The sequence below is a fragment of the Echeneis naucrates genome, chromosome 6 (genome assembly GCF_900963305.1).
Source record: "Echeneis naucrates chromosome 6, fEcheNa1.1, whole genome shotgun sequence".
Classification (NCBI taxonomy): Eukaryota; Metazoa; Chordata; class Actinopteri; order Carangiformes; family Echeneidae; genus Echeneis; species Echeneis naucrates.
Window position 1 is genome coordinate 23,435,396 of NC_042516.1, and position 134,274 is coordinate 23,569,669.

General features: G+C 43.4%; 7 protein-coding genes and 1 long non-coding RNA gene across 9 annotated transcripts; 4 read left to right on the forward strand and 4 right to left on the reverse strand.

Annotated features, from left to right (window-relative positions):
* The first annotated feature begins 13,495 nt into the window (after positions 1 to 13,495).
* On the forward strand, positions 13,496 to 17,549 carry LOC115045241 (uncharacterized). The gene is made up of 3 exons (XR_003840868.1): positions 13,496 to 13,692; positions 16,694 to 16,853; positions 17,010 to 17,549. It is a non-coding gene; the product is annotated as an uncharacterized LOC115045241 (long non-coding RNA).
* A 17,470-nt stretch (positions 17,550 to 35,019) lies between these two features.
* Positions 35,020 to 36,965, reverse strand: mcl1b (MCL1 apoptosis regulator, BCL2 family member b). The gene is made up of 3 exons (XM_029504413.1): positions 36,374 to 36,965; positions 35,907 to 36,154; positions 35,020 to 35,726 (listed from the first exon to the last, which is right to left on the reverse strand). Exons 1-3 carry the CDS (start codon positions 36,822 to 36,824, stop codon positions 35,610 to 35,612), a joined length of 816 nt encoding a protein of 271 aa, XP_029360273.1. The 5' UTR covers positions 36,825 to 36,965; the 3' UTR covers positions 35,020 to 35,609.
* Positions 36,966 to 38,431: 1,466 nt separating this feature from the next.
* On the reverse strand, positions 38,432 to 45,758 carry ensab (endosulfine alpha b). The gene is made up of 3 exons (XM_029505288.1): positions 45,571 to 45,758; positions 43,472 to 43,594; positions 38,432 to 42,076 (listed from the first exon to the last, which is right to left on the reverse strand). Exons 1-3 carry the CDS (start codon positions 45,625 to 45,627, stop codon positions 41,906 to 41,908), a joined length of 351 nt encoding a protein of 116 aa, XP_029361148.1. The 5' UTR covers positions 45,628 to 45,758; the 3' UTR covers positions 38,432 to 41,905.
* Positions 45,759 to 46,178: 420 nt separating this feature from the next.
* hormad1 (HORMA domain containing 1) lies at positions 46,179 to 52,640 on the forward strand. 2 transcript variants are annotated; one of them, XM_029505063.1, is made up of 16 exons: positions 46,179 to 46,204; positions 46,494 to 46,562; positions 47,162 to 47,306; positions 47,399 to 47,462; positions 47,753 to 47,789; positions 47,878 to 47,898; positions 48,057 to 48,083; positions 48,168 to 48,235; positions 49,001 to 49,152; positions 49,953 to 50,110; positions 50,312 to 50,374; positions 50,823 to 50,883; positions 50,999 to 51,051; positions 51,513 to 51,596; positions 51,829 to 51,879; positions 52,262 to 52,640. In XM_029505063.1, exons 2-16 carry the CDS (start codon positions 46,530 to 46,532, stop codon positions 52,355 to 52,357), a joined length of 1,113 nt encoding a protein of 370 aa, XP_029360923.1. In that variant the 5' UTR covers positions 46,179 to 46,204; positions 46,494 to 46,529; the 3' UTR covers positions 52,358 to 52,640. The 2 variants fall into 2 exon arrangements, 1 of the variants encoding a protein (XP_029360923.1); XR_003840876.1 differs by lacking the exon at positions 52,262 to 52,640 and having other exon boundaries at positions 50,993 to 51,596; positions 51,829 to 51,868.
* Positions 52,641 to 77,095: 24,455 nt separating this feature from the next.
* Positions 77,096 to 84,679, forward strand: onecutl (one cut domain, family member, like). Its single transcript, XM_029505263.1, has 2 exons — positions 77,096 to 78,140; positions 84,369 to 84,679. Exons 1-2 carry the CDS (start codon positions 77,096 to 77,098, stop codon positions 84,677 to 84,679), a joined length of 1,356 nt encoding a protein of 451 aa, XP_029361123.1.
* Positions 84,680 to 89,984: 5,305 nt separating this feature from the next.
* Positions 89,985 to 96,650, reverse strand: ctss2.1 (cathepsin S, ortholog2, tandem duplicate 1). Its single transcript, XM_029503694.1, has 8 exons — positions 96,537 to 96,650; positions 94,609 to 94,733; positions 94,401 to 94,523; positions 93,621 to 93,773; positions 92,641 to 92,865; positions 91,576 to 91,741; positions 91,356 to 91,458; positions 89,985 to 90,855 (listed from the first exon to the last, which is right to left on the reverse strand). The coding sequence occupies exons 1-8, from the start codon at positions 96,553 to 96,555 to the stop codon at positions 90,756 to 90,758; spliced, it is 1,014 nt and encodes a 337-aa protein (XP_029359554.1). The 5' UTR covers positions 96,556 to 96,650; the 3' UTR covers positions 89,985 to 90,755.
* A 704-nt stretch (positions 96,651 to 97,354) lies between these two features.
* Positions 97,355 to 106,791, reverse strand: ctsk (cathepsin K). The gene is made up of 8 exons (XM_029503727.1): positions 106,576 to 106,791; positions 105,198 to 105,321; positions 102,510 to 102,632; positions 101,208 to 101,360; positions 99,429 to 99,647; positions 98,534 to 98,699; positions 98,136 to 98,244; positions 97,355 to 98,044 (listed from the first exon to the last, which is right to left on the reverse strand). Exons 2-8 carry the CDS (start codon positions 105,318 to 105,320, stop codon positions 97,945 to 97,947), a joined length of 993 nt encoding a protein of 330 aa, XP_029359587.1. The 5' UTR covers position 105,321; positions 106,576 to 106,791; the 3' UTR covers positions 97,355 to 97,944.
* Positions 106,792 to 128,057: 21,266 nt separating this feature from the next.
* Positions 128,058 to 131,467, forward strand: lingo4b (leucine rich repeat and Ig domain containing 4b). Its single transcript, XM_029504994.1, has 3 exons — positions 128,058 to 128,108; positions 129,434 to 129,549; positions 129,647 to 131,467. The coding sequence occupies exon 3, from the start codon at positions 129,659 to 129,661 to the stop codon at positions 131,465 to 131,467; it is 1,809 nt and encodes a 602-aa protein (XP_029360854.1). The 5' UTR covers positions 128,058 to 128,108; positions 129,434 to 129,549; positions 129,647 to 129,658.
* The last annotated feature ends 2,807 nt before the right edge of the window (positions 131,468 to 134,274 follow it).

Below are 134,274 nucleotides of genomic sequence, written 5' to 3' on the forward strand. Positions count from 1 at the left end.
AGAAAACTCAGCAGCTGATCTGGTATTCAGTAAGCCCAAAAGGGCTCAGCCCACCCTGGAGCTAAAAGACCTCCACTGTCCTCTAGTTCTGCCGGTGCTACAGGCCTGGATCATACAACCCCATATTCCCTCTTGACAACCACATTTGTCATTGCAAGACCACCTCAGTATTCATATTCTCCTTCATTTACTTCGTAGACGTACGACTTCCTCCTGAACTGGATTGCTTTAGGTGAGTGACTAAATGTGAAAGTTAACATTTTCTCGTCCCTACTGGAAGCTTCTGAACGTAAAGCAGCCTGCCTCTTTGGCCACCAGATGGAAGCAGGCAGCCAGCGACAGCCACAGGATAGCAGCTTTCTTATGAAATTGTTGCTTCCAAGAGGCAACAGTATGTTGTGAGTCTGTGTGATGCCCTGCAGCGTTTGGCTCATTGGCAGTTAACCAGCCGAAGGGTCTGATGAGAGGAAAGCAGAGCGTGTCAGCTCATTTTGCATATTGCATTGATGTTTAATTTATTTACTGCCATACAAAATGATTTTAACTAGTTTTTAGCCTCAGACTAACATATGCTGGATCATAAATTAATTTAAAGGCATTGTACAAATGTGAAAGAGGAATGGTTTTGTTTCAGTTTTGTTACACAATAGCAGATGCCTTGCATTGCCCACATAGCAAACATAGCAAACACACACACACAAGTCTGTAGATATATACATGTGTGTATATTTATCATCAGCTGGAATGTATCGTCACAATTACCCACCTGACCACATTCTCATTCTGATTCTCAGCTCATGGAGATACCACCACCAACAACAAAGGGAGGTGTGTCTGACATTCATTTGGTCTAATCCACCTAATTCAATAAGGAGTGTGAACGGGACGACACAGGAGTTCTCACACTGGTGTCCTATTTATTGTGTCATGTAAACACAGAGTTTTTTTGTTTGTTTTCTGTTTTTTTGGCAAGTCTGCACATTCCCTTTGTAAGGTCCTGATATGATCTACTGCACCTGCAGCTTTTCAATGCAGGGATGGGTATTTTCCCAGAAGTGTGGGGGCTGGGGGCTGGGGGCACTCAGACTAAATGTAAGAAACAGGCGGAGAAACTCAAGACATTGCATTGCCGGAAGGTTTAGAAATGATGCAACGGCCTGTGTACAGTAACTGCTAACCATTTGAGAGAAAACTGAAATGAAAGAATTAAAGTTTTAAACAGTGGCTTTTTTTTTTTTAAATATTGTCTTCTTAAGAATTGAAAAAGGAACTGACCATTAGATTTGGTGATTACCAGCACAGACTGTCTCTGTTTGAGAACCATTTAAATGCATGAAGTTTAACATGAGAAAATATGATGAAAACTAAATCTTCACTCCTAAAAATGTAGTTTCTGTGCATGTTTTTGTGTTACAGGGGTTGATGTGACCTTATGAACTGTACATTTCCACTTTAATTTTCAGTTTTGTGAAACCTTATGTCAACATGTGGACTTCACAGTGAGTAAAACATTCAGGGGGATGATTTAAAATATGAAAAACTACCTCATTTTACATTGAATTCTTTATCATTCCGGTTCACAAAAGTGGAATCTATTCAAAACAGAGTCCTGCAGGTTTGAACAAGTTGGCATTTAAAGGTCACCAGTGGGTGTAATAGTAATAGAGTTATGATCAGTATTGTTTATATCAGTTCACTGTGGTTCCCCCTGCAGGTCTGATTTCACCTCCTACATGTCCTACATGTCTTACTACGCGAAATTTACATTTTCCAATGGGACTGGAATTTTTTCTAACCTGATATACATTTACAGAGGCTTGTGTGTGTGTTTGTGTGCACATATGCGTGGGCGTTTCCAGTTAGTCAAGTCTTTCAGGTAGGGGGAAGTGCAGCCTGGCTTAGTGATCTGAGACAGAAGCTACGAGTAAAATGAAGAACGATGTAGAACCAGACAGACTTTTAGCAGACAGATGTAAGCTGATGTACGAGGTCTGAAGTCCAACACAATCCTCACACAACAAAAACACACACAAAGAAAGTTTCAGCTTTCAGGCGAAGAAAAAGCCAAAGTAGAGTGCAGCTGTGTCAACCAGGACTGGATCAAACCTGCTCAGAATCACAATGTAACATGAAAACTCAGAGGAAACACAAACAAGAACAAGAACATTAAAAGTGAAATTAAAAGAGCCTTTGGACACTAAAGAAACACACACCAACACCAAATCTGCCACAATGACTCAGTTGCACTTTCAGGAAGTGATAAATTGAACTGGATTTTCCTACTTTTCACCAACATATGCAAATGCCATAGTTAACGAATAACTTTTCTACGGTAGAAATCAGCACAGGATTTCAAAACACAGACACTGGAGCAACAGGAAAACTCATTTAAACTTCTGCTTTGAACTGCTGCAATAGAAGGCTGAGTTATTATCTTTTGTTTTGAAAGCCTGCTTTGGAAATACTTTGCTTACGCGTTTTAGCCATGGCAACGAAACAAATTCATATTTGAATTTAAGAGTGAGGTGCTCTCCCTCTGAAACAGGAAGTCACCGGGGCTCCCCCCTCGCCTTCAAACTACAGAGTCTCTGGAGACATCAGCCAGATAAACAACAGCGGGACTCCTTCTTATTTATTCATTTTAAGTTTTTTGATAGCTGTCCATAAATATCCACACGGTCTTTCTGTGAGCAGAAACCGGATGTTGAGCTGAAAGCTTCCCCCTTCACAGAAATGAGGAAATACATAAATGGAATTCTTCTAAACTTCATCATCATGAGGTTTTTCTCTTTTTACCACAAGGGGGAGGGCATTCTCAGGTAGTCAGCCAGACTGAGAGCAGACAAAGAGGTTTTTTTTTGTCTCATCACAACTACTGCGCACTTCCCCTTTGTGTTACGTGCACAGCGTGATCTCCATTAGCTGGTGTTGACAGGAAACACAAGCCTCTGTCCCTCTGTCTCGCTGTCTTGACTTCTTCATCCAGCTCAGCTCTGAAACAGAGGGAGAATATCAAACCAACCACATGAGAGACATTCCTGCACGTCTGACTCATTTGACCGCAGGCCTGGCTCCAACGTGAGCCGCCGGGTCCTGCAGGAGCCCCTCGATCGTGATCAGCTGAAACTGTGTCACTATCATCTGCGTAAGCAAAACGCTCAGTTCACTTATGCACAATAAAGTGCCATAAAAATTTCCACCACTCATTCATTCTGAATATCAGGGTGTAAACCAATAAGCTGAAACAGGAATGCGGCAAAAGAGCTTTAACAGATGTTGGCTGGACACACCAGACTGGTCAAAGGTGGACTGAAGTACACTCAGTCAATAAATGCAAATACATGTAAAAGGAATTCATTTCCATGTATGAAGCCCTAACCCATCTGTAAAAGGCCATTTTTACATGAACATGTATGTTTATAGACCTGCAAACATACATTCACTAATGAACAAAAAAAAAGAACTTTTTTATGCACGTGGTTTTGATGAATGGGTATATTTATATTCATTTCTAAGAATTAATCTGTGTGGTAAATTCAGCAGATGTATTTTTTATTTAGATGCACATATGATTTATATTTAGCATAAGACATGAGCTTAATATTTATTTATTCATTTGACAGCTGCATTAACGTCACTCTTGATGGTGAAGCCCATTCAGACCTTTAAATTAAAGCTGCTGCTGCATTTTTTTTATTTTTGAATTTTTCTTTTTATTTATTAAAAGCAGATATTCGCGGTTTCATTTACAACATTGCAAACCTTTCTTGGATCCCTAAAGCGTCTTTTCCATGCTGCTTCAAAGTCATTCAAGTCTTGTATCCAGTGAACAGAACCAGGGGAGCTCGTCTCCTGAGGCGTCTCAGTTTCACATCTCAAAGTTTCTGCTCCTCTCACTGAGCTCGTGTGGCGCTCTGTGGTTTCGTTGTTTCAGTTTTGTTGCAACACCTTTGTTGTCGGATGGAGCTTGCAGCTGTTTTACGGGCAAAAGGTGCAAACTTCCAGCAGATGATGAATAAGGTAGAGCATTCAGCAGCAACGCAGCCAGAGATCTTCCTAAGGAGTTGGTGGAGACCAAAATGAGGCCAAAAGAGCGTGAATGTTGATGAATGAATTCTACATTTTAATGCACATTGTTGCTCTGTAACATTTGGATTTAAAACTCACCTTCACCAATAACTAAAATTTTTATTAGCAACATTTATTTGCATTGCAACATTTATATTTCTGCAGATATTCACATTTTTTACTCCATCCTATTGGCATGCTGCTGTATGCATTGTGTGAATGCATATTTCAGTAAATTTTCGAAGCTGATGCATTTTGGATCATATCAGTTGAGGGATGCAGTTTTCTTTAGGGGAGCTGAACGTTTACTCTGCAGCAGTTTTTCGCGTCCTGCCGACTCAGCCTTCGGCGTTTTCTTATTTCCAAAGTCCTCCAGGGCGTTCCGACTGCACCTTTATACATTTATTGTCTGACACATATCTGATAAAATCTGTTTAAGCCACCGGAACTTCTTTACAAGGTCGGCCCTGAGCAGTAAGGAAACAAGCCAACTCCCTCTTCAGTCCAAGGACGTGAAACAAGAGGAACTTTTGAATGGTTTTAAAACTGTTCCTAAACTTTTGCTGTTGTTGGAATTATGTGCCTTATTTCATGCGAAGCTTCTTTTTACTGGCTCCTCAGAAAATAATTTTAAAAACAGCAGAATCATCTGTGCTCCATGTCTCTTTACACACCATGAATCATTCCTCATGACCACTTGCTGTTAATATTTACTTATGCACATGAATCAGTTTAGATTTTCATTGTGTTTTCTTTTCTCCTGTTCCCGCTCTTGTTTTTCTCTTGAGATAAAAGAGGGACGTCTCTCCTCTGGTGGACTTCAGGAGCTGGACTGAGATGGTCCTGTTTCAAGCAGGTTGCATTCAATGCATTCAAGAAACAGATCATCCAGAATTAATATGATGGAGACTGAGAAGTCACGCTGTTAAAGTTAGTTAAAGACTCGACCAGACGAGCTGCTGCTGCTGCACCCTGGAACATCTGACTCAAGAGCATCGTGCAGTCAAAGAGATGGCCGAGGTCTGGGTGGAGCGCTGACTCACACAGACTCACAACACTCGACTAGTTGTGCTGGTTGTTAGGAACTCTTTTTGAGGGCAGAGCTGCTGAAACACAAATAAAACAGCATTGTTCTGCTGACCTCATGAGGATTACAGCGATGATCTGCTGTGAGGTGGAGTCAGACATGATGCCTGCAACACCTCACACCGGAGTCACTCTGAGGTGGGACCGCCCTGACCGCTTGGCTTCAGCTGATGCATTTGGGGTTTTCTCCAATAACCTGAAACCTATTTAAAGAAGAAAGTGTAAAGAGCAGTTCTTCATCTAATCCTTCCCTCATTTGGTGTTTTATGATGACTGCAGCGAAGACGTGTCTGATATATCCCTTAGAAATCCCTTTTGGTCCAGCTGGGTTTGGATCTGGGAGACTGATGACTCCAGTACATGACTCAGACTCACAACAAGTGGAGACTGTGGAGTCTTTGAACTTTTTGTTCAGCAACAAAATCAGAATCTACAGTTTTCAACGCATCAGCGAAACAGCGGCGACTAAAGTGAACTCATTCCTGATGGGTCGTTGCTTTCATCTCAATCTGAATGTCTTCATCAGCATTTGTTTTCTCTCGACAATCAAGTCCTGGTGACTTCAAGTTGGTAGTTTTTGTTCTTTTTGTTAAGGACAGATGGATTAAATCACATCAGCGTCACCGCAGCAGGGCTGACAAAAAGATCCAGACATTTCTTAATGAGGAAAAAATGTGTTCCTCCATCACCTGCAATTAGAGGAGCACATTACAAATCCCACTTGTGAAGGTTTGAACCGACAATGTGTAGGTGTGAAGTGAGACGGAAGAAGCTTGTGAATCATCCTGGAGACACGTTGAGACACCTTACTGTTTTAATGATGTTTCACTGTATCACCGTGGAGATTATCTGCGGTGAATGATGTCACACAGTGAAATTATCGCCGAGGCGTCCTGTGTGATAAACACAAATTCTGAGAGATTATATTAAGAGAGCGTGTGAATCAGTGAGGGACATATTGCTTACAATATAACCCAATTTTGACAGATTTTCAGGGGAAGATGAGCCACAAAGACATCTCGGGGAAATGGTCAGAGCGCCTGTTAATCACAGCTTTTCACTACAGTTTCACACAGAAACCTCTGAGATCTCTGGACAAGTTTCAACGATGAATGTATGAGTTGGTTAATCAATTAGATCCCTGACAGACGATTATTTGGCATCAAGTTAGACACAAAAACGTGAAGTTTTCTGTGGAAACAAAACAGCGATTGGTTCGTGTTCATTCACTGCTGTCGAACGATGACTTGTTCCAGTTTTGGACGTCAGCACATTGTCTGCACTTTTGAGAAGTCTGGCTATTTATTGATCAAGTTCCCCAGTCACACAGGTTGTTGAAACCAAAGTGGAAACAAGTGGGAAGTGTGAAGACGTCAGCACTCCAATTCTTTGAAACCGTGAAAGGCGGCTTTAAAGGGACAACCAGAATAAACCGACGTGTTATTTTAGAGGCCTTAGGCCAAATTAAAGTGTAATAAACTTAGTGCTGATTGACAAAGGCACTAAAATATATACGAATATAACCATTCAGGAAAAACTGGTGAGAAAAGGAGAGGTTGATGCGAGCAGCTGAAAGGAAGTCTGGTTGAAACCGTGAATATGAGTCATAGCAAAAAACCACAAAAGATCCCAACCAACACAGAAACCTGCACAAATGAGAAGACGTACACACACGAGACCCCCCCCCCCCCCTTCACCAATAAACTCAACAACCAATAACCACAACCTAGAAATAAAAAAGTGAACCAAATATTCCAAGTGTGTGTCATGGCGGTGGAGCTGAATGAGAAAAGCTGAATGGGGGGGGGGCATGTGGTGTTCACGGTCACATGGCAGATCATTTGTTTCATTTGTCTCTCCTCGGCCTGCTCTGTCTGAACGAGGGGCGCCGTTTCCCCCTCCATCTTTGATGTCTCCTCCTCCGCCCCGCCCCCCCCAAACCCACATACCAACCCACTGGGCCTCCCACACAGCCACACACACACACTCACACACACTTGACCTCCCCCTCTGCTTACGGGAAACCCGACACAAGGCAGCATCTGGAGGTCAACGTGCGGCCGTGAGCCAGAGCGCCTCATCACGTGACGCCATGTGGAAAACATGGAGGATCAGGTGAAGGCAGGAAACCACAAACCTAAATCAGCACGAAGCTCACTTCACTTCAGAGTTCAAAACATCTCCAGCCTTCTTCTCAATCCGTCTCTGTCCAGTTTTTGTTGCTATCGCAGAGAAAACTAGAGGATGCTTCCTGGTTTCAGATTATATTTAAAGTTATTTCAATGACTCAGAGATGTAATTAACCGACTTTAACAGACTCTTCTGGTAATTAGTAACTGTCTGCCTACGAACGGGAGGTTTTTCCTTCAGCAGCGTCTACACTCAGCATGATTAAAACATCAGGGCCTTTTGTGGCAGTTCATGCAAAGTGTCTTCAGGAAATTAAACAGGGAAAGTTTGTTGTTAACCTTTTACCTCCCACAGATTTTCCCCTCGGATACTAAAGCACTGATTCGAGCTCTGCGTCTCAGAAAGATCAACACATTTAATAAAAATGAACTCGAATAATTCTGGAGATAAACAAAAACCTCCACAGAACGGACCATTTTTATATTTCAGATCTGGACTTGTCAAACGTTTTTCCCATAATAAAATAAAACTTATGTTTATCTGTCAGTTTATCCATCAGCCTGCAGTTCCCTTTATGCTGCAGTTTTGTAAACCATAATATTTACATTCAGCATGTGACCTAAATTTCCATATAGACCGCCTGTGTGTGTGAGGAAGGGGGGAGGGGGGGGGGGGGGGGGGGGGGTAATCCATCTTAACGATCGCTGTGCATCTCCATCTCATTTATGCTGAAAAACAACATGTGGCATGTAAAGCATCCCTTTCCATCCCTTGTGTGTGAATGGGTTATTGCATTGTGGAGGTGGAAGCCCCCCCTAGCCCCTGTCCCCTAAAACTGCCTGGGTCAGGGTGGGGGGGCTCTACCCGCACACAGCCTGATGTCAGGGCCGAGGAATGCAGGAAAACACTGGGGGGCCTTGTTCTCACAAACTGAATAGTCCCTGGGCAGGAATCCAAACCACACACACACACAGGCTGAGGTGGAGGGGGCAAGGAGGGAGGGGGCAAGGAGAGCACACAGGGAAGAAGGACGCAGCAGTAGTTACAGTCCAATCATGCTTCAGCTGATGTTTGACGTTGTGCATCATCTCTCGCATATTTCAGGTCTTATCACCTCAGAGTTCAGACGTTGTGTTATTCTGAGTCACACTCAAAAGCATAAAGAAAAATAAGGCAATGCAAATGCAAAATATACCAGAAATGAACAAAAGAAAACCACTGGAACTTTAAAACTGTCAAAGTTAAAGCTCCTTTAAAGAGGCACTAATTAAATTAAAATAAATCAAGAACTGTCACAGAAAAAGGGAACACGGAGCAGATTTCAAAGGGAAGTTTATGGTGATGCATAATTTATTAATCTTCAGTTTATTTTCTTCTTTTTGACAAACAGTGCTGAAGTTTTCACGTCGCTGCACCTTCTCCTTTGAAATCTCCGATTCGACTCGTTTCTGTGGTTAGTTTTTAATCACACACATTAAATGAAATGGCATTTTCAACATCTCATCAGGAAAAGTCCCGAACGAATGGTTCTGGTTCAAAACATCATTCAGACTTTTATGGAAATCATAAAAACATTAAGTTGGCTTTCACACCTTGAACTCAGCCTGAAGCTTGTCGTCTTTGTTAACAGCTGCTCAGGATCTGGTTTCATGTCAAACTGGCTTTCTGGTGGCGACCAGAAGACCAGACGGTGAAAATCTACAGAATCCAACCCAAAAATAATAATAAAAAAACCCCACAGACTCTTCGCATCGTTCTAAATTGTCCGAGCGTTTGTTGGTCTCTCTGTCTGTTTGCGTTTGGACTGTGATGGACTGGTGACCTGTCCAGGGAGAGCTGGGATTGGCTCCAGAACCTGCAGAACCTGACCTGGAAACGGAAAACGGTAGAAGATGGACGGACAGACGGATCATCATCATCATCACCATTTTCTTCATCATCTGCATAAAAGCCAAATTTCTTTCAGTTTCTGTCTTTGCTGAGCTGCGGAAGTTGGACATGCTAACAGGTGGTTTCCACTTCTTCATGTGGAAAATGATGAAAGGTGAAGCTGATTATGAACAGAAGTTATTTGTCTCATCTGCGACCACCTGATGCCGAGGCGATCGACGAAAAGCCCTTCAGCTGATCTCAGAGAATTCAAAACTCAAAAAGAAAAGAAATAACAAAAAACACAAGTGACAGATGGGTTCATGTTAAATGTAAAAGCCCTGTCACAAGGATCGAACTGACTGTCTCGACTGGCAGGTTCATGCCAGATTAAATAAAAGTCTGATTCAGACTGATAGTGAAAGTTTGGATAGAAAATGAAAGGAGGGGGGCCAGCAACAGATGAATTAATGACCCTCTGGCAAAACCCGGTGAAAAGAAAACTTTTCTTAATCTGAGTTCAAATCATGCAAATGCTGGAAGCCGCTGAGGAGGAAACCCTGCAGCCAGAGCTTGTTTTGATTCCTGCAAACAGACGAGCTGCAGAAAACAAAAAATGCAGATGAAGTTCGTCATAACAAGCCTTCAAGACATGGAAGATTCTGAGACATCACATCAGAAAGACAAACCAACAGAACATGTAACACGGAGTCAGAGCTGTGACTAAAGCTGTGACACAGAGGAACACGTCCTTTCTCTGATCAAACAGTACGGTGATGTCCAGAGGGCGTCATGAAAGCAAACATCCATTTTCTGGGACACAATGTTCCCACGAATAACAGATTCCTCTCCTACTGCGACATGCCTGAGGAGTGACTGCTGCATTCCTCACCGGGATTCAGTCATCACGTGTTGTAACATGCAGAGGAAAGGCGATTATTTAAGAATTATTATTGCTGTGATGGACTGAATGAATCAGGACTCAGACCAGATCCAACCTGCCAACCTGAACGACTTCTCCATATCTTTTCGTCATCAGCTGTTGACCTCCTTCCACCTAATGAGCCGGCCGTCTGATGGGATTCCAGTCAGCTCTTACGTAAGAGACCCAACGAGTCCGGACATGCACTTCAAACCAGATATTTCAAACAGGAGCTGGAATCTGCAAGAGATCAGGACAAGATGTTCCAGACTACTGATGCAGCATTTATGTGGAATGTCAGGCAGCTTGAAAACAACCTGAAGCTCTCAAGAGATCTTCTCCCATATAAACGATCACGATCTCATATTCTGTGCCTTTTCATGTCTTCATAATTTCCAACTCAAGCAAAATTCGATTTATAATGATTTACTTTGTTTTTGTAGACAGTGTATCTACATGGTTGTGGTGAATATATGAAAGTCTACTGTTGTATAATGTTTCTATTTATACTTAAACTAAGTTCTTGCATCCGAACCTGGTCCCGGCTGGCATCATATTTGTTTAAAAGTGGAATCATGTGCCAAATAAAGACAAAAATAATGATTTCATTTGTGTTTCTGATCAGGATTTCTCTGCTGTTTGGGTTTTTATGACTGTACTTTCCACAGTTAGCATCTCAAAGTTCATCTCATCCTCCCTTCATGAGGCCGATGGCATCAACTGCCTCCTACTAGAGGAGCTGCTCACAGACACTGTTCATTTAGATAACAAACTGGGCCAACGCTGTTTTAAAAGGCTTACAGCCTCAGAGACGTTCTGGTTCCACTCGAATGACGCAACGCTCCATTATACGCAGCTTATGGTCTGAGATGTCTGTGTGTAAACAGCACTTAGAGGGTACGTCACGTCTGCGGGCTTTGCCATTGGTTGCTGCAACAGGAGAGCTCTTCAATGGTTATAACAGCCGTCTTTATTTCACTGAAATCCAGCAGAAATCCCCTCCATAATCCTGCAGACTCCCCAGACACATTCAACCACTGCAGAGAGCGAGAGAAAACACGCCTGCCCACAAGCTTTTTGGGCAACATGCCTGATTCCAAAATCATAGCTTCAGGATGTGGGGAGGGATTTAGGAGCTGAGGAGTGTACAACAGCGTGGACGCTGTTAAAATCAGGATAAAACCTGATTTACATTCGTACAGATACACCCAGGAGGACAAAGAGCGGAGGAATTTGACTCCGAGCAAGACGTCCGCCAACACAGACATGAAATTAAAGGCGCAGTTCAACATCGAGCGACTGACAAAGAAACAAACTCACATTTTCTATGTGAACTCACAGTCGGAGCGAATAAATGAGGCGACTGAAGGACAAAACCATGAAGATTTCTGTGTTGTTTATTTTCACCATCATCTTCTGTACAGATGTTTGAAACAGGGGACATCTGGAACATCGTTTCATTTTCATTTTCGTTATGACATCCAGACAATTCTTTGGGTAAAGTGCTAACAGCAAAGCAGCTCCATCCATCAGAGATTTTTCTGTCTACAAGCTTATTTTTTGTCTTTGTCCTCAGATGATGTTCAGCTTCTGCATCTGAAAAATTTGGATTCTTAACATCTGATCTGATTTTTAAGACGAAAGCTTAAAATGCTGAATAAATAATTTTTCTTACAAAAACTTGATCAACATCCACAAAACGCGGCAGTAAAACAACAATGCACCAAAAGCTGGAAAATAAAAATCACCTATCCATAAAAAGTTCTGTGGTCTGAAGCATTTAAAAATGTCGATTAAACCACAAAAATATTTGCTTACTTATCTCGAGTCATATCGAGCTGTGCAGAGTTTCGGTTTTCGTGTGCTGAGGTTTTGAGATCTGCTTCTGAAACGTCTGTCGACACCAAAACACAACACAGGTGAGGACTTCAATTATTTCATCTGCAAGGACTAAAAAAAACCCACCATCCATCCATTTCCTGACTGTGCATTTTCAGAGGGACTATTTCCTCACAGGGAAGCAGCTCCAGAAAAAATGGCTGACGGGATCAGCATTAACCAGGAAGCTGTTTCTGGAAAGAAAAGTATCTTTAAACTGCGTTATCATCTCAAAGCCTCAGCAAATAAAACCAAATAGTTCGATAACACCAACGCTGGGAGGAGCTCAGAGTGAAGTGGACATGTAAAAAGATTAAAGTGCATGTTTAAAAAAACAACACTAAGAACCCCAAAGAAACCTCAAATCCACCATCTGGTTGCTGTTTGGACATGAAGAGCTTCATTCTGTCAGTCAGTCACAGTCTATCGAACGTCTTGATGAAGGTGATGAAGAGCGCCGTCGAGCCTCACACGACATCGCAGCTGCTGCAAAAGTCAGAAAACAAAAGTTATTACATCATCGTTTCTCAGCAGTACAATCATCATCATCATCTGGGAAACACTCGAGGAGCTTTGGTTTCACTTTTTCAATGAAAGCAGAATCACAGTTGAAATTTTAAAAATGCATTCAGATGGGCGGCATGGCGGCAACGCGGCGGGTTGGATTCCCGGCCTGGGGCCTCCAAAGACGTCCTGTTTGGGTTCACTGGTGACCTAAACTGTCTTCCAGGGTGACCCCGCCCCTCGCCCACAGTGAGCTGGGATTGGCTCTAGAACCCCCCGTGACCCGGAAACGGATCAGAGGCAGAAGATGAATGAACGCGTTCAGATAACGTCACCTTTTGTCCTCACTGCTTCAGGAAGTGTCTCAACAGCTGGAGCCTTTTTATTGTTATCAGTTATTACATATTTTCATCACCACAAACGAGCTGCTGGACTTCATTCTCTACAACACCAATCATGTTGATCCCAAGCTTTCAGCTTTTTATTATTTTATGTCCTGTTTGTTTTTAATAAGGTGGTTTTATGACGTTATCTGTATCAGCCTTTCAATCTTTGCTTTCCCGTGTTTCCTCAAATCAGAATTCACGGCTTCATGAGAGCGCTTCATCACTTCCTGTTGTTGGTATTGTTTCGTATGTTAGATAAACAAACCTTGATGGATGATTTACATAAGTCAGTCACTTCACTGTGTTTTTTGAAACAGTAAAATATCCATCATTCATCAAGCAGCCGACTGATAAGATGTCAGATTTTTTTTCATCTGAATCATCCGTGCAGCCAAACTGCCAGAGATCAAATCTGAAAAAACAAAACAAAACAAAAATATGTGGGTCCAACTGTAAATCCATCTAGGTCCATAAATTGGAGCTCAGCCAAACTGCATTTAGCATGGCCATGTTTACAATGTGTGTGTGTGTGTCTGTGTGTGTGTAGAAAGGTGTGTGCGTCTGCAGCAATCTGATTGGCTGAAAAAAAAAAACCAAACAAAACAAAACTCCCATTCAAATCCAAACAAGCAGCTCAGAGGGGAAGTCCTGACTTGGAAGTTCTCTTCCAGAGAGAGATAGAGATTTTATTTTAAGTCCTCGTGCAAACTTGTATTTAAAAATATTTTATAGCAGCAGAATGTATTTTCATCCCCCCAAAGAACGAATCCAGTTCAGTTCAGAACACGATGAAAACCACATGAGGGCCTCGTCTTGAACCATCAAACTGCATCCTGTTTGCTGACCACGGTGGGTTAAAGAAGTCAGGTTGTATTGATGTCTATGGGAAAATGGCTCTGCTTGTCACTCCTACACTCATTTGTTAGCTCGGTAAATGTTGACTGTGCCGTCTGATCAGGATCAGGAGCTGAACTCCAGACCAAACGGTTGGAGCTTCTTCTTTTTCCTTGACTGAAGTCCACATCCCAGCTCCTCGCTCCAGTAGGCTTTACAAGCTCAGGACAACCCGATGGCCCGACTATGGAAGGTCCACATTATCCGACACGTGCTCCGCCATGTTTTCTCCATTTATAACTAGGACCTGATGAGCTAATCCAACATGGTAGTGGCCGAAAATACCACAGCGTGATCCTGGCGTTCGGTATTTTTGAGCCCGGGTGTGCAACAGTTTCTTCCCTGGTGTCCTTGAACATCACACTGGATGCCTGGCTTTGTCATTCAGAGTCTACCTGCACCGATATTTGTTGTGTGGGCTGAAGGAGCCACCATCAGCAAAATCCCTCCTCCTAAATATAGGTTAAAGGTACACCAGAGGACAGTAAATAAATCCCACAAGCGGTCTTTAACTTGTTGTGCAATCCCAGCAAGTGATGACGTGAGCCTTTTATTTAGAGCGCATGTAGTCATCCGGCTTCTGGGAGCCTTGATCCGGTGTCAGCTGCTGCACAGACAGCTGCAGTGACACAAAAGGGGGGTTTAAAATAACCACTTCTCTGATATCAGTGGCAGTGAGTCAGATCTGGTGTGATGACTTCTGCCTGCAGGTCCTTATGAGGACTTGAAACCAGTTTGAGGGAGACGCTGAGGTCTTTTATTGTGGTTGCCACCATGATTAGGTGATTCTAATATATAATCATGATTGTGCATTCTGTTGACTTTCGTATCCTCAACTACAACATCAAATCGGCTATCCCGTGCGGGGCTGAACAACGAAGAACCACAAAATCAGCTAAACTGCTGCTGCGGCCAGTAGATTCCCACGTCCTGGGAGCGACTGGCCTAACACCGTCACATGTGCAGAGCTCCGGCCAACCGCACACAACAAGAGCAACAAATCCAAATCAAACGCAGGAAATGTGGCTGGATCGGCCACGCCTCGAGAAAACCATCCTCCATCACGACCAGGCCGGCCTCAACCTGGAACCAACGGGGGAAAAGAAAGCCAGGAAGATCTGTGGAGGCAGAACTCAAGGAAACAAGAACATCGTGGAGGGAAGCAGAGAAGATGGCCCAACACAAGTTCATGAAGACTTATGAAGAAATGACTAAAGAAGAAGAGTCTGAAAAATGTGTGTTAAGATCGATGCTGCAAACAATTTCTACCAACAGGTCCAAAGAAAGGATCCTGAACCAGAGCCGTCCATCCTGAGTTTCCCTCCAGGTGGGCAGTGCCGTCCCTCCAAGTCATCATCATTCTCGACAATAAACCCCGAACCACCGAAGCCGTCTGCCTGATTCATCTTCTAATTTCGGTAGTGAAACTGATCGATGTGCCAGATTCTCAAGTTCACCATTTTTCAGCTGTTTAAGGGTGGGGGCAACACCGACTGCGCTGGAGGGTTTCGGAGATGTCAAATGGCGACTCTCTGGGACATTTTGGGGGAAATCTTACAATAAGTTGCAGTAAATTCAGCTCAGCAGCTGCAACGGTCAAATTTGATGGAGAGAAAGCGGCAGCAGTGAATCTTTGGACAACAACCTTCATTAACGGACCCGTTCATCGCTTCTCTTCCTCTTTTATTTCAGTTCGACTTACAGAAACAACAGCAGGTCCTTTCACACACACTCCCCTTTAGCTCACAGCTGGAGCGTCCTCAGTCAAATTTATCAGCAAACTGAGGTCAACAAATGTGTCTTGGTTGCAGTTTTCTGTTCTTATAAGCTTTTCTAAAGGTCGGCAACATCTAGGTACTTTCCTCCTTGCTGAGAAAAAAAAAAAAACCCTACAGCTGATATGGGCCACTAACCAGCCGGCTGCTCCACCCCTCTGCTTCGCTTTCTGGTGCAGAACACAAAAGTTGGTTAACGAGATGAGTCAAAGACAACCAGGTTATCCCCGCCTGAGTTTGATCTCAATGATCTGGTTTCAATTTTTGTTGCCAGACAGTATTGATGCTCTTCTCTGTTGTTTTTCATTTGGTATCATTTTGTGCATTGATGATCTAACAGATTCCTGATGGTTCTTCACGCCTTTATTTACTTTGTCACTTTGTTCTTGCAGTCAGCTCAAATTGGAACTCACCAGTTAAAAGTTTTGTCTTTATTTCTTAAATAAATCATCTATAATGTATATATCATTTATTTTTTTGGCGGGGGGTTAATCCAGCCTCGAGTTTTCTGCCACACACTTACGCCCAAAGCAGGATCAGTGAAAGGACAATGTGTCAATGAAGGAAGAAGAACTTTGTGCTCATTTTGTCTCTCCTGCTTTGTGTTAATTTACTGTCTTTGTGACTCTATTTAGTCTCTTTCGAACAGTTTTGTGTGCGTCCTGCATGCATTGCGATTGATGTGGTAGGGACTCGTAGTAAACCCAATGAGAAGCTCAGTCACCTGTTCAGCGTTCTCCAAGAAAAATAAGAACAATAAGATTTCTCTAACTTTCGAGCCCAAACGTGGAAAGCTTCTTTGTTATGATGTATTTCTCGTTCAGCTTATCTGCGACAGCTTTAATGGTTTGATTGTTCAGTTACTACCGACATTTAGCCACCGCTGAAGATGGAGCGGGGCAGCATGATGCTGCGTCAGTGTTGTTGTGGTAATCAAGTGACTGGAAAGATGAACAGAGCTGCACTTGCTGAAAAAAACGCTGTGTCACCGCTGACAGAAGAGTTTGGCAACACCGGAGTCAGACTCTGATAAGAGTCGCCAGTTTGTTTGCTGACTGTCAGTCTGGTCTGACCAACAAAAATAAGTTCTGACTGTTCTGAACTTTAACATCATTGAATATTTCATAAAATATCTAAATCGTTCAAATAAGTGTGACAGCTGTTTCCTTTGTTTTCTGAAGGTTTACTGGAATAATGAACACAGAGCTGATAAGATATCAGCGTCAATCCACACTGGACACATTGATACTTCCTGATGGACCTCGCTGTTCCCACCACTGTTTTCAGCAAACACTCTCAAACAGAAGGGACTGCAATCCAGCGCACCCATATTTATCAAAGGTATTCAGCTTCTATATTTTCATTTAAGTCCCAAAACAAGGTTTTTAAAAACACTCCATTTAAAAGCCAAAGCCCTGCGAGTCTCAGCTCATTGTTTTTGCTCCGGACCACAACTTTCCTGTTTTGGTTCGCTCTCGCTGCTTTTTCTGTTTTCAGAGAAAAAAGAAGCTCTAAAAACAAACTTTACACAACCTGCTGAGTGGCAAACAGCAGAGACACTCAGTCACGGAGCAGCTGGCGAACACAGCGGGACCATTTAGCCGCAGAAGAACCTGATACTTCCCTCAGGAGGGGGTGGAGACCAAACATGGAGCTTCAGCAGGGCGAACACAGGCCTTATTTCATCAGGTGGACACAAACAACCCTCCGCATGAATGATGCCTCTCTGTGAGCGGCTCCGAGTGCAAATAAGCAACTTATTTTTACATAAAGCACAACCCAGAAACGGGCCCCGCCGAAGGGTCACAAGATACACCGGAGGAGCCGAGTGATGCACAACTCGGATGAACCTCCTGGACTTTTCTGTCATCCTTGTTTTGTTTTGTTCAGTTTTACGGATATTCCAAACAGAAACATGTGAGGACGGTTGCGATGAAAACAAACTGGGCGCTTGTTGATGTTGCTCCTTTCTACTCTTTGTATTTCTACATCACCCATCACATGTTCACCTTTCAACAAATCAGGTTAACCTTTCCAGAGTTTAGAGCAAATGTTTCCTATTAAACACTGATGGAGAAGGAAATAAAAGGCCTCAGCTTCCGGACCAGACCGCAGCCCACCTCCCTGATGGAGGCGGCCTACAGATCGTAGTTTATAGGATCAAACAATCAGATCTATCTGCTGCGTCTCTGTGTCGATCATTTGAGAATTTGAAGTAGCTGACTGCGATGGAGCAGATAAAGGGGGCTATTCTTCTTTGGTGTCCAGGCCACCATTTTGTCCTGCTGCTGTAAACGTGAAGTTAAATCTGGATGTAAACAGGCGGCTCTGCTGGCTCTCTGTTTGCCTTCGCTGTCAGCTGACGCTGTTTATCTCAGCGCTGCTCTCCTGCTCATGAGTCTCATTTTCCAGAGAAACGCGTGGGAACAGAATACTGGCTGTTGCCTCACATTACGACACACACACCTTCCTGTATACCCAAAACAAAAGAAAAACTGAAAACTGGAAAAACCAAACTGTGAACGAACAGGTTGGATCTTGGCAGACGCTAATGGCAGTTGCATCGACAGCTGCTGGCTTGGTTGATTTTTCTGTTGTTACCATTCAGACCATCAAAGCGCACGCACACACACACCTTACTATACAAATTGAGTCCAGAATTGAAAAGGCTTCAGTGAATCAAAGCTTAAAGCTTTGAGCAGATCTGTTTGCCCATCCTGGCTCTGAACAAACTCCCAACACACACACACTTTTCCTCTTTTCATTATAAATCCAGTCTTGTAAATGGTTACACAACCATGTGCAAATATACAAGTTGTGTGGGTACTCAGTGTTCCCGGACCTCCTTCTCTTTCCCCCTCCCGGCTCTGAACTGACGCCTGTCTGAGTCCAAAACCTCATTCCTGTCATTCCTGCTGATCGCTGCTGTGGACACTCAGAAAAGTGCAGGAAGGGTTTTTTTTTGTTGTTTTTTAGAAGTGCAATGATTAAATGAAAGGAGCTGAAGGGCAGATCTGCGGGCCGGCGTGCGCTTACACGTATGTGACTTTGACAAAGACAAGTCTGCTCTTGTGATCTCGGCTTTCAAAGGCATGACAGAGTAAATTTACTCTGGAAGGAAGCAAACAGAGTCAGCTGATAGTGGTGAGCGAGGGAGAGAAGACACTACCACGTCCTGCCATACCATAGGAGAAGAAGTCAGCATGGATTAGGACAAACGGTCTTTACTTGCTGTTGCAAGCTTGGAAGAGAAAAGCAGATAATTTAGGCAATGATGCAGAGGAAAGGTCAAAAAACAGGAAGCAAGCAGCAATCAGAACAATAATGGGAAGATGAATTCATTAGTGACAACACAAAGGGAGAAGGAAGAATGGGGAAAAGAAATTTCAATTCATCAGCGTCAGAAACTAAACATTTATTTACTGAACAACATATTGAACATTAGACCACATCAGATACGATTCACCAGCTCACCCCTTTCCTGTTGCGACTTTAACCACCCAGATTCTCCCCTGCTGACTAATCTGATGCGGGAAAGGGGAAATGATGGCTGTGGAATTTGAATGACTGTCAGCAGGATGTCATTCACATGGCCTCAGCCTGACTCATCCTGTGCCAGCTTCCATGACAAAGGACAAAACACCATTTGGACTTTATTCATAAATGACTGATCGTAAAATAAAGACTTTGACTTCAGTTTTCACAGTGTGAGAACACCCAAAGACCAAATGCTTTGGGAAAAGTTGGGGGTTCTGATGTGTTTATGTGACTTCTGTAAATTGGAGTTTTTCACACGTCCCTCTCAAATTCACAAAAACTTCAAAATCTGTCATTTTTTTCCCAAACCACAAACCAGCAAAACATTCATTTTCTTCTTTGTGCATTATTTCCCTGTAGTTAAAGTTTTCATTTTGAAGAAGGCTAAATATTTTTCAGGGCAGATTCTGTTCGACATGAGGTAACTTTTCAAGTCTAGAGGGGGTAATTGTTAAAAAAAGAAAGAGAATGAGACAGAACGACTGCTGGCTCTGGAGACTGTGAGACTTTGTTTAGGAGGACTGCTCTCAGCAGTCTGACACTGGAGGTGCTCTGTTCCTTTAAAAAGCGTGGGCGAGTAAAAGAATGTCTGAACTGAAACGTACATTTCTCCCAACCAAAGACTGCACTGTCGGGCCATTTAATCAAGGCGGATGTGTGTGTGTGTGTGTGTGTGTGTGGGAGGCAAAAGTTGGCCAGTGTTTTACCCAAAACACAAAAGGTGTGAGATTTTTTTTGCAGGTGAAGTCAGGAAAGGTTTCTGTTGGGGCTGATAAAGCACAAAAACAAGCACGCTTCTCTGGATATGACTCGAGGCCACGACGAGGAAATGACTGAGACTTAAGAAAACATGAGACAAAATATGCTCAGGCAGGCAAACAAATCATCTTTAACACGATATATTTACACGCCGGCAGCCTCCGACACAGTTTGGAAGCAGCAGAAAGAAAAAGCCAAACACTTTTCTTTCAGACAGCAACATGACAGTTCTACACTGATGTCTTGGCAGATTCTGCTCATGAACTTTTGGTTTTATAGGTTTCATAATCTCTCTGTGTCTCTGCAGAAAAGCCATCAGGTGTTTTTTTAATCCTTCCAATCAGAAAACAGGACCGTCCCTGCTCTCTCTGCTGAAGCTGTGAGCGTCTTCAGGGTCCACTGAGGGCTCTTTGCATTCCTTTGCGCTAAGCTCTTGTTTTTCTGGACTCACGGGGGCATGGCTGGATGCTAGCAGAGCCAGAAAATGCCTCGGATCACTGAGTTAATGCAACACAGTTCATGTGTGCTGCAGGCTGCCTGCATGTGATCCTCTCAGGTGAAGTCAGGGCCAAAGACAGCACGAGGCCGAACAACAGGCCCCTGTCATCCTCACGGAGCAGATTTAGTTTCTCTCCAGGGGAAGAAAAATGTGTGGATGAACTTCAGAGCCTCATTTCAGTCAACACCAAATAAGGCAAAAGTGAAAAAGCGGAACACGCTGCATTAGAGCAAAAATGATCAGAATGATCAAAAAAAAACCGAACAATTATGATTCAGAAGCTAAATGCTAACATTAGCATTCCTAATATACCAACAACACTAAAGATGCTGCTGATAAGTTCCATCTTCACCATCTCAAAACAAAACACAACTGCGACTCATCCTCTGGGGACCATGACTGTCAGCGACAGCGGTGCCTTTATGAACCGTATTTCTCTGTTTGATATAATAAAATATCATTTGCTCACGTTCATTCAGGAAATTTACAGACATCAGTCAGTGATGAAAATAAACTTTAGCTGTTTGTATATTTGTCTAAAATAATATTTCCTGCAAACATCTGCATTTAATTAAAAGAGCACATTTGTCCTAAACCCCCAAAAAATATGAAGCTACAGTCAGAATCTGTTCTCGGAGGACTTTGTCTAGTTTGTGTTTCACATTCTTTGCTATAATGTGTTAAAGGAGGATTATAAATCAAATTTATTTATTTATATAGCATCAAAATAATGAAGTTATATCAAAGCTGTTCTCACACACACACACACACACACACACACACACACACACACACAGCAGGTCCAGCTGTTAAAGAGACCCAACATATCCGCTGATCTGCCTCCTGATGGAGACTCGAAGAACCAGAAATAAACCTCCATCAGAGAGCGAAGAGACCTCCTGGGACAATCAGGAACTCTGAGTTCTCTGAGATACGACGAAGCTCGCTCATTCAGGGAAGGATTTTAAATTCTATTCTGAGTTTCTCTGGGAGCCGATGAAGAGAAGCTTTTTGCTGTTCCTGTTAATGTCAGGAGCAGAAAATCTGCTTTGTGCAGCAGAATCAACAAAATATCCGCCTGGATGGGAACGGAATAGGATATAGGACATATGATATAAGGATATAGGATGTAGGACATATGATATAAGGATATAGGATGTAGGACATATGATATAAGGATATAGGATGTAGGACATATGATATAAGGATATAGGATGTAGGACATATGATATAAGGATATAGGATGTAGGACATATAAGGATAGTAAACAAGAAAAGCAGGTCGATGTTTGTCATGACATTAGTAAATAAGGACAGAAGTCTCTCTGACCTGCTCTGACGTGCTCGTTCGGTCCGAGCCCATCTCTATTATTAATCTGCTGCTGTTCCACCGCGTCGTCACGTGGGACGGTTCTCTGAGGAGAGCGTCTCCTCCGTCTGTCTCACGCCTCTCACCTTTCACTGGCAGAACCTGAGACAGTTTCAGTCAGCGCCCATTTCCTCTAGTCATACCTGTTCAACATGGATGCTGAGGCTGGAGGCTCAGCTGGGGGGGCGCTCAGTGACCTGACTTATCCAGCACAGAAGAGGGATATGGGGACGCTCAGTATTATAAAATAATAAGTATAAAATAAAGATTCGCTCTTCTCCAAACCAACTTTGGAGGTTTAGACAAAGCTGATCTTCTCTTCTGTCTGAGGAGTCGATTCAGAGCTACACAACATTCAGTCATGATTCCAATATTTGTTAAATTAATTTGTTTCAGCGTTACCTGCTGCACGAATGTCAGAATCATCAGTTAGAATCTGAACTCATCGCTTTGTTGACAGTGTAATTAAAACTGTTTGTTATTTAGCCGTCAGCCATCTTACTTTTAAAGACCAGAAGGAACCATATTTGTACTCTGTCCTGATTGGATGGTACATTCTGTCAATCACATGGAGAGTTTTAATATTTCACATTTTGGCTAAATTGCAAAACTGCCAGATAGAGTTTGAAGTACAGTGTCTTATTTCCGTCCAGGTTAGGGTTAGGGTTAGGGTTAACGACAAACATCAAGCAGCCATTCGCTGGGGGAGTTCAGGTGGGGTCACAGGAAGTGATTTCTGAATATATTTCAAAGACGCAAAAAATGCACCACATAGCACAAATCGAGATAAAACGTATTCAGAGAAACTGCTCAGATAACCTGCGGCTGATTTATCAAAGGAATCTGCTTTCAGTTAGCGGCGGGGTCACATGACAATCTGCATGCAGACATGGATGCTTTGGATTAGTCAAACGTGAATTGTTTGTTAAATTAAGACAGAAGTAAATACGAAATGTTGGTTTAAGATGAACAACCATTAAATTGTGAAATCTCCCCAGGCTCTTAGGTATCAGGCTTCTGCTCAGATCCGGCTCTGTGTCTGTATTTAACCTGAGCGGAGGAATGACCTTGTTACCTTGTGTTGTGCTGTGTTGTCTTGCTGTGTCCTTAAATGGAAATGTGTGTGTGTTCAGGAGGGTGGGGAGATTCTACTTATCTGGTACAGTAAGAGTTTCAGCCATAACGATGACTGAGCAGTGACAGATTGGGTCAATCTTCTGGTCACGAGTTGGACTTTCACTAAATATTCTGTTGTGGTGAAATCAGATGAGTAAAATGTAAAATGCAGATGGTGTGAGTTCTGCAGCCTGTTAGTTAGCTTATCTTAGCTTAGCTTAGCATAACGGCCGACAGCTGGGGGGGGGCAACTCCATCCAAAGGTTAACAAAGTCAACCTGAAAGCACCTTCAGTCCCATCTTCTCCTTTTCACACCTCAGAGACTGATTTCAAACAGCTTCCTGGTGATAAATATCTCTCATAAAACCACCGATGTGTCTTTGTCACACACTTTAGTAAACAAACATGACACCAGATTAAAGTTTTCTCTTAATAGAGCCCGGCCAGCTGCTCTACTACAGCCTTCATGTTAAGATAACTGGCTTGAGGGGGAGCTGGCTAAATCAAAAATCAAGTGTTTCATTTACATAAATATAAACCAAAAAAATTTTAATTGTGAGCAAAATTCAATCAGCCAACATGATTTTGTGACTCAGTTTTCACTTCCAACTGATGATTGATGAATATACGGATGTGTGGCCCCGAAGTGTCGATCAATTGTACCTGAACTCTCACTTAAGGAGAACAAACACAGAAATACAAACAGCTCCTGCACAAACTTCAGATCAGATGACTTACAACAAACATCCTGCACGTACGTCTCAAGGTGCTGTATAACTGGGTGCTTTTACAGGGACAGCGTAAGTAAACAGGTCATAAACCAACGAACAAACCTTCAAAACACAAAAGTGAAATTGAATCAAGTGATCAGTTGAGAGGACAAAAGAGAAATGCAAACTCCCTCAGCTGCAAAAATTTGCATAAATTCTGTCATTCAGCAAGAAGCAAGATTTTTCATAATCAAAACAGAAATGCTGCAGTGACCGATCTCAGAAGAACGTCTGTAATCTTTCAGTGATAGTGAGCCGGCATGATTGCTTTACAGACCCTCAGTGTGATAAATCCCACCACCCACAGCCGCTCCCTTTCTGAGGGAGTTTGAGCCTCACGTGTCCCATTGATCTGGTTTACAGCCCGATAAAACCACAACTTCATTAGAGAAATATTCCCATATCTGATTCACACCCAACAGCTTCCTGTTCACACACACACACACACGTTTGGCCTCCCCTCACAGGTGAAAACACAAAACAACTGTAACCTGGGCTGAGTGTTTTCACTCCTTCCACTGAGGATAAACGAGCATTTGTGATTAAATAAATGTAATTCTGCCAACTTTCTGTTCATGTTGGATCTGTTGTTCGGGCTCATTGGCAGTCAAGAAATTACGGCCATTTATGAATCATTAACTGTCTTTCTCCTGATGTTATTTGTAAAGTAAATCAGTTATCAAAGCAGATGTTTCAGTCGGTATGTTTATTTTCCTGCTTTGATAACCTTTCAAACACTCCTTCCTAACTCATGACCAGTTTATGTTCAAATAATAATTTAGACTTTAGAAGTAAACAAACCAATGAGGCTTTGATGCTTCGTCATAAAAACATGTTTGTCTCTTCATGCTTATTGCTTCCTCCTGAAACTCAGTCATTTCTAAAACATCTGGGCACAAACCTCATTCAAAAAGATTGCTGGGGACTATTTTCATCAGCGGATTAATCCTCGTTTCATGCTCCACAGCAGCGATTGCCAATTAAAGACACAGTAGCGCACATCTGGTTGGCTAAACTGTGCGCATGTGGAGAATAAAACAGATCAGACGGAACATTTACAGGAAGCATCACCTGCGTTTCTTTTCTGCAGATCGTCGACCACCGATGAGCATCAAAGACTCACAACGGGCACACACGCAAGCAGATTGAGCAGAATATGCAAAAATACAGCCTGCAGTTTTGTCTGTGACGGGACAAACCAAAGTTTGTGGAGCTGATTCTCGTGGCCCCTTCCTTTGCCCCCGGGCGCCCAGTTTAGGAAGCAAAACCATTTTGTGCCGAGAGCATAAACGGATAAAAAGAAAGCGCAGTGTTGACACAGTGATATGAAAACCAACAAAGCGAATTGAGCACGCTGAAGAGTTTGTGGTGTTCAAAGGTTTGACAACGCCATTCAGATCAAGTTTAAAAAGGTTAAATGTTGACACACGTTGAAGGCCTCAGTTCGATAATATCGAATAAACAAACTACAGTTTGACTTCAGAGTTCTGAAGGTGAACTTCCACAACGGAGCTGTGAAAAAAACCCAAACGAACAATGGAGCTCACTGTGAGACTTTTTACGTGACATTTGTAGACAATGAAGAATTTTGTGAACTTCTTCCTTAAAGGTGTCGCTCAAGGGAACTACAGAGGTTATTTACATGGCACAGCTGACCTTTCTCTAAACCTCTAAAGAGCTTTTCCCGGTTTAAGTGAGCTCTGATTGAATTCTGGTACAGTAGGATTTAGATTCTTAAAACACTGGATTGGGCCAGATGGTACGAAATGTCCCAAGTATTTAGGATAATTCTAAAATCCGTCCGATCAGCATTGACAGCAGAACTTGAGAGGATAATCGTTTGGAAAAGCAGCCTTTTCTTTGTGTGTGGGAAACGACAGGCCGACAACACGGGGATCAACCTTTTACCAAACAGCTTTCTTTCTCTCTGATAATGTGACGGCGACAGCCTGAAGCTGACGGGCCTCTTTGTGTCTTCAGTTATCAGCGCAGCTCTTATTTTGTCTGTGCTGTAATCCTTCCAATCGGCGTCCATGGGGGAGGATGAAAGATTTCAGCCCTGACCCAAATTCACAGAAAGAGCCTGAGAGACATAACAATAGCAAAGCTCACAGAAAAGCCCCTAATTATTGTTTTTTGTTTTTTTATAGGTGTTCTCTGCGTGGCATTCAACAGGGGAACCACTGAAACCAGTAATTTCATCTGCTTAGTAAAACATTTATCAGAGCTGGAAACAACACCGGGAACAAGACTACATTCATTGTCTTGAGATTAGATTCACACAACTAGAACAGTTTGTTCCCGTTGTCTGCCCAGTGAAACGGATCTGCAGCAGCAGGATAGCATCTGGACTGGAACAAGGATTTTTCCTATCTATTTCTGAAACGCCCCAAAGCAAGAAACTTAAATAGAATTTAACTGAGTGGCCTTTCATTTACCTGCTCGGCTCCCAGGTATCAAACAAAGGTTTCAAATGTCAAGTTAAAAAAAAAGGTGCGAACTGTGAGCTGATACTGAGAGTCTGATTCTAACAAACCATAACAAAACCTCCCCCTTAGAAAGAGACAGAAAACGTCACGTCCATCCTTTGTCTTCTCTGATTGGAACGTTTGGATTCGATGGAGTTATTTCGTTTTACTTAAACCACTAAAACATTAAAAAGTTAACGACAGCTCAGAAAATCTTCTTGTCAGTGACGACCATAATTTGCATCAAAGCTGAAATTTTCAGCATCAGGTGAGCGTTTATAAAGTTAAGACTTGTATGCAGCCTGTTGTGAGTCCAGATTGGGGGGGTGGGGGGCGCAACAAGTCTGATAATTATCCCCAAAGCGGGGGGGGGGGGGGGGGGCAGGCTGCTCATGCTCATTATTCAGACCAAGTCCAGCCCTTAGTTCTAAACTTCAATGTAAAAATCATCAAGGTCGCACAATCTGAATCTAAATGAATGATGCACCCCTCAAATCAATTAAATCAATCAGATCTCAAAACAACAGCAAATAACCTTTTATGTAAGATAATGGCTCTTTTCATTTGCAAAGTTTTTTTTCCACTTGTGGTTAATAAGTGTGAAGTTAAAAAAGAAAAACAAACGGAAACCACCCTGGTTCAGATCGTACAAAACAAAGCGGAGATGCGATCACGCCACACTAACATTAAACTTTTACTTGACTTTTCCTTGTTCATAATGTGGTTAAACAGCTGTTTCATCAGAATTATATCACTAGAAACAAATCTATTTAGCTCTTCTGAAGGAGCGTTCACACGGTGAATGTTAAAAACAAGGCTGACATAAGAATCCTTTCAACAATCAGAAGAATCGAGTCAAACGCTAAAACAGCTGCTTCATCGATCTGTAGTTTTTAACTTTATTCTGGTTCAGCTTCGTTCCCATTCCTCGTCGGGGCCGCTGAAGAACTTTCTGGTTTATATTTGTTACCATTAAGCATCTGGAAGATACCTGAGTTTGATTTTAATCTTCTGGAATACACTATCTGATTATTGTGGTCACTTTTTGGTTTCCCCCTCTGAAGTTCCAGCAAATCATCCAAAAATCACCTAAAAGTCCAACTTATGTTTTTTGGGGTTGTCCGACCAAAGTCAGGTCCCCTGTGCTGAAATCTGTCCAAAGAAACAGACACACCAAATCCAAACGGAGGGAGAAATATGGCACAGCCAGACAGACTCTGTCTTCCTGATTTGTTATTAATTTCACCGACAATGTTTAGATTGGGGAATCTTTCCAAACAATAACGGCGGGTAGTTTTCCCTCCCCGCTGCTCTTCGAGCTCCATCTTTGCATGGACATTTAGAAATGGCAGTACAAAGACTTCAGTGAAATGAGTTTGACTGAGCAGGGAAGTAGGAATCTAAAGCCATATTGTTGCTTGTACTTCCTCTTTGCTCCTTCAACCACAAATGTCAGAAACGTCAAGTAAAGTTTCATATTTCGGAATCTGAAAAGGTGCCGATCGGAGCGACGACTTCTGCAATCCAAAAAGACCGAAGATGACACCAAGACGCGTCTCTGCAGAAAGGTGCTCAATGCCTTCGTGACAATGACCACAAAAAAGATTAAGGCTTTAATTGGGGTGTGTAGCTTCAGTTACTTGTGAGACAATTAAATATGAACCAGGAAGTTTAGTTTGTATAACAGATCACATTCTAAACAATACAAAAGTGAGAAAATCCACCATGACTGGCCTGCACGGCGCCAAGCTGGATGAGCCTGTTGTGTTGTTTTAACTTCCTGGTGTCGAACCGACTGAGATATCGTGATTTAATGCCATTAACAAGGCCCAACTTTACCCAGCAGAGTCGGAACATTACAGACACGGTGTGACGTGGAGCGCAGCGCTGTTAAGGTTAGAAAACGCTGACGTGATTACCGCACCTTCTTCACCATTAACGCCACGATTTAGCTTTTTTTAAGTCTGAAGATTTCCGGAAACATTTTAGGTAAGCATGATGCGCAACACAAGAGATAGCTGAGCTGTTTGGTTTTCTAGCTGCTCCCTGAAGCTGTGAGTCTTTGTGGTTATTAATTCTGCTTCATTTCCAGAGAGGCCTGAGTTTTATTTTTAGATTGGATGCCAATCTCAGCTTCAGCTAAGGGAAGGACAGCCTGCTCTATAATTATCACGCTTCTGATGAAGTCAACGCTCATCAGCTGAGTGAAGCTGCAGAGGAGAGCATGTGATCGGAAACATGACTTCTCAGCAAAACGATAATCGATTATATAAACTGCTTGTCTCTAGATTACTTCATAACGAATGACTGTCAGCTGCAGTGTGGCTGCGGGGGGGAGGGGGGGGGGGGTTGGTATTTTGGTGTAAAAAACACTGGTTCTCATTCAGCTGGGGGTCAACGACCTTTGAAGCGCCACAGAACATCTGAAAGTGCAGACATTAACAAACTGCCCCGGGGGGGGGCAGGGTGGAGGACAAGCTGTAACTGACACTGACCATTTGGCTCCCCCCGCCCCCCCCCAACCCAACACCTGACTGCTAAACCAGACAGAACAGCATCACACCTTGGAGCACTCAGGTCGAAACAAGCCCAGACCTGTTGCAGGTCACCCCCCCCCCCCCCCCCTCCCACCAAAGACCAGGAGTTCATGTAAAGAGACGCCTCACTCAGCTAAAGTCACGCTGCTTCAGAAAACACAGAGAATAGGCAGCATCGTCTGTCACAGTTCAGCAGGTTCAGCGCTGATGAAGGAAGCGGTTGACCTACTTCTCATGTTGTCACCCAATTTCATTGGTTTGGAACTATGTCACCACTAACCTGCAGTCGTTCTTCGCTCTTCATTTTGTTTTGTCTTTGTTTTATTTAATGTAACAGTCACTGCCAGTGGCATAAAAAGTTTCTTGCACCTTAAAAGCTCGAGGTTAGGATTCGTCTCCCTGCTGGTTTCAGATGTGTTTGCTCAGTCATTGTGAAACTCAAATTATTGGCAATATTTAAGGACCAAGACTGAGTGGATGGTTCCAACACTGCAACACAATCTGGATCAGAACAACCAAATATTTCTATCTCACATTAAAGATGATGGAATATCACACGTTGGGATTAATTCAGACTGCAACATTAAAAGTAAACATGCAAATTTATTTTCCTTTATTCTCATTGAGCATAACTCACTAAAATGCACACTGGTTGACAATATTTTTAATTCATTTACTGTTTTTCCAAAGAGCAGCTGTTCTGTTTTGCATACAAGTTGATCGTGAGTCAAAATGTTAATCTCTTTTTTTATAAATAAAGCAGGCAGATATACGACAAGGTCGTGATAGGTTAAAATAATTCCCAAAATAACTTCCCTGTGTGCTAAGATGCTAAGATATTCTGTTTTCCCAACTGGTGCTAATTCCGTCATTTTATCCATAATTTATTCTGTATTGTTTTTTTATTGTCTCTGACTGTTGAAAAGTGAGACAACTATTAGTTAGTGCATTATTCTAAATATTCATGAATAGAAATGAAAAATACGTAGTTGTGACAGTTGCAACATTTTATTGACTGCTATGACAGAGCGTCATGTGCTGTCTGGACACACCCGAACACACTAACGGCTCCAATTAGGCACATTTAGATACATTTATGCTAAAAAGTCGGGACAATGAGAAACCACAGCCCAAGAAAATGACTTTCAAACCAGCAAGGCGAGTTTATCTTCTGTCTCCCTGTATAAGCTTCACCACCAAACTTGTTTCTAATGGGAGGAATGAGATTTGGTTCCTGGTTGTAACCGCCCCCCTCCAAACTCCTGATAACTTTAAAAACTGTAGTTATAACACAGCTCGTCCATCAAATTTAGTATAACAAAGGAAATTTCAGTGTCAGTTTTATTGTGACGCTGCTGGGGGCTTCCTTTAGCCCCGCCACCTGACATAACTTTTGCGACCAGCGGGGCCAGGCGGATTCGGGTTCTTTTAGTGATTCACGGGTGGGCATCAAACTCCACCTGTCAAGCTGTTCAGATGCATTTTATATCCAGAATAGATTTTTGTGCATTTGGACCATTAGTATAATCAGCTGAGGTTAAACACAGTGTCCTACTGTACCTTGAGTACACTTAAGCCTCATCTCTGAAATATTGATCGTCTGACAAATGGAACAAATGGAAGAATGAAGATGGGAAAAAAAAGACATGTTGAGGCTTGATGGAGCAGAAAAATAACAGCGTGTTCCCGTTTAGGAGTGCCTTGTATACACTGCTGGGCCGGATATTTATTCTTAGAGCAAATATCCTCCTACTTCCTTCCTTGTCTGTAATAAACCAGGAATTTTGCTGGGAACATTACGCCCTGTCCCAGCCAGAACACTGGCCTTGCAGCTAAACAGCTCTTTCCCCTCCTGGACATGGAAAGACTCCAGTGACTCCATAATGGAGGGTCAACAGCCTGACTGAGCACACTGTGTACTTAGGGAGAGGTGGTTGCAACTTCTGCTTAGACACGTCGCTGCCGTCTCACAGCAGCCACAGCGACTTGGCAGAGGAGAAGAAACTGCAGAATAATCACACATTTACATGTTACACAAACCTGCTGCAGGAACACACACACACACACACACACACACACACACACACACACACACACACACACACACACACACACACACACACACACACACACACACACACACACACACACACACCAGGTTTAGTTAAATGAAGCTACTGAAAGAAGTGACTTTTTAAAATCAATCAGGTGAAAGATTACCATATTTAGCTGCTGGACTTTTGCCCAGCTGCCACTTTGGAGTTTAAAGACTGAAATGTGTCTATCAGTTTGTCAGAGCTGAGAAATAAATGAAAAAAGAAAGAAATCTGCAGATGAAGCGAGGTTGAAACTCTGGGAGCAAACTTAAACTTAACCTGCTTCTCATGCACACCAACGTGGTTTTGCTCATAAATGCATGAATTAGTATATTGCATCATAAAAGAGGGACGAGGTTCACAGCTCTGGACCGAATCCTCAGCCTGCACAGCTCAACAGTAAAAGACACATCTGCACATCCAGGTAGTTGGATATCGTGAAGGGACTGATGGTGACTGTGACAAACCTGGAAAAAAAAAAAATGTTCTTTCCCATTCGGTCAGAAACTTTCCAGTCATAGTTATTGGTTTTTCCAAAATGTCAAAGGCCCTGAAATGTTTCATCAGCCAAAGCTCAACACCATCTGGTGTCTGGATATCAGGTTAGGTGGTACAGGAGGTGGAATCAGCAGGCCAAAATCCTTCATCAGTTTGAAACATAAGTGAGAACTTCCAAAGTCATTTGAGTGGATCACAGAAATGCATGTTTACTCCAAGAGAAATGGGACGTGACCGACGGGTGACTGAGTCAAATGCACCTTTTTCCCAGGCTTCAAAGTTTCTCCACACATCAGATAATGTAGAGCTTGTTTATTTTCTAGACATCTTGATTCACAGTCGCACATTAGACCTCAAACTAGGACGGACTTATGTCACTAGTAGCCTTCATCTTTTAGAGCTTTTGCAATTTGCGTAGAACCAACATTTCCATGAGTAAATATTCCCCCCCAACAGGGACTGTTTCATCACAGAGCAGGAAAACAGCTCAACGCGTTTTCAGTCGCCTGATGTGAAAAATTCAGACCATCAGCTTGACCTCGGAGCAGTCGGCCCGGCCTCATGGCTCAGCACATACCGACCTTATCAACTCAAAAAGCTGCTGTGGTGCCTTTAAAAGGACAAAACCAGGCCCAATGAGAGGAGGCCCCTGCTGCACATTTAAAAAAAAAAAAAAAAAAAAAAGATTAAACAGCCAGGAATGTGTTGACATCCATTTAGAGATAGTTGTGGCAAAGAACAAAAGAGCCTGTGTGCGTTTTCACTATTCAGACTTCATGTGTGAAGTTCAGCGGCAGGCAGCTGGCGTCCAGCAGGTGTTTCCAGAGACAAACACTTCATGCATTCAGGAAGTGCTGGATCTGTTTTTCCAATGAGGGAGTTCAAATCTCAAAACTTAATCATTCCCATTAAAGGGGATAAAATGAAGCTGACAGAGTCTGCACTGAGTGACAAGAGGTTCCTGGGAAGTGTAGTGAGAACGCAGCACCAAAGATGGAAATATTAAGGCGCTCTAACCAGATGCACATGCGCAGGCACATATGCAGACAAGTTGTTGTTCTGATAGAGGAACAAAGTGGAGCAGCCGACCTCAGGCAGAGCTGCACAAATGCAGAAAACAGGTTCTGTATATTGAAGCAGCAGAACAGAAACTGTTGGCTAAGATTTAATTAAAGACTGCTGCTTCAAGACAAAACTGCAAGCCTCTAATTCTCCTCCAGTGAAGCAGCTCTCGATGCTCTTTTGATGCTTGAGTACTTTTTTTTTGGCACCAAACAGAACTTGCTGAAGGATGTGGCCTATCTTTGAATCTCCGGCTCCGAATTCTAAGTATTCACAACTTCTAACGAGTAACTCTTCGGGCTGAGCGCTTCTGTCAAAGATAAACTTGTGCGTCAGCTGACTTCCCAGAAGCTGTTGCTTTTTTTAAAGTGGGCGTGCTTGTTGCTACAGGGAAGTCGAGCAACCTCACAACCAATGCTGTGTGTGTTTGAAAAAAAAAAAAAAAGCCCTGTTCCTCAAAGTTTCAAGTTACAAGAACTTTCTGCATGAAGAAAACTACGTTATAAACCACCATTGGTTTTTACCTGGGTCTGAAACAGATCTGTAAGGTTTTCTCTAGAATTTCTCTTTTGTGTCAAAAAAGGATTTCTTCATAAAAGTCCATACAAAAAAGGTGCAGATGCTTAAAAAAAAAATTACATAAAATAAATAAATAAAACCTACAGAGAACTTTTTAAAAGCCAGAAGGTCTGAACTCAGTACACAGAAACTCCAGGCAGATTGTCGGAGCCTGGTACAGGAACTTAATCAATCCTCAGTATCTGAATGTGAAGTATGTGGAGATAATAGTTTCTGAACCACTCCTTATACAATCCCCTAAGAGGAATGCTTTAACCTGCCCTGCTGAACACACTCCACTCCTAAGTTTGTTCAACCACAGATAATTTACATGTTTTAAGCAAAACACTCAGCTGAAGAAGAAAAAAAAAAAAAAAAAAAAAAAAAAAAAAAAAAGTGAACCCTTTGCAACCTTGCACAGAATCTCGCTCAACTGTCTCCACAAATTATTTCTTTAGCTCTCATTGTCGAAGCATTGCGGGTGTTAACCACAGGGAGAATGTTTTAATACAAAGAAAAAAAAACTAACCCAAAAAACAAACAAACACTTTATGGACACATCAACCCACAACTGTTTCATTTTCAGTTTGACATGCATTAACCCTTTGAACCCCCGGTGCATCGTTTTGGACTAAAGTGGTGACGTAGAGGTGAACACGGTTCAAAATAGAGTGAAATATGCAAAAATCGCAGGCGCAAGACAAACAGCAAAGAAAATGTCTCAATGTTCTTGTGCATTGACAATAAAACAATACAAAAAAAAAAATATATATATATATTTCCAGCTGAAAGTGTAATATCTGCCAACAATAAATATATATATATATATTTAACACATTGTGCATTCGTTAAGCTGAGTAAATAAATTGATATATTGATGAAGTTTTCCAAAGCAACAAAAGCTTGTCAGGAGTAGATGTGCAGCCCTGCTCAGCTTTTCATCCCTAATGTCCTGGAATTTCTCATTTTACTTTCACACAGTTACAGCTTTTGTGTGCACTGCAAAGTTTCTGTTATCACATCCTCCTTCTACTTTTTGCATATCTTCGCATGAAGGCCACAGAGAGGATCAAACACTCCCACATACCAAAGCAATTCATGCCGAGTTAAAACAGAAGAAACAAAAACCTTTGAGCATTAAACCTTTAAGAAGACAGACTTGTGATTTGTATTAAAACTGATCCAGGTTGTTCAGAGAGTTGGAGCACTTTGCATAAATAGCTCCAAGACACTGCAGTGCTGTCTGCTTTCTGCACCCCACCCCTCCTCCACCCTCCCCAGTCGACTTGTGTACACTGAAATCGACTCTATGAAATTGCCTCATCTTCAATTCCCCATTGTGCAGCAGCCTGTTGTTAACACTGAAGTGCGCGGGGGGTAACCCGCTGGTGGGTAACATCATTAGTTTGCAGGAGGGGGCTAGGGGAGGTCTACTGTGGATCATCACCATGGAGAGGCTCTACTCCATTTCCTCCTAAGACCTAGATGAGCGTTGTGTTTGTCCTGTAACCCGAGACAACGGGAGGCTCTGAGCAAACATGGGTGCAGCCACAAATCATCACCAAGGATTCCCTTTGCTTTGGCCTACACCAAGATTTGTGTTCTGGACGACAGAGTGCAAAGATACTCCTTCAGTCGTGACGCAACAGTTTTCATCTAATGGGCTTTAAAAACTGTTCTTACTACCAACCATGTCAGAGAGGTTTATGGGTAAAGAAAGAACTATGACCTGGATCACAGAGCATATAGACTTCAAAATGGCTGCAGTTTCCTATCAAGCATTTAAAAAAAGTAAAGACACATTATGAACATGTAAGCAGCCAGTCATATGTTCATAATGCATCTAAGTCACCAGCTTCTAGGTAAAAACTGAAATTTTTTCAGTTCAGGAAGTAGACAAGCTATGCAACTTTGATGTGAACTGTTTTCCCCAGTTCAGAATCTAGCTGATGCCTCCTGCTTTGGAACTCTGCAGGCGGACAAACATTTCACCACTGACTGCGACTCATTACTGCAAAAGCAACCCCAATCAAACTTCTAGGAAACGCCAACCATCGCTCTGGCTCAAACTGTGGTGTGAACCAAATGCTGAAAATTGTGTGTGGGGGGGTGAGCTGTTAAATTTAGTTTCATGTCAGAACAGCCACATTAGTGGGGAGTGTAACTGAAACCACTGCCTATAGCTTCTGAATACAACCAACATAAGATTTCTCAACAGAAAGTGTCAGAAAGGTCAAACCATGTTAATTATACTTTATATACCTTTTTTATTTGTGAATATGTACAAATGGCCCTGAGCCATCATTAATTTCTATCTGAGAGGCATCTGTTCCAAATGTATAATTCACTGATGGAGCCAAATGGCCCCACAAGAGGTCAGTCCTTGTTCATTCTTCCCTCAGACTCAAACTTTCCAAGCTGCTGTTGGGCCAAAAGTCCAGCACAGAGTCCAAGTGTGGCTCCAACATTTCCATATGGAAGGGAAATAGCACACATGCAAATTCCCCTCACCATCATATGGTTCAAGTTTCCAGATAAAATGATCCGGAGTAATGACCAGCCCCTGAAGGGAGGAGGGGAGGTCGTCACGCAAAAGGAAAAAAAGAATCAGCTATGTACAAATAATCAGAAAAAATTATTGCAAATAATTGGCTAAAATATTCACAAATATTATAAAAATATAATCTTTAATTTAAATAAAGCCTATTTAAACAGTAAAAACTTGGAGTCCTCTGGTGTGAAGATAGGGGGGGGGGGGCGCCACGTATTTCCATCTTCCAAGTCCACAGCAGTGGATCGTTTACAGACTACCTTTAGAGTGTCCAAATTCATCTGATCAACAGGGCCAGTGTTGCGCCGATGCCTGCCACTCCAGCAAAGGCCATGAGTGTGTTCCTCACTGATGACTCTGGGTCCACAACGTGAAAGAACTCCACAAAGCCATCCTGTAAATATGCAATGTTATAAACAATTAGTGCCAATGTTGGAATACCATTATTTAATTAGTGATAAAGGTCAATGTCCACCAGACACATAGGCTGTGTTGCACAAAGCAGTTATGCAACCAGTCCCATTTTTTTGTGGGGGGGTCACTGCTCCACCCTGTCATTCAGCCTCTGACTCACCCATGAATTGTTCTTCAGCAGCCAGTCCTTCTGTTCAGACAACAGGTATTTGGAGATCTCCATTCCTACAGATTCCACACAGCTCTCCCTGCCCATCTCCTTCAGCCTCCGACACACCACCACCCCGAAGGCGGCCAGGCTGGCCACACGGCCCCAGTTGGTGGTGCCGTCTGAGAAGAGTTTCTGGGCCACCAAACAGACAAAACTCATGTCCTCTGTGTTGTCCAGTGACAGTTTGTTGACCATACCTGGAAAAGCAATATAGTGTGAGCATTTCAACACTTCGTGTCCTTCTTTGTCCCCCCAAAAGTCAAAACGTAGTAAATAAAGAAATAAACACACAGAATCAAATGAAGCCATAACACTTCGGATATGATCCGACCTGCAGGCTGCCCCCTGTATGGGGGATTAATGGCGCTGCCTTCAGTCTAACAGGATTACAGCAGCTGTCTTTGTATGAAACGTACCATTGTAGGCGATTCCGTGCTTCTCCAGGAGCCCGTCCACGACTCTCTTCATGGTGTCCAGCCCTCTGTGCTGCTTCGTCCTCGGCGTGGACCACTCGGTGTACCACCTCATGGTCTGGCTTATGAGCTGGCATGTATCGGCCCTGAGCAGCTCCCTCTCGGCCGGAGAGGAGGCCTCGGCCTCGCTGTCTGAGTTGCTCTCCGGGGTGCAAGCTACGGACTCCCCGCCGCTGTTTTCCCGGACGATTTTCGGCGGGCAGCCGCCTTTAGAGCTCACCTCCAGGTTGGTGGGTCGTTTGGCGACGTCGCTCCGGATCGGAGAGTCCACGGAGGAGGCCCCGGCCCCGCCGGTCCACATCTTCGGCAGTACGTTCGGGTCGCAGATTAGCAGGTTCATGGAGGTGGAGGCGGACCCGAAGGCAGAAGACTTGTGTGTTTGAAAAAGGCTCATGTTGTGAGATAGTTTAGTCCATGTACGGTTCTAGAAGAGTTCTGGAAAGTGAAGCGGATCGAAGCTAGCCCGATGAAACAAAAAGCTAGCCGGTCCAAACGGTCAGCGGCTCCCCATGTCAGACTGTTGCCGAGCGGAAGTGAAGCAAGGAGAGACCGTTTTATGCTTATACGGAGTACAGGGGGCGGGGCTTCGCTACGTCACTGGACGTTACAAAGTTCCGGGAAAAGAAATAAAAAAAAAAAAAAAAAAATCTCAAAACCTGAAAATGAATTTCACGGTGTATTTTCTGTCGTTATTTGGTCACAAAGAAAATGGATTTCACAGTGTGGTTGTTTGTTTGTTTGTTTGTTTGTTTACGTCACAAAAAAAAAAAGGAAAAAAAAATTCACAGAGTGAACATTTCTTTAGTTGTTTGTTCGTTTACGTCACAAAAACAAAACAACATTAAAAAACGAGTGGAAAAGTACAAAAGTGGGATATAGGACAAAAAAAGAACAACATTAAGAAACGAGTGGAAAAGTACAAAAGTGGGATATATGATTTTTTTTAGATAAATGTCTCAGATTTGGATTAAATTGTGTGTTACTTTTGTATTTTGACACAAATATGATAAAATATATGAATAAAGGCTATATCACCTTCTTTAATCTGTATTTATGTGATGTGCACTTTTACAACATGAGCTTTTTTATAATCTTTTGATCAGTTTACATGTAAACATTTTATACTTCACATAAATATGTTAATGAAGGTTCTATCCGTTACCAGAATCATAAACATTTTAATAATCCTCGGGGGAATTCTTTTTTTTGTTTTTTTTTGTTACAGGTGCTCCAAAATAGAAACTGAAATATTATCTATATTATAATATTATATTAATTGAATATAAATATGGACTTACATAGATAGAATGAAATAAATAGAAGAAACTGTAAATGATAAAATTACATAAAATGCACCTATGAATAAGTAAATGTCCAGAGTTCTTTAAACTGTATTTATGTTATTTGTACTTTTACAACATCAGATCTTTATAGTTTATAATACAAATGTAGTTGTGTGTAAAATACGTTACATTATTACAAATCATGTAATATAGGCTGTACAATGATGACATTACTGTTTCTGGAATTGATTATATTTGTGTTGTGTACTTTTCTTTATTTCAAAATAAAGAATTTGAAACTCTTTGGATCTTTTTACATTTCAATAAGTGACAGGAAAAACTTTGACATTGCTCAAACCGATCCAATCTCGAACCAAAAAAAAAAAGACAGGTAATTTTTAAACATTAGCAAATGGCCATGTTAAAACCTTTTACGTTATCGTGAGGCTACATTTATTAACTTCCTGTCGTCTGGGAACAAAGATGGCGTCATGCCAGCTTGTAGACGTCATGTTCCTTATCACACAAGTTGAAATTTTTCATTTTGTCATTTGTGTCCTGCACACTGCAGTCAACAGCTTTAGAAACGAAGGGCTGCGACTCCCCCATGTGGCGGTACGAGGTTTGCACACGCACTGCGACGTTTACAGAATCTGCCCACAAGATTTGATGTCTGGCACACATAAGTGGTACAAGAAACTGCACAACGACACAGAAATGTTATTAATGTAAAAGTTTATTTCAAATACTGACAAAAACCCTTTCACCTACTCCCACACATCTGAAACATTCCAAACACTCCTGTTCTTTCTGAATTGTTAAAATCATTCATTGTTCTCCTGTCACCCTTTTTCTTGTAAACCCTTATATATATGTATGTATATATATATATATATATATATATATTATTTTTTAATTTTTTTCTTGGAAGCAAGGGTGCCTCTGATTTCCCTGCAGTTATCATGGGCCAGAATCAAACGTACTAATTAAGTAATAAGAGAACAAAAAAAAAAATAAAAACAACAAAAAAAAAAAAAAAAAAAAAACAACAACAAGAAAACAGATTAAGGTAAAAGCAGAACAAAAATACTTCAGAGCACACAGTCTTTCATTTCTTTATACATTCTGGCACGTGTTATACATAGCTGAACGAGAGACACCCTGTGTGTCGGGTTTGAAATATACCCTGCTATTTTTCTCTCGTTGATCTGCTCCGTGCAAAGCCAAACATCAAGTAGCATTCAAGAACCCCTGTCCACTGTTGTTTCTTAGAACATGCTTACTCGCCCATCTCTTCGACTGATATCGCATAAACAGAAAACTGTGGACCTTTAAACATAATGAGATGCTAAACGGTCAATGACAATCAAAGTTATGTTACAATGAAGTTTTGATCACTTTGATCAAAAATCAACAATGCACTTTTCAAATTTAGCAGTAGTTAGTTGCATTTTTTGACTGCAGTCTGAAAATTCACTCAACTTTTCCCACAGGAGCTGCAACGGAGTTACTCAGGAAGGAAGGAGCGTGTCGGACTGGTAGAATCAAGAGGACAGGTGTTCTTTACAGGGTTATCATCTTAGATTTGTCTTTGACTGAATCAGCAGCATTTACACATATTTTCATATGATACAGATTCACATAGCCTCTGCAATACACTAAGATAGAACAGAAGTAGTGTTCAACTGAAAGGAGAGGAACCACTGAATCAGAAGTAGCTCAGGCTATGAAAAAAGTGAAAAGCAGGTGGGAAGAACACAAAAAACATCCTCTTCCTGTTGAAGTCTATTTACATGGTTGGAACAGAGAAAAGCAGTGCATTCATACATCAGCAGAACAAGCACATACGTACACATCAGTTCCCTTTCACCCACTGCAAATTTGACACATTTTAAAGTCTTAATGAAAAACAGATGAGGTTAAGAAGGTGAGGGTGCAAGTACCCTAATCACCTAGACTGTGGTGGAGTGTGCATTTTGTGAAGGTTCCTCCGAAGCGGTATGACACAACAAGGCTAATTCTTTAAGTGAGCATTGGCATCCAGTTTAGATTCTTAAAACAATGTGGACGGCAGGCCGTACAAGTCAGCAGCTATGGTGATAGTGACATTGATCAGCTTTAGAGGCTGAACCACCACGTTGGGACGTGAAGTGCAAAACACTGGCTCACATTTTGCCCCCCTCCCGCCATGTGTTATAACATTTCTCTGCTTTGCCAAGTGTTAGGAGTGAGCACATCCTGCAGGCATGCAGTGTCCCAGTTTAAGCCCCGTGGTGATGACGACGTTGGAAGATGGGCCAAAACCTGTGGTTAAAAGGTCGCCTGCTGCTTACCACTGGTGACACAGATCAGCCTGTGTAGTGTCAGGATGGAAGGGAAAAACCACTGATCTAAGGGGTGCTGTCAGCTAAGTAGTAGTCGTCTTTTATGTGACTTAGTGTTTCGAAATGTGTCCGACCAAAGAGGTCTAGGTACTACTTCTGCTGAAACATCATCTTAAAGTGTACAAGCATGAGAAAAACAATCGCCCACAGAAAATGAGAAATCGACATCCATTTTAAATGTTAACGAGCAGCAAGAGTGAGTCATTCCCAAAACTATTTTCAAACTGTACGTGACACTGAGATCATAACTGTGAAGGCTAGAAACGTGGTCAGTTTGACTTCCGTCTTGTTGTGTTCACATGTGACACTGAAACGCTAACCGAGCTGTGTCGATGGCGGTCACGTCACTGCTCATATCTTCTTGTGATCCAGATGATTAAATGATAACAGAGACATTGGGGAAAAATATGTTTCCACATCTGAGCTGGAGAGCTCCAGTATGAAATTTGGCTCAGTTGATGAAGCACAGAATTTCCAAGCCAGAAAGTCCCAAGTTGTGATCTCAAATGAGTAGATTTAGCACTACCATTTCTCTCAGGCATGCTAGCAGGTCCAGTCCTTAAAGCGCTTATCACAAATTACGTGCTTAATGGGAGTGTTATTTACAGAAGCATATACTCTATGCAGGGTGCCTGAATTGCCCCCCTACACAAATCTTTTAGGCTCATAGTAAACACACAGCTTAAAGCAACTCAACAGTAACCAAACCAAGAATGAATTCGGGTGACTGGCAGGATTCCCAGCCTTTAAAATTACACAAGGATAAACTCAGCTGCAAACAAGAGTGTGTGTACATGGATTGTCAAGCAAGAAAGGAAAATTAAGGAAGTGTGACTATGTGACATTTGAGGGCTTCATGTGTGTTTTGATACTTCCTATTTTTTAGCAGATGCCCCACTCCTGTTAAAAACATTTTTAATTTTCTTACATGTTATAATCATGCAGCATATTTTAGGAGAACAGGAGTAAAGGAGTGTCAAGAATTAAAGCATTGAGTAGAGAGAGAGAGAAAGTAAAGTGGCGTTTCAACTCCCTGTTTGGCTGAGCCGTAGCAAATGACCTCTGATTTAGTTTGACAAAAGGTGAGGCATGAGATGAAAAGACAGCTCCCTTCACCACCATGCCTTCACACATCTCCCATTTCCCAATATGGTGTCAGTGAATGCTAATCAACTCTTAATATAGGCAGCTGCCCCTCACAGATTTGGTATGCAAGCAATTATTCACGTATATCTTCTGACCCCTCCCCACCCCAAAGCCAACCACCAGCATAGGAAGGGAACACAAAGACCAAAGAACACGCTGTGAGCATGGTTCCTAACTCCCTTACACACAATGTTTTGGTGTCATTCAGGATGCAAAAAAAAAAAAAACAACAACATACTATACAGAATACAAAGTGCATTAACTCACCCCATCCAACCCCTGCCTGATGACACACACCTACTGTGATGCATCTTGGAACACAGAAAAACCAAGACATAAGGGAGGCGGTAGAGCAGAGTGCGCGGAAGGGGGCAGAGCTGTGGGTGGTGGGAAAGCAGAGAAGGCTGCGACCTCGTGGGCCAGCAAAACCTCCATGCCTCACACCCCGCTCCACCTGCTTACAAGCAAATGGAGCTTTAACTTATGCAACTCTGCCCGATATGTTAAAGCCAGTGGTGACTGGGGATGAAGAGGGAAGAGAGGGGAGTGGGAGGGGTTGACATATCAGGGGGGCACAGGTGAGGGTGAGGAGGAGCGATCTTTGCCCTGAGTCCCAGGGTCGGGGAAATGGGGGGTAAGGGTGGACTCTGCGATGATGAAGGCTAGCCGGCTAGCTTGCTGGTCACCAAGGAGGACTTCCTCTGGGGAAGATCCTGCGGCGTGGGAATGTGGTCGCCAGTCACCAGGTTCTTGTCTGGCCCTGCCACAGGAAGCTGCTTGTTCTTCATTTTGGCCTTGGCCATGTTGTAGTCACCCGAGTCGAAGTACTTTTGCTGTGTGAGAGGAGACACGAGAGACACCCACAGCTTTAGAGGCATGCAGCTTTGTGATCAGTCACTGAAACCAAAAGGCAGAAAACTCTGGTCTGTCAAAACTACTCATAAAGTTATCAGTACACTTGAAGGGTTATTGGTCAATGTAATTGTTCCTCCTGTCTGTACTCTCCCTGTGGAGGGCCCTTTCTGATGCAATTGCAGTGCAAGAGATAGCGAATGAAAGCCAGAGTGCTTGTTGTGCTGCAGCTAATATGAGGCTTCAGGGGTCTGAACTAGACCCTTTCCGAGTATCTCCACTTACACCTCTGCAATCTCATAATAGCAGCTAACAACCACTTCCTCTCAAAATTTGTCTGTTTTTTTCTTCAATCTCTTCCAGTGAAATTTCATTAGAAAGATCTTTTCACTGCCAATACGGATGAGAATTATTACAGCAAGAGTATAACAACAAATAGGCCAGATCATATTTAAACTTCAGCATTGGACTGATTCAATCACCAGAAAAAGGAAAGTCCAGTCTAAGATTTGCTAACGTTCCTTTATATCATCATTCTTTGGGAGTAATCTTATGATCAAGTGTTGCAATTTACTTTTTGGCTCTCCCTGCTGCTTGCCTCGGTGACTCCTACTCCTTGTCAGTGATTTCCCTGAAGTACTTTCACCAGACTCCAGAGGTGGATGCTCTCTGTAACATATACTGTATGTGTAGGTGGACAGAGAGCAACAGTTTTTCCAGTAGAAGAAATAAAGAGAGTGGAGAAAGACTGATGCTTTTGTTGCTCTGCCCTGCTCACATTACAAATAAAAAAATAACCCGTCACATGGACTGTTGTGTTCCTCATGCATGAAAGTGGCTGCAATGGGTTTCTGGTTTATTGAGATAGGGCAGGAAGAGAAATAACTCCCCCCTTCTGCCTCAGAGGTTGAGTCCTACAGGACTGTTGAGGGCACCTCACGAAACTCATGGTTGCAATGGATGCACACTGTTTATCAGTCATGCTTCAGATAGCAGTAATTTTCTATAAGCCAGAAACATTTGAATGATGTCTACATGAGCTCAGTCTACAGAATTGGCCAAAAATTCAAAACATTCACAGGAAATGGGAAAAGGACTACAAGCTATGTAGCCTGCAGCTGTGTTTAAAGTTTCACAAGTGGATTTTTCAGTGACAGTAATGCAGTGGAGCTTGACTTATCACAGCAAAAACATCACCTGGACAAGACAGCTGATACATTTTGAAATTTTTGCTTGGATGTCTCAGTAATGTACGAAGGGGAGGAGGGGGGTTCAGAGGTTTCTTGACAGACACGATCAAATCTACGACCAGTTTTTATTGACACTGAAGCCTGCCTCTGAGCTCCTAACAGTTCTTACAAACCGCAGTTACATACCCCTTTCTGTAGTCTCTTCATGAGGAAGTCTGAACCTCCGGGCTTCTGACCCAGGCCGGGGTATTTGGCCTTCAGCTTTGCCTCCTCTGCCTTCACTGGGTTCGCATTCTTCTCTTGGGCGTCCTGTGAAGACAAGCACAAACTGCCATTTAAAAAAATAAATAAATAAAAAAAATCTGAATTGTTTTTGCTGGTTGTGTAAGACAGCTGGTTGTCTGAAAGGCACTGATTTACACTCACTCTTCAGTTCCAAAAAGGCTGCTGGCTGTACAAAAACATCACAGTTCCTGCAGGAAAGTGGACTGTTGAGCCCAGAACTCCTCAAATACACCAAAACTGTGCTGTGAAATGGGGTAACAACTATGACAATGACTAGTGGGGACTGGAGGGACTTCGTAATAGTATGATTGACAGCATGAATGTTCATAACTTACAGCCTGTGCTGTCACCACCTACCTTGAGAGGAAAAAAATTCAAGTAGAAGACAGAGCTTGACACAAAGAGATTCAGATCTTCCAACGAGTCAATAGACTACTCTTGTTCATTATTATCATAAAGCAATGAGACAACCACTCTCAAGCTTTTCAAGCAATCAAGAGTGCGATTGATTATTCAATTACAAGCTTACAATTACTACTTGCTATCCGAAGTTTGTGTAGATAATACACGTGTTTGCTTTGTTTCCAGTAAAGAACACTGGCCAAACTGGTCAGGGGACTATCAGCCAAGTCTTTGTTGGGTATGTCTGAGTACACAGTGCAAATCAGTTGTTTTGACTGCATGTTGAAACCAGCTTAGGGAGTAGTTGGTTTAAAGTGCATGTAAAACTTTAATGCACACACCACAGGGGCCACTTATATACTCGCTGCACGTACACCTGGAGAGAGCGGTGCACAGCACAGACCTACTTCCACTATGCAGACAAGATATAGCACTCAGCTTGCAAAACTTGCTGGGGCAACGATAAAATGTGACTCAGGACACAGAAGCCGATGAACAGATTCCCTGAGGAGGAGGAGGAGGAGGAGGAAGAGAAGCAGTGGCGGGGGGGAACCTGTGGCACCAAGTGCTGATTCACTTGGGCCCATGACAAGAAATTTATGAGCTACTATATTCAGCCCCAATGCAGGGAAACTGCAAATCCAAAAACAAATTCAATAATTTTAAACTGTTACGACTAACTGTAAAGAAGAAGAAATTCCAACAGGGAGGTTCAAAGTTTGACTGTACATTTTCTTCGATGCTGTTCAACTATAGAGATTCTCTGCTTGTTCCAGCACCTCAATAAATCTGCACTTATACCTGCAATATAGAGAACATTACTTTACCCAAATCTTAAAAGTGCTTTATAAATTTTATGGATTGGTTATGGATTGAGTGGTTTAGGTTCGACAGTGATTATGTCTACATTTATACACCCACTTCCAGGATTATGCAAAGAAACTAACGAGTTTTTCAACAACTAATGGGGTGCAGTATGAGCATTTATGGGACATTAATGCATTCCAGATATAGAAAAAACTAACCACTAAACCAACCATTATGCCATTATTATCGTTTAAGTCGTTATCTTGAGGTCTTTTTTTTATTGGCTCAACAGTAACACAAACTTGTGCACATGTTTTGTGTTACTGTGTGCTACATGCTGCATTAACAGGGGAAGGCGGTGCTCAGTTTGTTTTTCCAGTACAGGTGCTTCCACTAGATCAAACTACACCGAGTCCCCCCCCCTTCTCCCCTTCACCTCCACTTTATGTCTTTATTAGGAGACCGTCGGCTCTGCACGACACGTTTCGGGACCCCCAGCCCCCTTTACTGGACGGAACCAATGAGGCCCGAGCTACCGTGGACTCACCAGCCAATGACACAAGGCAAGAGACAAAACAAAAAGTGACACACTGACAAGGTGCTGTGTTGTGACAAAAAATACATATATATATGTAAATAATAATAACCCCCCAAGCAAATTGCCCCTCTGATCGCAGGCCTCCGTGTGTGTGTGTGTGTGTGTCTTCTTGTCGCACACACATTTTATTGCTAGCTGCCGTTAGCCGCGGTGGTTAGCCAACAACATCCAGAGCAGCAGCCACTTAACCCACCTGTTTTTCGTCCTCGTAGTCCACCTGAGTGTCCGAGTCCGGGTTTTCCGACGACATTGTGTTGACTGCGGAGGACAGGCAGGTGTCCCGTCTTGCCAGACGCCACCGAAGACGTGAATGGGCGAGCTGCCGTGTTGTGTACCTGTGCTGAAGCTAATCCTCCTTTTCTGAGCACGACTGCTCCCCAACAAAGATGGCGTAACGAGATGTGATGTCACCGCTGGAGTAGGAAGCGGGGGGGGGGGGGGGGTGATCGACGTATACAGTAACCAATAGAAGAGCAGCATCGGCCCGCAAGGCACCAATCCGGTGCCAGGAAGGGCAGCTCTCTTTGTGAGCGACAATCCGTCGACCAATGACATTACAGGATTTGGAGACAGAGGGCGTGGGCGATGCTGGGACTGCACTGCATCAACACAAATCACCTGAATAGCATAAGAGTTAGAATCGGTCCAACTTCTGAATCAACACTTTATTAAACAAAGAATAAAACAGACTGATTCTTCTTTAACAAAAGGATCGGAAAACGTTTTCATTTTGTTTAGCTTCATAAGCACTCCCAAAGAGACGCTAACTGTTCTGTGATTGGCTACATGCTGGTGACCTCCCCGTCAATCAAACTTTAGCGGGAAAGGTAGTTTCATTAAACACCTGGCTTACAGCCAGTTCTTCTTTTAAAACTTCATTACTGTTGTTTGTGTTCAAAAAACAACCTTTTGTTGCGAAAATGTAAGTATAGGAAACAAAGAAACAACTGTAATCGTATTGTGCTGTTTGGAGATGATGTGTAAGCTAACGGGATAATTAGCTAGTTGTAATTAATGTAGTACAGAAATGTAAAGATGCTAAATTAGCGTGTTAGCTAAATCAACAGATCTTTGGCCGTTTTAGTCATCGTAACATATTTCTTGTTTTCTTTTCAGATCTTTAGTTTTGTGGGTTGTATTTCATCCAAAACGATGGCGTGTGTACAACAAGTGAAATCTTCACAGGTAAAAATCGATTTAAAGGTTTTGGCTTTAAGCTAGCTGGCGAGCATTTTAGCTAGTTAGCTACAGGTCAAATGCAAATTTTAATCCGTCGATGTTATGTCAAGTTTTCTTGTTATTTTTAATAGTTTTTGGATTAATTGTTATTTTCCAAACCCTATGTACTAATAATAACCATGTTTTGCTACATTATTATGAGAACTTTAATTAGTGTGACATACTGTAAATTCATTAAGAAGCCCAATGGAGATCATGTGTTGAGGGTTTAGCTTTTATTTATCATCTTCTGGTTGTATTCTTGTGTAAAGTTAAATTCTTAACTATTTAATACTGCAAAATAGTCATTGTAGATTTAAAAAAGAAGTAACTTTTTTAAAGCAGCTTTTTTGTAAAATGATCATCCACAAAAGCGTTCATGTTCAGGAACATCAGAGGAACCACACGATAAAAAATATTCTTGCTAATATTCTGCTGAAATGTATAAGTATAGACTTTAGATAGACAGTATCTAGTATAAAATTTGGAAGGCTAGCTGATATGTATGTGTTTACTGTGACAGGGAAGCTGCACTCACTTATGATTAATTTGTTTCTCTTGTGCAGGACACTCAGCTTTTACCTAATCAGGTTCTCTCTGAGCAGCAGTCCTTGGTTGTTATAAAGAAGCTCCTGGCCATCGCTGTGTCTGGCATCACATACCTTCGGGGGCTTTTCCCAGAGAAAGCCTATGGGAGCAAATATGTTGAAGGTTACATTATCCATGGAAATATCACCAAGATGCCATGTGGAGAAAAAAAATATCGAAGATTCTTATTTGTCTTTTCTTTTTTCATCACACAGAGCAGAAAGTAATGATCCTGAGGGAAGAGCGAACCTGTGCAGGTGCCAGTCAGATTGTTCAATGGTAAATAATAATAAATAAAACAGTCAGAACAACAATGTGGCATGTGCTGGCCTTACAAAAGTAATTTCTTAAATGTGTTGTACCTTTTTTGACATAGAGTCGCTTGATAATGTTTTTCCTGCTTAAAAAGGTACATAGGTGAATATGTTTCCAGTCAGTCTACTGTAACATACAACACTAAAATGCCAAAACACTTGGTTTAATGTGATGATTCAGGGCTTACTAATCTAAGGAACTGTTCTGTGCGTCATTATCACTTTTAATTGGATGTTTCCCTTTTATTCTTCCAGGATGCAAGGATGCTTTGAGGCCATCCAGAAGAAATATGTAAATTACATTCAACTTTTTTCGCTAAAAATCAGAAGATTTGATTTGTGTGTGTTTGTAACTAATGTTAACTTTTCCCACCCACCAGCTCCGCACCGTCATTATGTCTGTGAGTATTTTGCACATTTTTCATTTTCTGCATTTGGTGCATAACCAGTAGACCGGGAAAAACTACCATAGCAAGGGGACAATAGGGAAAATACGAGGATTCATTACTATCCAGGAATATTTATGGTTTTGATGCTTTACCCTTTTTTTTTTTTTTAGATCTACACAGATCCAGAGAATCCACAGGTGATTTGCAGATTTTCCTTTTCATCATCATCAGCTGTTTGAATGACTTTATGTCTCATCTGACACAAATGACTTGTCTTTCAGAAAGTGACTGAATTTTATCAGTTTAGGATCCAATATACTGCAAATGGAGCACAGATGGACCTTGAGAGGTGGGCTTTATTTATTTATTTATGGTGCCTGACTTTAATGATAGCAGGCTGACTTGTAGGAGATAACCTTTTCTGAAGGGAGATCATGAATTATGTCTTTGAAGCAATGTTTTTATAAATTTAAGGAACTGTGGGTGTCCTAAGTGTTCAGTGCTATGTGATACTGAAGAACTGTGAAGCAATTAAATTTAATACATTACTTTACTTACTTTGATGTTGTATGATTGGAAACTTGAACATTCAAACTGTAAATTAAATTAATGTTTATTGTGATTATATTTTGCAATAAAACATATTTTTTGGCATGAAAAGGTAGAATTTATCCCCCAGTGACTTAATGTTGCAGGAGCACTATGCTACAACAGCATTTAACAGTAGCCTGTCAAAAGTCCCAGTGATATCACTATCGTTTAGCCTGTTTATAGCAGGAATGTTGTGTCTTTATTTGGATTTGTTGCTCTGTATAAAATGTATGAAGAGCAGCAATGAAAGCTGAGCATCAGACATTTTTGCAGGAAATTTGTTGAACCTTTTAGGAGGTGAATTCAAAATGTCAGGAAGTCTTTTTTCAGTCTTTAGATTTCAGCTTTACCACAATACATCATGAATACATTTTTGGTTGACACTTCTTCCATGCACATTTGCAAATATAGGCAAATGAGGGTAAAAACCAGGTGGATGGTATCACAGCAGAAAGATTTTCACAACGGCCGCCTGATGAGGCGAAGTATGTTTGTTTTTCACCCCACTTCCTTTCTCAACCAGCAACAACAATAGCAAAGTGTCAAAGATGTCATGTGGAAACACCAAGAAGGCGAGCATCCTGCTGGTGAGGAAGCTCTACACGCTGATGCAGAACCTGGGGCCTCTGCCCGACAGCGTCTGCCTCAACATGAAACTGGCCTACTATGATGATGGTAGTGCACACAGCCGCAAACGCCCACTTTCATTGTTTTTTTTCCCCCCTCCAATTAGGATTTTTGACCAGCCAATTTAAAAACTTTTATAGATTAAACAAAATTTATAGTTGTAGCCTTTTAGTATGAATACAGAAAAACAGATAAAACTTTAACACGGTGGTCTGATATTTTTGTAGAGCATGATGCTGTGTAGGAATTTGAAGATTTATGTACTTTTTATTGTTTTCATGAAGCAATGACTCATCATTTCTCGTTATTGTGCCAGTTTTTTGTCTCCTGCTCATTATGGCTCACAGCAAACAGAACAAAGGCTTCCATTGGCAGTTGTTGATGAATAGCCCCCGACCCCTTTCATCAGTCAATATGGCACTTGGGGGTTTGGTCAATATTTGCCCTCAGAACATGTGTAACTAAATGTGATTACATTTTGACATTTAAGATTTTAAATTTACTGAATTTTGGTACTTTGGTGCAGAGGTCAGGGCCAACACTTTATCACAACCTGAACGTGTCCACCAAGTTTTATGATGATTGGCCAAACAGTTAATGATTTGCAGCCATTTACTTTGTAAGCTCCACCCGTTGGGTGTGAGAACCAGAAGTCTTAAGGTTTTGTCTCACTTTGTTGATACATTTAGCTGCATAATTTCCCCAAAACATGTCCTAATGCTGTGTTTTAAATTACTTTAAGTAATTAAGTACTTAGTTTTAGTTTTTTTAAATATTTATTTCTCACAGTTTGTGTAAAAAAATGGTCTCATTTTGTTTTTTGTTTTCTGTCTTTGGTTGTTTTCCAGTCACCCCTCAGGACTACCAGCCACCGGGCTTCATGGAGGCTAATGGAGACACCATGCAGTTTGAGAGGGAGCCAGTCAAACTGACCATGGGCGAGGTGGCCACGCCCTTTCACACCCTGAAGTTGGACATGGCCACGGAACGACAGAGACTGGAGCAGGTGAAGATTAACCAAGCATGAGACAAAAGGGCTTAATTTTGGTCTTTATACGTCCTTTATTTACCATGTTATAGCTTTTTTAACTCTCTCTTACTCTGTCTAGCTATCTCCTTTAGGTTGTCACTTTTGTCTCCCAACAAACTAGTCTGCACTATTGGGAGCATATTTTTAATGGACATCATTTTGCTAAACATCCTGCAGGTGGAGGAGACTGTGACGGAGAAGTGGGTTCTAAAGATGGAGGTGGATGGCGTCTTTTCACAGGTCAGCACAAAAAAAAAGACACAAACAACAAGCAACAGTTCAGGAGACAGGTACATAAAGCTCAGGTTACAGGATGTGATTATGCAAAACTGGAAACATGCTTTCTTTTTGAGAAATGCTTTACATCATTTCCTGTACCGCAAGTTATTACACATGGCTGAAAAAAGAAAAAAAAAAAAAAACTCCACAGATTGTTGGTCAAAAATCAGAGCTCATCAGTAAACATCAGTATAAGTTCAGCTGTTTTACTGAAACGTTTTCACCGAGGCCACAGAGGCCCTGAAACAGATTTTCACAATAAATAATGAGGTCTGTCAAATGTCTCACAGTTATGAATGTACAAATATTGCACATGCAAGCAAGACCAATGCTCAGTAGCTGTTTGTTGTAGTGTGTCAGTGTGCTGACGTTCGAGTGTGTTGCTCATATAACATGTTTTGATCTGCAGAGTCATGTGATTGAAGACGTGGAGAAGCCCGACACTGAGAACACAAAGTTAGATAACACTGGTAAACAACCCTCACCACACCAAATTAAATAAATACTGTACCTCTCATGAGACAGATAGAATGCTATGAAAGTTAACGATTAATGTGTGTGTGTTTGTTTTTTCTTTAGTTGAAGAAATCCATATGAACGGCCACGAGAAGAAAAAAATCTGCCAGGAAGTTACAGAGGTAGGTGTAACAATAACCACGCCAACCAATGAGCTCCCAGGTAAGAACATTTCCAACTCCAGTGCAACACTGACAAGCCCAAATTCACTAACCCCAGCTTTTCCTGTTCAACAGCAAATAAATGTGCCACATGTAAGACCTTTTTTGGCCATTTTACATCTGAGAAAACTGCAGATTTATTTATTCTTTTCAGGAGCAAAAAATGTTTTTATAAATATCTGAAACTCCAGAGCTGAAAGCATTCCTTTGTAAAAGCTCCTTTGACTGTTCAAGTAAGAACAAATGCATTTCAACAAAGGTATCATGGTGATTTAACTGATGTGTCAAAGAAAAGGCGGTAAGGATCCACAGACTGATTATAGGCTCTGTGCACACATAAAACAAAGAGCCACTTCGGCTGTTCATGGCGGGGGGGGGGGGGGGGGTGGCAGTGACATTACAGACCATCTGTCCCCTCTCAGATGGACACACTGGTGAAGAGGACCTCTGATATGGAGGTGGGCCTGAAGAGGACCAGGAGTGGACGGATCATCAAGTCCACTACGGTCAGGGCGCCACTTGAAGCTCAACAGCCACCATGTAGTCTGTTAATAGCCCAACAAGCTGAAAAGCCTTGTCCATGCCTTGCAGTACTTAAGAAGGTTTTATACTTTGCAACTGAGTCTGTTTGATTTATTAATTAACGACCAACCAGCAGAAGAAAATGAAATGAATTCAGAGCTTGGGGTGTGTATTATGTCCTCACAGTTGTGTGTGTGTGTGTGTGTGCGTGCGCAGGAGACAAATTTGACCGTGGAAAATAAGCCGACACCCATGAAGAACACAACGGTAAGAAACCTTCAGAAATACTTATTTGATTATGATTTAATATGGGCAGTTTAATGTATGGGTACAATATAGGATTGGTTATTGCATTATGTGAGAACAGCAGCAGCGTGTGCTCATAAACTGTCAGTCTCTTCCGTTATTAATCAATGTGAACTCAGACAGCGTCCAACAGTTGACATTTTAACTGTGGGTGTAAAAAGATTTACCACAGTTTTTTTTATTGTTATTTTTTAAGGCGAGAAAACCATTTGTACATTCACATGAAAACGTGTATATCAGACTGGGTGGAACTGTTTGGTTCACAGACGACTCATAATTTTGGTTCTGCAGATTGAGATGACTCAAAAATTCTGCGGTGACCATTTGTCAACTGTTTTTTCAGGTTTCTCCATATGACATCGCCAGCAGCCAGGAAACACCATCCGCCTCCACACCGAAAAAGAAACGCAAATTCAGTGAACCCAAAGAGCGCTACTGACCTCCCACTCCGCCGTTACAGCAGCGTTGTATTGATTTATATTGTTTTTGACGCGTTTACAAGTGTGTTTTTTTATAAAGGGTAAGTCCTGGTTTCTGAAAAAAGGTTTTAAAAACTATTTGTGGTTATGCTGCACTATATCACACATTTTTTTTAATGCAATACAGATTTAAAACATGCTGATGCAGTTAAGTATAACTCATCTTTGAGGTTGGAATAATTTACAAAACTCTGTTTATTTTCACCTCTGGGCGGTTATGTTTATTTTACTGGAGCCATTCTGTTCTCATGCACAAAACAGGACTGAAAAACTTGAATAAAACAAATAATGAAAGTACATTTGGCAGTGTTTTTTTTTTATTATTATTATTATACACCCTTAAACATGCACTGCTGCTAAAAACGTACTTTTGTGTATTTATGCATTTTATATGTTTTGTCTGTTTATCAAAGATGGAGTTGTGCAGTTAATTGAAATAATCACATTGAAGGAAAGATTCAAACAGCGCTGAGGTGCTGCTACCATTTTAAAGACATGAGGGAAAAATACTTGTTTAGGCCAAGATTTTTTTTATTTGCTTTTTTTAATGCAAATACCATCCAAGAAATAAAAATTATATCACATCTGCCAGAATAATCACAGATGGACTTTGTTTAAACTTGGTCAGGCTTGTTTCAGTCTCCTGCATACGTTGATGCAGCAGCCTACAGTCATACCTTTAAAAAGCTGCTCTGCGTGCCAGGATTGTGTGAGTCACATTTTTATTAGATCTACGCAGATGGTGATCAGGTTGTATAAATATCTTTTGCCAGCAGCTCCACATACTCGGGTCAACACAACTCTGCAGCTGCAGGAGTTGACTTCTGCACTCTGAGCTGAGGTGATGAGGTTTTATATTAAAGTGGACTTTGCCTGTAGGTCTGTAAAGTGGAGTCAGTGCTGAAGTGCCTTGAACCTTGTGTTCTATCTCATCACTATCACTCCTGCTGTCGAAGAAGTGAGATTGTATTGAAGTCTATGGGAAAATGTCCCTCCCTCTCGCTGATTTATTGGCTCAGCAAACGTTTTCCTGATGAGTTTATGGCCTCAGTACAGCATGATCATTTTTTTAAAATGATACTATCATTTGGAGGCAAACAGACCAGAAAGCAGGGGATGGATTGGGGGGTTGGCTTCCTCCGATTATGGTTTCGCAAAACCCAGACGATGACAGCCAGATTACAAACTGGAGACCTCAAGGTGGCAATTCAGAAACCAGTGGGTGACATCACTGTAGGCCACCACTTGGCTTTTACACGCTGTCATTCTATTGTGATGCGTAAGGTGTTTATACGTTCAAGCTGCGGCTCTGGTGGTCACGCTGTCGTGACGCTCAGCAGATATTTCAGTCAGCATTGACATGTTTGTGCTTGATTCTTGATTTTAGAAGAATATGCAGTCGCTCTTTGCTGTTAAGTTATTTAAAAGTCGCAGCTTTCTGACCTTCCCTTTTCCCAAAAGCCAAAATGCCAGCTCGGCCTGCAGGATGAAAAAAAAAAAAAAACTACTCAATCTTCACCTGCTTGTTGAAAAACAAACCTACGTGTTTGAATAGACACTGAAATGCCACCATTTGCATGTGAGGTGCCTTAAATGAAGCTGTTAAGTGAAAGTGGATTATATCTGTACACAGTGACCTTTGGGCCCAGATAAGGGCCCGTCGGCAGCCTCCCACCCGCCAAGCTGTGTGTTTTTAATCTCCTATTGTTTTTCCCAGAGAGAGGGACATTGGCTGATAGACTGCCTTAACCCACTGCAGATCAATACTGCAGGATGCCTTTGTGATGCATATCCAAGCAGCACCCCCCGCCACCTCGCTCTCTCTGCAGCAGGCCAGAGGGGGGAGAGAAAGAGACTCCATCAAATCAGCCCTCGTGTCCTAACACTGGCGTTGTCTTGACCACCACTTTTATTTCATTGTCTCTGCGCTTTTATGGGGATTAAAAGAATGGACTGGCAAATTTGTGGTGGACAATATGGGCACATTGTGTGCACCGAGGCCTTTTATGAACTGTGAAATTAATCAGGGTTGCCCAAACTCACAGCCGCACTCCAGTGGCAATTTTCAACACTTTTTATTATTTTGACGGCGGGGGTTGGGGTGTTCTCCAGGTATTGATAAGTGATGAAATGCAATGACAGTAGAGGCACGTTCACAGATCTAGTCATGTATAGAGCTGTTACAGCAACGCTATATCACAGAAATGAACCTATACAAAGCACCCAAAAAGCACAAAGTATCCAATAAAAGAAGGGGTCCCGAAGGGGTTCGACCCCCTGGAGCTCAGACTTAAATATGGATCTCCTTCAATCAGCAGGAGCAAACAACATGAGAACATGTTTTAAGGGCCAGTGTTCCTGTCAAGATTTGTCCCAAATATCTACAGAGGGGAGGAAGGAATCTAAATTGCAATTTTATTTCAGGTCCACCCTTGATCATTCACTCGGATCCTGGGACTCTACATCATTTCTGTACACCCAGGTCTCTCAGAAATGAATTCTGAAATTAAATTCAGGGACACACGTCCAGCGGCTAGTGTTAACAGATCAATCAGCTGGTCAAACAGCAGGAGGGGGCAACCGGATGCCTCCACGGACCAATCAGAAATCTGGGTTTGGACTGTTTGAGTCGATAGCTTAGGTCCAGGGCGGTCTGTGTACAGTCAAGGCAAGACCCGCTGACAGACTGATGGACAGACAGCCGCAGTCCATCCCAGGGCTCCATATAGATTAAAGCCAGCTTCTGTGAGCCTATAGTCGCGGTGCAGTGATTGTGCCTGCAGGGCCTATAGGCCCCAAGGGGGGGCTGGGCTTTAGAGCAGGAGGGGGAGGAGAGAGGGATGGAGTGGACATCCAGCCCAGGGACCGTGACCCCTTTGACCTTGCCAGAAGGGCAGCAAATGTTTCCGAGCTGATTAGCGCTTCCCCAGCAGAGCACCCTGCTCGCTGCAGAGGCGTTGGAAGAAAATATGTCATTCACTTATTTTCTGGAAAAATATTGTATAGTCTGGCCAGAACAAAGATGAGGTCATGTCAAGATTTATTTATTTTTTCTCCTATCGTTCGTAAAATAAAACCAAAGTTTTTGTTACCAGAGGACAAAAGTAACAAAATACTTTGATATATTTAATATTTACTTGTGATTCTTTTTCCTTTATAAGTGTAATCCACTGAAGTTAATGGGGAAAAAATTTGAGTCTGCTCAAGCGCATGTATTGGTAACATTGGACAGGACGCTTTGTTATCAGCTTACAGGAAGTAACATGCTTTGTAATAGATGACCATGAATGATATACTGTAACACTTTAAGCGTTTACTTGTGATATAGAAGTGTACTTTGTTTTCAGTGCAACGCAAATTTATTCATATGACACTTTGTCATAACAGGCCGATTCAATGTTGGATCAAAGGCTGCAGCCGAGGCTTCAGTGGTAGAACCATTTGTTGACTGATCAAACTGAATCTGTACTTTGCACTTAAGCTTTGTCAGTTTTAGCCAAGTGATGCATTAAATATGTTTGACCATTCTGTGCTTAAACAGAGAAACATTACTTATCAAACAGGGGATGAGCGAGCAGGGATAAAACACAACCACAAGAGGGCGATAAGCAGCCATGGAATTGAGCTGCAAGGCCAGTACAAGAAACTCCTGTAGCTTTGTGTGGTGACAGGAAAGCATCTCCTTTCCCATTCACGCCTTAATCAGCTCGTACAGTTGGCCCCCGCACTGCACACAATTTAAAAAGCATGCGATCCTACTAAACAGCCTACACGAGGCTATTCAACTTGTCTTTTGAGAGACACTGCAGCGGCAGAGTCAACGGTATTGATCCGAATAAGGAACGGTAAAAAGGGGGGGAGGCTGAGAGCAGGTGGTAGTGGGCCAGCAGATTCAGGGATTTAGTTGATCACCGGGTATTTATGGTCAGCGCTGCCGAGTGGCAAAGAGGGACCAGTACCTACTCCAAACAGATGCTCAAAGCAATGGGATGTGCCCCCATTGTGATCTGAGTGGACAGCTGAATTGTTTACCACCAAAGGGCCCTTTTCTTCGGCGGCAGGCCTGCGCACAATGGGGGCCCCCGCCGCACTGACACACTGAGGATTTCTGCAGGGGGAAGCCAGGGAGGGTGTGGTGGTGGTGGTGGTCATTGGGGGGGGGGTAGGGGGTTTATAGGGTGAGCCTCTGTCCGTACCCCCTTTTTTCTTTCTCTGTCCTCAGATGGACCTCTTTGCGCCCCCCTCAGCTCCTTCCACAAAGGCCCCCCTAAAGCTACCGCAGGGCAGGGGTTTAAATGTCACGCTTGGCCATCAGAGCGCCCAGCCCCCGGCTCGTGTCTCCTGGGGGAAGCACGCCAAGAGACATGGAGTGGGACAGAGGAAAGCCAAGGGGAGGGAGACACTTGCCCTTGCTCCATTGTCCATTACGATAGGCATGAGCTGCTAACTGACTCCAAATCAAGTGTATCCTCTCGCCACGCGCCCTAGCCTTGTCTTGTTCTTGCTCAAACACAAAGGCCCTCTGTGTTTTTATTTTTTTGTTCCATCATCCATAGGTGAATAGCAGCTTGCTTTGGTCATGGTATGTTTGGTAGAACAGCTTAAAGGAGCCTGCAGAGTCCAACTTCAGCTGGCCACCGGACTGAATGATAAAACACGGTTTGTCATCCAGATACGATCGACATGCAACCACATCGCGCTCACAGTGAGCGCTTACATGACAAAAATCAATGCTAACTTTTTGCGTTCAGTCACATAAGAGGGACAACAAAACGTTAAAGCAGGCAGGGGGAAGGGACGGTGGGGTTTAAGGCGTGGGGGGTGACAAAATGTCAAGTTGAAATACAAGTACAGGGAAAAATATACGAGCTGCCGGCCAACTTTATCCCAGTCCAAGGTCCTGGCCCATACTTTACCCACCCACAAGATTGAGTGTTTTATGTATCTATTTGTTCTAAATAGTGGCACACTTGACCTTGAGGCAAGACGTGTGTGCTTGCAGCCTGGCCCGGGAATCATCCCTCCTGTCAGCCTCGGAAGGGAGTGACCTTGAACCAAACAGGCGCAGGCGTAGCTGAGTGCACAAACTCATTTAACTCCCAGGTTTGTTATCGACATGTTGTAATCGTTAACATTATGGATGATGAATAACTACTGAGTGCCGCATACCTTACGCAATATGTCGCCGTGCCACATAAACTCGGGCCAGCCAAGGGCCCACGACGGCAGACGCTGCGTGCTGACAGTCAGATGACTAGAGGGCCACATCATTTAGACTTGTTTTTCCACTGAATCTCAACAACTCATCATGAGTGCCTGCAAAGTACATCGAGGTGCTTCAGGACATAGATCATTTCTGTGCTTCAATGCTTTTCTCCTTTTTTTTAAAGCACACATTCATGTGTACTCAGGAACACTTAACCTCCAGCATCAGCTGTTCAGGCGTCTGCAGAGGACCTTCTCTTAAGCCACTCATATTGATCATTGTAAATATGAATTTACCGTAGTCTGAAAAATGCAGAAAAAGGACAAGAAAATTAATATGGCCAGCATTGGCCCAAGCTGGAGGTATTAATTTAAATTTTGTGGCTTTTCGAGACAGTGATCTAATGTTTAAGTATCCATGAAGTGCTTTGTGAGGGGAGCCACAGAAGAAGCACTAAAATCAAAGGAGTTAAATTCTTCATTACTGCGAATTCAGGCCTGTATGAGAAATGAAGTTATCAGCTCCCTTTTTATTTTTTTATTTATTTTTTGTTTGTTTCTTTTGTGGACAGACTAATGACACTGTTGCCTTTAGATCAAACCTCCAAGACCTAAATCTTCCTTCCATGTGTATAAGTAATATAATACACCAAGAAATATTCCTAACAGAAGTACAAAAAAAAAAAAAAAAACAACATACGGTGTCATTTTCGTTTTCCACATTTCAGATTTGAACTTTAAGAAGTTTGTAAGAAAAGAAATGAACATTCATATTCAGTTTTAGCATTTACAGTCTTTAGCCCTGATTACAAAAAGGTGTGACAAATAATCAATAATGTAATATGCCATGATCTGCTCTCCTGTGATACAGTATTGATGTTCTGCTGAATCTTTCTTGTGATACTAAGAACAAGCTCTTTTCTTTTACTTCATCTAAATCTAAAACCTTTTCTGAAAATCCCTGAAAACAGCAAAAATAACAGATAATTATTGATGATAGTTCCTCTTCAGAAGCACTCTGTGATGTAGCTTGATCAGATCTGACCTCTGTCTTTAAAGACATGAGCAAACAACTCGATAAATATCTTCACATTCTGCCTCTGACTGGAGTATCTCTAGAATCTGATTGGTTTGTGTACCTGACATCACCTTTACCCAATATTGTCTCCATTTGGGAGGGGGAAAAAATACACAAAAAGGCACAATTACAGATGTCTCCTGTGTCAAAGCCCAGTGTGGCTCTAACTTTGGGAGGTTATGTTGCATTAATGAAGAACTTCAGTTTTTATAGTAAATCAGAGATTTAGAAAAAGTATTTTGAGTATGTACCTTCTTCCTCTGTACAGAAATATTTTAAGTGCGCTATATATCTGTTACATTTCCTCCAAAATAAAAAATAAAAAAGAATCTTGAATGACAAGGATCACTAAACAGGAAACATAGAAAAATAAAAAAAACTTAAAGGGTGCCACATTTTCTAAAAGGTGAAAGGTGGAGTAGCCCACAAACACCAACAAATAAAAAAAAAGTATTGGACTAAAAATAAATGCAAGGAAACAACTTTTTACACATTCAATTCACAAAACCAAGAATCTCTGAGGCCCCGCCAAACAACCTGCTTATAGACACCCTCCCAGATGAGGATGATTAGCCCCAGCTGGGGGCAAATCACAGGTACAGCAAACAGCTCCTGATTGGCAAAGAATGAAAAAACAAGTAATGTGATTTCCATGCCACGGTTTCCTGGAAATTTGGCTTAGGCATCAAGAAGAACAGAATATGTGCATCAGCCACCTAAAATTCAGCAAATAACATTTAATAATCCCAAAAAAAAAAGAATCTTACCATTTGATACTTCTACGGGAAATAAATAAAACAATACTGGAAAAATGACGACTATCAGGCCAGAGTGAAAGTGAAAGACTAAACCAAACTGAGTCACTTCTGTTTAGCGGTCGCTCTCAAGTTGCCCAGAAGTTTCCAGTGATGCAGAATGTGCGTTTCATATACAGTAAGTTTCCACAGCAGGTCTGCAGTTTGACCACATACAGAATCTGCCGGAGGGGAGAAGAAAAAGTTTTCTCTCTCCCTCTCGCTCGCTCTCTCGCTGACGGCCTTGGGAGTTTGACTTCTGCCCTGCTAGTGTTTTCTTCCTCCTCAGGCTTTTAGGGCTTTTCATCTTGCTTAGGTGCAAGGGCACCCACTTCTCTCCTCTCCCAGCCCCTTCTTCCCATCCGGCATGCACATACACATGCGGATTTCCATTTCGGCTATAGTGCGAGATTAGCAGCTCTACCACCCCAAGGGTGGTTTAAGAAAGAAGGGCAGACATCCAGCGGTGTTTGCTGGGATGCATGTGGAGGAGAAGATCCCCCAAGATGTATTTAAAGCCACACTGGAGTCTACGGATGAATCCTCAAAACATGCAGTTGTGGTGAAGTGTCAACTTGAATGGCCTCACATTAGTCCAGCCCTTCCAGGGAGGGAGATTTAATTAAATGCCCCATCCACTTTTGATTTCTGTTGTGGAAACCATTTAATCTGGGAGATTTCCTTTGTTTCCTTCTCTATGTGGAGCTTTTACACAATGCTGTGTGTTAGTATCTTTCATTTAAGACTTGTGGCACAATACCTAATCCCAGATAGCAAAATAAAACAGGCCCATAGTTGGCCATGTGCTTGTTTTCTTCTTTTCTTTCCTGGTCCCCTGCCCCAAATCTGGCCCAAATAGAGTATGAATGTAAGATGCTACTATCACATCGGGACCAATTGTAGGAAGAAAATCCTCTGACTGTCATTAAGGGATGATGGCTAGACTCAGATGTTGAAGAATGCGGGGGCCAGTTTATATGTTGAGCCAGAAGTTTCCTTTTGTTGTTTTAAGGAAAAATTTGATGAGTTAGACGTGGCGTCATTTCACAGGTTCTGCTTTTTGTAGCTAAGATCTCTAAATTGTTTCTCAGATTTTTGCCTCTCAAATTCGACTTTAATTTGATTTGTATTGCTGAAGGCACTGAGAGGCTACATTTAAATAATCAGCAACATGTCTGTCAACAGTTTCTTCAGTGGATATAGAAAGGCACACTGCAGTTCATTTTCAGTGATTTCCTTTGCTGAAAATATCTATATATAAAATTAAAGTATCGTCAAATTAAACCAACACTCACATTCAACTTGAGACCATTCGGATGGAACGACCTTTACAGTCACTTTTGGGTTATCCAGTTTTACAACAGAGCACAAAAAGGACAGACGTATTGGGAAATGACCTCGACGGGCCGTGCAAGCCGTCATTACCCAAACCACAAAGATCGGACCGCAAACCTCCAACAAGCCCATCTGACAAGATCAGGCATCCGATGGCAGCAGTGCCCGTTACAACTGACCCATAACATGTGGCCCAACTACAACTAAATTGTGGCTGAATTATTGATACAGTGGCGTCAGCCGCTTTGCAAGTGGGGGCATGAAAGGAAGCCAACATGGGAATGGTCTGCTAATTTTATATGGGAGCCTCAGGGCACATTCCTCCCAGTGAAGACCAAGCATATTGACATATGTGTGTAGGGGGAGAGACTGTATATAATATCAGCCCAGTGCTGAAGCAGAAAAATGGACGCTGCGACTCTCCATACAGCGTCGACCTCAGTCTACACGTGTTGTGTCCTCCATATTTCTGTAAATATGGCTATAAAATCTCCAGATTTGAGTGCTGAGATGATGCATGCATGGAGGACTTGGCAGGTTTGAGTAAAAATGTATACAATATCCTTTTCTCCTTTGCTCTCCTGCTTCTTTCGATTGCTCCCCTGGAATCATTACAGCTAAAGCGTTTGTTTCACATTCATTTGTCAGTGTAATATCAATACTGTATGGAGAAATGGTGAGATGAATTGTGATGTATGGGATCAAGTCGTTTAGAGGGCTAAAGGGAGAGGGGTGGGGGAATGGGGGGAGGGGAGGGGGCTTTTTGTTGCTAAGCCAAGGTTGTTGACCATCAGTAAGCTGGCTGGCTAATTTCTCCAGAAGTGTCCAAAAGCCTTTGTGTCCTCAGTGCACTTTTATTTCCACCTCTCTTGGAATTGTGATGACCGTGCCTCGGGGCGACAAAGACACCTTGAGGAGCGCCCACCTTTAAATCCGCTGCGCCACGACTTCAACCATGACCCCTCGCTGGAGGGATCCCTCAGGCGAGATTTAAACGAGCTCCCCCAGGTCTGCAGCAGCTACTCTACTCACCGTCACATTTTTAAAGACATGAATTGGCCCTCTCTGATGGCTGATTGTAAAATTAATTTGAATATAAAAAAAAGAAAAGATTTGGATAAATTGATATGAGAACTTACACGTGTGAATAAATCTGCCCTGACGTGTGTTTAAGTGGAGTGCCAGGCAGAAGAAAAAAGCTGTTTTTGGAGTGACTGTACCCAGAGAGACAGAAGGAATGCTGAGGTCCCTGCAACACCCCCCTTCCCCCCGCTTTCCTGCCTTTCTTTCTGTCTTTCTGTTATGTGTCTTTTTGCTTCTCTTTCCACAATTATCCATAAAATAGAAGGGAATCCCTCAAAAAGATAAAAAAAAAAAAAAAAAACAACAACCAAAAACCCATTTACAATATTTAAATGCCATCAGCCTACAGGCCTCTTCCTTTTAATTCCATCATCTTATATTTTTCCAATCTTCTTTTCTTTCTTTCATTCTTTTTTTTTTTTTTTGAAGTGGAATACTATCGCTTACATTTTTACAATTCTTTTCGCTCCCTCCTTTTTTGCTATTATGGAGGACGAGTGGCGAGAAAAGCATACAATATACAGGCTATTGATCCACGCCCATCACTGCAGAAAAAAAGTCGGTTCGGGGGGGTAGGGGGGCTGGTGGGAGGGGGGGAAGGGGGACTGGACACAGCGATCGATAACCTACTCTATCAGCCGTTTCCATGGCAACCGGCCGAGCAAGGACAGAGGGCTTCCATGCATTTTGCACCTGTCTATTTCATATACCTATTGTGAAAATGAAAGTGTCAGAGAAACAAATGCAAAGGTGTCGCGGGGCTCCGGCCCAGCGTCAACTTCCACAATTAAGGAAATTACATAAAGGTTAATAGCTTGCTGGAAAAGAGAGGTGAAAAATGGGAGCGATGGCTTGTGGGATGGGTGGGTGTGGGGTTCTGTAGGGATTTCGGTGACCTCCTCCTCATCTCCCTGATGTGGGCTGAAGGACGCTGGAAGGCAGAGTAGCCGGGCGCTTGTCTGGTTGTGCACGGGTTCTGGGTCGTTTTCTGAAAAACATGCACAGATGACAGTTTGAAATGGGCAGTTGCTTCCTGACATTGGAGACGGGGCCTCTTTTGTGGTTGACCCCAATTTGGAGGTCGGGCAAGAATGATCAATGTGCCGGCCATTAGCTCACCGTGAGCAACTGTAGGCACAAGAGCAGAGAAATATGGCAGCGTAGATACAGAAAAGGACTGAGGAGAGAAAGCAGGCAGGAGGGAGGGCGCAGCGGTGCGGGCTGAGGTTAGCTGAAGCTTTCTTTAGATCAAAACCCAGCAGGCTGAGCCAGACAGACTGTCAGGAGAACTTGACACCCAGACGACCACCGAATCGCCGTCTGTCTGACCGTGGTGGGCATTGAACTTCTAACCCCCTTGCAACCGGAGGCTCATTGGCTCCAGAGCCGTGGCGCTGAGTCGGGTTGGCCCCTAAGTGAAAGGGATGGATATCATGATCTGGGGCCTGTGTTGATCATGTGCCATATTGATCTCCAATCGAAACTACTGCTGAAAATGCAGGATTGAAGGAATGAGTGAGCGTAAGAGAGAGGGAGTGGGAGGGAAGGCAGTCAGCTGTGGCTCCTCGCTATGGTCAGCGGTCCTGTTTCACGCTGCAGAGGAGTAAACAGTGCTTTCACAGAGCATGGAGCATCACAAGTGTAACATCTCTAGCTTACATGCACGTCTTTGTCTTTGAGGGTTCTCCGTTCTGTGTTCTCTGTGCATTTTCACTGATGCACTCATGAATGACAAATCACAGGCCACAATGGATTTTCTTGAATGCCAGCAGAGTGAAATCCGAGCACAAACACAGCATGTCGGCGAGCGGGAAGCTGCACGGCAGAGGAAGACACAGCGGTTGTCCTCCAGCACCAGAGGCGCTCTGTGTTTTGTGAGCTGTGACATCGAGCTATTGATGGGCACGTGGCTCTCTACTGTTGTTCAGGGGCCACTGGCCACTCCGCTGACCTTTGACACCTCAGCCATGCCCCAGCTTCATTGTTAGGGGAAGAGGAGGAAGAAAGAGGAGCAGAGAGGAGAGGAGGGGGAGTAGATGACCCTTGAGCTCCTTGGATTCTCCCTCCCCCATTGCCTCACCTCTCCCATCCTATCCCAACACCTCCATCCAGCCCTCCCTCCCTCCACACACACACTCCGCCTTATGCCGATCAATGACAGTTTCATGTGGCTTCTCTGGGCCTGCAGTGACGTGTGTCCTATTGATTTATCGACATTACTCCAGGCAAGCGAACCCAGAAGCCCCCTCTCTCAGTCGGCAGCCAGGCTCCAGTCCAGCAGAGGTTTACCTCCCCCTGCGCTGTGTGGGCCCATGCCAAGTCATCCAACTGTACCGGAAACAGCAGCGCGTTAGCCGAACAGCAGTTCTGTGTCGATGCACATCTGCGTATGTCACTGAGAATGCTTTTAAGCATCCCCCCCCCCATTCCCTCTGCCCATCTAGTTTCAGTCTGTCCCCCCTCTTCTCCCCTGCACTCCATGGGACATGTAACGGGGACAATGAGCGAGACACCCTGGCACTCACAAACACATTTACTGTCGCCTCCGATTTCCAGAGGCGACTATTCCACTTTTATGGTTAAAAGGTTCTTTTCTTTCGTCTGTGTCAATGTCATGCCTCTGTGACCATGGCTCATCCTCGTGGCTATTACTCTCATCTGCCCCTTTTCCTCTCTTTTAGTGGGGTGTGTGTGTGTGTTGGATGTGGAGGGGGGGCACCCTTTTACACTCTGCCCCCACCCCCTCAGGCTCTCCTGTGTCCAGTGAAAGGCCAGTGGATTCAGGGAGGGAGGGGAAGAGGGCAGCTGGACACTCCCCGTGGCCTTACTAGCCACTGATTTGGGGGGTTGTAGAAGGGGGGGGGTGTCCAACACTATTAGGATAGGGCTGCTGCGATGGCAGCTGGCCCTCAAAAAAGGAGGAGGAGGAGAGGCGGTGGTGGGATAAGGGGCGGCTCAGAGATCAGTGACCTGGCCACAGTGTCCAGCTGGGGCATCATTTCACGGCCCACCTCCGGCCACGTGCTGGATGACCATCTGGGGATCTGACAAACCCCACAAGAGCATCATCTTCTTAGTTTCAGGAATGGACAACAACAAAAGTCAAGAAATCTGTCAGCCTAATCTGGAGAGCGGTGGGAGGGGGAACTGCAGCTGCCTGTTGTAGTTTGGCATCAAGTGTGGTGCGCATCTGCTGTTTAATGCAATGCAGTGCAGTTTGTGCACACAAAGTACAATTTTTGTCTTACTTCAAGTTTAAAGACTTCTCAGATTCATTTCCCAGAGCTTAATGTGACGTCTGCAAAGTGCTTTTCATCAACAGTCTGTCCTCCAAATACTAAGATCTAAGATATAACCAACAACAGTGTGTTTGGGGTTAGGTTTTTTTGTTTGTTGGTTTTTTACCGACTTTACCGATCCATTGATTTTGAAAATAGTTGTTTTTCCCACTCACAGAAATGATTGATTGGTTCATTAAATCCTCATTGTTGCACTTCACACACTGAGAGTAGGTAAATAAGATAACTATGGCTTGAATATCTTTCGGTCTGCAGTACTGAAGTAGTGTCCTGGAGAGGTTAAAGGTGATTTTAAATAGAATTCCTCCTCCAAAGTGCAGAAGAGCACAAGAAGGGGTTGGGGTTGGGGACGGGGGGGGGTCACTTGGCAGCCCAGATGGGCCGTTTGATTCTCTTTTAGCTGAGCCGTTCAGTTTGATGACTCTGATCGGAGAACAGATTAGCGCTGGTTTGTTGTCAGTGCTAACCTCACCCCTCCTCCCCTTTCTTCCTCCTCCACCTTCTGTCCTCCCCCCATCCTTTCATCATCCTCTCCTTCTCCCCAACCCTTCTGTCTTAAACTGTTTAAGGTGATCGAATTTTGCCCATCCTCCCAGTGTGGTCGGAGGGGATCAAAGGTTGCTGACCCCAGCCTGATTGTAAAGGTCATGGAAGGGAGCCTCCATAATAAATAGAAGCCCTGCTAAACAGATCTGACCTTCTAGATGTTTCAATGAGCTTATAAAAATCTCTGTCTTTATTTTTGGGAATCCTCTAATCTCTTTAACAATTTATCATTGTTCTGCTAATGAAAGTGATCTTTTTGTTCATGTCTGATAGGTTTCTAATCAGATTCTCATAGACCCATGTGGAAATGATCCAAAGGATGAGCCGGGGTAGGAATGAAGCTGTGGAGTTATTGCCCTCAGAAACACTGAAGTGCTCCAATGTGCTGAAAGAAATTCGGAAATGTGGTGGAAGGGTGGGGGGGGGGGCGCAATCGTGCACCAGTGTAATCTTTGGTCAGCACTTCTTCATGGCCGATACCACGGTGGGAAAGAAATCCTCTTCTGAAATTTGATTAATTGCTGTGTCCCCGCCTCTCAATCCAAACATAGGTGGAAACGGAGCCCAGTTGACAGGACAGATACATCAGCCTCAAGAACCGCAAGCCCCTGGCAAGCAGAGGCATTTCTTATCCTGTAACAGGATACCCACGTACGGCGAGGTGTGGAAAAGTGAGAACTGCATCGTCTTCATTTGGCCATAACAAGGGAGAGGGGGAGGAGGAGTGTGAGGAAGGGAGGGATGTGGAGAGGGGAGTCATCCAACCAGCCAGCCAGGCAGGCAGCTCGCTAGGTTGGGCCGAGGCGTATCGATTGATTTCCCAATAGCCTCTGGTCCACGAGCGGCGAACCCTGGCCCCAGTTGCTAGGTGACCACACCATCCAAGATGGAGAGCAGGGTGATGAAGGGTGACAGCAGCTCTGAGGGTCAGTGGGGCCAGTGGTCATTCTGCGTCCCCTCTGGGACGCACCGGACATGCAGATAATGCAATGAAACTGGACCTCGGTCTGCAGAAAAGGAAAAAAAAAAAAAAAACGGGCCGAAGCAGCAAATATAGAAAGACAGTATTATCCACCATCTTCGCCCGACCGTGCATATTGTGGTGCAGCTGCACACATATTTATGACGGACGGCTGTTACTTTGGTTTTATGGAGATCGTGTCAGGCTTTGGGTTTCCTGTTGTAGGATTTTCTGCAAAAAATAGATTCGCCTGAAAAATCTTTATGACACCCGAGTGATTCCAGAGGAGCCGTTGACCATATATGAAAATATTGATTTGACAAACAAAGAGCTATTCAAATAGTCATTGTCCAAAACATATTGCCTAAATTTGAAGGCGGGGGATATTGTCCTTATGCAATCAGTGTAAAAAACACCACGCTGTTCTCATTACAGGACCGAAGCAATTTACCAAAACGTCCGATTCAATAAATCACGGAGGAGTTCGAGGAAATTTATTGTCATAGATCTGTCAAAGTAAATATACAGCACTCAGTTTTTAGGACCCGTAGAAGGTGTTGATAGAATTCAGATATGCATTAACACAGCGTATGAAAGACGGGGTTTTATTTCTATTAATGTAATATCAATTATAAAAATGCCACCCTGGCTTTACAGCGTTTCGTCCACGTAGGCTATGACTCATGACAAGGCCTCTCCTCGTAAAAAAAGCATATATTTTGAGTTATACAGTCTTCTGCTTTTTTTTTTTTTTTTTTTTTTTTTTTTTTTTTTTTTTTTAGAGTCGGTGAAACCCTTCAATCTAAAGACAGAATAAATACTCGGCGACTATTCGCAAACCCTCCGTGATCTGAAGAGGACAAAAGAAAAATACTGTAAACATGAACTGGCCATAATCTATATCACATATTCCGCAATGATACATGATACCGTAACGCTTTTCTACATATCGATTGCTCCAGTGTGCGAGTGAAAAATGATACGGAGGGCAAAAGAGAAGAAGAAAAAAGCAGGAGGAGGGGGAGGTGGAGGAAAAGGGGGGGGGGTGGATATAAACTGGGAGACAAATGTAAAAGGATCTACATCACACTGTAAGCTCTGCACTGAGAGAGAAGTTACCAGAAGGCAGAAAAAAGCAGCAGTTGTGTGTCTGTGTGTGTGGTTGTGGGTCACAGGGAGAAACCCATCCAGTCAGCCCTGAAAGGCCACCTTGCATTCTGGCTGCTGCTTGTGTTCTCCCTGTATGAAGGATTTCCCTTCATCCCGTGCCATGCCTCTCATGTCCTCCTCAGAAGGAGCCTGAGCGTTTTCATGTCTGTTGGAGTTCCATGTCCTGAGGACGGAGGACTTCTGTGTCTCTGTGTGTTGCGATTGTGTGTTTTTCTCCCTCCTATCTATTAATAATATTGGGGAGAGCGAGACAGGGAGATAGAAGTGGATGTTTGCTTTGGTACAAGGCGAGATGTTTCTCTGTTTGCAGCCCTAAGCTGTGTGAGTACTCCGCTCTTAAATATTCCCTTCCCTTGTGACTCCAAAACTATCTTCTCGCCCTAAAGGGCTTCACGGACCTCCCTGGCCAAACATCCTCGTACCTTTAACAGCAGCTGAGAGAGGAGAAAACGGGAATGGGAAAAGAGCAGAAGTCTGAACCGAGTCAAGTCCGAGACTTTGGGGAACTGATTGGGAAAAGATGGCTGACTTTGACTGTCACAAGAGTGGCTTCGAATCTTTTGTCTGGGCGTCATTTTCCATTCTGATCTCAGCTCTGAGACGCAAATAAACTTGACAGTTCGAGTCTTTCCTCCATCCGTGATCTGGAGAAAGTTACCAACTTCTACAAGTCTCGTGGCCTTGACTTTAATATCAGTGGGCTGTTCTCATCCCAGCTGCGGTGGACAAAAGACTGAATCACTTTGTGCCAGCCCGTCTTCATTGGTGTCCAGCGAGGCATAGAATTGATTTTAAAATCACACTTTTTGTTTTAAAGGCTAAATGGCCTCCTCTTACATTTCTGACCTTTCAAACCCTCAAATCCAAAACCAATCCTCCAGGTCTCTGAAGTCTTTAGTGACCTAAAGCTGGTGGCTGTTTCTTATTCTCAGCTGGCAACCGACGACTCCTCCAAAGTAAAACTACAAAGTTAAGTTTTTAGTTTTTAATTTTTTGGGTTTTTTTTTTTTATGAATAAACACAATTATAAGCCTGGTCAGACTCTGGTCGTGGATTTAAGAAACCAGGATTTGCTGAAGAAATGGAAGCTGGTCTTCGTTGTCAAAATCTCTGAGTTTATTTGACACGTCCAGGAAAGGCTTTTTCTACATTATAAGTTTGTTGCGCTGCTTCCTTATTTACTCCTGGTAGACAACAGCAATAATTAGCTCGACCACAAGAGGTCTTTATCTAGTAAATGACCTTTTACTGGTTTTAAGTGACTAATGCTCTTGAGAAGAGTCACACTCAAGAGTAAAACACAAAGGGCTTCAAATCTTTTTCTGTCGTGACACTTCGGGAGGGGAAAGGCCTTAATGGACACCCTCCAAAGTCGAACCTTTAAAGTCCTGCCTTACGGCCATTTTCAGTTTTTAGCATTCAGGCTTGCATCACCAAACCGCCGACCCCACTTCCCGAAACACACACCTACATGTCCCCATTTTGCTGATTTTCACCCTCGACCCAAAAAATTTTAATCAAAACTGGTCAAATCGCTGATTTAATGTGGTTTGGTAAATAAAATCACGGGCCCTGAACACAAGACAGTCTTCTAGCTGTGTGTTTGTGTATCTCTCTCTCTCTGTCTGCTTGTGTGTGTTTAGCCGTGGAGAGCGAGGGGGAGGTGGATGGAGATGGTATCAATCGCCAAGCCGGGCCATTGAATGTATTGATTAGTTACCTTTCTTATTAACATGCTGATTAAAGAGCGAAGGGAGAGAGAGAGAGAGAGAGAGAGAAAGAGGGAGTGAAAGAGAGGCGGACAAGGCTGCACACACACACACAAACACACACAAACACACACAGACACACACTCCTCAGCTTCACCTCGGACGGACGGACGGAGGAGAAGAAGAAGCAGCTGCAGCCGAGAGAGAGAAAAGGATGCAGAGTGGATTTAACGGCCGAGCGAGGAAGGAAAAACCAAGGAATAACCGGGAAGAGGAGGAGAGAGGGAAGCAAGGAGGCAAGGAGGCAAGGAGGAGAGGAGGAGGAGGAGGAGGAAGGGGGTGGATGCTAAGGAAGGAAGGAAGAAAGGGAGGCGAGGTGGGGGGGGGGGGGGGCTCGGCCTGACTGCAGAACCAAGGAAGGAAAAAGACAGAAACCCGGCTGCCTTTGATCCCCCACCGAGTCACACCAGCTAACTGGCTGCAGAGACTGACACACACTTTTGCGCTGTGAGACACACACATTTACACCCACACAAGCTTTCACACACACTCACAGCTGGCAGGCCGAGGCAGGAGCATGCATTGTCGTAGCAGAAAATAGCTCTGTGTTTGTTTGTTTGTGAGTGTGTGATCAACATGCAGATGTCTGTAAGTGGTATTTTTATCAGCGGCTGGCTGCGTGCAGCGACGGATCTCTGAAGATGAATGCCAAGTTTCCCAGAAAGGCTTATTTTTTTATTCCGAGAGGGACTGAAAGGTGTTGAAGACAAGATGGAGGGGAAGGAAAGGAAGGGGGAGGGAGGGATGCACTTGTTTATTTGTATGTTTGTTTGGAAGCGTCAGAGTGGGCGTGTCTGGCTGTTTTATGGCGGCCGCAGCAGTTCGGTGTGGTCTGGTTGGAGCTGCAGTTTGAAGTGTCGTTTGGTGGCAGCCATTGTGGCCTCTGCTGTGTTAAATGCGGCTGTGAAGTTGTGTACAGGCCCCTGAAGTGTGTGTGTGTGTGTGTGTGCTCCTTTTTCTATATGTTAGCTTTTAAGAATAAAATAAAAGTGATGTGTGTGATGTGACCTGAGCTGAAGCTGAGAGACGTCCGGCTCTGCTCGTGTTTTGACCGAATCCGGTTAGAAAATCAGAAACATGCACTTTCCTGATTATTTTCTGGCTTCATTGCTTAAATCTGATTTGCTTTTCTTTTCATTTGAACTCTGGTAAAGTGTGTTGAATCTGATCGTCCACATTGGAAATACAGAAGATGAGAAACTGTAGTAGCTGATTTATCTTTATCTTCCACACAACCCCAGAAAAATAGAACAACAACAATAAAAAAATATAATAGCTAAAGATTTTTTAAAACTATATAGGAAACAAAACAACCGCAAATCTGAGGAAACAAACAAAATAACATAATTTCTGTTGTTCACTTCAAAAAGACCAGCAAATGTTGCCCAACTTTGTTTTTGGCATTTAAAATCCTCTTTAAAAAGAAAAACTTGGGCTCTCCTGCTGCTGTGTGACTCAGAGAGGAGCCACTAATTGTTAAACTTCAAAAAAAAAAAAAAAAGTTGTGTTGAGCTCTGACTCTGAGCTAAAACAAACAAAAGTGGAGAAAGAAAAAGAAGTAGGAACTTATCGACCTTTGCACCCCCTTGAGCTCCACTTTGCATAAATTAAACACTTTTCCTTCCCCTCCTGGGCCACCGCGTAATTTCATTTGCATAAAGAAAGCGGAGCCAATTACACCGACAGATATTTACATTTTATATGAAAAATAGTTGTAGGGCAAACAGGAGCCTGATTGAAATTCACGGATCGATACTGACTGACACACACACACACCCATTCAACTCTTAACTGCAGAACTTTATAAAATAAAGGTTGTTTATTTATTTATTTTAAATAAAATAATAATCATGATAATAAAACATCACGCCAGCAATACTGAGATATTTTCAATAAATGAATTCTGAAGAAAACTTTTGTGTAGTTTAGTTTAAAATAAAAATAAAAATAAATGTTTAGAATAATGTGTAGCGTTTTCAGGCGAAACTCTTATTTATTTTAAAAAGAAATTCCCTTTTTCTTGCCTTTATTGGCTTCATCTGCTCCGGGGGTGAATCGGGTGAATTGGAGGGGCAGAATCGTTTGCATTAAAGCAGATATGATCGATAACAACATTATTCACGCTGCGGAGTCAGAGCTGCAGATCGCGGCGTGCACGATCATTAACTGTAACTAAAGCTGCAAATAATGGGGCAAAATAACGTGATTATCATTCATTCAGGTGCTCCAAGTTCCCCCTGCAGCAGCTACTGCTTTACATTTTCGACCTAATGGAGGCAGTGTGTTTCATTTCATTACATCTGTTATTATGTATTTGTTTTTTGTTCGTTTATTTGTCTTTTAGTGGAGGAATCCTGAAATTTGGGCTGCAGTGTGATCAGTCATCAATATTTTTTTGATCAATGTTTGCTTTGTGTTTTTCTTCAGGCTTTTAAAAATGGCCCTAAACGTGAGGGAAAGTGTGTTTGTGCGTCAGGCCACATGCTGCTGATGCAGATAAACGGACATTTAGCTGCAGGATATCTGTTTTTACCCAAAGAACAAGAAATGTGAATCACGTTAATCTCATTTTTATTTTGAATAAGAGATCAGATCAAACACACGAAAGATCCAATCAGCACTTTAATTTACAGACACTTCCTCTTGTCTGATTTTAACATCATCTTATTATTATTATTATTATTATTACTATTGTTAGTTTCCTCATCAGATGTAATTAATTCAGTTATTGATTATTCACACTGTGATGTGTCCAACGCAGGCTCTCTTTATAATAATTGATCCCATCGATGGGAGAAAAAAAAAAAAAAAAAAAAAAAAAACTGACGGCAAAAAAAAACAAACAAAAAAAACCCCCAACAACAACACGGTGATTAAATCATCCTGGAAAACTTCATTTCGATTTAAAGGCTCAAAAGAGAAAATAAATAAATAAAATGATAAATAAAAAAATCGAAATGTATATATTTAAAATCTAATATAAATTTTTATTGTACTTTTTGCTGCTTAAAAAATACTAAAAAAAAACAGACAAGTTTTATAAAAGTAAATATAATTGTGAGTCGCTTTAACAGTTCCTTTCTAAAATTGCTCTATAAAATAAGAACAAAAGCAGAAACTGTGATTATTAACAGCTGTTAGATTATTATTAATATATGTGCAGTCTAAGATGTGAAATATTGACGATAATCTTTCAACTCCATCTTGTTTTGTTGAATTAAATTTTCCGCATTTTTAAACTCCACCTGCAAAACACGACTTAATATATTTTCAAATTCTTATTTCTGCTCCAAAAGCTTTATTCTATCAAATAAACTTCGACACGGTGCACATGAAGGCACTGCTCAAGTTGTGAAGTCAATTTTATCAAATATATATTCCTATATTAATGAATACTAAATAAAAAAAACTTCAGGATTTCAGTTTGTCTTTTGCAGGCAGTGAAAGTTGATTTAAAACCAAAAATCAAAGTGTTACTGGAGGAAGTCATCTACTTCTGTGTTTGGATTATTAGAAATTAGCCAAACACCTCAGAAATGTCACACACGTGTAAATTTATCATCACTGTGTGTTTGGGAACGTTCAGGTCCTTAAATGCATCACAGGGAGGCTTTGAGGTACAACAGGAAATATCTAAACTTTAATAAAACAAAGTTCAGCTACACAAACAAAGACTGTTTATTTCTGTTTATTTTTTCATCATCATGTTTTCCTGCTCAACTTTTCTTTGGGTCTTATTTTATGTCTGAACTCAGTAAAAGTGTCGAATAACAAGAAACTTTTATTTCCCAACTTTTAGGTTTGCTTTTCAAAATAAAAGATGAACAGAATACACTGTATGGTCTGTCTGATATTATTGTGTTTGTGTGTTGTGTTTGATACATGTCAATAAATAACATGGGAATTTGTGTGTTGTATAAATTATGGGTTGTGTTGTACTGTATGTGTGTGTTTGTGTGGTTATTACTGTCCTGTCTACACACACGTGTCACTATGTGTGTGATTTACACACAAAATATCCAGATTAGATTAAAACAAAACTGATTGTGGCTGATGTATCATCATCATCATCACCACCAGCTCTTTTACCTAAACATGAGGATTATTGTCACGTGATCTAATCTGGCCCAGCTAAAATAAAATTCCTCCTCTGACCAGATTTTTTTCTTCTTTTCGTCTGAAACTCGTCAGAAAAACGCTTTTAACCCTTCAGATTAAGATTCCTGTTCCCATCACGTGCTGCTGCACACGGAGTGAATATCCATCTATTATCATGGACCAACAAGTTTCCTCTGCAGCAGCAGGCCTGCACTGCAGAAAACACACTGCCTCTGCTTATTCATTCTTTTATTTTTCCTCTAATAAAATATGTATTTATGAATCCTGACAGCTCACTTTTTTTTCTTTAAAAAACAAAAAGCACGCTGAACGGTTTTTCCTCCTGCAGCTTTCTGCCTTTGGGCCGATGCTGTTTTATTTTCCAGAGCATGCACGGTCATTTGAAGGTCACAGCGATGCCCCCTGACCCTTGACCTCCTGTGTAATATTGGCTGTGCAGGATCTGGTGCAGCCGGACGCCGTCCCACCAGGATCAGCGCTTCGTATCGGCTTCAGATTAAAAGCTTATTCGGTTCCGCAGCCAAATGTCTAAAATATGAGTGTTCCTTTGTATATTTATGGCCTGTATTGGTGATGGGGGGGTGATGGGGGGAGGAGGGGGGGTTAAGACTCCTGCTGCTGCTCTCACTGAGTCTCTGTGAGAGCAGCAGAAAAAATGGCTGACATGTTAAAAATGTGGTGAAACTCATCAGCTCAGAGGATGTAAATGTTTTTCTGCTCATTAGATCGCCCCCCCTCCTCTCTGCCCCCCCCAGATGACAGTATGGAAGCCGATGGGGCCTTGAGAGCTCGGGCCTATCCTTCTCGGGTTTTTTTATTATTTTTTTTTGCAGCCACAGAAGCTGAACTTTCACCCCGACCTCCTTTTCTTTATTTATTTTTTACTCTGTGCAGCCGTTGACCATTTTTTTTTTTTTTTTTTTTACCTCCAGCTACTCGCCATCCAAACGCGCTCCGCTCCGCTCCTCTCTGGCTGCGCGCAGGGCGGATCGATAGGGCAGCATCTGCTCCGGGAAGCCGGCGGTCCCACACCGCGCTCCGCTCCTTCCAAACGCCAGAGCTGCTCATCTCTGAAAATTAAACTGACAGACAGATATGATTAGTATGCGCTCTGCCTCCCTGCTCCTGTCTGTCTCTCTCTCTCAGGCCGCAAAAACGCGCACGTCCGGGCCACCGTACGTTTACGCGCGCACGATAAGGCACCAATTTGCACAATTCTCCACATGCATTGTGGGAAGAGTCTTGCGCGTGCACGCACGCGGACGGGCCTGCAGCAGCAGGTTGAAGGTCTGAAAAAAAAAAAGGGAACCTGTCTGATGAGGAGGGACTTTCCGGAATGAAGCCCGAAGGAGGAAGCTGATGAAGAGTCCAGCGTCACTTTGCATTTTGGACCCTGGAAGAGGAATTTACATTTACACAACAAGAGAAGCCAGAAAACTGCAGGAAGATTAAAACTGGGCTCCCAACATGAACCCAATAATCCTGCTGTGCACAGCAGAGTGGTCAATAAGTTGGTGAAGCGATTCAGCCTTAATTCATTTGTTTAAATTATGATGGTACAAAATAGGGAGACAAATAAGAGCACTTTTTTTTTTTTTTATTTACACATGTTTTCTCCATTTGGGCTCCACGTTTCAGATTCCATCCAACAAAAGCAGCAGAAGGCTTCAGTTGTGTCACAAACAGCAGAAACGACATCAGCTGCAGCACAATGACCTGGATGTGCGCACATGATTCATAAGTTGTGTGTGCAATCAGCTAAAGGAGGTTTAACCTGTGGGAGGGGGCGGGGGGTGAGAAAGGGAGCATCTCCACCTCCCAACTACCCCCCCCCCCCCCTCCCCTCCCCAAACCCAGCCCCCCCCCGGAGAGAAAGGGTTAATTGGAGTAGGAATTTCATCGCACATCTGTCAGATTTTTAAGGCCGTGACGCACTGAAAGCAGAGAGTCAATGCGAGCGAAGGGGGAGGAGGAGGAGGAGGAGAATGAGAAAGAGTTGGTGGTGAGATCGATGAAGTGGCAGGCAGAGGGAAGAGGAGGAGGAGGAGGAGGAAAATCTCACGAGATAATGAAAGAAAAAGCGGAGAGCTGGCTGCTGTAGAGCAAAGAAAGACGGCCGGGGAGAAAAAAGACCAAAAAAAAAAAAAAACTAAACTGGAGATTATTATTATTGCTGTTGTTGTTTTTATTTTTTGGTGACTGCTTAAAAAACAAACAAACAAAACAACAACATCGACCTGGGAGATAAAAAAAAAGGAGGAAGAAAAAGAGAGCAGGCAGGTTCGTGCTGTAAAACCCTGCAGATGGTTGTCTTTCCTCCTCCTTCCTCTTCTTCCTTTATTTTTTGATTTTTGGATTTTTTTGCGCTCTGGTTTTGGTGAATGTTGCACCCCGGGTTGGTGGGGGGGGGGGGGTGAACCTGAATCTGCAGGGCTGCTCGGCGACACAATCGTGGGGATGCTCAGGAGGGACAACAACGGCCGCGGACGCGCACTGAGGACTGGATCTTAAAGGTAGGCGGATTCTTATTTTTGTGTTTGTTGGTTTTTGGAAACCTACAACACGTCGGGGATCCGGTCTGACAGTCGCCATCACCTCTCCCTCTCTCCCTCTCTCTCTCTCTCTCTCTGTCTTTCTCTGTCTCTCTCTCTGTCTGCTGGGTTTTTTTTTTTTTTTTTTGGCGTCTAGTTTGCGCAAAATTCAACACATGTGCTGTAAAATTACGCAAACGCACCGCTGCTGCATTTCTAACTTTGCATGAGAAAGAAACAGAGAATGATTGGATTTGGTTAAACTGCCCCCCCTCCTCTTCCTCCTCCTCCTCCTCCTCCTCCCAGTGTGATGTTTGAGGTAAAACGCTTCTGTTTTGGATGCTTGGGGGTAAATTGGTCTCAGACCGACCGGATGTGTGTTTTCCTGCTCTGATCCGATGAAAGTTTGGCTGCAGCCGGCGGTAACAGCCCTTCTTGTCTCACGCAGGCACAAAAGGCTCCGGAGCTTGTGAGCACCGAGCGGAGCGGGAGGCTGCTGATGTGGGACTGAGAGCCAGAAATCCGCCGTTCGGGCTCCTGAGGCTGCTGAGAGCTCGTTTCCGGCAGTTTGAGGGAGTTTGAGGACAGTACTTAACGCTATCAGATAATTAATTAGACATCCCATAAGCCCGGGAATCAATTAATTCACCAATCAATAAATCCATAGTCTGGTGTAACAAGAGACCTTCCAGACTGCTGGCCCGGCTGTTGAGGCAACAATAACAAGAGAAGAGCTGCAACACAACAACAACAACAACAACAACAAGAAGGGGGCCCAGAGATCCAGATCTATCTGCTGGATTTGAAGATGGATGGGGGTCTAGGGGAGATGTCCCTCCACAGTCACTCCGATCTGGCCCACAGCCAGGACGGCAGGGCCATGCTGCACACCAGGGACCTCTCTGCTGCCTTCCCCAGGCCTTCCCTGGGGGGCTCCTCCATGTCTCTGGAGCCGGAGCCTCGTCCGCCGGGCTTCGACCACTCCATGTCGGCGCTGGGCTACAGTGGAGACTCCCCGTCCAGCTCTGGCAGCACCTACACCACCCTGACCCCCCTGCAGCCCTTCGACGACAAGTTCCACCACCACCATCACCACCACCCCTGCCTGCCCGTCAGCAACGTCATCGGCAGCTTCACCCTGATGCGTGAGGACCGGGGCCTCGGCACCAACTTCTACAACCCCTATGGCAAGGACCTGGCCATGTCCCAGAGCCTGTCGCCCCCCTCCACTGCCTCGGGTCTGGGCAGCACCATGCACGGGTACGGCAGTTTGGGGAACAGCCCCAACGGCAACGGCGGCCAGATGCTTCACGGCGGCTACGACGTCCACGGGGGGAGCCTGTTCTGCCGGACGACAGAGTTTGGCCGTGAGATGTCTCCACCGGGCCTGGGAGCGGGCGACGTGTCCATGGGCCATCAGCTGAATAAGATCGAGGCTCACCAGCACGCCCCGGGCCACCACCCTCACATCTACAGCCAGCACTACCAGCCCCACCATCACCCGAGCCAACAGGCCTCCAAGATGGGCGAGCACCTGCACTCCTCGCCGTCCGCCTCGTCCCCGCCCGGCGAGGGCATGCTGCCGGGCTTGCAGGGCAGCGGAGGCAGCACCGGGGAGGAGATCAACACCAGGGACGTGGCCCAGAGGATCATCACCGAGCTGAAGAGGTACAGCATCCCCCAGGCCATCTTCGCTGAGAGGGTCCTGTGTAGGTCACAGGGCACGCTGTCTGACCTCCTGAGGAACCCCAAGCCCTGGGGCAAGCTCAAGTCCGGCCGCGAGACCTTTAAGAGGATGTCCCGCTGGCTCCAGGAGCCCGAGTTTCAAAGAATGGCCTCGCTCCGGCTGGAGGGTAAGATCTGGCTTTTCTCTCTGTACGCACACACACAAACCACTTCACACACCAACACACTATTCCCTAGTTTTCCCCAAACACCTTCCTTCCCCGTGTCTTCCAAAAAATCTTTTCTCTCCAGCAATCAGTATGCAGCTCAGGTTGAGACACGAGGAAAAGCTAAAGCATCAGATTCATGTTTCCCTTCTTCACGCCAGCGTGGATGGAGCTGTGCTTTTGTCTCAGCAGCCCAAATAATAAGAACTTATCAGCACACTGAGGGCAGTTTGACCAAGAAAGGGCCATATGTGCCGTTCCTTTGTTTACTTTGCTCCCAAACAGCCCTTATTGATTTGTACAGTAGCTACATTAAAAAAAAGAAGCCACAGACATTTGCCCTCCTCTCAAATGAACCATGAAGATCAGCTTCGAGCAGCGGCTGGCTATCTAATCACTTTTGAGCCCACAAAATAATTTGAGCAGATATGCCACTCCGGCGCGATTGATTAATTCGAGCAGTGATTTATATCTGCTCAGCAAGTGGCTGAAGTTGAGTTGGCAAAGGTAGCTGATGCAAATTAGATTTGAGTATCTGCCAGACGTCCTTTATCAGCGTCGTCACTGAGGCAAATGCAGCCAGGCTAAATACGAACACGAGCTCCGAGCCGCCAGAAGCTGGAGCTGCACGTTAGTCCTCGGAGATGAGCTGATTTGTTGGCAAACAAAAAAAAAAATAAAGCGAATTACACTTTGCTGCCGTTTTATATTCTATCAAAGCAAATGCAATGTTTTTATTTAATTTCTGAAATGTTGCTTTTTTTTTTTAAATTAACTTTAACTTTTTAGATTGTTCATGAAAAAATTCATCAATATTCAAAAAACATCAGTTGCAGGCCTTCTACACATTTCTTGGGTGAGGGCTTTTTTTTAATTATTTTATTTTGAAAGGCATATTGTAATCTGCTGCTTGACATTTAATATTCTTTGGGGATGTGAGTTGAAGACACGACAGCACGCTGTACAGTGCCGTGTTACAGTGTTGGACCTCCGCAGGGACCGGGGGGGGCCCATCTGATAGGAGGCGCTCAGAAAGGGATCCAAGTGAATGCAGTAATATGAGATGAGCATATACAAGTGTGTGTGTGTGTGTGTGTGTGTGTGTTTGTGCTCACTGCGGGGGTCTATGAGCAGTTCGTGTGTGTGAGTCTGCCCGGCTGATCACTGCTTTTCGCTCTCTGTCAGCAGCTCCACTGATTAAGCCCAACAACACAATGGGGTTCATAGGTAATGATTGTGCACTCTTGCAATCCCTTCACAATTATTGATCTTTGATTGTTTGCCTCTGAGAGCACATGTGTACATCCTCCATTTAGCAAAGCGTTACACCAATCGCACGCAAAGCTCCTATCTTTGTCGGGCTACATGCTGAAATGTCGTCAGATGAATTTTCTTTAAGGCTTTGTATGCAAATCGCTGCTTCTTGTCCCACCCGGAAAAGAGAAAGGAGTTTAAAAAAAAAATCTTCATGATTAAAGAGACCTTTGTTCCTTTGAGCAGATTTCCTGTCATCACATCGTTCTCTCTTTACTCACAGCATCTTTGTTTCTTCACACAAACATTATTTTAACGAGTCCGACCGGCTGATCAATCAGACTCATAAAAAATTTAAGTCCCTACACAGAGAAGTGTGCTAATGTTTGACAATCCACTCCCCCCCTTTCCTTCCTTCCTTCCTTCCTTCCTTCCTTCCTTCCTTCCTTCCCTCTGCTCTCATAAACCCTGAGATTGCATATTTAGTTCTTGGCAAAGCCACAATTTGGACATCTCGGCACTTTTCTACATAACCTACTTTCCGAAGGGGGTTGTTGTGTTTTTTTTCCCCCCTGGCCAACCCCCTTTTGTTTAATTACAAGCCTCTATTGATTTCCATGGGAAAGAGCAGCACGCTTTGCCCACACACACCTCGGCCGCATCAGCGAATCGAGACTGGAATTAGAATGCGCGGTGCCCCCGTGCTCCTTGGTCTGAAGATAGCTCAAGTGCTCGCTGCCTTCATGCCTCAAGTTTTAAGATGATCCTCCTTAATGCAACACTCGCTTAAACATCTTCAGTGTCAACAAGCAGGCAGCGTGTTATTTCCATAACTGCGCCTCTTATATGTGTAAACATTTATATTTAAACATGGAGGGGCTGCAGAGTCGTGGCTGACATTTTATCTGTTGAAATAATTGTCTTTGTGCACAGACATTTTTGCTAAACATGGAGGAGGTGATCTCCAGGATTTATCTGCAGTATGTCCCCCCCCTTCTTCGTGTATGTGTGCGTGCTCTATGGATTACCGCACTGTATATAAGATGCATCTCCAGCCCAACCTCAGGCTGTGGAGGAGGCAATCAGGATTTAGTTGGAGAAGAAGGCAAGGATAAAGACCATCCAGCCAAGCTGTGACACTTAAAGTCAAAAAGGAAGGCGTAAGGAGGGTGGTGGTGGATCAGAGACTATAACTTTAAAGATGATGGCCGAAGCCCTTGACTAAAGGTCTAAATGAATAAGAAAGGTCAATGCGGTTTACGTGTCAGCTCCACTGCCTGCACCACCCCCACAGTAATGAAAGCCACAAAGCCCTGTCCACCTCGCGCTGCATACAGTTCGCATTTGGCCGGCCGGGCTCAAAGGTCAAAGCCGATTCCATTTACATATCAGAATGGGCTCGGCCTTAGTTGGTGCATCGCCGATGGAGTAGGGCTGTTTTTGTTTTTGTTTTTTGTTTTGTTTTTTATCTGGCTCTTGCAGCAGCACCCCCCACCCCCACACCCCCCCCTCGTCACCACCCCCACCACCCCCACTTTGGCGCTGAAGGGGTTAACCAGCCTCTGTGGGTCGAGTAGTCTGAGCTGCACAGATTTAATCAATAATTTCTATCAGCCCCTGGCCCAAGAAATCAGCAGGGGGTGGGCTAGGGCTGGAAAGGGTTGGGGGGGGAGAGAGGGGGCTCTGGCTAGGAGGTGGGGAGGGATGGATGGAGGGGGAGGTGGGGGTGTCGGGTGGTAGGTTGAGACGCCGTGGGGTAGGGAAAGGGCTTTCGATCACGTTTCAGCAACACGAGACAGGGGCGTACATCATGATTAGGGGCCGTTCCCACGATCATAAGAAGCCTATAGGGGAATATTTATGTCTCCAGGAGCAGCCCCAGCACCGGGGATTTATAGCATGGTAATTGTGAGCCTTTTACACATGATTACAGCATAAGGAAGCATTTACTTAATGGCCGGCGTTACGATCGTCAGTAAGCGAGAGAAAGCTGAAGACGGGATGGAGGCGGGCGGGAGGAGGAGGAGGAGGAGGAGGAGAAGAGCTGCAGGACACCCCGACTCCGCCAACAAGCCATAAATCCACGCTGCAAGCCGGCTAGCCAGCACTATCATGTCATTCCTTTCATTACTACATGAGAGTGCACCACTGTATATACCTTCTATAGCTGCAGCCCCACCTCCTAACGACCCCTCCCACCACCGCCCCCAGCCCAGAAATATCGATGGCTTGGATGGTGAAGCGCCTGTAAAAAAAAAAAAAAAAAAAAAAAAAAAGATTTCACTAGCAGTGATATTGACATGCCGCTGACATCTTGGCCTGTTCAGATTTTAATGAGACGTCGTTCGATAACTCTCAGAAATGCAAACGAGCTCCGGATGGCTAAACGCTAACAGGGCCGGCGTAATCTGGAGTTTGACAAGAGTGCATCCCCGAGTCAAAACATTTCCTCCAGATAATGATTTCAGAGGAGCACGTACGCAGCCAGATTTAGTTTGTTTCCAGTCAGACGTCAGGGCGAATAAAAGCTCGGGTTCCCGGCGCCAAAAAAACCGCCACCGAGGTCCCGCTTTTTTTTACCCCTCTCAAGCTGCTCTGCCGACGAGAGGAGGGAGTGAAGCGTCGTGAACATGCGCGTCGGGGGCCTCGTCGTGTGAGATGATTCTCAATAGGAAGATGTGAGCCAATCAATCGGTCGTGTCAGAGCCGACTTGAGAGCAAAAGGCAGCAATTTGTGGTTAATGCCATGTATGTTTGTAGCATGTGCGACTTGGATTGTGCGTTCGGGTTTGAAATGTGGCATTTTGCCATCTAATAAAGTCCTTTTTATCGGTAATAGAGGTCCATTAAGAAGACCAGCAGTCAGGTTCTACCTTGTTTGAAGGACTTTTTCAGCATCAAGTGTCATTTGTTCGGCTCTTATTTTTATATATTCATTGAAATGGGTCAATATGAGTCACATGTTTGAATACACTGCAATAAATTCTGTATTTGTTTATTGATAAAAAAAAAATGTTTGCATCTCTGCTCTTCTGCAGGTGGAAAAGCTGCAGAAACTAGTCTGGATATTCTCATTTTAATTTATCTCCAAGCTAAACAAAATGATCGTTACACATTAGACCCCAGAGGAAGTAAAAAAAAAAAAAAAAAAAAAAAGATCACTTCTGTTCACAATTTGCGAGTCAATATTTAATAAGTCCACTATTGGCATCAGTTGGTCTGTGCTCCCTGTTGTGTTTGTGTGTGTGCGTTTATCCGTGTTGTGTGCTTACACTTAGAAATGCATTTGATACCATCAGCAAAACAGTCGCTCAGCCGCACATCGCTGATTGGAACCGCTTAAAAGTGTGCATTTAGGTAATTGCATGACTGCCCCCCCCCACCTCAACCCGCCCCACCCACCCAAATATGTTTTAGTCCACTTAAGGCGCCTAAACACCCCGAGCTATGCCGACTCTGCTCGTTTCACTCACCCCTGACGTAACCCGCCCTTAATAGAAAATAAATTAGTTCCTCCTAAAGTGATTATTACTCACTCACTGCCGCCACATGTAAATGACTTTTATGAGAAACTAATGATGTTGAAGTGTCCACTAAGGGAAAGGCAAGGCAGGAAGTGGCAGAGAGAGAGAGAGCGGAGGGGGGTGGGGGGGAGTTGGCTCGGTACACAAAGGCAGAGGTTGGTGTTGTGTTTCCTGTAAATACAGAATAACAGCGTGTTGGAGGTGAAAGGTTCAGCGATGGATATGCAGAGAGGAACGCTGCAGCCTGAATTCAAAATGCTCGTCTGATTCTCAAAATGGATCTGAGCTCAACCCACACACACCAGGCGGCTTCTTACTCACCCAACGACAGCTTCTTCTTTTTGGCTTTTTTATGCCCAGGGTTATCTTTTTCTTTTCTTTTCCAATTTCAGACTTTTCTTGTGTGGAAGGATAGATTCTAATACTCTAATTAGCTGCTCGACTGCAGCCATCTTACACAGATTCTAGATTTTGATTTTGCGGTCAGTGCGAGCAGGAGATACATTAAAATGCAAATAGATCGACTACCAATTTGAAAAGCTTGAACTCTGACAACTTTGGCATCGAGCTAATGCAGCACGAAATAATGAGATGATCCTTCCATGTTTCTATCCGCCGTGAGGAAAAATACGGATGCAGAAATATAATAAGGAAGACAAATCCAACAAAAGTAGCAGTCGGTTCTTTAAAATGTATTTCCAAGACATTTAGAAAAATCTCTTCTTTAATCTGTACGTGAATGAAATCTGCCATCTGTCTCTCACTTTGCACTTTGATAGTGTAAATTATGAAAAGCCAGAATCCAAAAGTAATCCATTAAACAGTCGCTGATTGTTTTACAGCAGAACACAAAGAGGGAGGAAAATTTGGGCTGGAAATGGTCGTGGAGCATTCGTGAAATGGGAGGCGTACCGCACATCTGTTTATGTCCTTGAATGTGATCCTTTTTTATTTTACATTTGGAAAACGTAGCCATCATCAATAGATGACGACAGCAGATTTTTTTATTCTTTGTCTTTTAAGCCAGACCGATGTTCAAAAAAAAAACAAAAACCTTTGACTGTTTTTCAAAAGGGGGAACGAAGAGCGTAATGAAAACCATGAAAGGAAACTTTAGAGCTTTGGCTGGGATGTAGTTTTATCTGGATCTGTTTTATCCCAGCAGCCTTACAGCAGCTCACTGGCAATAACATGTGATGGGCTGAACATCTTGATTCCTTTACTGCACGATGAAGCAACTTGCTGATTCATCTCTTTTAACTAATCAAAGTTGCTTCGCTAATCTGTTTTCTTTCAACAAATCCACTTTCCCTCAGCTTAATCCATTTGTCCTAGTTAGCCAGCCAGTCTGTTAGCTAACCCATTCTTTTTTTTTTTTCCTCTAATTTATCTTTTATCTATTTTCTTGCAGCTTGCAAGAGGAAGGAGCAGGAGCAGAGCAAGTTGGAGCGCAACCAGGGTCCGAAACGCACCCGGCTGGTGTTCACGGACCTGCAGCGGCGCACGCTCATGGCCATCTTCAGGGAGAACCACCGCCCGACCAAAGAGCTGCAGGTCACCATCTCTCAGCAGCTCGGCCTGGAGCTCTCCACAGTCAGCAACTTCTTCATGAACGCCCGTCGACGCAACCTCAACAAGTGGGCGGACGAGGGCCGTCCCTCCTCCACGGGCTCCTCGGGTTCCAGCGTTTCCTCCTCCGCGGTGTCCTGCAGCACGGCGTGAAGACGGACCGTCGAGGAGGTGCGGTGGGGAGGGCGCCGAGGGAGCAAGGGGGCACATGAGACTGGTCTGAGCAGAGATCGGCCGTAATAAATGTCCTCCTCGTTATCAGTAGGAGCGACGGAGGAAGCTATTATAGATGATATTATGAAGATGAAGCTTTTTTTCCCAAACCAAAGTTGAAGGCTCCCTTGAAATGGAAGGGGCCGATACCCAGAGTGATATGAGCGCAGGACGTGAGGTCCTGCTTGTACAGTCAAGGGTGCCGCGATGATTCGACTCGTAGGAGAGTCACACCCTTACATAGACACCATCTCATTGCGTTATTTTGATTATGTAGATTAGAGATAATCAGGAGGAAGCATATTTTGGTGCACCTTCAGATCTATAGTCATCTCTCCAAACGTGAAGAATCAAGAGGTGCCGTTTGCTCACATTCGGAGAGCTCCATCGTTAAACTTCTTAATCAAAACTGTTCACCATCACCCAAAGACGTTAATCTGCCCCCCCACCCCCCTCCCCGACGCTCTCACGCTCCTGTTTTACCTCAAGAATCAAGGTGAAAGAGGAAGAAGGCCTTTTTTCTTCTTTTTTGTTTCCCCCTGAAGAACTTAATTTCCTTTTCTTAGCGTCTGTTTTCCCTCTGTGATGGTTCACAGGTCCGTGTTTTCGAAGCATGGAATTATGTGGACGGTTCTGGTTCTATATCGCTGGCGACTCCCAGCTGTCAATCATTTCCCATCCAACAGGAGCCTTTCCTGCGATTTGTGCGAAGAAGCTGGTCCCGCCTCAAATGAATCAAGAGTTTTTGAGGTTTGGGGGAAGTCGCGGTGCAGCTCGCCGTACGCCGGCACAGAATCGATAAACACAAGTATGAGGCAGAAAGAGACTCGTCGGTGCAAACGTCTAGCTTTAAGACTCTCACTGGAGCTTCCAAATCGAAGCTCCACAGCCATTTTTTTGTGACTCAAAATCAAGCCAAAAAAAAAAACCAAACAAAACCCAAACCAAACAAGAAAAAAGTAAAAAAAAAAAAAAGAAAAGTGAAAGACAGGCGCCAACCTGACACAATGTAAAGTGACACTGTCGTATTTTTTCCACTCATTTCCAAACAACTGTACACACCTCTGCTCCATTATGAAGTCTTTTTTTACAGATGTCTAGAAAATGGAGGAATGTGATTCTTTCAGCCCTTTTTGTACAGATTTCAAGCACATCGCTCTATTTATAGTACCACATTGGAAGCGCGGGGTAGTTTGTTTCAGCCCTGCTGACGTACAAGGTCATTTTTTGGTCCACAAAGGAACGGCTTTAACACGCCTCCTTATAGCCAGTAGTTGAATCAAACCACAACGTTTCAAATGCAATTGCTGATCTGATCAACGTATTTATTACTGCATTTGTGTATTTATTGTTTTCCCGTTTTTCCTTTTTCCTCTTTCTATTTATTTGGTTATTTATTTATGCTATCTATATACTGTAAGTATTTATTTAACGATGCTCTGTATGTCTGTGTGAAACTGAAGACTTTTTCTGATGGGCACTTTTAGCTGTAGAATCCCATCGTAATACCAAAGATAAACATTGCCTCCCTGAATGTACGGCCTGAATCCCTAAACCCTGAGCCCGACCCCGACCCGATCCATCCCCCGCCCACCCAGTGATGTTACGTATCTCTCTCTATCTTTAAGGCCTGGCTTTTGTTTTGTTTTTTTGGTTCTTGAGTGTTTTGTTATTTTCATTTTTAAATTTTTTGTAGAATAATGGGGATTTCTTTACTCTTGCAAATGTCTCTGCGGTCTGCTCTTATGGCCAAGGCCAAAGCTTGTTTGAATGTTGTGCTAATATTTATAATTAATAACACTATGAATAATAACGAAGACGTGGCATCCCATAGGTTCACAGGTTGCTTGTAAAGTTGCGTTCAGAGCAGTGCCATCTGGCGGACTCTGTAAAGTGTCTGGGGACCCACTTAAAGTGCCGTCTGAAGGCCCTGTCGAGTGCGAGTCCTTCAGGGTCACATGCAAACATGCGTACTGTGTGTCTGCCCGGGGAAATGCATGGTTGTGACTCCCCCCCTCCCCATGTCCCCCACCTGCCCCTCCTTCCACAGTGCAGACAGTCTTGTCCTTGTCTCAGCTCAGTGTCGTCTCACTGTCCTCCGTGTGCCGAGTCCTTCTGCCAGTTGTCTCAGTTCCACGAGGTTTGACTTTTGGGGCTCGTCGGTGTTTCCTGGGGATCTGAAGTGTGTCTGTTAGGGTTTATTCAGGGCATTCTGGTTTGTTCCAGATCTCCAATGTCTAAAAGGTCTCCCAGGGTTTGTTTGTAGACTTCCCAGTATTCGGGTTTGGTTTTTTTCCAACACGCAGGACTGATTTTGTCTTTCGGGGTTCAGAGGTTTTGGCCGGTCTCGGGTTCCTTCCTAATAATCTGGGGGTTTCTTGAGTTTGCTCTCGGTCCTCGTCTGGTTTCTCCTGCAACCTTTCGCAGGTATAAGTGGCTTGATTGTCCAGCGTTTTGCCTGGTGAACATCTACATCAGGAGAACTCACCCACGATCCGACTCTCTGACCCCTGCGTAAGCGTTACCAAACAGCGGTCAGGCTAGCTCGGTCGTTCTCCAGCCCCTCCTCCCTCGATCTCTATCTCTTTCTTTTCCTTTCTCTGTCTTTAACGTTGGATGGGGTGGACTGCCGGGGCCCCCTTCACAGCGTTCACTTGAAAGACGGGCGGTCATGAAAGAGGCCATCGACTTTTTCTCGGACTTCAAAGGGAAGGCTTTTTTCATCCCGTCTCCTCTCTGGATATCTGGTCTGGGGTCCGCTCTTGGCCAGACCTGTGGGCTTTAGGGGGCATTCAAAGGGGGCGGATGGTGAGGTGGAGGGGAGGAGAGGAGGCTGAATCATCCAGAATGAGGATAGTGGTAGCAGAGGTGGAAGGAAGGAGGGAGGGAGGGGGCTTGTTTGAAGAACAGGAGGTGTTGGAGTAGCGGGGCATGGAGCTGAATTAAACTTTAATGAGCAACAATTGTAAGCATGCTGAGAGCGAGGGTCGGGGGGGGGGGCACTGGTCGGGGGGGTGCAGAGGGGAAAAATGAAAAATAAAAGAGCTCGGAGGCTCCTCTGCTCTCTACTGTCATTGTATCAAAGCTGAGGTGACACCTTTCAGGTTTCCCTTTGTCTCTCCGACTGGGAGTCCAAAATGGAGACGGAGCTTTTTGTATTGAGCCACCTTCTGCTCCGTGTCAAGCAGGGAAGCTCTTCCCTTTCTGTACAGAGGGGAGGCAGGAAGGAGGGGTGGGGGGGTGAATCGACTTGGCTGCTGCAGGTGATCCGCATTGCCATTTTAGCCTGCGGCACCCCCTAGTGGCTTCTCTAGAAACTTGACCCTGAAATGAGGCTGGCAGCCGAGGCCTCATCTGAGGGGAGCGTAAATAATGAAATAGCAGAACTGGAAGCTAACACGTTCTTTCAGAATAAAAAAAAAAAAAAAAAAAGTAAAGAAAAAAAAAAAGACCAAAAAAATAAAACAACTTTTTTTTTAAAAAGTAATGTTCAAACCAAAAAAAAAAACCAAACAAACAAAAAAAAGGAAACCAAAAAACAACCAAAGATTGATGGGAAACTGCTGAATCATTATGTATTCTGGGTAGTTTTAGCAGCGTCCCATCAGAGCCACCGTAGCACTCAGAGGATTCAAAAAAAAAAAAAAGCACCAGTGGGCTGAATATTTATGTTGGATATCGAGCCGGAACTGAGAAACTGACACGAGGCCGTGTCCTTTTTTCCGTCCCCGCCCTCCCCCACCTCCCCCCGTGTGTACATGAAGACTTTACCCATCTACCTCAGCTGTGTGAGATGTTGTGTGGCAAAGATATTCCTTAACCAAAGAATCCATCCTGTCAGGGTGTCTGTCTGTCCGTCTGTCTATCTCGTCTGTCCGTCCGTCTCTTTCATGCCTTTTAACTCCGAAAAACCAAATGTGCTGGAATCAATCCGTAAACAGGAGCCCGTCCGGGCCCCGTCCAGCCAAAGCTTAAAGTCCAGTATGCGAGTGTCCCCCCCCCCCCCCCCCCAACATCGATCCATGCTCTGTATATAAAACAAAAATCATTTCTTTCAAGACCAAAAAAAAGGAAAGAAAAAGAAGGAGGTGACAATCCAAGCAAGGAGGATCTTGCTGTAATCAACGTTGCCTATTCCTTGTTTTCCGAAATCTAGAATCATGTGACTGTAACAGAAAAAGCCCAAGAATCAAACGAACGCTCATCCCAAGATAAAAAACAGAGAGGTCAGAGGAGACACAAGCTATTTTTCCACATTTGTAAGCCGCCCCCCTCCCGCCCCCGTTTTTCCGAAATGTTTAGTGTAGTTGAAATACTGTTCGATCCCACTGTTGTAAGTAGGAATTGATGAAAATCCATACAAAAAGCTTTAAACGGGGAAGAGCTGAGGGAAATATTATATTTGAGTCAAAGTTTCCTCAGCTTGGACCCGACCCACCATGCTTTATCGTGCCATTCTTGTCCATGTGTTAGACTTACTAATGAATGTGGCTAACCAACCAAAGGCTTAAAAAAAAAAAAAAGACAGAAAAAAGTTTAAAAAAGGATACACAACACTTTAAACGTCAATCATGGTGGGACATTTTGTATCAACAACTAAAGAAAATCCCTTTGAATACCTCATGTGAAAATTGTTTGTTGTGATGTTGCACTAAAAAAAAAAAAATAATAAAAATGACTCATTTGTAACCCAAAACTGCAGTTTTCTGATTTTCTTATTCTGGTAATCCGGTCTGTAAACGCTGAACGCCGTTTATTCGTATTTATACTCTTCTTGTCATTGTGTTTTACATTCAGCAGCTTCTTTTTTCTGCACTATTAAGTTTCCAAACTCTAGATGTGTTTTCATTTTTTCCCAACATCAAATACAACTTTTCTATTCGTAGATATGTTTAATACAAATGATCTCCAAAACTCAGGCCAAACACACATTTGGGGTCTTTGGGTGTTTTCTTTTTTTTGTGTAGCCACTAAAAGAGAATATAGAAGTTTGTGTTTATTTTTCGATTTCAAAAGATGAAATTAAATATTTTGTCTTTTTTTTTTTTAGAAGTTTAAATCAAAGTTGACCTTCCTGACTTTGGAAATTTTATGGCATTTGTTCAACATTTTGGGATACGGCCAGCTGATAGTTAGCTTAGCTTAGCCTAGCTTAGCATATGGACTGAAAACAGTTAACCTGGCTGTGCACAAAGGTGGGGGGGGGGAACCCAACAACCTCAACAGGAAACAGTCTGAACCAGAATCAGTTTGTAAAAATCAGAACTTTATTTTTTTTAAAATATGTATTTAAAAGAATTAAATTTAAAAAAAAAATGTTTAAATAAAACAAAAACAGTTTGGAGCAGGTGGACTTACAGAATGGGCTGAAATTTAAGTGAAGTCCATCATCTGAGTGTCTTCGATATTATTCAATGATCGCTGCACTCAAAGCGATTCAGTGTTAAGATGAGCAGAAAAATTAGGAAAACAAAAATGACCCCGGAACTAAAAGCGCTTCTGCTCATGGCAGGACTTGGATGCAAACAGCAGGTGAACAGATTTACCAGAGACGCAGGTATTGATTTTGACGTTCTCTCTGCTGTAACATGTAAAAGCTAAATTGACCAACAAACCAATTTCCCCAAAGTCAATGGAATCCTTTCAGAGTTTTTACGGCAGGTTTGGCACACAAACCCCCGAAGCTGGAAGCTGGCGGTGTAAAGATCGGCTCTTCTTCAGCCCCACCGAGCTCCGATACATCGATCGGAATCCAAATATCGCTGTGGCTCAGCTTCCAACTTGGCAAACAACACATCCGTTTCTTCACTGGAGATTCTCTCACACTCATACACACACAAAAAAAAAAAAATTAATCTCTCCTCTACAATCCAAATGTTGTGCTGTTCATCTGTAGTATTTGAAGATTTGCTGTTTACAGCCTTTGTAGTAAAACATCCGCATGAAATGACTTTAAAAATATTTTGGCAGATTAAAAAAAAGGAAAGTGAAGTTGGTTTGGCCACCGATCCGGCAGCTACATGACAGGATAGCAGGCGAACAGAGCGATGCCGCACTGGTTGTTCTTGTTGCGTGACATCCGGATGTAGCCCTGGTCTCCGAAAGTTGTTCCCCAGCTGGGCGAAGCGAACAGAGAGGAACAGACGGCATTAAAATTCAACGAAAGGAACAAACACAGCGTTGGCTGGAAACGGAATCATCAAGAAAGAATCAGGACAATCAGACATCGCCTCGACGACTGCAGCACAGCAGGAATATTCAGCCAACCAAAATAAAAGAAAAGCTTCATACAAGAAGGAGAAACCACAAACAGCTGAAAAATAAACACAAATAAAGTGGAATATGATGTAAAAATGAGACGCTCATCGTACAACTAATGACAAGCAGCAAAACCACAATTTGTTCTGAGTCTGAGTTGATGGACAGCTGCGCTCATGTCAGCAGAAGACATCAGGTCTGTGCTGCACTTCTGACTTCCCAGTTTCACTTCCTCTTTAAGGTGGCAAGAAGTTTAAAAAAAAAAAAAAAACAAAACCAAACAAGTGCAACAGGAACATACTCAATCTTTACATTTGCACGTAAATTCATGAAGAAAGCAGCCGTGAACAGCTCTCACCTGTTCTTCACCAGCCAGTAGTCCTGCCCGCTCAGGCTGCCGTAGCCGACCACCAACACGGCGTGATTGACCTTCTGGGTGCAGGTCGGGTCGTTGTACACGCCTGAAAGGACATCAAGTCACCTTCTTTATTTTTTGTTCCTTTATTGTGAGCCCTGAATATAGTCTGTATTTTTGGTAGCTTCACACACACGGATTTTAATTCATGTTGCTAACTCACCACTCCTGTAGAAAGTGAATCGAGGCCGCGTGGCATCAATGCCCACTGCGATGGGCCCAATGGTTGCGACGGCCTGTTTCAGGGTCTCCTCGTTGCCCTGAGGCAGGAAGCTGTAATTAGAGCAGTTGGCGGCGCGGTACGCAGGGTTGTAGCGGCACTGCTGTTGCTGTGGAGAGAGCACAAAACAAAACTAAATCTGGCCTCCATCGCTGAAGGAGTCCTGATTGGCTGCCCGTTAACACCTCTGCCCTCGGAGCGGCGGTGCTTTCCGGAGACGGGAACGTCACGGAGTCGCCAGGAAGTGGGCTTCGGCGGACTGTGGTCACCGGTCTCTTTACGAGAACATTTCACCTCACACACAGTCGTTTTGTTTTGCTTTCCCTTTCGGTGGAATTTGAGCCTCGACACCTCCACAAAGCTCAGGACGGCCCGCTCCCCCACACTAACTCCAACCAGATGAAGCCCGCAGGACAAAAAAAACGGTGTCCGCTCCGATTAATTTATTGTTGCTCCAAAGAGACATTAACAGCAAACAGACAAGTGAGCAGAGTGTTGCTGTCTGCTGCCCGAAGGGCACGACTTCACTTCTGGCTGCTGCTCCAACACCCACATTGTTCTCTGCTCACTGTAAACCTGTTTGTTTGTGCTGGATTCCACTTCAACACAACGTCAGCTTTTCATTTGTTGTAAACCTCAAAAACAACAACACAAAAACCAAACAACCTCTCTGCTCTGTCCTCTGCTCACCCTTCACCTGAAGGGAAATACGGCTCATGGAAAGCACAGCTTGGAAATATGATCCCAAGTTCAGGAATTCAGGGATAAAAACACCAGATGGAAAATATACGAACGACTGCACTGCGTAAAATAGATGAAATATAAAAGTTTGGATTTAATAAAAAAAAATAAAACAATAAAATACAAATATTAAATACAATAATCATCTCTATCTCTTTTCTTTGAAAACTCTTTCCACAGATTTAATCTGTAAGAATTAAACTTTTTTTTTTAATATTGCAGTGATTTCATTTAAAAGTGACTCTCGGTCGGCGTCTCGGCGCTCACCTTCCCGACGTACGGGTACGAGGCATCGGAGTCGATGCCGTGGTTGTCGATGACGTACTGGAAGGCTCTGTGCATGTAGCCCCCGTTGCAGCCTTGGTTGCCGTATTTGCTGGAACAGTCCACCAGGTTTTGGGGGCTGAGGTCCACCAGCTTCCCCGTCTTCCTGGCCAGCTGGCCCTCCAGGGCCCCGGCCGCGCTGAAGGCCCAGCAGGAGCCGCAGGCGCCCTGAATGGAAACGAGCGGCGTTACGGCAATGACAACGCACACACAACAAAACAACAGCCCAGACATGCAATGTTACACAATCCTTCGTTGGGCTCAGTTTCTTCACCTTCTTTAAACAAACTGCAGAATTACATCAGATGGAAATATTCTAAACTCTGCTGGATCTCCACACTTGGCAGCCGGATGGTCTGCGGAGTGTGAGAGGTTAAATAACTCCACACACTCTTTGGGAAATTCCTGTTTGTCAATTACATTGAACACGTTTCAGAGAAGAGAAAGAATGCCAGAATCAATACTCGTGTGTCTCTGGTTGACTGATGCTCCTCTGTACAACACAAAGCTGTAATAGGTTCAGTCAGATTTTCTTTTCCCGGCTTTGTAAATCAGCCTGTTTGAATATTTTAAAGAAAGAAAATAAATCTGAAGAAATTCTAATTTAATTTTGGATTGTGAGCAGCGAGACGCTTTTTGAAGAATTTCACATTAAGAGCGTTCATTCCATTAATGATCTGATCTCGTCGCCACCGTCCAACTTCAGGAGGGACATTTGGCATGAAAAGTAATCAAAATGAGATTCTTAAGATCAAATGTATTTTATTTTTTTCTGTCCTTTAACTGAATTATGTGGATTTGTGCTGCTTCATTTCATTTTGTTGTCATGCCATCATTATATTTATCATCCTTTGATTTCATTATGATTTCTGTCATTTATGACATAAAACATGAATAAAATAAACAGACAGTTTTTTGTGTACCTGCATTTTGACTCGAGTGACCCAACCCTTCTCCCTCCAGTCCACGCTGTCCGGCACGGCGCTGCCCGGCGCTCCCACGAAGTGCGATGGCGCCCTCTGGACATCAGAAGGAGGAGTGAGCGTGGCGAAGGACTGCAGGATCTCCTCCTGAGTCTGGAAGGATAAAATTAAAGACCAGCGTTCACTTAGCAGGAAGTCAGATCTCACACAATATTCTGGATGAGCGAAGTTTCAATTTTCATTTCTTTTTTTAGTTTATTACTTCTGTGTACAAATAAATATTCTCTTGTTGATCTTTTCTCTTCTATCTCACTGCCACCACATTTCAGCCAATCATTTTATCATTTAATAAGACAGCAGCAGCAGACGATTAGATTTTCATGCTCTTGTTTTCCCCCACTGGAAGAGTTTTATGATACATATCCAATAACAATAAAAAGACAATAGCAACGGTTGTATTAGTAAATTAATAACGAGGATATCAGTTTTTAGGAGCCAGGATTTAGGCCACAGTTCATGTTCACAGTGTGAGTTAGCTCGTTAGCTCAGCTGAGTCCAGAATTCATCACCACCATCCAAATCTGGCCATTTCAGTAATTTCCTTAAAAAAAAAAAAAAAAAGCTGCTGGCAGAAACTGAACAGATTTTTCTTTTTTTTTTCTTTTTTTTTTTTTAATGTTCACATCCAGCCGACATTTAAAAAAAAAAAAAAACAAACCTCTGGCAGAATATTTATTCGGTTCTAATGGATTGTGTGTTGAATCAGAGCGAGCGTCTCACCAGGTCTCCCATGAAGTTCATGCTCAGATCGTAGGTGTGGAGCCCCATCGAGGCCTCCAGGTTGTGCATCGAGATGAGCATCAGGTTCTTCTCCCACAATTCCCTGCGGCGAACATCCTCCACCTCAAGTCAAAGGCGTGCAGAGAGCGCTCGTGAGGTCAGATGTGATAAATCTTACACATGGAGCCACAAAAGGCAACAAACGTACCTCATCTCCGTACGACTTCCCGTGCGTCTTCTTCCACAGATCCCAGTGGTCGTCCAGCCGGCTGTCCAACATGGCCGCTGCCCCAACGCACAGGGAGACGAGCAGCAGGCCCGCCAACATCAAACCTGCAAACGCACAAACACAGTCAGACACGAACCACACAACAGGACAAGAAGAGGTCTGACAGAAGTGACGTCGTAGATTCGTCTACATTCTCAGAGGCTTCACGGTTCGTCTGTTGGAGGACGGCAGAAAAGACAAAAAAAACTTTTTGGATACAGGCAAACTCACTTCTTTACTTCTGGAGCATTTCTTTAGATTACAAACAGACTGAGCTCGTTCTATTTCCCTAAAAAGTGAAAAGTCGACTGCAGGCAGAGATACTTTAGCTCGTCTGTTGTGCTGCTTCTTTCCAACACAACATTTCTCACTTTTATTTTACATCAAACAGAAGAAAAGCTTTCGTTGTATTTTTAAGTGATAAATTTCACGTCAGAGTTCAGAGCGAACGATAAACTTCAACCACAGAGAAAAAGCTGAAGGATACAAACTTTGACATGGTTGATAACAACAAACTGAATGTTTCTGGACAAAGTGAATGTCGCCGGCTTTCACCGGACAACCACGAGACATCTGACAGATATTCAGCCACCGAAACGGGTCGAATGACACCAAACTGAGAGAGCAGGAAAAGCTGACTTTCATTTCTGCAGCAGGAAGTGTTTTATTTAGTTACGTCGTTTTGTGTTGAGCCTGTGGATGCTGTCGATCAGAGACATTTAAATGATAGAAATAATATCTTCCCCTGTCGGGCGTCACGTTGTGGAAAGTTTGGAAGCGTTTCTGCTAAAACGCCGATTTGTGGAGTAAGAAATTCATTTTGCCTCAAAAGGTATCAAACACAATAATTATTTTTATTGAATTATTTTGATGGCACCGGATGAGAACGTGGAGAAGTGAAGTGTTTATCAGGGTTTAAATAATTCTGCTGATGTAAACATGAACTTCACATTTAAAAAAAAAAACATTTTGAACTATAAACTGAATCAATAACATTTATCAGAATAAATAAAAAAACTCGGCCATAAAATCGTGTTAATGATTACAAACAGATGGAAGCCACAGCTCTCACGTGTCTGATCATCTGTGATGGCCGGAAGAAGCTTCACAGAGTCTCACTTCCACAAAACTTCAAGTTACCGAATCGATTCCAAAAACCCTCAAATGACGAAAGAGTCACAAGACAAGAAGCAAAACTGATGAGTGTGCAGAGACAACGTGCAGCAACACAACTTATTTTTCCATTAAAGGAGTTCAGCAAGGAGACAGAATCTGAATTCAGGATCGTGACCTTTAGGGGTCAAACACAACAACAACAACAACAACAACAACAACAACAAAATCCTCATTTGTTGAGTCAGAAGGTTTCAGGTAAAGTTTCTGACTGATGTTATCACTCCTGACTGACTGGTGTGATTTTATGAAAATTACAATGAAGGCAAGAAAAGAAAAGAAATGAAATGAACACAATGGAATAAATAAATAAACTGACTTTGTTGTGTGGATTGTGTTCATTTCATTTCACTGAAGGGAGTTCACCTGGAATCTGCCTGAACTCACCTTTCAGTCCGAAAGCTGATTTATTACATCAGAAATAAACCAGAAAGAAAAAAAAAAAGAGGTTCGTGACTAAAGTTTTAAAACAACACAACAACAACAACAACAACACTGCAGCTTTTTCAGCCCTCAGAGGAAACAATGAGATGGAAATAAAGTTTGAAGGCATCGACGGACTCCACAGAAGAAACGAAAGTAAAAGTTTACTCACATTAGAAACGTTTTTTAAGCGGACAGGAGATGAACATTTGGGATTATTAACAAAAACAGACTGAATGCGGAAGTTTCAGGGAAGAAAAGAGTCAACTTGCCTCTTTCGGTCCGGCTCATCGCTGTTTCTCAAACCTGCGCCGCGTTTTCCTGCTTTTGGTATTTATGAAGAAAAAAGCGTCACATGATCGAAGCGCTTCCTCCTTCACAAACCCAGAAACGATCCGGAGCCGCACCTGTTAGAAATAAATCCAAAAATCTCTAGATTCTGCTGCTGTTCCTGCCAAAGACGTTTAGTTTTACTGCTGATGCTTTTTAAGAAATCATTTCATTTCTGAAAAAATAAAACACAAAGACTGAAAAAAAACGAATTTATTCAGAAAGTTAGAATGAAACTTTTCTTATCATTTCAACAGTTTATAAATATGATTTTATATAAATATGATGATTTATATTTTCTTATTATGAACCTGACCACCAGGGGGCGGCTCCAGGACAGGTTTGTGTTGAAGTCTATTGGGAAATGTCCCTCCTCCTCCCTTATATTGAAGTCCATGGGGAAATGTCCCTCTCCTCCCTTATATTGAAGTCTTTGGGGAAATGTCCCTCCTCATCCCTTATATTGAAGTCTATGGGGAAATGTCCCTCCTCATCCCTTATATTGAAGTCTATGGGGAAATGTCCCTCTCCTCCCTTATATTGAAGTCTATGGGGAAATGTCCCTCTCCTCCCTTATATTGAAGTCTATGGGGAAATGTTCCTCTCCTCCCTTATATTGAAGTCTATGGGGAAATGTCCCTCCTCCTCCCTGATGAGTTTATTGTCTCAGTCTGAAATACAACACGATGGTCCATTTACGGGAGGAGGGGGGTTAGGGGGCGGGGCTTTTTGAGTTGCATTAAAAATTCCATCAGAAACATTTAAATTCAAAATGAAACCTTTATTCAATTTCATAGAAAACATCAGAAATCATCAGAAAAGTGCTGAACAGAACAACAACAACAAACAAACAAACACAAAAGTTTGACCTGACGAGAAGAAGAACTGACTCCCATTGCCCAGCAATGTTTCCCGTCACACAGAATTTGAATTTTTCATTTTTGAATTTTATTTGCTTGTTTTCTTCTTAAACACACTAATTAAAAAGATAGACAGAAACCATCAGCAGCCATCAGCCATCAACGCTGTGACGGTCTGTAGATTTGATTTGGCGACTCGGTCGGCGTCTTGGAGGTAACTGGGATTGTTTGTGTTTCTTAATGGAAGTCTGCTGCTCCGGAGATAAAACTGAGGAGACTTGGGGGGCTCAAGGTGCTGTGAATAATTCCAGATAACCAAACGCCCCCTCAGACAATATTTACATTTACATTTAACCCTTCAATAATTCCAAAAGACAGTGAGTCCAAACGTTTTCTTTTCTTTCTCAGATTTGGAAGGAAAGTCTTCTCATGTGTTAATCTGAGCAGAGCGCCCCCCTTCGTCCTCCTTCGCCCTCCTTCACTCCTCTCCTCACATGATGGGGTAGCTGGCGAGGTTGGCGATGCCGCAGAGGTTGCCACGGTTACGTGCCATCAGGATGTAGCCCCCGTTGCCCCAGCCTTCGCCCCAGCTGTCAGGGGAAGAAGAGAGATGTTAAGTTTGTCACCAGGGAGACAGATGTCTCCTTTTGGCTGCCCGCTCGGACAGGTGACGTGGCCCACCTGTTCTTCACGATCCAGTACTTCTTCCCCTTGCTGTTGACGCCGTAGCCAACTGCCAGCACGGCGTGATTGATGTCGTCTTTGTTGCAGTTGCGGTCGTAGTAAATACCTGAAAAAAAGTAAATTTCCTCCACGTTTAATTGACTTTTAGAGCTAAAACCTGCTAAAACCAGCTCAGGCAGGTGATGCTTTTGGTTGGCGTGTTCATAATTTCACATCCAGGTTAGCTAGTTTGACCAATCAGAACAGAAGAGCTGCACACAGCAGAGAAGAGAAAACTTTTTTTTTTTTGCCTGTTGAGTTCCTGTTTTTTAAGCTTTGGCTTCACTGTTGATTTTCAGTCACAGTATTTGTAGTTAAAGCACTAAAACTTCATCATGGCTGACGGCTTCTCTGACCTCTCTGGTAGAACTGGAAGCTGCTCTGCGTGGCGTCGATGCCCACAGATACCGGGCCCACTTTAAAGAGCGCCACGGCCAGAGCGTGCTCGTCGCCCACCGGCACTTCCTTGTAGCCTCGGCACTGGGCCGCCATACCGGAGGAGTTGTATCGGCACGCCTGGTCCTGCAGGCGACACAACAGAGGAGAGAGGGATAGAAAATCTAAAACAAAGCTGGGAAAGGCTGTTTATTTCAGCTTCACTGCAGTTAACTTGAAATGCCTTCATTCAGATCATTTGGCAGTTCAGGTTTCCATTTGAGGCATTCCAGCCGTGAGAGAAGAGACAGAAACCTCAACTCAATAGCAAGCATTTTTACTTCCCCCTCTCAAAAGTGCATGTCTGAAAACAGAGGGCAGTTGTTTTGTTTGTAATAGGAGATTTTCTTCCTCATCATTTGCGCTGAATCACTGTCAGTCAATCTAAAAGTGTGACCCGGTCAGGTGTGGTTCTGGTAAATGGTTCCTCACTTCAGTTCCAATCTGCATCTGCAATTCCTTGAAGTTGTCATCATTTTGACTTTTTTTTTGTTTTGTTTTCATTATTATGCAACTCTGTGTTTCTGGGAACGGAGAGAGACATTAGCTCTGTCCAAGAACAACCAACTGTCCTTTGTACTTGTTATTTTACACAGAAAAGAACAAATATCTGTCTTGAAGGTTGCTGGTGGGCAGACGTTCTCTTCGGACAGGTGTGGTCTGAACTTCAGGGCGCTCATTAGGAATCTGCACATGGCTGAAGTCGCAGGGTGGACAGTCTGTCCAGGTCTGCAGGACGGGCCGTTGTGCAGAAGCTAGGAAAAGTGCCAACGCACGACAGAAGAGAAAAGCTAAAAAAGCCTCCTTCTTTCTCACCTCTCCAATGTACGGGTAGGCCGCCTCAGAATCGATGCCTCCGTTTTCCTGGACGTACTTGAAGGCGTTGGTCATGTATCCGCCGCCGCAGCCGTCGTTCTCTTTGACGCAGTCCACCAGGTTCTGAGGACTGAGGTCCACCAGCTGACCCGTCTGCTTGGCCAGCTGGCCCTCGAGGGCCCCGGCTGAGCTGAAGGCCCAGCAGGAGCCGCAGGAACCCTGTCGAGGAGTCAAGTTTGGCAAAAACTGAGTTATAATTTGACCTGAATTCATAGAAGCAGATGCGTTAGAGCACCATCACTGGGAGTCAAACCACGTGTCTTCCCCTCTCTGTCCATCGGAGGGCAGACTTTGACAACAATTGTGTTTTTCTGTGTCGTACCAGGCTTGGAGGAACAGTGTGTTCACTCCACACACTGACAAACATGTTGCCGGATCACATTAATGATAATAACACACGGGGGCCCTGACGTGATCATTATGAGCGTCGTGGGACCGCAGACTAATCACAACAGACAGCAGGTTAGAGGTCTGATCCAGAACACATCTGGACTGAAGGCCGCCTGCTGCTGACGCTAATCCTTCTAAATGGGAGCATTGATAACATACAAAAGACTTAAACTGCAAGAAGTAGGGTGGTTTTCCCATAGATATCAACACTCAGTCTCCATTTATCTGTGGGGTTGTTGGTGGTGTGTGCGTGTGTTGGGGGGGGGGGTCTCTCTGGTGGAGCTGAAACAAATAAATCATCAGAAGAGGAGGAGATGTTGGTATGCAGAGCGAGCAGCAGCCGGCTGAATAATTCAGGTCCAACAGGAAGCTGAAGGACGGCTCAATAAATCCTGTTTATGGCTGCAGGTTGATTTGGAGCCAGCAGGGGGAAACAACATCCTGCCAAAGAAGAGTCGCTGCTCTTTGTTTGTTTATTTCTGCTGGAAGGGCCGTAGTTATTAATATTATATTAAAAAATGTTTATCCTAAAATATTAAAATTATAAATGAATATTTCAGTTTGATAACTGTCAGAAACACAAAACTACACACTCCTCACCCTGATGTAATAATTATAATTATTAGTGTTTTTATTTAGCACATTTTACATAAATCTATACATATTTAAAGAGTTCCTTTAAACTGTAAATATTTAAAGCAGAACTTAAATAAATCTTTCAAATTATTCAGAACTTTGTTCGAATAAATTTTCTAATTTTATTTTATTCTGTTTAATTTACGAGACTGAAAAACGTCTGTAAATTTTGTCTGGAAAAAAAAAAGACTAAAACCTTTTCAACTAACTTGATAGATGTATTCAGCATCAGCGCTGATTTTATTACATCATGTAACACGGCTGCTGCTAATGAGCCTCGGAGCAGAAAGCACAGATGTAAGGCTCATTTCAGCCCGTGTGCTTCCTGTCCTGCTCACCTCCCCTCCATAAAGACGGCCCTTCTGTTCATAATGACCAATTAGAGTCGATAATCAAAGCCGTGCCTTTGTTGTCCAAGTCCATTAGAAGGGAGCAGCGGCTCACTGCCACGTCAGATTCTGGATATTTCTCCTGAAAGCTTTTCTTGTTTATTTCAAGGTTGCAAATATTCTGACTCTCTATCGGCCCTTTCTGAGGCCACCGCTTCCTGAACTGATATCTACGTGAGAGTTCCGAGCTTTGACGTCATCTCTTTAAAACTAAGTGTACTGGAAAGTAGCTGACTGTGCTGGTTTGCTGAGGACGAGCGGCCGAATCTAAAAGTTGGAAACAGTTTGCACGTTAAAGTCTGACCTGGTTCTTCACCGGCGTCACCATGCGCTTCTTGCGGTAGTCGATGGATTTGGGGATTCTGGAGACCTTCTCGTCCAGCGCCATGGTGAAGCTGCGCTCGCTGTCCAGGGGGACCTGCAGGCCGGTCATCTTGTTGGCCACTTCCTCCGACGTCTGCACGGACAGAGACACAGTTAACGTGAGAAAGGGTTGTTTCTGAGCGCAGCAGTCAGCAGGTTGACTTCCTGGAGCAGAAACCATAACAAGCTGCTGAGAGCGCAGAGGTTAAAGGCTGCAGGTTGAATTGTGCTAAACAACAGCAGGCAGGAAACTTTCCTCAGTTCCTCGAATAATCCCGTGAGATAAAAAAGAGAAGGGAGGCAGAGAGGATTTATTCTGAGCCTTAAGATCAAATAAAAGGCGACATGGAGGAGCAGCGTGACAGAGGAAGAACTTCAGGAAGAGTTTAACAAAGTGAAATGTAATTTTTTTTCTTCTGTGTTTGAAAATGTCAAAAAGAGTTTTTAGTTCCTCAAAACTCTGAATGTTGCTGCAGAGAGACAGGGAGCGTCAACCTGCTGCCATCAGAGGTACTGATCCACGAAGGCCCGGATCTGGTCTGAGCCAGGTTAACCACCATCATCCCGACTTCACTCCTAACTCTCAGCATTGGGCCTACTTCTCCTGCCCCAACACTTCCACCTCAGGGCCGAAAGGTCATCTGCTGCCTCATACTTCCTCCTGCTGACAAGCACTGTCACTCAACGGTCATAATGTTTTGGCTGATCAGAGTAACAGCCTGCTGTTCAGCTGCCACAATGAGGCTGATGCTCATACGACACGATGCCATCTGAATCCCCCCGTGGTTTCATTACAGCCCAGAGTGAGAACAGGAAGATCATTAAAAGAAAAAAAAAATACACACCATCTGTTAATTTATTTCATTTCCCTGAAGTGCCTCCAGTAAAAGAGAAAAAATGGAAATGCGTCGATCATTTCTAACCTGCTGTTCCTTCATAAACACCAAACTGCCCATTCATCCAGGAAGTGACTGTCACTAATCAATAAACCCAGCTCACACTGTCCACCACAGAGACAGACCTCACTGCTGAACCCAAACGTGTTGTTGTGGCCTGTGAGTGCCGATTAGATGGCAGAAGGAGCTAAAGTGAGTGAATGTGTGGGGTCGGTAAGACGCCATGCAGTTCGTTTGACTAGAAACACCTGACGGGTCTGCTGCTCCACAGCTCTTCTGTTACCACCGAGCCGACCCGTCCCTGTGCTCCGGTGGTTTTCCTTCCTTTGTGCTCTGTCTGTACTCACCATGTCTCCCAGGTGGTTCATCCCCAGCTCGTAGGAGTGAATGCCCAGCGCTGCCTCCTGGTTGTGGGCTTCGATCATGAGCGTGTTCTTCTCCCAGATGGCTCTGCGGATCCCCTCCTCGTCCTGACAGACAAACAAACAAAAGCACAAGTGGCGTCATGAATGAGACCAAAAACTGAAAGCAGGATCTTTACAGCTTTAAAGACATCCTTCTAGAAGCTGAGAATAAAAAGAGATGAACATGTAACGGGCTTTCTGTCTGATCTCCAGGAGATCCCGAAGTAAATACCTGATCAAGAAAAAGTAATCTCGACATATTTCCTGGCGGTCCAGTTCCCGAGGATCACCTGAAGGCACCACTTAACCCCCGAGCGTCTTACGGTGGATTACGGGCTCATGAGGACTCAGGATCCAGCCCCTTTACTGGGTCACAGTGACGGATTTACAGAAAACTAAATCACTTTCTATCCTAAATGATAAGAAAAAAAAAACCTGCCAATGACTCGGACATTTCTTACAAGAGCTAAATCATTTCTACAGATCAGATCAGAATGAACAAAGATCTTCTGTTTTTAAGGATCTCACTGTGAAGTTCTTCCTGCATGAGCTCCTGAATGTGGTGTGAACATGAAACGGCCTAAATTCATCAGTTAAAGCAGCAAACATTCACAGATGCCGTCCTAACTTTGTGTTCATATTGACTCTGACAGTGTGAACTCACTGCAGCTATTACAAGTACAATATGAGATTAAGATACAGTCTGATGGTTGGTTACTTAAAATCCTTGGCCTGCTCAGTATTCATGGCCTTAGCAATCATTAGCATAACTACAATCATTATTTTCATCCTCTCCAGTAATGGAAAATGCAAATCATGTGAAGGCTCGGCTTCTATTACAATGATGTCAGTTCAAGGAAAGTTGAATTAGAGGAACTGGTGGAAGAATACAGATTAAAAGGGAGGGAGGTGGTGACTTCTGTGGACATAAACAAAAGGCATGTGTCCGATGAAAAGACACTTCACACAGCAGCAGAGCTCTGACCTCTGGCTGCAGGTCAGGAAGACAATCTGCAGTCTGCTGCGCTAAACTACGGCTACGGAGAGATTTGGGAATTTTAGAGAGAAGGGAATACTGAGAGGAATTTCCACCGCTCCGGCTGGATTGGCAGTAAAATATTGAAGCCGATTTAGCTGTTAAAATTAAATCAGAGACGGTAAAGAGACCAACTAAACTGTGTCTGTGGGCTTTGGAGAGAGGCGTTCTCTGCGTTATTGGCTAAAGATGAAAAAGATCAAGTTATGTAAATTCTCATTGTGCATGTCCTGCTTTACTTTTGCTTTTCTGTTCTCTGACTCCATCTGTCTCCTTCCCACTGCGGGCCAAAACACGGAAGTAGAGCAACCAGTGCCGGCTCGGCTTTACTCGCTTGTTTTCCAGCTGACTGTGTTTCCCTGAGCGTTACAGTAAACATGCAATAAAAGATTCTCACTTAATGATGTTAGATAACACAAATAACTTGTAGCTGCTTTGTGTTGTGGACGCACTTCAGCCAGAGGTAAACATGTCCGAAGCTGGAAGCTTTGCTCTTCTTCTTTTCTGCTATAATATTCAACTGAACAGAAAAACATTGAAATGGTAAACGGCTTGAAGTTTTTCATTCCATGTTTCTGCAGTCGTTAAAAAATGTGGAAATTAATTAAACACGTTTTCAGCCCAGAGTCAATATCTGCTCCAAGCAGCTCACTTTGGGAACAACTCCGTAATAAAAGATCCACCAGCATCTTTCAACATTTCAGCTTCTGCTAATTTTCACATCTTTCATCTGCAGATGAGGCACAACTTAATTCACAACATAAATTAAAGTGAGGCACTCAGAAATATCTCTTTCTAACACTTTAATGTCCAATCCAGAAGATTAAAATGCATTCCAATGCATTTTTTTATTGAACGTTCAGTTAATCTCTTTGCTGTTTTTACGTTGTCTGTTTTCATCTTTGAGCCACGTTGATCATTTAAATGACAAAATTAGCGTCTCTGTCTCTCTGAAGCAGACAGAGCCATAAAGTCCAGCAGACAGTGACTCAGTATTAGAGCTCCTACAAGCAACATCTGCTTTGTTTAATGTTCCTACTCCCAAATAAATGTCCGGAGTGGGGGGGGGGCAAACTGTGGACTGAACGGCCGTTAAATTGAGTCAGATGCAGACAGACAGTGAGTGAAACAGAAATGAGTGAAACAGAGATGGATAAGCAGAGACAGACGTCTGAGACACAGCAGCTCTGATCTCATGACACTTTGACATGTCACTTCTGTCACTGCGGCACTTCCAAGAATGTGAAAAAAATAAAAATGTAGTATAATTAGTTTTTGACTGGACTCATCTCAGACTGAACGCTGGTGGATTCATTTTATAGATTCGTTGAGGTGCTCAGTTTATGAGCTAACACGTGTTTTATCGGTCTTTCCGGATTTTGCTGTAAAGCCATCAGACCTGTTGATGCCGTCTTGATCAGATAATCAGTGTACTTCACTTTGTAATGTTCAAACTAAATTCTTATATTTTGGTTTCAGATAATTAATTTTTATGGGACTTTTTGAAGAAATCATTTCGATGAAAGCCTGAACCTTCATTTCCTTTTTCTGTCTTTCCGCCTGCTGTTTGAATCTTACAGGGAGGCCACACTCACCAGGCCGTTGTATTCTTTCCTGTGCGTCATCTTCCACTGCTCCCACTGGGTGTCCAGAGAGGCCTGATCCAGGTGAGCCAGCGCCGAGGCCGCCATCAGCAGCACGCACACACACGACAACATCCTGGAAGCACGACAACACACACAAAACCTCATAGACCTTTACATACACAACAACCGACAGCAGTAAATGGAAACTTGAATGGTTTTTCTGTCCTGAAACACGTCTGGATGTTTGGCCTCGTACTTCCACATCTGGAAGGATTCTGGATCTTATCTTCAGCTGTTTGTTGACATCCAGCAGATTTTAAGTGTGTCCACCAGAATCGGTCCAGATGTGGAGGAAAGATTCTGAAAATCGTGGGCCAGATTTGACGTGTGACACAATTTTTGTTGTTTTCAGTTTGGGTTCAAGTTTGTGTTACTGAAGTTTTCGTCTATTTCTGCAAAGCTGCTTTTGGAGGAAAAACTCCAGAGCAGTCCAGAATTTGATGGCTCAAACTAAACAACTGCAGTTTTTATGTATTTTATTGTTTTTTATCTTTCACCATCGGCCTGATCCAGTTAAAGGCAGCAGCTTCGTGCCAAAGACACAAAGAGTGAAACTGAAAAAATTCCTGTGCACAATTTTAACTTTAACAAAAACCCCGACACAGAACTTTTTCTTTTTCGCTCCATCTGTCACTCATCAGCCTCTCCCTGGCGTTTTTTTTTTGTCACATCCTGTTTATAATTAGCGTTTCTCTTCCAGTCAAGGCTGCTGACCTGCTCAGTTCAGCAGAAAACAACAATAAAAAACTTCCCTGTGACGCTGAGAAAGTAAGATGAACTGTTTGACACACGTTGCTTCCGACACACCAGAATTATATCAGCCAGCACATCACCCCCCCCCCCCCATCCCCCCACCCTCACTCCTCTCCAGGGGATTGAACTAAAACACCCACATCTACAAACAGTCTCATGATCCGTATGCAAATCATTTACAGTTTGTGTGCGAGCATGCTGAGACAGAAGATTCCTCCTGGTGATTAATTCTGCAGGTTTATGAAATGAATTTCACACAAAGCTTCGACTTCATGACTCCATGAATAGTCTCAGTTAAAGCTGCAGCTCTGACTTCCAAAAATCCCTCCATTAAGGTGCAACTGGGTCAGAATCACAGTCTAATCCCGGTCCTGTCAAGACAAAACGCTATCTATCCTATCTGGGGACGTACTTGGGAATTTATCAGAGCCTGAATTCAAAGAGTAAGTCAGAGTCAGAGTCTTTCCTGGGAAAAAAGTTTGGGAGTTCACATCTGCAGTAACTTATCTGAATTACAAGGAATGCACAAAACTGAAAGTAAAACTCTGCAGCAGGAAATAAGTAGAAACTGTACCTTGTGTCCAGAGTTAAAGAGTTTGTGGCAAAGTCCTGTGAGTCGACGCCGGCCACCTTCTTCTGCTGTCGAAGTAGGTCACTGTGTGAGTTTATATCCGTTTGGCTTTTGAGGAAGTACAAAGGGAGCTCCAGCAGGTCTGGGAAGGAGGAGGGGTTTTTTGTTTTTCCATGCAGAGTAATCACAGCTGGTTTCCCTCAAACGGCAAAGATGATGTCAGGTGTCAGCTTACCCTGAACGCCGTCTGGGTCACCAACTGAAACACAAAAAGACGAGCAGCACTTCTATCATTTATTAAACGCTTGTCAAACAGGAACATGTGCGCTGTTGTTCCTGGTGATTATTTACATTTTCACTTGTGCAGACGAATATCTGGCAGCGATATTAGCTGCTGTGTTGCAGATTTCAGCGGTTGTGTTTCTGGTCAAGATGAATCAAAGACGCGTGCAGAATGTGGGTGATGAATTTCCAAAGGAATTCCCGTTTGTCCTGTTTCTGTTTGTTTCTCGCAGTGTTGAAGAAAATGGAGGGTAAATAAATGTTGTACTTCAGATCAGATAACACAATCTTTCCTTTCTGGCCTTTGGAGTTTCACCCCTCCCTTAAAAATAGAGTTTTAAATGTAGTTATTAAGAGCTCATGCAACTACTAAACAAATGTCCAAGTAATTCCTGCCGACTGTCTTTCTTTTATCATTTCCATCCATTTTAACTTCCCTTCCTTCCTTCCTTCTTTCTGTTTGACGGTTTTTTATGAATATATAGGCCACACTTTTATGTCCAACTGAAATGAAAACCATTTCACTGTGAACTATTTCTGCCAAAGACGCACAGAATGAAATCAGGACTGCTCCTGGATGATGCTGCTGGATGTGCAGATGTGATCATTTTGTCCTAAAAGTGCTGAGACAGCTTGTCCCTCAGAGACGGCTGAGCTATTGTTAGCTGACACAACAACAAAGTCAGCTCGGTTAATATCATTAAACGGTTTATCAAAGTGTGATCACATGAAGAGAGCAGTTTCTGACGTTTGTGGCTGGAAAGGACCAAGACTCTGGTGACAGTTAGTCCAAACGAAGGTTTCATTTCAGCAGCTGCACGTTTATACCACAGAGATAATTCTGAACAAATGAAGGCTGACAGTCTCAGTTTCCCAGGCCGCAGCCAAAATATCTTTCCCATAATTATTCATCACCTGGTTATTGGTGGAGCCAAACTTCCTCTCACAGCTTAGTCAATGGTCTGTGTGTATATATGAACATGTCATGTGACTCCTGCAGCAGTCTAGCACATGTAGTCACCCGTCTAAATATAAGAGTGTCCCGTGTACCTCATATGTTCAATGATACACAGAGAGTTACTCACTCATGTAACGTGAACTGAAATAGATAGATCATATAGCTTTTTTTTTTTTTTTTTTGTTTGAGCACGTAGATTTGATGTCATCAGCATTTTAACGTTCCAGCTTTATGAGTTTTCTTTAAAACAAACTCTGCAGTCAGTAATAAAACTAATGACGTCAGTGATAAATTGATTTGGTTTGATCATCTCATTGTCCCTGAGGGATAATCTCAGTGATATTTATGAAACATGAAACAGGATTTGGATATTCAGGATCCAAAGAAGACAAATCTTTATAAAGCTCAAATCTGTTTGCCCGAGAAAGAGTCAAATCAAATGATCTGAAATTTCATTCATGCTCCCCAGAAGACTAAATTAAACATGTGATGTCCTCTTGGAGAACTTCCCTCAGTCCCGTGTCTTCCTGTGATCCCGGATCAGGACTCTGCAGGAGTCCGGACCATCTGTTGGAGGACTCTTCGTTCCCTCTTTGCGCCTTTTGCTGAGTTGCTGCCGCGCTCGGATGACTCCATGATAAAATATGAACCATGCTGCCAGTTAGTGATGTTTGTTCCACCTTTCATCCTCCTTCTCCAGGCTCACCCACGCAGTCTATGGGAAAATGCATCTGCTTCACGGCAGAAACCGACTGTGGGGATCAGTTCCTGTAGACGTCACAGTTTTCTAACTATCTCAGCTTAGTTAGCAGCTTCTCGTCGAGGTCACGTTCTCCGGTTTGTGAGGAGATCTTCGGCTGCAGCTTCTTGTCACCGACAGCTCGCGATCTATCTGATCGACGGGTGGAGGGAACATCTTAAGCTCCACTAGGAATCCTCCCTGGGTTCATATGTGGTCACTCTGGATAATGAGATGACGGCGGCCCGACCTCCCTCTCAGCAGATGAACATGAACGCACCATCACACAGGAGGTCATGACCTGGGAGGAAAAGTGTGTGTGTGTGGGTTTGATGGGAGAAGCGGCCGGTGATAGATTTATAATCCAATATTCCTGACTAAGGCGGTTACAGCGCCGTTGATACCTTTATTTTTATCTGCAGTGTTGGAAAATCTATTAATATCTCCATATGGGCTGATTCTGAGAACGCGTTTCTATAATCCCTCCGCTCTGATGTGAGCGGGGGGAGCCTTTAACTTATTGCTGTGATTGATTTTCCCACTCCGCTCTGTCTTGGTTGTGTACACTGAAAGAAATAATCCCACTTGAACAGGAGATTCCTGTCTTCTCCTTTCTGGTTCGGCCACATCTGTTTCCCATTTTAACACGAGCTGCAAGAACCAACCACAGAAACGGCGAGCACAGCTCCCAGGAAGATTGGCTGCCGTCGTATGATCGACCCGCTGACTCACTCATCACGGGATGTTTGCTCTCTCCACTTTGGCTCCCTAATAGCTAGAAGTAACATTACATCACGCTGCAGAGGAAACAGAGTGACATCCCATTTCTATATGCGTCCTCCGGTCCATATAATGGCTCCCTTGGGGACAGATTACGTAACTCTAAAGCTGCTCCCTGTTCGAATGAGTGTGTTTAAACACCAGAAAGCACCATTCAGGGTCCCCCCCCCCCCCACAATCAGTCCACTGAGAGAAGCCAGGAGGTTTTAAATGCTGATCTGATCTGTGTGCACTTTTCAGTGACCAGTTCAGAGATTAGTGCAGCAGACACCAAAGAGGTTTTAAAGGCTTGTTTTGATTCCAGCAGATTACGCTCAGATTGTGCATCTGGGGCTGGAGAGAGTGGCAAAGAGATTTTTATCCTTTTCTGAAGCTGTGCAACAATAATAACAACAATAAAGTGAACTTGAATTTCACCTGAAAGACAAAATAATCCGAATCATCAAATTTATACTTTTAAAAAGAAAATTCCTTCCAGACTCATTTTAAACAGTTAATATTAACTTAGATGAGCCGTTAGGAGTTTCATATGTTTCATCCTGTGTTTGACAGCACTCCATAAGTTTTCAGGCCGTTTAGCCCCGCCCCCTCGTCACCACAAGTGGGCGGGATTGGCCCTTATGTTTGTGACTTGTGAATCAATTTTTTTGTGATTGCTTTGCTGCCGTTTAAGGCGGAAATACTGTTTTCTGTGATGTGATGTGATTCCATTTGCTGAAATTGTTAATATTTTTAAAATTTTATTTGATTTTCGGCACAACTGCTCCCTCTTGTGGAGGAAACATTTTCTGAAATTTCATATCTGACCTCAACACGGCGAGTTAGCCGCTGTGCAAAAGTAGCTTGGCGTCCTTTTCTATTCAATTTGTATCATTTCCAGTTGTGGGTCTATAAAAGGTGGATAATGTGTATTTTCATGTCACATCACAGAAAGAGGAAAGTACACTTTTAAAGCAGCTTTAGAGAGTTTCCTCTCACATCTGACATCTTTGTGACCTCAGACACTCCAGCAGGTGAACCACTAAAACGCCTTCAAAATGTTCTCAATACACAAATCTGATTCTTTCTGAACAGAACTGTCGCATCAGCCTTTTGAATTCTTCCACTCGCCCAAACAGATTTCATCAAATGTGAATTTTCCAATTCCAAGCTGAGACTGTTCTGCTCCAGAACAACTTACTGTTTAATACTGTAGTGCTTTGTGTAGCTGTTTGTGATGACAATGCATTCAAAAGACTTATTCCAAAATGCTATTTTCGGAGAACTGTGACCTGATTTTTGTGGCTATGGAGCAGCATTTACACAGACTGAGGCCGGCGCTGCCACCAGCTGACGAAAATGAAAAACCACCCCCCCCAAAAAAAAAACAGTTTTCATATAATGAAGGTGAAATAACTAACCCGGACTGTTCACTAGGTTAATTGGAGGCGGGTGGATTTTCCCAGAAGGCATTGGAAAGTCCTTCTGGCCACAAAAGTTATCAAATAAATAGAACAGAAAACACAACACCAACAACAACAAGAGCAAGGACACACAACAGACACCAGACCACTGCACAGAATGATTCACAGGAACATCCAGGAGGGTTCGTTTTTAGATTCAGGTCAGGAGGTTAATTTAAATTATTCAAATGAACCCTGTGGAAGGTTTGAAGCATTAGCTGTGCTGAAACTCTTATTTTGTTTTTTAAAACCACTTTTAGGCTGCAGACAATGGGCAAAGGCCAATAATCTATAAACTTTAGTAATAAAATGTAAAAAGGTGAAAGAACATCTTTGTGCTGTAACATAAAGTAGAGCTGCTCCATTTATTCCAACAGTCAGTCAATTTTCATCACTTATATTAAATTCAGTGGTATTTAAGTCTTTCATTGACTAACAGTTGTAAATGTCAAGATGAAAGATGAAATGAGTTCAAATAAACAGCTGGACAAGCAAAACTGTCATCCAAATGACTTTCTTATTAAATCCGTCTTTATAGAAAATCAGTACAAAGTAAACCGTATCAAATAGAAATCTCATTTTATCATTGAATTTTATGCTTAATGCTCCAACAGGAATGGGACATAATGGACAGCATTCTTCAGCGTCCAGGCCTCACAGGGTCCGATTGATCAACTCCTTCCTTTCATTCAGAACAAATGAACGCGAGGCCACAGTTGGTTGACTTTAGGTTACGCCTCTAGATGAATTCTGGAAACTGAACAGGAGTCAGTTCGTGTTTCATCTTTGCTCAGCATCAGCTTTCATCTGTTCAGGGTTGGCTTGATACTTGATCACTTTGAAATTAAATTTAAAAATAAGCTCTCGTTATTTTAGCCTTTTTATTATTCACGTCTCTTTCAGTCCAAACACAGAAGATGATAAGAGCATGGGGATGAGCTGACAGATGAAGAGTCAGCCAGCGGTGGCTTTGTTTTTGTCAAATAGATGGTTTTATCATTTTGGGGGAACACAAAGCAGCCGCAGCGTCACACAGAAGGAAAGCACAGGATGTATTTGACCACCATCACCATCAGATTTAAGGCTTCAAAACGATGTTACACCCAACTAACACGTATCCTCCATGTTATGACTGAATGAAACTCAGTCATGTGGGCTGTAAGGAAGGCGTGTGACCGACGGCGCCATCTGGGCGGTAATTTGTAGGAGACCTCGGACGGTCAGCTCAGCCTGACCGGGTCTTTACTTCGTCCTCGTCTTGGTCACGTGCCAACGAGAAAATCATCAACGAATCCCGTCATTCATGAATCCCAGCACCTAAATCTCTTCCCATGGCCGCTGTACATCTGTGCCGTCCACATGTGCCACAACGTTTAAGGGATTAGCATTTATTCCAAGCAGAATGGGAGAAAACCCCCCGACATATCACGCACACTGAAACTAAAACACACAAGCTGCCGGTTCACATTCAGAATTTTCCCTTCAGTTGATCTGTCACGTGCTGCTCGACCTCCCGGTTCGTTCTTCAGGGATTAGAAGTCAGCGTGAGGGTTTTTTTTTTTTAAGTGGTGCTCCCGCCATTTAATTCATATTTTTAGATGAGTGTCAGACAGGAAATAGCTGACATTGATTTAAAAAAAAAAAAAAAAAGGTTTAAGGCCTGTAGCATAAGTGACACTCTTTATGGCAGCGCCAATATTTTCACCCTGAAGAAGAATACGTGCACTCAGCATCAGCTGGATTGTCATTAGCGGAGGCGACAGCTGAGGCCTTAATGTGGATTTAAAAAGCTAAAAGGTCTATTTGTGCTTGTGCGCTTTGTTCAGCGGACGGAGCATTAGTGCGACCGTTGAGACTGACCGGTCGATCTGCTGTCACCGCTTCTGTTCATAAAGACGTCAAGACAATGATTTCAAAGAAACTGCCAGTGCAGGTTTATGTAAATGCACACACAATAAAGGATAAGTAGAATTTTCATTTCCAAAAACTAAAAAAGGAAAATATTCTTTTAGTCTTTTCTACCTTTTCACCATCCAAGGCAGCGTTGGATGAAATAAAATAAATCTGCTGATCATAGTTAAAGGCGTGTGGATGGCAGCAGGATGACCAGATGTCGCTGGCAGCCATTATAAAAAGGATGAACACTTGAGAAGCCCCCCCTCCATAATCCCCCCTCTCTGAAGCGCTGCTGGGAAGGAGTCCAGCGTTGTTTTGCTGATACAGATATTAAATGAAATATTCAATCAGCCAGTCAGCATTCTGGCAGAGAGTTGGCCTACGCTTTAATGGACGCAGCGGGCCCACCTTTAGCTCCACCAGGCTCGGGCTTATTGGCACCAGGGGGGAGTTTCCGTTTCCCATGATGCTCTACCGTTCAGGTAAAAAACTTTAAGCGTTGACTTTAAGGGTTAGTTCTGCTTTTCTCTCTGTGAGCCAATCAGAGGAGCCCAAACCATCGCCTTTCCTTTAACGCTGTTTACAGTCCCCTCCCCCCAGCAGACCTCCACGTCGATGCAAGTAGGATACATGTTAATTTATGCTTATTAAAGCGGATCCTCTCTGCAGCTTGAAGGAGCTCTGAGGAGAGCGGATGGAAGCAGCAGACGGTCCGTTAATTGGCACGAATGTCTCAGACTGAACTGCACCGAACAGCAAAGTGTTGCCTATTCAGCATTTATGCGTTCATCAAATTAAATACACTCACTCTTTTAGCTCGTTTTGGGCTCCACCACCTCGTGTTTCACCAGCTAGATGCTGATTTGGACTGGGTGGTGTTTGGAGTAGACCAGGTTAATTGTCTTTGTCATCTTTTTTGCTTCGTCTGGGTTGACAAGTTGATCACTGGTCTTAAAAGAAATCAGATCGTATTGAAGTCTATGGTAAAATGTCCCTCCTTCTCCCTGATTGGGCTACTGTGTGAGGGTCAGGACAGAGTACAGAGCAGGTCAGATCCACCATCTCCTCTAAATATGGCTTCAAAAAAGTAAAAATGACAACGGAAAAATCGACTTCTTTATTTCACTGGATCTGACACATCAATAAATAAATAAATAGATGAAAAGCTGAGCTCAAACATACAGACATGAGAATTTACAGATTAAAGGCTGTTTTGGCGGCTTTACCAAACAGTTCTCCTCACACACATCCGCACACGACGGACGTCAGCCAGTTTTTAGTTTTTGTCAGGCACACTGTTGAGGATCCGCTCACGTTTGTGCCTAATCAGGCAGAAACGACTCTCTGCAAATCACCCCAATGTAAAGGATGGAGGATTGAAGCAAATTAGGTTCATACGTACACATCAATATCCAGATATGGACGTGTGTTCCACGGTTGGTATTTACAGTTTTCTCATCATGGAGGCTGTGGTGCGAATTCACCACCAGCTCCGTATTGACCGTCTCTGTCGAGGCTGCTGTTGGTTTTAGGCTTTCAACCGGAGCTGGCCCTTGGGGCCAAAGGTCAATTTTAATGATTCCTCCCTCCTAATTGGCTTCAGTTTCCCTTTTGTCCATTTCATGCAGTTGCTGATCCCTCCTGCAGTTCCAAACTTAATTAAACAGCTCTGGGTTCTGCACCGTCTTCCCAGCAGCTTCGAACTTCCAGCTTTCCTTCAGGCTACGCTCACACCTATTGATTAACTGTCTGCACTTTCCTTTTACTGCATCAGAAAATAAAACAATGATGGGTGAAGGTTGGAAATGTAGAGGTTTAGAACGTGCTACGTTTCCTGTTTTTGGTTGCGTGTATTCAGGATACCTCATGTCTGTGCACCTGCCTCAGTATCTGGACGGTCCAGAGCTGCCTCCCGACTGGCAGCTACTCCGCTCTCTGCTTCAGGGAAAAGAGGAAGCTATCGCGCTCTAATCATCGAACCACAGGCCAACAGATGAAGATTAATTAAAGCGGAACATGAGGTTGAGCCCCCGTGGGAGCTGATGCACAGAAAGCAAAACATCCTGAAAATCTGCTTACAGTGTAAAAAAAAAAAAAAAACAAACTCCAAAAACATTCTCAGCGTTGCGAGAAATATCCTGACTGCATTTTTTTTTTCAGTCGACAACTTTGCCAGATCTTTGTAATAGTAACATCACAATTACTTCAGTCCATGTGACTCAGTGTTTCCAGACTTATTCCTGAACTACCTGAAAGCCCAGAGCTTCCATTCGTCACCTTTAAGAAGGCCACGTTCTCTCAGGCCACCTTTAATTTAAGGTGGATGCAGATTTCTAGCTGGCTGGTCCGCTACACCAAAACAATTATTCTTAGCGCCTAAATCCAACCACCCATTAATGCCCCATTCACTGTATCCATGACAACCAAGGTCATCCTCTCAAGATACCCCCCATGGTGGTATTAAGAAGGTAGAAAGCAGAGGGCCTTGTGGTTGTTCAGGGTTGGAAGACTAGTCATTTACTCAACTTCTACTTTACTTTACATGAACACAAACTTTATTTAGACCTTGGAGTTAATTTGGGACGTCGGTGTTGAATCAGCTCGACACCGGTGGTGGTAAAGTGGTAATTCGAGGGGCAAAGATGAAAGACAGTAGAAAGATAAAACTTAAATGAGGTTAATGAGGCGTTCTTCTGCTCGGATGATCAGAAAGCTTCAGTGCGATGATGAAGCGAGTTGGAGTTTTGAATCCAAACTATATTCTTTGAAGTGAATTTAATTAGAATTCTGTCCGTATCTTCAGGCAACCTCAGTTTGGGATGTTTGCGCTCACCTCTGCCTCTCGTTGCTTTTTTCTCATCTGTTCCTGCTGCTTGTGAACGGCGCTCTGGCAGCCTTGTGTGCTCTAATCCAGGGGAAAGGTCACTTTGGACGGGTGACTCCGGATTTTAGGCCGACGTGCATTCACTGTGGAAATGTTTCCACAGCTCATTGCTCAAACAGTTCAGCATCGTTCAGCAACGGACTTTGAGGTGTGTTTGGTCCCATTAAGAAGGTGTGTTGAGACTGAAAACCAAAGTAGCTGCAGAAAAAAAAAAAAAAAAAATCCTGTTCCTCTCCGTGTTGGAGACCAGCAGGTTCAGCTCAGTGCAGTTCATCTTCAACATGCTTTACTTTTGAAAGAGAATGAAAGTCTTCCAGATGCAACTGATGTTTTCTTCAAGGGCATTTAATGTCTGCAGAAAGGCAATTACATGGAGTGTGTGTGTGATCTAATGTATCCTGTCAGCAGCTGATTCCAGTTCTTTCCTACAGAAGCACGTCGTTTGGCAGCTTTCTTCTTCCACCTGCACAGTACTGTTGAAACTTAGACATCCTAAAAAGCTGCTCTGACTGCACTAATGCAGACACAAAACCATTCCTGATCAGCCTCCGTTTTCCCAACAGATCACTTTGTTTTCAAAATACAGACCACCTTGTGGTTCTTTCAGCTGTCAGACACGTCTGTGGATCCAACTCCCAGTTTAGGTTTAGGAAGGATTTTTCCTTCTTCTTCAGCGATCTATAATGTTGTAGACAATTAAACCATGAAATTACGACCACCTTCATAAAGTTCTGTAAAGAGTCCTGATCCTGCAGGTCTGGACGCCTCTAGATCTCTGAAGCTGAGTGGTAGGATCAGGATCAAGACAGCAGCAGATCCTTTAAGTCCTGGATGCTGTGCGGTGGAGCCTGGACTTGGACTTGTTGGTCTGGCTCTGGACTGGATTGAGATCCGGGGGACTTGGAGCTTGAACTGGTTCCTGTTCCTCAGATCAGTCCTGAATGGTTGTTGCAGCAGGGTAGGGAGCCTTATCCTGCTGAAACAGGCCACTGTCATCAGGGAAGACTGCTTCCATGAAGACCTGGACCTGGTCTGAACCAGGTTTTGGAAACTTGGAAACTGATTAGGAAAACATCTGATCACAACAGATGTTCCTGCCTGTTTCTGTAAAGTCCACGTAAATCCGTCTTCAGCAGAGAGAAAAGGTCAGTGAATCAGCTGACGCCAAACAAAGCGGAGATGAGAAAGAGTCGCTCTGTTCTGGAAAACTTTCATTTCCAGCATTGTGATAAAGCTGTGACAGCTGTGCTCTTTGTTTTCCACTTTTCCTGTCTGTGTCACCGAGATGATTCTGGTTCAACAGGACCAGCTGATGGACTCATCTGGACCATTAAAGTGTTTTTTTTTGTTTGTTTTTTCAGATTACATTTGCAGCCTCATTAACAGGTGATGTGTGTGTCCGTGGAGGCGGGGGAGGGTTGTGTTCCTCGCCGCTACTACAGCGTCCTCATCTTTATCGTATCCAGCTGTTGTTGAATCCAGAGATTTGGCTGAACGGTCTCTCCCTCCAAGCTGTGATAGTAATGTACCGTCCTGGAAACACGCCAGCACTCACCCAGCGTAGCGGATGAAAATCAGAAAGAAAAAAACAATAATCACAAATCCCCTTAGAGCTGACAGCTTGGGGATTTTGCCACCCATATTATTATTGTTTGTGCGTCTCCTGCACCTTCAATGCGAACACTGCGTTTGTTGACAAACACATTTTCTTTCTGTTCTAAAAAGGAATATTCTGGTTTGTAACTCCAGGTGGCCCTCCCCTCATTGATGATCTCCACGTCCTCCTTGATGAGAAATGAACGGCAGACACTCTTGGGTCTTATTTTTTGGAGCTTTGGCCCACAGCGCAGTAATTGCCAAGACCTGAGAAGAGGTCCAATTCATGGCAGTTAAACATTCCTGATTGTATTCCCTGATTAAATTAGAGAGTAAAGTCTCATTAGAGTCAGATTGGATGGCGAAAGAAGTTCCACTCTACTTTGGGATCCTATAAAGGGGCCGCTCGTCTCTGACAGCAGTTTCTTGCTGGGAGCGACTTGTGGCAGCTGCCCATGAAGAGTTTTGTTCATTGGAGTGCCAAGACGCGACAACACATCAGAAGAAAAGATGTGATCGAGACAAGCGTTAGTATTTGTGTTGCTTTCATTTTTGGAGACAAATGTTGGTTGATGCTGAATCAGTAGCAAGCGGCTAACAGACAAATTAAACACCCCTCCTTTACAAAAGTGAAGTCAAATCTAAATATCAGCTTTGATGCTGTTAAAGGTTAAATCTCTAAAGTGCCCCAAATCCTAGAATTGTCCTCACCACTCGCTGACATTTGGACACATCTTGGAAGAAATTCACATCTGTCCACATTTCTACTGTCAGTCTTTTGTAAAACAAACAAACAAACAAACAACAACAAAAAACGTTGCCTTCTCCACGGAGCAAAGACTTTTTGAGTAACTGTCCTTCATCAGGTGTTCCAGATGCTCACCAGTCAGTTCACAGGAACCAGGGAGACATCTGGGAGGTCCAAGTACACAAAAACAGGATGCAGAAGTCGACAATTGGAAAAATAAAAACAAAAAACAGTTTAGATAGACGGTGGGTGGCAGCTGGACAGCCAGCAAAAACAAAGACGTTAGCTGGAGTAAACCTGATGGACACAAAGGATTCAGACTGACTGACGGACATGGAAAAAATATGATGTGTGTTCTGATGCCAGTAATCTGAGTGAGCTGTGATGCAGCATCTCTGGAAGAAAAAGAAAAGAAAAAATAAACGGGAGGATTTGAGTTTTGTCGACTTCTCTCTTCATCGATGTGAAATGGTGCCCAACCTAAGACATGCAGAGCATTTTATCAACCGTGCAGCCTTTTTGATCGGCGACCATTTTCCCCAGCACACTTAGAAATACCAGGTTGTGCAATAAATGTAGAAGAATTGCAGAATTTGGTTAAATGTGTCCTTTTGTTATTGCAGTAATTAGACTATTAAAAAAAAAAAAAAAAAACAACTGACTGGAAATCAAAAGTGAAAATACGAGAGAATTAAGAACAGACAGGAATTATTATTATTATTATTTTTTTTTTTAAGAAATATTTATTGCAGAAAGTGAAACAAACTGCCGGATCCTCTGTTAAGCTGCTGCTGACGTGAGGGATTTGGGGATCACGCATGGAGCCGGTCCAGCCTAGAGATCTGCGGGACTTTTCATTTCCAGCTGAGCGCAGACGGATGGAGGCGCGCAGGGACGCAGCAGCTCCTCATCAAACCACATCACACACAAATCACAAGACCGACACACACAGGACGACCTAAATTCATTTAGTAGTGCAATTATCCCGAAACCCCCCCTGGGTGTTCGGCTGTGAAGGGGGGGCTGGAAATAAGAGGACATTAACGAAGGAGGAGGGCGAAGTGGATCATCGGCAGATGTTGGAAAAGTCCGGCTGAATGTAGAAAGAAGAGGAAGAGGAGGAAGAGAGGAAGAGGCTTTAACTGTCAGGAAGGTTATTTTTATCTCGTTGGAAACAGAAGCGTGAAAGACAGAAAGATGTGGAAGCTCCTGTTTCCTTCACTGAAAGCTTCAGCTGGTGAGTTTGGGCCATTTTTAATATTCAACTGTTCACTTTTCTTTGGCCATATTCTGCTCCATTTCATCTTTTGCTTTAATGTGACTGAACTGATCAGTTTTTCCTGGTGCAGTCACATCAGAATTCATTTTGATATTTATTGAGCCGAGCCTCAAGTTGGTGTCAAACTTCCCTGTTTATTCATTCATTTATTTATTTTTGTACCTCATTTACTTCCATCAGCATTGTTAGGAAATAATATTTGTACATTTAGATGCTGTGACTTGTTTTTTTTTCCCATTATATCCTCGTCCAATTCCAGTGTCTGCGATGACAATGAAGCTGTTACATCAACAGTAACGTGTGTTGTGCAACGATGAGATTAGCAGGCGCTCTCAGTAATGAAGTAGTAAACTCCAGGTGAATATGAAGTGCGGCTGCAGACTGGAGCTCAGTTTGGGTCAGAGCCCGTCTGCTTTCCCCAATAAAAGGCTCTTTAATCCCCTTTTCCATCCTCAGCTCAGTTTGACATGATGGGACCTTTAATTTTTATCTTTTTTATGCCCAGAAATTTTCTTGAAACAGTCTCTTCTAGAAATGTAAACATTTTTTTGGGTGTCATTATTGTGTTGTTGTCGTGGAGTTACTGTCTGTCCATGTGACCAATAATCCTCAGGATAGTTTGTTCCATAAACCTAAAAAAAAGCAGAAGGGCCACGGCAGCCTGTTTTGACTGCAGGATTACAGACAGCCCCATTTTCCTTCCTCGGATGCCGTCAGACTTCACCCCGATCAAACCGATTGTTTCCACTCTTCACTCCCCCACGTTGGATTTGATCACCATCTCGTTTTCACAGCAGGTGAAGTCTGACCGGCGGCCGACTCGTCGTCCTCCCCTCCCGTCGTGATGCTGGGCACACATCAAGGGGGTGACGACGCAGCTCCGGAGGAGCAGATAACCGTCAGGGGACAACCAAGGATTTGACACTTGGGACTCTGCCAAATGGGCAATTTAATCAGAGGGCATTTTATGCACAGGAAGTATGTCAGTCTCCTTGTTAGGGAATGATTTATCTGGACTGTTATATTGGGCAGCTGCTCCAGACCTCAATTGATTTCAGCCTCGAGCAAAGAAGTCTACGACAAATCTTTAACTGCTTTCTTAGCCTTGGCCTCGGCAGTAGACACGAGTAGCCAGACTTCTAAGTGTCTTATGAGGAGTCTATTTTTGGTTTAGGTCAGGTTAGCATCCAGGCAGACGCTCCTATTCTGCTTTCCATAACTTTAAAAATGCTGCTGATCCTGCACGCTGCTCTGAAAGAAAGCCTTGCTCAGAGGTCCATCAAGGTCCCGAGCCAGAGAAATCTTTGTAGACCTTCACGTCAACGTCTGGAGGGATTCTAATGATGCCAAACAGGCGCAGCATGCAGGATTCTTTTTCAAGATACAAGATACAAATCCTTCACTTTCACACAAGCAGGTGAGGTAAAGGGATTACCTCATAATGCAGCTTCTAGAAGCTTCTTCAGCCTCGCCCTCGTGGTCTTCCTCTGCGGACTAAAGTTCTCTTTGCTGCGTTTACTCCACACTGAGACTTTCAGAAACTCTGGAGCTTTTTCTCTGACAAAAACTGAAATGTTGCATCATTTCCTCAAAATGAAAACATTAAAAACCTGAATAAAAGGGGCTGCAAACAGGAAACCAAGAAAAGAAGAAAACTGCCACAAATTAAAACAGCCCAGTATCTACCTAAGAAAAGGTGGCTGTGGGAAAACAAATAATATGATAGATGGGCCAAGAAAAACAAAAAAAACAACGGGAGCCAAAATAAAGAGACGTGGGAGTCACAGAAGGAGGTCGCACAAGAAAACATGAGCCACACAAAACGCAGTGAGCCCGCTGAAGGTGTCGACCTTCTGCAGTCAAACAAGCTGCCCCCCCCCATCAGGATGATTAGCCCCATCTGAGACCTGCTGTGATCTCAGTCTCTAGTCTCAGAGATCAGCTCCACCTCTTCCTCCGGTGTCAAACAACCAAGATGGCTGACAGCCAAATAAAGTCCCTGCTGAGCTTTTGTCTTTGCGGCAGCTTCTAAAGTTTAAAATCTCCATTTGAACGTTCAAACTGCTGTTTCTCCTCAGAAGTGTTTTCTCTAATTTAAGGTGAACAGCTAGCAGAGTGGATGAAGATTCACGATCAGAAAAGCATTTTGAGTGCACTTACTGATTTATTTGGGAAACCTTCCTTCCGTTGGAAGCTGGAAAATATTCAGTTTATGACTCAGGTCAGTCAGGAAACATAAAACATGAAATCGTGACTTCACCTTCCAGCTGTTTACCTCGACGTCAAGTGTACGTCTTTAGAAACAAGCATCAAATATTCAGCGTTGGGGAGCTTCTTTCATGACATAAGTTTTCCAAACTACCAATTAAGTCACAAAAATCGAATTAGCGTAAACAGAAAAAGGTACTTCACACCACTTCTCTGAAAAAGTGAGGACGTTGACAATGTTCATATCATAACACAATATCACAGAAGGAGCATACATAAACAACTTAAATCTGCACCAGGTACTCAAACTATTGTTGTGTTGTCACATATTTTACAATGTTCTGGTGTTTTGCTGAAGATGTTGATCACCATCAGAAAAATGATGTTGTCTGTGTAAACTTCTGTCAATATATTTAAATGAAATAATGCGTCCCTGACTTCCCCAGAATGGAAATAACCGTGAACATACTTTTAAAGTGCTTCATGCTGGAGTGTAGTCCAGCCGCTGCTACAAATAACACTAGAAAAATATGACAGGATGTGCTGCTTGGACTCCATTGTCTCATTAGAGAAAATGAGAAACTGTGCGACGGAGAGTTTCACTGCAGCTTTGACTTCCTTCCAAGCGTAGCTCCTTAATACCAGACTTGGCCAGAGCTGTTTGGAGCCGTCGGGAAGAAGGTGCATCAGAGCCTGGAAGATTTCGTCCACACATCAACACCACAATTAGGTTCCCTTCTTCACGTCTTTTTCTTCGCCGTCCTGCTCTCTGTCTTTTCATGAGAGAGTCCTCTTGACCTGTCCATCTGAGCCTGCCACAAAAGCACCATTCAAGGCCACGCAGGCATTTGTGTTGCTTTAGTAGGAGGATAGAAAGATCAGACTGGAACTGCAGCCAGGCCGTGAATGAAGCTGCAGAGCTGGAGCTCCTGGCCAGAGGCCGGTGGGAGCTGCAGCCTCCAGTCCTTCCTCCATGAATGACAAAAAAAAGGGCATCTTTTGTGTCAGAGAGTTTCTTTCATGCAGCGTGTCTTGTTCATCTTCCGAGATGTGTGTTCCGGTCGGTAAGTGCTTCATGAAAGACACTGATAGTAGAACTGCATGCTCAGTATTAGGATTGGTGATAAAGGATCTGAATACAGGCAGAATCGGCAGAAAGGTCAGTGAACCGGCACAGTTTTAGTGAATCCTGGCTTCAAAATGGCAGCCAGCAAACCAACGTATGACGTCATGTATGTGGATGGGATGTTGACGAGCAGAGCCAGCTGACAATCACTCACAAGAGTTTGGACTTTTCAGTCAATCTCTATGTCATGAATGTCTGTGAGAACAGACTATCGAAGTGAGTCTTTGTCCTCGTATCACGGAGAGCGGTTGAGGTTGTGGTCCGTGCTGATTGGGCAGAAGCAGGATTTCATGCAGACGTGGTTGATTGTTTCTCCAACTGATTTGTCAGTCTGGCTGCAGCTCAGCTGGAAACCAGTTGGCACGCTGATAAGGCCCAGTCAGATTAGCATGTGGGCCAAAGAGGAAACGCTCCACCCCCACACCATGAAGTTGATTGCTTTTCTGTATAGGCAGTAAATATTATTCTGTGTGCGTTTCTTCTCGTACATGCAGATTTAGAAAAAAAGTTTCAGTTTTACTGTTTTTCCTCTAAAAGGAGCCATTTGTAAATGCAGCTGTTGCGTTAGCAGTCACGTTTACACACAAGTCAAGTCGAAATGCTGAAAGTTCAGCCGAAGTTAGCATGCCAACCAGCCGACTCCGGTCTGCCTTGAAGACGGATTGGAGCCATTTGTGTTGTGATGTGATGTGTTCTGTTGAGTTGCTTCCTCCAAAGCTTTTTTTTTTTTAATTGTCTGCTCCTCACGTGTCCTTCTTGAGAAATATGCTCCAGCTTTCCTCTTCAACATTCTCTCCTCCTGATGTTTCTGTCGCTCACATCAAAGAAACCCGAGGTCACGTGTGTTTCGTCCCATTAATGAGTCTGCCGTCCCAGATTTTAGAAGGATTTAAATGTAGCTGAAGTCAACAGTCAGTATGTGTGTTGTCCTGAATTAGTCTGATCAGGCCCGTCCCAGGTTAAGAACCCTCTGTGTCCCATCAGTCAGCGGCCTCCCATCATCCCTCTGATGTGCGTTGATGGATCCAAACGCATCGCTTCTGTTAGCTGAGACGACCTAATTTGTCACATCACATAGGCGCTGCACTGAGACTAATTCCCTTCTCTCATTTATTTGTGCTATTATTAATATTGCAGACGGAGCACTTTGCGTGACGTCGCACAGAGTCTTAACTTTCTCCTCGTCAGGGTGAGGAATTATAACAGAGTGCTTTTACCCAGCATGCAGTCTGGAACAAGACCGATGTGAGTGGATCCGTCACTGTGACCCACTTCCAGCACACATTACATGTGTGGAACTGTTCTAACACACCCGTCCTCCATGCTGCTGTCAGTCACTTTTTTCACATGATGACAATCACGTCTGGCCTCCTTTTTTAATTTATCCACATTTTAAGCTTCATTTTGGAGCACAGTAACAAAGCAAGATTATTTTATTCACAAGGAACATGAGCAGGGTTGGATCTATCCTGATTGTCAGGCAGGGCTGTCAATCAAACATGGAGCATCGTTTAAAAAAATGAACATGAACTCATCAGGAAAACTTGTTTTACAGCCAGTGGAGTCGCCCCCTGATGGTCAGGATATAGAATGAAGGTTTAAGGTATTTTTCTTGATCAGATCCAGAGCTAACACCAAAAGAAAACCCCCCACCTCAGAACTGAGAGGGAGCCCAGGAGGAGCATTCAGAAAAGACGTCAGAGTCTGAGCTCCGACCTGAACCTTTGTGCCATGAACGTTGATCCACCGTGCCTTCCCTTCCTGAGTTTCAAAAGCAGGCAACATAAAAACCAGAACAATCTAAAACATCCAGAAGAAATAAATCTGCCCCAACATGTCGGCACAAAAGCAAACAATTAATATAATCCCATTTGTCACAGGCAGCCTGCACTTCTTTATCTCCACTCCGCATGCCAATTTGGGATATGCACCCAGGCAAGCACACCCTGATATTAGTATTCATAGGTCTGCACTTCACTGCTGGAAAATAATGATCACATTAGAAACAGCCTCCTTGACCTCCGCAAACTTTGTTGAGTTAAAGGATTATGTAATGTAGATATAATTTAGGTGGAGATTACATGTTGGATTCTATAATTAAAAACTCTACTCTCTACTGAGATTTTACATTTTAGGATGGTTTGATCCGTCAGCCCATCGTGACGTCACCAACAGCGTTTGTTCTGAAGCCTCTGGTTTGTAATTCAGCCGTCACCATCTCGGCCCCTTGAATCCAGAAGAAACCATCTTTGGAGGTGGAGGTGGAGCTGACCTGCTCCGTACTCTATCCGGCAGAAATGATCAGCTGGCTCCAGATGGGAAACATGGGTGAAGCTAACAGACAGTTAGCAGTTAGCTGCTGTCGGATTGTTTACGTTCTCTGATAACGGACAGAGTCTCAACTGAGAATGAACTGAAACATGACGACTCAGCAGGACTGAGTGGCTTTTAGCCTTCAGATCAGCGGACAGAGAGCTGATTGGCCGGACTCTTTACTGCTTGGCTTCTGCAGTCAGGTGTGCCCAGCTGTGATGTTTGGTTTGTCATTATGCCTGCTTGGGGGAAAAAAAAAAAAAATCTAAAACAATGATGGTTTTTGTCCTTTTTGTGGTTTTGCAGCAAACAAGCAACACAATCTGTAGACTGGGGTTTGTCTTCTGCGACACATTTTATCTTCACCATAAAGAAAGCAGCTTCTCTGATTTGAATATTGCACTTGGCCGTCGCTGTTTTTACCAACTCACTGCTCCTGCTCATGCTTCTGTTGCTGCGTCGTCTTGGAAGGGGAAAAGTTTTACATCATGTTTATTCAACATACGTGCGGCTTCTGACATGAACTTGTTTGCAAGTCCTTCCTCGACAAACCCAAAGGGGGATAACTGGGGGGGGGGGTTGTTTTTCAGCGATGCAGCCGACAGCTGTTCTGCCAGCAAACCTTTTAATATTTCTTGCTTGCATGCAGGAGGTCTCAGGGGCAGTCACACTGCAGCAGGTGCCAGAAGGCCTGAAAAAAATAAAAAATAATAACAATAAAAATAAAAAACAGAACTAAAATAGGAGAAGCAGCACACACCAACTCCACCACCAGCACACACGCACGCAGTCAGAAAAGACGTGCTCACGCTCTGTGATTCCTGTGCTGTTGTTCTGTTCCAGCCGCTTTAATTGGGGATTTGAGCCGGCCTCTTGTCTTTCTCACGATGACAGGCTAAAAATAGCTCTTTGACAAGTGTCAGAAAACCCAGCCAGGCTCCAACTGTGCTCACTCCGTCAGATGAGCTGCTTCATGCAGGGATTCGAGCTCAGGACATCCAAACTGCAAAAATAAAATAAACGGCTGAGGTTGAGGTTTTCATGCACCTGTTGCAAAGGAAGTTGTTGTTTGCCTGAAGTCATCGTCTCAATAATTACACGCCGCCTGTCACGGCAGCTCCCTGAAAAACAGCCAGAAACTCAGATTAGGTGCAATTTAAAAAGAGAGAGAGCTCCTAATGAAGCTGTGGTTTAGGTGAGGAGAAGAGTTAAAACTAACTGAGCATCATTCTTTTTTTTCCCTGGCTGTTTTACAGCGATATAATGATCCCGGTTTCCGCTTGCTGTAGCACTTTGTTGGCCGTTTGGTGAATGAGCCGCACAATGAAAGCGTTTCATCCGAGCCTCATCAAACAAACACCACGTGTTTATCTACTCCTTATCGTTTGAGGAATATGAGCTATCAGGAAAGTATTCCTTTTAACAGCGGGTGGAAACCGTCCACAGATTGATGTGAGGAGATGAGCGTAGTTAGAGAAGTTAAATTAATTCAAAGAATTAAGCGACGGTAGGAATTCACCCAAAAGCTCTGCCTGCGACGCTGCCAGAGGATTGTCTGAAGGGAGGTCACGTCCATCTGGCTTTGATATTGTTTGCATTTTTGGCATCCTGAAGCGTTTATTAGGTAAGACTTGGCAGCTGCTTGGCTTTTGACTTTGTGGTTTTGCAGAAAAGCTTTTGCAGGCACATCAAAAGACAACTTCACCTCTGCAGTGTCTCTGACTCAGTAAGCAAGAAACAAGCAGGTGATGAGACTGTGACGAAACGACGATATTCAACCGGATTAAGCAGAAAAATAATCACTTCTCAGAAATTACATGTTAATAAATCCATATCTTTCAATGTGTTAATATATTCACTCCGATTTACAAGTTTAACAATCATGAGGATTTATAAAATATAGATCCATTTATAGAGAATTGATTTTTGATCAATATTTACAGATGTCAACTGTCTCAGTCATTCACATGAGCTCATTGCTACATTTAGCTTATAAATAATCAAATAAATAGAATTTCATGTTAAATGTTGCATCTCTTTCAGTTTTACTGAATTTTATTGGACATTCAAAACGATTCTTCCTAATGGATGTTTATATTTTGCCCTTTTCTCAGTGAAATAGTACACAAGACTGTTTTCATTCTTCAGATCTCTTAATTTCTATGGCTTTATTGATTTTCAGAATAATTTACATACAATGAGACATAAGGTACTTTGGCTGGCTGCCTTCAGAGGAAAAGTCCTCAATAAAAGAAGGTTAATATTATCATATCATACACATTACATCACCTCTATATGGTTTTTGTGGCCATTTTAATACTTCACTGTGACAGTTAGGGAGATACTGAGAGTTGGCTATTTCTATTATGTCGGATTCCTAAACACATCACGGTCATAAACACAGACAGCTTTTCTCTTGACATGAACTAGTTGTGTGTCAGAACATCTCAGCTCTCTCAAGTGATTGTTATTGTTGAAGCAGCTTCATTAATAGAAAGGACGACTGTGTGTGCGTGATAGAAAATACTTGTAGCATAATTAACATGGAAACGCGACACTCCAGTGAGTGGAGCGAGAAATACGTGGCTAAATTACAAACGCACTGATTCCCTTCACCTTCTAACTCTGACGGACAGGGTCTGCCCTGGACATGACACCCTCGGGGTGGGGGGGTTGTGACCTTTGGCTGGACCGCAGCTTCATGAGTCGTAATCCTTGATCCCTGATTGGTTGGAAAAGGCTCAGTGACTGACAGTCCTGAGATATCACACACCTGCCGGTCTCTGTCTCTCTCACTTTGGCTTGAGGGTGGTGGGGGGGCTGAAAGCAGATCTTGGATAACATTTTGTCGGTGATAATCGACCTTTCAATTCAAATAAAAAGAGATAAAACCCTCATGGGCTGGGGAAAACTCAGACTGGAGCCATAATCTGAATACATAATCAAGCCACCAGCTTCTTCTCATGCAAAGCAACTAAAAAGGACAAAGAAATCAAAGTAAAATGTAAAAAATGTCTCCCTGTCTGTTTGTAACTTGCTGTAAAAGCTCTACATTTGATCACCAGTTCAGACACTCCGGCGTGCCTGGACTGGTGATGAATCCTGGTCCGACGTGGTTTTCAGGGAGTCTGAGTGGACAAGTGTTGAGTTGTGTTGTGAGTCAGCGCTTCCAGGCAGCCAGTATAAGAGCTGTAGTTACACGAGGAGCGGGGATGAGACAAACACTGTGCAGCTCTGGGACTGTCGACAACAGCGAGGGAGAGCGAGGAGCTGCAGCTGCTGCGGGTCGGTGTCCTTCTGTGTGTTCCTTACATATCCGATTGTTTCGGGGAGGAAACTTTACTGGAAAGTGCTCTTTCCATGTCAGGCTGTCGGACGCTGTCTGTGATTTTTTTCAGCACGTGTTGGATCAGCTTTCAGTTGTGGTTGTTAAAGATGTAATAAATCATTTACATCTCGTACCTTCTCAGCACATGTTTATTTAACTGGCGGGACCAGACACTGGCTGCATGAAGGGAATACAGATTCCACTGTGCCTTTTTTGCATTTCAAAATATTTTTGTTGGTTTGGTTTTGAGCACTGACTGACTTGTGTGCTTCTGTTTTCATTTTTTGAATTTGGTATTTTTCTGATCAAAATCATTTATTGTTATTTGACTCTAGGACATATCCGGAAGATTGATAATTCAGCATGTGTTTTAAGAACAGGCTGGACATCTTTTCAGATGAGTCATTTTCTAACTCTTAGCAGTGATTCAGAATCAGCTCTCCTTTCATTTTAGTAAATAGAGCCAAGTATTCATCATTGTGTTAAATTCTGAGCATTAATTTCTCACATCAGCTCTTAAGTGAAATGCCATAAATCAAAATTTATGGGACTTTATATGAATTTAACCTTACAGAGCTGTTTTTTCAGAGCTCTATTCTGAAATAACCAAATGTGATGGATTGAAAATATCAAATTGTCTTCCAGTACTTTAAAAACACTTCTGTTCACATCTGTTCTCTAGCTGTTGAACTATATTTCTTATTTGGTATTTCAGAGGATCTATAGCAGTCTAGCTCTCATCTGTCCCGTCATATGAGGTTGGATAGTGCAGATCCTTTCACGTACATTAAGTGCCGTTAATGGGACTTTTGTACTCTTTGAGAGCGGGAGGATAAAAACTGAGATCTATTCTTTGATAATCAGTTAAGTACGGATTTCGTTGTCTGCAGACATGTAGGACGACATCTGCCTCACGCGGCGCACAATCTACCACCCAAAATATGCTCTTTTTGTCATGTTCTGTCAGAATTCAGAAAAAAAAACGGGGGGGGAAAAGGAGCGTCGAGATGAATGAGTCCCTCGTGTCAACTAGAAGGGACAAATATCAAATTCAAAAAGCAGGATAACTTCTTGGCTTCATTAAGGCTGCCACAAGATTAAGCGGTAACTGTGCCATCTTCAGTTTTCTCACCTCTGTTCTAATTGGGTTGGCTGAAAAAAAGGCTTGTGGAGGTGAAAGTACAATGAAAGACTGATGGCTCGTGTCCTCCCTAGCTGTCTCTTTGGATGCTTTCTCATGCTTGCGTGTTGAATTAAACTTGGCTCTCTCTCTTCTATCCAGGCCGGTCTAAAGGGCAGGTTACTGACAGAAGCACATCTCTACAGAGGACTTAACGCAAGTCTAATCCTAATTTGACTGCCACTGGTTATGAGAATCTGCACACCGAGACTGAAACAGTAGGTAGAAATAAATCCATCCATTAAAATGTATCTGACTTTTAAAAGACGTCCTGGAAAACACAGCATTTGTGTCTTTGTGTTTGTCTGATTTCAGGCAGGGGGTAAGATGTTCGTGGAGTCGGTCGTCCGATGGGGGGCGTGGAGCTTCCTGCTCCAGTTCGGACTGAGCGTTTCTGCAGGAGGCTGTCCTCCACGCTGCATGTGTCGACCAGAGGCAACAGAAGTCATCTGCTCTGGGAAACATCTGAATTCTGTGCCGGAGGGCTTCAATGATGCCAGACGTTTGGATTTATCCCACAATAAGATTAAGACGGTGGGGCGCCGCCAGTTCTCCGGCCTCCTGCAACTTCAAGAGTTGGACCTCAGTGATAATATAATCTCCATGATTGAGGTGGAGGCTTTCCAGGGCCTTCAGAACCTCAGGACGCTTCGGATTAAGAATAACCGACTCAAGATAATCCCAGTCGGGGTGTTTTCTGGCCTGTCCAGTCTGCGCTTTCTGGATTTGAGCCAGAATGAGATTCTAGTTTTCCTGGACTACACCTTCAAAGAAATGGTGAGCTTGCAAACGCTGGAGGCCGGAGAGAATGACTTGGTTTTTATCTCTCAGCGGGCTTTCTACGGTCTGCAGAGTCTGCAGGAGCTCAACTTGGATCGTAGCAATCTGACATCCATCCCCACCGAGGCGCTGTCCCAGCTCCAGAGCCTGGTGCGTCTTCGGCTGCTGCGTCTCAGCATTTCGACACTTTCCAACAACGCTTTCCGCCGGCTCCATCGCCTGCGCAGCCTCGTGATTGCAAACTGGCCAGCGCTGGACACCATGGCGAGCAACAGCCTTATTGGCCTCAATTTGACCTCGCTCGTCATCAGCAGTTGCAACTTGAGCACTGTTCCTTACTCAGCACTCCGTCACTTGGTTTACCTGCGCTTCTTGGACCTGTCCTACAACCCCATCACTGCTATCCAAGGTAATCTGTTAGGGGACCTCCTGAGACTCCAAGAGTTGCACCTAGCAGGAGGGAGCCTGCTACGAATAGAGCCAGGGGCCTTTCGGGGACTGGCCTACTTCCGTATCCTAAATGTGACATCTAATCAACTCACAACTTTGGAGGAGAGCGTCTTCCACTCTGTGGGGAACCTTCAGGTGCTGCGGTTGGACGGGAATCCCCTTGCATGTGACTGCCGCCTTCTGTGGGTGGTCCGCCGCAGATTGCGCTTGAACTTTGATGGACATCAACCCACCTGTTCCTCTCCAGATACAGTGCGACAACGTGACTTCAGGGACTTCTCAGAGAAAGAGCTCCCGAGGCTGTTCACCTGCCGCCCCGCTCGTATCATGGATCGCCGGCCCCAGGAGGCAAAAGTCGAGGAAGGCACCACAGTTCTCTTCTCCTGTAAAGCTGATGGGGATCCGGTCCCATCTATCACCTGGATCTCATCCCACAAGAACGTAGTCTCTCTGACGGGAAGGATCAGAGTTTTGCCCAATGGTACCCTAGAAGTGCGTTTTGCCCAAGTTCAGGACAGTGGCACGTACCAGTGCCTGGCGGGCAACGCTGCCGGCAACGACAGCCTGACTGTTGGCCTCTATGTGAGAGGCCTCCCCCGTAACCGAACCATCCCCACCTTCTCCGACGAAGGCTGGGTGGAGTCTTCGAGCCCCCAAGCTGCCAACTCCTCCGCTCAAATGGCCAAGCCGTACCCGTTTGATGCAAAGACCCTGATCATCGCCACCACCATGGGATTCCTGTCCTTCCTCAGCTCGGTGGCCATTTGCTTTGTCTTCATGTTCTTCTGGAGCCAGAGCAAAGGACAGATCAAACACACGGCAACAATTGACTTCGTTCCCCGGTCTTCCATGGGCGGCGGAGGGGACGGAGGTGACGGTGGCAAGTTCACCATGAAACTTATTTAAAGCCCAGGAAGAAGTGAAAGAAGGAGGGGTTTGTACTGACTGCAAGTTCTTCTAGAATATGGATTCCCTCCGCTGGGACTCTCAAAGACAGAGACCTCTATTAGAAGGCGTCTTCAGAAAGAAAATGAGAGCCGCTTTGTTGGGTTCGTTGTGCTCGTCTCTTTCTAATTTAGGAGCTGTAAATTACTTCTCAGCACCCACTTGCCTGTGTTATCTGACTAATGAATATCTCATGATCCTGGAATAGAAAGATGTTAACAAATTGCAGGCAGAGCTGTCTCGTCAGAGCTGGCCAGTTGCTTTCAACGACTTACCCATCACTTGTCTCATTTTTTATTTATTTAATTTATTTTTTTTTTCAAGTCGTATGTGTTTCTGAAACAGTTTGGAGATTTTGGGGGATCACACAAGGAGAATTCAATCGAACATTTCATCTATATTGTGCAAATGTGCTCAAACTTTCATGCATTCACTTGCCAATACAAGTCAAGTGATAAGTTGAACCTTTTGACCTTCGGGTTGCCATTTCTGCTCAGCGACAGCAGATCATGTCAAAGACTGCATTCAAAGACTTCAATGTGTCTACAAAGCTTTTGATACTTGCAATAAAAATATGGAATAGACTAGTTAAATAAATTTACATTCTCCAATTTAGTCCACAGATTTAATGACATTTTGGACTTGTTTGTGTACAGCTCACTTTAAAAGATAATGTAACTGTAATATGACTGATAGAACACCATCATGTAAATAGGAATGTATTCTTCTCCATTTCGTTCAGGCTTGCCGGGTCCAAAGTCAGATCACTTCCTTTCTTTTATATCATGATTTTACATTAGGTGACTTTTTTTTCCATCAGAAGATGAAACGTTTTTTTTTTTTTTTATATTGAAGAAACCACTTTTTTTAACCCACACAAAACAATAAAAACATGTGCCTCAGTTACATTTTCACCGTCGACAGAGAGAATGCTCACCAGATCTCCGTTATCTTGTAAATATTTAGGTCAAGGGTGTGCTGGGTTTATTCATTTTGTCTACTTCTGGGGATTAGTGTCAAATATGTCACTCTTGTTGTGTATAAACTTTACGCTTTACTGCGAGGATGTAAACGATAAACACACACAGCTTCGTCTGTTGCATAAATGACTTTTCTTTCATTTTATGTTATTAAATGCATATATTCCACCCTTCCTGGTGTGTATGCACTACTTTAAACCGTCTCATGAGAAACAGTTTGGAATGTCATTATAGGGAGGAAAAAAAAGAAACCAAATCTAATCATCATAAAAACTAATCTTCATCTAAAGCGATGCTATTGTTGGGAAATTGGCGGGAGAGGGATCCATTTTCTTGCGTAACCAAAGGACTTAATCTCTGTGCCATGAGCCTATTTTGAGGACTTTGTGTTGCAGTTTGAGCCAAAAAAGTTGCTTTCTTTACGAGACAAAGCTACAGCTGGCCAGCCGCACAAACCAATGCATGTCTTCTTTTCTCTGGGGGGGTTCCATTGTATCCCTGCGATAATACGTAATACTGACCGATCTCTTTAGACATTTCCTGGCGCTCCCTGACTCTCCCTTTTGAAACTGATATTGCGCCTGACAGTGATAGTGCCTACATTAACCGATGAATTACCCTCGCTTCACCTTGTTCGGAGTGGATTCAACGGACAGAAAATCATGTTGTCCGCCTGAAGCGGTTGCTCGGAATAACCCAGAAAAGAACAAAAAAACAAAAAACAAAAAAACAAAAACAAAAACAAACTGATAATCACGTGTATGAGCAGAGATTTAAACCCTTTTGGATTACCACTGCATGTCTCAATCTGTTATATAGGTCTGTCTGGCGGGCACTATCCTTTGGCCCAGCTTGGCCTGTCATATTATCTATTTTAATACAACTATTTGCTCCCAGTGGCCCGAAAGCCAAAGGGGCAGATTAAAGATGTGTTTATAAAACCTGACTGACATTTGCCACCTCCTTACAGTCTTTACAACCCACAGATCCATTTTAAACTCATGTTGTGGTTAAATTATTACAAGCAGCTTGCTGTATATTCCATTGGTTACATGGCTTTTATTGTTTTAATCCTCATAAACACATCGAGATATCGGTCGTTGTTTGTGAGGATTGCCCTTTCTCCGTGAATCTCAGCTGCTGCTGCCTCTTGAGGTCAGCCTGGACACTGAGACCTTCACCAGGATTCTCCAGTGAGCACGATAATACAATGTAATGTATTATTTTATGCTCTCAAAGTTTCTGTCTAGATGGTGTTACTTGACTCTGACTCAGGTGCAACGACCTGAACTGGATGGAATTGTTCGTCCATCCATTAAGGTGATGAGAATTGACGGGTTTTTTGAAAAGAAGAGAGATGTTTTTTCTAGCTGAATTACCGAGACACAATAAATCCTGATCTTTTATCTTTTGTTGTGGAGCTTTTCACAGACAACAGATACTCCTGTTTGTACATGAAATATCTATTTGGCCTTGAGGTTGATTACACACAGAAATTAATTTTTAAAGGAATAAATAATGAACAGGACAAAAGGCCAGTTTAGTTCTCCACTAGAAGGAACATTGTGTTCTTGGCTTCATAGAATAAATTGGTCATGCCCTTTAAAGTGACACATCAGAGTATTTATTGGCATAATGCCTCAAAAGACAGACACTGTTACACATCACTTCTGAAAAGTGAGTCAATTTCAGATTGTGACGATGCTGTGGGCAAAAAAGTGTAAACAACTTGGTTAACTCTGCAACCTGAGGCTCCAAAACTGAATCACTCTGCAGATATCCACACAT

Coding starts and splice junctions, on each gene's coding strand:
- mcl1b (XM_029504413.1), bottom strand. CDS start 36,824: ATGAGCCTTTTTCAAACACACAAGTCTTCTGCCTTCGGGTCCGCCTCC. Junction 36,155..36,373: donor GCACGGAATCGCCTACAATG/GTACGTTTCATA, acceptor TTGCTTTTCCAG/GTATGGTCAACAAACTGTCA. Junction 35,727..35,906: donor TGCTGAAGAACAATTCATGG/GTGAGTCAGAGG, acceptor GCATATTTACAG/GATGGCTTTGTGGAGTTCTT.
- ensab (XM_029505288.1), bottom strand. CDS start 45,627: ATGTCGTCGGAAAACCCGGACTCGGACACTCAGGTGGACTACGAGGAC. Junction 43,595..45,570: donor ACTACGAGGACGAAAAACAG/GTGGGTTAAGTG, acceptor TTGTCTTCACAG/GACGCCCAAGAGAAGAATGC. Junction 42,077..43,471: donor TGAAGAGACTACAGAAAGGG/GTATGTAACTGC, acceptor CCTCTCACACAG/CAAAAGTACTTCGACTCGGG.
- hormad1 (XM_029505063.1), top strand. CDS start 46,530: ATGGCGTGTGTACAACAAGTGAAATCTTCACAG. Junction 47,307..47,398: donor TGGGAGCAAATATGTTGAAG/GTTACATTATCC, acceptor TTCATCACACAG/AGCAGAAAGTAATGATCCTG. Junction 51,880..52,261: donor CACCCATGAAGAACACAACG/GTAAGAAACCTT, acceptor CTGTTTTTTCAG/GTTTCTCCATATGACATCGC.
- onecutl (XM_029505263.1), top strand. CDS start 77,096: ATGGATGGGGGTCTAGGGGAGATGTCCCTCCACAGTCACTCCGATCTG. Junction 78,141..84,368: donor GGCCTCGCTCCGGCTGGAGG/GTAAGATCTGGC, acceptor ATTTTCTTGCAG/CTTGCAAGAGGAAGGAGCAG.
- ctss2.1 (XM_029503694.1), bottom strand. Junction 93,774..94,400: donor TGAACTTCATGGGAGACCTG/GTGAGACGCTCG, acceptor TTATCCTTCCAG/ACTCAGGAGGAGATCCTGCA. Junction 90,856..91,355: donor TACTGGCTGGTGAAGAACAG/GTGAGAGCTGTT, acceptor CGCTTCGCCCAG/CTGGGGAACAACTTTCGGAG.
- ctsk (XM_029503727.1), bottom strand. CDS start 105,320: ATGTTGTCGTGTGTGTGCGTGCTGCTGATGGCGGCCTCGGCGCTGGCT. Junction 98,700..99,428: donor CCTACCCGTACATTGGAGAG/GTGAGAAAGAAG, acceptor TGTCGCCTGCAG/GACCAGGCGTGCCGATACAA. Junction 98,045..98,135: donor TACTGGATCGTGAAGAACAG/GTGGGCCACGTC, acceptor TTCCCCTGACAG/CTGGGGCGAAGGCTGGGGCA.
- lingo4b (XM_029504994.1), top strand. CDS start 129,659: ATGTTCGTGGAGTCGGTCGTCCGATGGGGGGCGTGGAGCTTCCTGCTC.